This window comes from Anomalospiza imberbis, chromosome 4 (assembly GCF_031753505.1).
Source record: "Anomalospiza imberbis isolate Cuckoo-Finch-1a 21T00152 chromosome 4, ASM3175350v1, whole genome shotgun sequence".
Lineage (NCBI taxonomy): Eukaryota > Metazoa > Chordata > Aves > Passeriformes > Viduidae > Anomalospiza > Anomalospiza imberbis.
Genome location: NC_089684.1, coordinates 50,997,979 through 51,116,530, shown reverse-complemented (window position 1 = coordinate 51,116,530; position 118,552 = coordinate 50,997,979). Strand labels below are relative to the sequence as shown.

The 118,552-nt window shown below is 45.0% G+C and overlaps 1 protein-coding gene and 1 long non-coding RNA gene across 8 annotated transcripts; both read right to left on the bottom strand.

Annotated features, from left to right (window-relative positions):
* Positions 1 to 19,711: 19,711 nt before the first annotated feature.
* NAT8L (N-acetyltransferase 8 like) lies at positions 19,712 to 48,156 on the bottom strand. The gene is made up of 3 exons (XM_068188481.1): positions 47,427 to 48,156; positions 46,026 to 46,190; positions 19,712 to 22,435 (listed from the first exon to the last, which is right to left on the bottom strand). The coding sequence occupies exons 1-3, from the start codon at positions 47,758 to 47,760 to the stop codon at positions 22,068 to 22,070; spliced, it is 867 nt and encodes a 288-aa protein (XP_068044582.1). The 5' UTR covers positions 47,761 to 48,156; the 3' UTR covers positions 19,712 to 22,067.
* An 8,611-nt stretch (positions 48,157 to 56,767) lies between these two features.
* On the bottom strand, positions 56,768 to 116,322 carry LOC137472940 (uncharacterized). 7 transcript variants are annotated; one of them, XR_010998498.1, is made up of 5 exons: positions 116,048 to 116,322; positions 115,515 to 115,634; positions 68,156 to 68,248; positions 65,517 to 65,627; positions 62,073 to 63,337 (listed from the first exon to the last, which is right to left on the bottom strand). It is a non-coding gene; the product is annotated as an uncharacterized lncRNA (long non-coding RNA). The 7 variants fall into 7 exon arrangements; XR_010998499.1 differs by lacking the exons at positions 62,073 to 63,337; positions 65,517 to 65,627 and adding an exon at positions 56,768 to 56,962; XR_010998501.1 differs by lacking the exons at positions 62,073 to 63,337; positions 65,517 to 65,627 and adding an exon at positions 57,820 to 58,557.
* Positions 116,323 to 118,552: the final 2,230 nt, after the last annotated feature.

The following is a 118,552-nucleotide window of genomic DNA, read 5'->3' as shown; positions in this document are numbered from 1 at the left end:
ACATCTGTTCAAATCTGAAGCTACAGAAATGCAGAGGCCACCATACAAATTTTCAAACACAACCCTTCACAAATGACTGTCAGTCACAGTTCCCCAGACATGTGCACTTTGTGTAGGTTGTCATACAGGCAGGCAAAGTTAATATTTTATTCTTCTTGTGTCACAGTTTCTTCAGGGTTTTAAATTCCCAAAGAATCAGCTAACAGAAGGAAGAAAGCCAAGCAATAAATCACCACTTTATCACACGTGTCCAAGGGCTCAGTCTGTATACACTGGTGTGGGGGCAAAATGCAAACTGGCATAATTTTAGAGGATTGTTGCTGACCAAGTCTTGAGACTTGGTGAAGTTTGTGTCCCCCCCATCTTGCAGGATACATACCATGAACTTGGGATATCATTCCAGTGCTCCAAATTCTCCAGTAAAGAAACTGAGAAGCTTTCTCCACTTGAGAAAGAGTAGTGTTTGCAATTCATTTCTCAATGAGGTCCTCTGGACAAGGCATCAGTTTTACCTCACTTGTGTGCTGATCTATGGATAATCATAAAATCTGTGCAGTACAATTTTTCCAAACCTTAGTTGAAGTCTGAATCTAAAGAGCCATTATAGGAAGCAAGGCCAGTCCTGACCACAGATTTCCTCCCAAATAAATATAGGTGAAAATATTCAGTGTTTGATGACTGCCTCGAATTCCTTTGGGTGGCACAATAATTTCACACCACAGAACTCAAGACCCTTATTATAATAAATAACCACCTTGTCAGGTTATTTTGGTTCTGCATGAAAGGGACTTTAAAACATGGTTAGGCTTGAGCAGGAACAATCATAAGAGCACTTTCACATCCTTAAAGCTCTCAATTTGGTCTCTAAAATGATTCTGTTTTCCTCACAACCTACAAAGAGGTACTGGCAGAGCAAGAAACAAAAACTTCTGTTTGAATTGCAGAACTCTACTGATCAATGAGCATGGGAAATCACAGAATAAATGGGCTATGGGGAAATAGCTGGTTGTACTTAGTTCCAGATATCCTTTGTGAGCAGGAATTTTGTTAATTGATACTCTGAACACAGTAATAACTCCCTTTTGAACAGATTTGTGTCTAGGTTTAATTTCAGGCATGTCTTTGATGGCCTGAATCTTCCTTTAGTTCATCTGTAAATCTCTTTGTTTGCCATTTGAAGTAGTGGGGAAAGAGCACTTTTTGAAAATATTTGAGCTGAGTGTCTGTGGGAAATGGAACAGCTCAGCTGGAGTGGCATGACCAGTACTTCCCTGCTTGTAAATCTTGTCATGTCCACATACAACTGTGGGACAGCAGGACTCTGATCTTCAGTGCTGGTCCAACTTGATAATAACCATAGCTCAAACACTGTCCTCAGATTTTATGTGGGCAAGACATCTTAAACATGGGGAGGGAAAAAATGTGTGAGTTTTTGAAAAGTAAGAGTAGATTAACAGACTGAATCCACTAGATCACCCAAGACATAGTTTTGTTCATGATAATGATTAAGAAAAAGCCCTTAAAAAGAAATTTCATTTTGTGGGAGTCAACAAAACCTATTCCTCTCATGTCTTGTTTAATCTGGTTTAAAAAGGAGGCCAAAGAACAGGTTCAAGGTTGTATTATAGTTTCTTGATATATTTCCTCAGTGGTCTGAAACATCTTTTCTTGCTTCACCATTAGAAGACCAGCCTGGACAAATCCCTAAGTAGCCTCTTTTTGACCTCATAGCTCACCCTCCTTTGAGCAGGAGGTTGGACTGGACACCTCCTGAGGTCCCATCCAACCCAAATTTTGGTCCTGTGTCATTGCTCAGTTAGACAACAGCAATCACCTGGGTGGAAGACAAACCAGAAATTTGCTGCACCACATTAAGCATATACTGCCACCACATTAAGGAAATCTGCTGCACCACATTAAGGATATACTGCCATTCCAGAAGAAGCCCCAGAAATGTTTTGGGATTTGCCTTCCCACCTGTGTTGCCTCATTCTGTGCCAGCATTTACTATATTCCCTGGCTCACAGGCTCACTTTTGGCTGGCATACTTCCTTTTGGTATTAGCACGTTGTCAGAAACATTCAGGGAGTGGAAAGGAATAGTTTTTTCTGCCATTCTGCAATGGTTTTAGTAGAGAGTGCTGGGTTTAAAATAAGTTTCAATTGTGCCCTGTCTTTGCCTTGCTGGGAAACATCCCCAGCCTAATATTCAGCTCATCCCTTCTGGAGACAACAGCCAGACTGTTGTACCTGGTCAGCTGGTTCTCTTGAGACATATTTGAAGTGCACTTCTACCACCTCTTTCTGGAAGTCCCTTTTTTGTTATCAAACATGTTGTTATTACCTGCTCTAATTCCAGGCAATTTTGTATGCTGTCTGCTTATGTTTTGAATTGTGGAGGTCCAGCTTCCAGCCAATGTTTGCACATTTTTTGTGCACTTTTCCATGACACCTTCTCCATTCAAGGTTAATTAGTTGGAAAATTTTTAGCTTCTTTCTTCCTCAACTTTTGCTTCTTATACTGACAATTTTCCACTGCTAACCTTCCCACTCCTCATAGATACTGTTATTATTTCTAGTAAAAATCTCACTATTAGTTGTCCACAAGTTTAAAAAAAAAAGGATTATATTTTTGCCTCTAATCTTTGTGCCCTCAGTTCATTTCTCTGCCATTTGGCATGACATTTATGCATTTATGGTGTTTTGGAGACTGTTCTCTGGCTAACTACATTTTTACTGTAGTTGTTCATTTCACGACCAATTTTTTCAGGCTATCAGAAATTGACTGTAGAAATCCTCTCTGGTCTCCCCCTCCCTACATTTTTGGCAGCTTCATCTGCTGTGCACACTGAATTTCTCTCATCTAATTATTCAAAAGTGTCATGCATCAGATTACAATCCCATTTTCCAATTTGTGTGTTATGCAGAGTACTGTAGTTACAGGCTCCTGAGAATCAACCTCCATCCTCCCCACAAGTGGCTGCTGCCTGCTACACTGCTTTTCTCTACAGAATTGGCTGAGACAGAATTAAATATCTCCCTGGGTTACTTGGCCTCTTTGCACTGATCCATTAGTCCACATCCAGCTGAGTCCAGAAATTAGTTAATTGCTGATTTATCCTAAATGTTTTATTGGTATCTGGTTGGGTGAAGAAGACAAGTGTCCTCAGGACTTCTGCCAGGTATTTTTTTCCCTCTCTTTTTAACATAAAGCTGTGCCCCAGAGCCTGTTCAGGCTGATGATTGACTCCAAACTGCATGTGAAAGGCACCTATAAGAACTTCATTTCTTCACAATGAATAAATTCTGCAGCAGTTTGAAAGCTGAGCCACCCTACTGGCTGCCAGCAATCCCCGTGTCTGTTTATCTTCCCATCCATTCACTTGAACCGTGATGTTAAATTAAATAAGCTTCCCAGGGAGGTTTTCCTTTAAATATAATGAGCTTTTGTAACATATGAGCTGGGAGAAGTCAACATCTTCCCTTGGGGCCTCCTGTGGGTCTCAGATGAGGTTAAAAAAGTGTTGTAAATGTTGGGCTGTAGTCACTCTCTGGCTGCTTCTGATACTATGGCTTGTGATATATTTGATTTTTCTTCTGGAGCTGATTTTTTTTTAGTCCTTTAACTTCTTCTCATATTTGACCTAAAATTTAACCTTCTCCTGGCATTATCCATATTCTTCAACACCTTCCATTCCCTGGAAATAAGGTTAATAAAAACCGTTTTAGTTCATCCTACACCTCCAGTCTGGGTAGACGTCTATCATTGCACAACAAAACAAATAATTTTCTGCAAAGAATCATATATTTCTTTCCTGGGAAGCTCTTGAATCCTGTTTATATTGCTTTTGTACAATTGAAATCTTGCTTTAAATCCTTCTGGCCAACACGTTTATAATTCAATAGGATTTTAACACAATGGAATAGTAGCATAAGATGAGTATAAAGAAGTGAGGATAAATGCAAAGCTTCACACAAAAGCAAAACCAGTTAGCTACCCAAATGTAGGCAACATATCTCCTAAAATGTAGAGAACAGCTAGTTAGGTATCAATTTCAGGAAAGGACCTGGGGATCTGAAGGTGTCTGTAGAATGATCAAAAGTGGTATAACCAATCCCTTCACTCACTTCAGCCCCAGCAAGGTCTCAGTTGAATGCCCTGCCCAATTTTCACAAGTGCATTTCAGAAAACAGATAGAGCAACAGGAATCCATAGGAGACCAACAGGAGTGATCAGAGCTATAGACAATATCACCTGTGAGGAAAGGCTGCTAAAATTTAAGTCAATTAACCTTGAGAAGACTGAGGAGAAATCTAAAAGGATTCATCCAGTACGAGACAGGCTGTCATAAAGGTGGCAGTGAACTGCTCCATAGATCCCCTGGAGATAGAATGAGAAGAGAGGGCCTTAAATTTCAGCAAGCTATAACTAGGGAAGATGTTAAGCAAGTCTTTAAAAAGAATGCTAGCTATAATTGAACATTTGGATGGACTTTAATAGAGCTTTCAGGTATTTATTACTATGCATTTCTAGAACAGGATTGACAAATACACGTCACAATATACTTATGCTCCTTTGATCCTTCTTCAATCCAGGGACAGAGGCTGAGCAGCACATTGGGATCCTTTTCAACCCTCCTGCCTTCAGAGAATGCACACACACAACAACAGAAAAGGTGCCACTGGCTCTGCAATGACACCAGCAAATCACACCCTGAGTTTACATCCCAATGCAAAATGAGGGGCCTTCCAGTACAATGTGTGTTACTAGCTCTGAGCAGCCTCTGTAGGGTGTGAGAGAAAGTAAAGCTCCCTGCCTTTCCTCTCTTTGAAGCTGGCCCCTGGTAGCAGGATTGGAAGGAACCAGCACAGATCCTTACCAACCTCAGCTATTCTGTGAGTGCATACCAAGAGCAGAGGTGCAGCACCCTGCTTTTCTGCTGGGTCATTCCCAGCTAGAATCCCACCTGGTCCAGCTCTGCAGTCTGCCTGGATGACAGTGCCAGGTTCTTACTTGCCTCAGAGAAAGAGTCCATAGTGGTGTTTTTTCACTGGAGTTTTACTGGTGTGGAGAAAACTGGGATTTTCTGATGAACTCTGTTCTCAACTAGTGCAGACAGATTTTTCTTTATACTGAAACAAAATAGTTAGATTCTGACCTGCCCTTGATCTTTAAAGGATCTTGATCTTTTGATCAAGCAAAAAATAGTAGTGTTCAAACTCTCTAGACTTTGTTTTGCTATCTCCTCACACATCTTCCTACTTTCCAGTGACTGTTCATTGCCAGTTCCGTAAGGATGACATTACAGGAACGACTGCATCAATGTGTTGCTGAGCAAGCTTTACTGGGACCTGGCTGAGGACTGGAGGCAGGACTCCTCTCCATAATTCTTAAGGAGGCACCGTCAGCTGGGTGAATTGAAACTTGATACAACTTTTATCTGTATCTTTGTAGGTGACTTGATGCTCAGCTGGTTGAGGTTTTAATACATTTCCTTCCCCAGGGTCATGCCTTTTATACGTAACATATGTATATAATATATACATAACTCTATGGTTGTTTAAACACAGCAATGTACAAATTAGGATCTTTTCTCTGAAACAACATACAAGATCAGTAAGTCCTAAGACAGAAAACACTATTCCCAGGTTGATTTGTAGACAGCTCCTTAAGACTGACCAAAGTTTGTATTCATCAGTCTTCCATGAGAAATTACTGGACTTCTTTCAATGTTGGGCAACACCTGAATTTTTAAAAAGTATTATTTCCTTGTATGCTAATATGTTTAAGGTGCACAGTTTTGACTTCAGAGGTGATTTTTCTCTCTGCTTCAAATTTGAGGAAGACATGCCTCTGCAAGCTCAAATCACAATATGAGCATAAAGGTTCATAGTCCCAAACACTCCTTCTGGTGCATTCAGTAGAGCTCATCACTGTGAGGCATCTACAGGTTGATTTTTTCTCTTCAGAGAACTCTCTTCAGAGCTACTGCTGTCAGTTCATTTGGGAGCTTGAAAATAGCAAAACCACACATCTGCAACTTACTCAAAGATAAGCATGAGCATATATCCTTTGAAAGCCTCAGCACTAGACAGGCATGATCAGGAATGTGTTGGCTTTTTTGTAATAAGTGCACCTTACCCTTGAGGTTGGCCAAAAGTGTGTTTGTGTATCCCAGCCCACCCCAGCACCACCCTCCATTTCCTGCTCACGTTCTTGGTGTGTCCATCCTTGCCACCTGCTGAGCTGGGCACTTTATCTTTGCTTATCTGAAAGTCCAGCTTGGGTCAAATGAACTTCTGACCCTTCTGTTCATCAGCTGCTAGCCTGAGGATTACTCAGCCTGACAGAAGTGGCAGGAGCTGGCAGACTGATGGTGTCATGCAGCACTTTTGGGACCAGGTATACACTCAGCATTCCACAGACTGCCTAAGACCTGCCCCTTGTTTGCCAGTCCTCTGAATAACCAAGTAGCCTGCCCAAAACCTGTGCACAGGGAAGTGATTGATTCTGCCCCTCTGGAGTTTAAGTGCCAGCTTCTGGGATTCACCTCCTTGTGACTGTTATCCATGGCTTTTTGTTCTAACTGAGGAGGCTGTTCCTTCCTTCAAAAGGCAGGCAGAGCAATGGATGTTGCTGCTGCTCCTGTCCTTTTATCTACAAAGTGTAGGAAACCTTTCTCCCTGAAAGGCTTTTAGCATCCACCACCCACAGGAATGCACAAATCACCAGATTAGAGGATGTTCTGCTGAGGAGCTTTCTGTGCTCCCTCTTGGGGCAGGCCACTGCATTTGAACTAATCAGTATTTGGAAAAAAAAATAGGCATAGCTGTCCAGCCTCCAAGTTACTGCATCCCACAGAAAAACCTGGCCTCTGTCTCCAGTCTTTCCAGTCTTCAATCCAGGTAATGCTTCATGTTTCTAAATATGTCTTTTCCCAGTGAAATCCCTTACTTTTGCCCTTGGAGTGGAAGGCTTTCCACTATTTTCATCACTCCTTCATTATGGATCCTCCATGTCCTTCTTCACACTGGTGGTACAGAGCCAGGAATGTGCTTTCTTGTCCCTGCTTCCTTTCCATCACCTTCTGACTCAAGAGTGGGCATTTCAGCTATTTTTATGTGATGTCTTAGCCTTAAAACTCATTTCTAGATTCCTCATATTTCAGTTATTTCAATAGATTATCTTAGCAGCAGGTGTTATTCACTCCCCATCCCACTCTACCTCCTGCTTTTTTATGCTCATTGATACTTCTGTACCTAACTCTTGCCAATAACATTTTTTTTTACTCCTTACTCCAAGGACATTCATCCTCGGCAACCGCAAATTCTCTTTTTTCACTTGTGAGTTTGTTTGGTTTTTTATTTCCAAGTCTGCCAGCTTAAAGCATTGTCCTGTTAGTGGTTCCTTTAAACACATTAGTCATAGGGAGGAAACTGTGGAATTTAAATCCTTTTACTGCCTACATGAACCTCACGTTGTAGGCTAAGTGTTTAATCTTCAGATACTTCCTTTTCCTGCCTTGGAGAAATGGGGAAGTAAGCCATCAAATTGCCTGGATCATAAAGCCATTGGACTAAAAGTCAGTTTTGAAAACACTTCTTGATATGCAGTTGAAAAAATGTGGGTTTTCTTCCCCAAAAACTAGTGATATGAGAGAATTCAGCAGATAAAACTGAGCCTGAAGGAAACCTGCATGGAAAAGACTCAATTCAGAAAGTATGGAGATGCTCCGAAGAAGTCTCTGTCTTTCTGCTTCCCACAATTAAGGAACAGGAAAGTTTTGAACCCTTTGGTACTGATAACTGAACTTGGATACCACTGCAGGGATTCAAGATCTCAAGCCTACTTTGTAATTTTAGCATCTGTGAGAGGTTCAGAGAAGAACCACAACTTAGAGCAGCTCTCCCAGTGTGTATCTTTAAGTGCATCATGATTTCTTGCCTCAGGTTCTTTGAAATTTCATCTGAGCCATCTGTCCACCACTACTCTTCCAGACAACTTAGTGCTTACAGGCCAAGGCATTCCTCCTCACAGGCTGTGCTGGGATAAATCTCAATTTTTGCTTGCAGAGAAATAAGGTTTTCAGATCACTTCCTTTTGGAATGGTCAGTGGTGCTCTTACTCCCTAAGGCTCTGGCACAGGACTGTGAAAACACAGCCTCTGGCAGTGCTACCAGTCAGGACGCAAGCACGAAACCATTACCAAGGCAGGCTGTAGCAAACATTTTATGAGAAGTGGTCTTATATGTCTGTTTATTTCTGTTTTCCTTAGACTCTGACATGCCTTGTCTGTAAAGACTGATCTTGAGTCACCTGCACAGAACGTGGCCTTTGACAATGCAACACAAAAGACTCCAGTGCCAGAGCCACACAGATTTTTCATTGTTGTAAACTAAATCAAACCATCCCCTTTGAAGACCTGATGTAATAATTGGGATGATTTGTGTGTAGAAGTCATAAATAGGTTTTATTAGGCTAAGCAGGATAGACGAAATGCTTGGCATTTACAATTTAAATGTCTAAATTTGGTAACACTCCCAGAAATTATAATTAAGTAGGAGCTAAATGGCTTTCTTTAATTAAAACATTTTGCCAGGAAAATAGCACTGATAGGTACTTCACTTCCAAGAACTTCATGTGCCAATAAACTGACCAAGGGTTACTATATTGAATTTCAGCAAATGCCTCCACACCCATGACAGGAACTCGCTGTCAGTGCAGTCTGGGTGGCTCAGTGATGGTGGAACAGCAGAGAGCACAGCGTGGGCTGCAGGAGCCACTTGGGAAGGTGAGTGCTCTGGGGAAGCTCCTGTGGGAAGCTCTGCACTGTTACTGCCCTGCTCCAACACCTCCTACACACTCACAGACCCAGAGGAATTCCTTTAAAGTGCCACTCCGTGGGCATTCCTGAAGCAAAGAGGTGAAGAGGGGCAAAGACACTGTGGCCCATCTCCTAAAATGCATGCAATGGGCAGAGGTGACCCCACCATAAGTTTGGGAGCTGCCTGCTGAGGATGCTTTGCAGCTGCAGCCACGCTGGCTCAGAGCATCTTGTTCAGAGCAAGAGCCACCAGTGAAAGTGGCTTTAACTTGTCAGCATGAGAATCACACAACCTTCAGTAAACCCATTAGCTACAGAATGAATGTAGAGATATTTGTGTGACATTCTTTAATTTAGTGAAAAGGGAACAAAGAAACAAGCTTAAGCATTGTTCCTTACCTCGAGCTGGTGTTTCAGCTAACCCAAGTTTTCCACAATAGCAGACACAGCTCTCTGGGCAGCCACCTGAGTGCTTGGAGAATGAGCTCTACAGCCTCCAGTTCTGTGTAGCTGCTAACATACAGGGCGTGTTGCACACCCACGGTAAAATAATCCTTCATTTTAATCACACAACTCTTAAAAATATTTTTCTGAGAATGAGTTTCTGAGCACAGGACACACTTAGATAAATTATTCTATACCTGCATGCTCGAAGTGTATTAAGTTCACAGTTCTTACCCATCTGATGCAGCCTTTTGTAGGGCCTGAGCTTCTGTGCTGTTTTCCCTTAAGTCTTCTTTACATATGCAAAAAATACTGAAAATCTTTGCGGAAACTCTGGTGACAAATCCTTTGAGACTCTGGCATGACGAAGGAACAAGCCATCTCAATGAATAATTTTGCAGTTTATTAGCATAGTGAAGTGTTTTGATTACTTTTGCTTAAGTGAATGACAAAGGAACCCTTTTATCACATACCCTGCTCATTTCACTATTATTTGTCCTATTGAAAGCTATCTTTTTCTTTTTTCAATTAGGCACAGGCATAGCAAATTCTGAGGACCAGAGGTGTTATGACACTGGTATTAATTAAAAGGCTACTATAGAAATAATAGATAATCATGTGATTAAGCTGTGTGTCTCAGATGTTCAGAGTCTAGGGAAACAAACAATCCCAGAGGGGGAAAGGATATTTCTGTTTTAGCCCTCATAATTTGCAAGTGCTGAAGGTATCTGTGTGACTTGTTCACGTTTGCCATGCAAACAGAATAAATCTTTTGACTCAGCACGAGAGTAAGGGAGAAGACAACAATGTTTCTTACCTCTCCAGCTGGTTAACTCTCCCAAAGCACTGCTCACAGCCTGGCTGGGCTCACTTCAAACCATCCAAACACAGGCTGTCTCAAATGATAGTAGATCCTCATGTTTAGCCAGCTGAATCATGTCCTTTGTGTTTCTAGAGGGCATTGCTGTCCATATCAAAATCTATTGTGTTTCTATTAGAAGGAGTGTGGGAAAAAACAGCATCTGCCCTCACTAAATGCACTATTTCTGCAAGTCACAGGGAGGGAATCCTGCCAGGCTGCCCAAAATCTCAAACGCTGTTTTAAACACTGCAACAGAGCTGAAGCATGCAGGGGAATTGCAGTTCTCTTTCCCATGGCCAGGCTGAAGGAGATGGTGTGTGATAATCCTAGGTGTATTAATTGACATTCAGGAGACTAATGCTGCAATGATAAAAAGTTCAGATCTAGCACCAGTGAGAAACACCTCAGCCTTGTGAAAATTTAATAGGCTATCATGGATATTTTCTGCAGTTTAATGTACCCAAGTGCCAGCCATACAAATTTTTCCTGTCTGGGAACCAAACTGGAAAGTTTTCACACTATTGTATTTGTAGAAACTAGCTACCAGTTTGATTTTTTTTTTCTCATTTCCATTTTCCCCCTTCTTTTAATTTGTTTTTTTTAATTTGCTCACTCTTTTTTTAGTTCCTCGCTTTTCCCAAGACACTGATGTCCCATCTAACATTATCTGAAACAGAATCTGATGAACAGAGCTACCTTTTTTCTTCTGTGCATTAACCCCTACAAAACTTAATGGGAATGAAGATAGGGGTAGGTCAGTATCATTTTCCCTGTCATTTGAATTCCATTCACCACACTTTGCAATGCAAAAGGAGGATCTCCAGTTGGGTTCTTGCTTACAGTGCACTCAGTGGGAGAGTTGGGTGTATAATATACATTCTTAAGAGAAAAAAAAAGGCATCTTCATTACAGAAATATATATATATATTTATATGAGTTTTTATATTCATTGAAATGCATGTAGGCTAATAATGATATTTTAGACATCATTCTTGCTTTAGAGAGTATTTTGAACAGAATGCTAATCTCTGCAATGTGAGCCAGAATCACAGTGTGTTTTTCCCCTGTGGTTAACCTTGAAGTTATTTTAGGTGGTGTTTTCCTGGGTATGCTGCCCTGAAATGGAAGGAAGAGCTGTTTCTCTGTCGTGCCCTCGTGTCTGTGTGTATCCATGAGGGGATGGCAGCTCCAGTGGCAGCTGCAGAGCAGTGCAGACAGAGCCCTGCTGCCCCTGCACACCCCTGCATTCAGCTTGCAGAGGCATGGCACAAAGTCTCCTGGGCTTGGAGCCTCTCACCCACCTGCTGGGCTGGAGGAAAAATTCAGCTCTTTGTGCAGGTTTGACATTCAGCATGAGGTCATTACTCAAGGCACTGGGATTTTGTCAGACCAAAGCAATCCAAACCCTACAAACACCTCTTGGATTGCTCAGATCCTCTATCCATGGAAAAAAAAAATAAAAGTAAATCAGTATGTGAAGAGAGCATCCAATCCTAAATTCATTTCCTGGGGTGTTGACCTTCCCCTTCTAATGACACCTCGTGCTTTAAGAGCAGAAGTTTGTCACTGTGGGACTGAAGGGTTCTCTACCTTCCACATCTGGCAAAGGCCAAGAGCAGCATTTGTAACCATTTAGTCATCGCTCCCTCAAACACTCTTTGATGTTTTCACAATTCCCAAGGTGGGGGAAAGATCCATCCTTCCCTTTTGGTGGGTCCTGGTCCAGTACTGAATCCTCCTCCCCTTGATGCTCTGCCAAAATATCTTCCTAGTGCACGTTACTTGGAGGTTTTTTAAAGGGTCCACTGACTTCTAGCATTTCCTTCTCTTCCTTAAAGTGCTCCTGAAGAAGTCACAACCTGTAAGACTCAAGCATTTAGTTTCTTGTCTTTTTTTCTTTACATTTCCACAAAGGAAAAAGCACAAAAAATTAATCTTGGAAGCCAATCTCATCATACAGATCAGTCTTTCCTGTTGAGAAACATGGCTTCTTCAGCTGAGAAGGATGTAGGAGCTTCTGTTTTTACAAGTCCAACAGCTCTAAACCCAAATGGCCTCTAAACAATAGAACTGAAAACCTGATGTTGACTTTTAATGGCTATTATTCAAGGTTGCTGGAAGGTAAAAGAGTGACAACATAAAACAAATAAAGAGGAATGAAAGGTAATTCAGTTTGCTCTAGTGTTCCTTTCTTCCATTGCACTTCTCTCTCTGCAGAGAAACACAAAGCAGCTCTTTATTCTTTTCCTATTCCATCAGTTTTTTCCTGTATAGGTCAAAAAAATGAAGTAATTAGACTATAATATAAATAGTGGTGGTGAGCAATTGATTTTTACACTTCTCTCTAGTAGATGGAACTACAGTGCAGATAACCAGTGCAGCTGGACCACAAATAACCACCTGAGTTTTTACAAGTAATTTGTCTTTACCACAGCATTAAACCTTTGATTTTCTAACAACCAGGAATATATTTCCCTGTTAAGTATTTAATCTTTGGTTACTGAATGCAACCATTTGCCTTTAAAGCCCCAATGAATATCTGTTAAAAAAATGATAGTCGGTCCTTCAGCTTCCCTGAGTTCTCAGGTACAATTAAGCTTCTCTACAGAGGCATCATGTTAGGATTTATCTCACCTCAGGTGTTTCTGGGATAGACATTTACTGCTGGGTAGTCTAGACATGTCTTGGACTGGTTATTAATGGAGAGAAATGAGTGCTTTTTGGAGCATGATTCACCTGACCCTGCCTTTGATGTCCAGATGAGAAGATTCATCTTTCTACAATGCTCATTCCTCTTCTGTTAAAACAGACATCAGGTGCTGAATTTACTTCATTGACTTTGCAAATGCAATCAAGCACAGAAAAGAATGAAAACCTACCATGGAGAAATTAATAGGCTGATTTCCTGACAAATTTGGCCAGTAGTGTTGTAAATAGATGCAATAAAAATAATCTTTGTGACAGGACACCCTCATGAGGATTTCCTGTCTATTAAAATGGAAGAGGTGGTAACTGTGGTGCCTCCATTTGTGTAACAGAGGCTGGTGGGGGATGCTGTGAACCAGGGAGATGCTTAAGGGAGTCAAGAGAGTCATGTCACAGAAAGCTCTGTGAAAGACTTGGGAGATGAAGGAAACTTCAAGCTGACTCCTGCACGCCCTCAGGAGCACTCCAAGCAGACTCTGGCAACAGCTGAGCAGACGTGTCTCTTGACAAAAGGTGGGTCAGGATGGATGGGTGGATGGATGGAGGGAGAGATGTAGATAGTTGGATAGGTAAGTAGACAGATGGAATATTTTCCAGCTGTTTGGCTGAGATAAAAGCAGTTTTGTGGGCTGGATGTTCTCAGCTGGTAGACCTGGGGTCCTCCCTGCCTGGTTCCAGCCTCAACCTTCTTCCTTTCTTTGGGAGAGTGCCAAACCCCTGATGGGAGGCCCTCTGCTTATGGCAGAGGGGACAGCCTGGAGTGGGCTGTGCTGCTGCTTTGCTTTGGCTTTTTAGGAGGCCTCAAGGTGTACGTAGATGGTGGCTGTGCTGGGAGCAACAGGGAAAGGGATCACGAGGTCCTGTCTCCTCCAGAGCAGGAGATACGTGCCTGGAACACAGGGCATAGAGGCAGAGTCCTTGTCTCCATGAATTCTAATTTTTTTATCCAAAGCAATTCACCATGAAGGATGAAAGAGGCCAGGACAGGGATATGTGGAGAGTTTGAACCCACTTAGCAGTTAATTGAGGTGCTTTAAGGCACACAGCACACCCACACTGCAGCAGCTTCTAAAATCAACTCAGCTTGTGTTGCCACTTTTCTGTTTTCACCAAAGCAGTTTTAAGGGTGGGGATGTTTTTTTGGTTAGCTCTGATGTAAAATAAAGCTTGTGCACATGCATGATGTCACAGCTGTTCTGCCCCCAGGCCGAACCCCAGGATGCACTGCTATCAGTGCCAGAAGGCGTTCTGTGTTCACCTCCTCTGAATGAGATACTGCTATCAGGGTCTGCACCTCTGGAGAGGGCAGGGAAGTGACAGGGGCCAGATCCACAGGGCAAAGGCAATAACTTCATGCTCCCCATGGCTGCCTGACTGCTCAGCTAGATAACCCTGCACATGCCAAAGCCCCAGCTGCGCTGCTGGAGGGGTGATGGCCCTGGGGGCGCTGCCTGCAGGATCCAGAGCCAGGCTGCCAGGGGTGTGCTGCTGGGTAGGTGTCCCTCAGCTGCTGGCTGGCAGGGCACTCCTGCAGCATTTGTAACTGCCACCAGAAACTGGTTTTCAGGAACAGACCTCCCCAGAGGCCGTTTCGTCAGCAATCAGTTGATTTCAAGTGTATCTAATTGCAATGGGAGGCTGGAGCCCCGTTCTCCCCCCTCAAAGGGAGGTCGGTGATTCTTGGCCTCACAGAGGTGCTCAGAAATATCCTTGTGCATGTTTCACAAACAATCAGTGGGGAAAAACCCTCTGATGCTGGTTTCTACCTAAGGTAATGCACAGGTGTAGGGAAGAAAAAGGGGCCTGTGTGGCTTGGGGAGCCCCCAGGAGGCACCCCCACCATGAAAGTGTCCTCCTCAGTAACACTCACTCCATCACCTTATGGCCTTGGTGGCAGAGAGTAGACACTGCGTGGTTTTGTTTTGTCCTCTGCTCCAGTGGCACATTCCTCAGGGCCACCAGGCAGGTGGCCAGTGGTAGCCCTAGGCCCGGTGGCCAGGGCCAGGCCAGGTCCCATGGCAGGGCTGTCTCCACAGTTACTGTGTGCAGCTTCTGGACATGGCAGTATGAGCTGGAATAGCATGGAAATACAACCTAAGGATGAGCACGAGGCACAAAGAGATATCCCTATTATCAACGGAAGCAGGAACGAGTGCTGTCTGCCCACGTGGAGCTGGAAAAGATGCAGGCACCATGTGCACATCAGTAACTTGACAGCAATACAGTTTAGGAAAAAACTGACATAAGTTTTAGATTTTATTCATTCGTACATTATTTACAGCAGTTGCTTTCATATTACAATTCTCTTTCATCTTTTCAGTTTTCACTTATAAAAAATTAACCAAATAAACCTTATATAACCAAATTTATCACAGCAGGTCTGGTTAATTTTCACAGTTACAGCGGCCATCAGGAACAGAACTTAAGTACCTACAAGTCATTTGTCCAGAGCACCTGGCCTGCCCCTGCCTGGGGACACCCTGCTGTCCCTGAGAGCTGGCTGGCTCCCCGAGACACCTCTCCGCAGCGGGGTCACGCTGTGGAGACTGGAGCTCAAAAGCCTGAAGCACACCAAGGGATAACTTGCACACATCTCAACACCTGCCACGCCTGGGGAACGCTTTGTGTCGCTGCCTTGATGGAATGCAAACAGCCTTCCAACAGAGCTGACTCCTGCTGCCCTCCCCAGAAAATGAGAGCAACTGATTCTCTTTTCTGCCATTGCTGAGCCCAGAAGTGCAGTAGCAGGGTGTGCTGGGGTACAAGACTGTGGCAATAAGTGTTTGCCTTTCTCTGTGTGACTCTGGCAGCTCTTCCTTATGTCTGTCTCTCCCACCAGGAATGGTATTTGCAATAACTCACCCCTAACCGTGGTGAAAAGCCTGCACTGCACAAGGGCTCACAGTGCCTCAGCTCGAGGGACCCCACAGGGGCAGGTTCTCTGCCAAGGTGACACCCAGTTCCAGAGACTGATGGCCTTCCCGAGGACTTCATCCTGCTCCCCAGGTGCAACAGCACCCCTTGGGAACACACTGCTGCCAGTGTGCTCCTAACAGCATCACCTTCATTAACTATCTCCCTGGGCTCTCCCCCACGTGCTCTTTTGCTTTACAGTGGTAATTATTGCTGTTTTAGAATATGTTCGTTTTTCTTTGAGGACTTGTAGCCACTTCCCCTTACAGAGTACAGTATATACTATGCTGAACATAGAAAACACAAGACTCATTTCACATTGGTCTTGTACAACGGTGAGGAGATGCAGAGTAAGAGGCTGTTTGGGGGAATCCAAGTTTCTTATTTAGGTGTGAGTGAGTAAACCACTGCCTTAAACATGAGCAGTTCTGGGAAGCAATTTAGCCTGTTTGTTGGTTGGTTTGTTTGTTTTTTTTTAACTGACATTGGACATTTTCCAAATGCATACCACACATCTGCTTAACACTACCAAAATATTTTTTTCCTTTACTGCATTTGTCTCAAGAAGACTTTTGCTTTAATAAAATAACACAAGCACACAAACTGCTTAAAGCTAACTGCCCAGCACAATCATAAGTACAACTCACAAAGCAACTGATGCTTTGTTAAACCTAATTACATTTAAAAAAAAATCAAATATACATATTACAAGGCAAAAGGATTAAGCTTTGGAGGAAAAGAAATTGGAAACAATATTAGCTGTAAGTTCATTACACTTACATAGGAGTAGCTGCTTCTGCATTCAAACGTGTTACTTGTAAATAAATTTACAGTTGCATTATGTATTTGTTATGCTCTTGGTCTCACTAGGTCTGTCTTCTACTATTTATTAGATGTTAAAAGCATGTTCTCTCCCGCAGGTGATCATTGTGCATTTACAAAGACAGCACTGAACAGTGATTTTAACTGTGATCAAACTCCAAATGCTGACTTGGAGCTTGTTATTTTAAACAATACTGTGTTTTGACTAAACTCTCAGTTATTCAAATTAATCTCCTGATTTATTTTCTATGAAACATACTCCCAAGCCCCATTCAGGTAGCAGGTTTTATTGGGATAAGCTCTGTTGCGTAATCCCTAGGACTGAGGGATGCAAGAGCACACCCATTTTTCCTCAAGATTCTATGTGGATCTATTTAGAGGGAGAAAAAACCAAAATTTTCCTTTTGCATTTTAAAGCTTACTTAAGACTTAGCATGACTTCATTTTCTTTATGTGGTAGAGTATATTCCAGTGCAAGAGTCCAGTTAGTGTCCAATTAGAATGCCTTTATTAAGCTTTAAGTAGAGTGCATACCTAGAGCATCACACCAGCACTAAGGAAACACAGGCTCCAGCACACCCAAAGTGAGGCTGTTAATTCAGAGGTAACCAGAGCTGGTTCCTGCCTTTGTGTGTCTGGCAATTTGGAAGTCCCTGCAGTTTCTATCCATTTACACCTCAGCCAGCAAATCTGGCAAATTAAAACACAGTAGACCTGCATCACATACGGGTGTGGATCAGTGAGCAAAAGCAGCAGCAAGGACTGGGACAAGGTTCTGCAAATCCACAGTTCCCTTGGGAATTCTGACCATGGGACTTTCTGTTCTTCCAGTTGGCCACAGCAAGGACAGGGCCCGAGACACCCATGGCACCAAACACTTTCTGCTCCTGCTGCAGGTGTGCAGAACCAGCACCCCACCAGGCACATCCCAACCCCACCGGCCACTGCTGACCCTTACTCCTGCCTCTCCTACCCAGGGACTCTTAAATTCTGACATCACAACCCGAAGCATCGTCCTCATTTCCCATGGGGAGGAACACAGGGGCAAAATGACCCCAGGTCCCAGCCCTGGGGACAGATGTCCCCAGGGTCATTTGCCCCCTGCACTTGCTGACAGGCAATTCTGAAATGAGTCCTGCAGGCTGTACCCATGCACAGGACCAAGAAGCAGGATCACTTCTGGAGAAAGGTAAAGGCTTTCTCAGAGATAGCATCCCACACAGGGACAGAGGGGAGGGACAGGAACAGCTTTCCACTGATAGCAGTGCCCTGGACTTCTCTGCATCTCCCAGCAGAGACACAGTTACCATTCCTAAGAATCTTGCAGGTGCTGTCTGCTTCACCGAGGGAAAACACAGCATGAATTTACAACAAATACAAATTTAAGAGTTTCAAGTTAGACTACAAACCACTTTCTTTGTTGGTTTGATTGCTTAGCATTATCAGCCTGGATCTGTTTAGGGGCCAAGCTTCCCAGAGAGCTTATTGCCAAATATGACAGGTGCTTGAGATGCCAGTTTGCTCAGGATGTGGAGGGAGCTCCTGCTCACTCCACAGGGATTGGCCCGGGCTGTGCTGGAGAGCTGGGGCAATCCCAAGGCTGTGGACCTCAGCCACAGAGTAATGCAAATTTTCCCTCTTTCCTTTTTTTTTTTTTAAACTTTTGGACACGAGACCTAGTGCTTTCCTCAGGCAGCAAGGGCTCTGTCCCAAGCCCCTCCAAGCAAAGGACACTTGAGCAGTGTCTCATGCACAGGGATTAGCACAGAAAGCCCCACTCTAAGGAGAGAGCAACCAGGTGAGGAAACTGCATCTCTGCAGGCAGCACAAGGGCAGGGGCTGTGACAGCCCACCTGCACTGCAGGGTAAGAGCTGCTGTGGGAAGTGCCTTCACATGTCTAACACATCCTCCACCTAAATCTGAACTGGTCTTACTTGATCACCACATTTACCAACCCTGGGCTCAAACTCAAGACACGTTCCACTCTTCCTCACACTCCTGCCAATGTTGTCCTTGGAAAGAGAAACCCCCGAAATAAATCATGAAAACCCCCTCACATCTCACACTAATGTGGGTCTCTGTCAGAATCAAGACTCAAGGACAAGCAGTAGGTGCAGACCACCACCTCTTCTGCTTGGGACCAACCCCACAACCACCTTGTGCTGCTCCTCACCCACCCACCGATCTGGGATGGGGAGAGTCAGGAGATGATGCTCAGGCCCAGAGAAAGGGCTGTGCTGACCTCTTCCAAGGACTTTGTTTAAACCAGTGCACCCTGAAGATGCAGAGCAGAGGGATGGATCTGCCAAAGGCAGCTCAACCTCAATGTGTCACCCTGTGAGCTGCATCATGGTCTGCCCACACACTTCCCTGGCAGCAGGTGAGCCTGGCACGGTCCAGAACCCAGCACCCCTGTCCCCAGAGCCCTGCATGGGAAACTTCCCAGGAATGCAGACAGAACAACAGTATCATGTGGTGCTTCTAAGCCCAACCTTGGCAGCTCTGGGTGGGAGAGCAGCAACAACACAGGAGGTTGTGCACCCCTGTCCCACTGGTTCTACCAGGGATGCAGCTCTGGCAGCCTGCACCATCTTCCAAGGAGAGCAAATCCCAGCCTATTTGGCAGCCAGCCCTTTCCTTCAGAAACAAGCTGTTCTGGCCGGAGAGCTGGGAGCAACCAGCTGGATTTCTTCCAAAAAGCCTGGTCACAAAGCAACTGGCAGAAGCATTAAGGGAATAAATTTTCTTGGCAGCTACTGGCCAAGTGGCAGCAACTCAATACTTTTCAGTGCATTTCTGTGTGTTGGGGAGGAATGCAGACAGCACCCCCAAAGCCACACCTTCCCAAAGCACCTCTTCCCCAGGAAACTCAACAGGTATTACAATCAGATACTGTAATATCATCAGTTCAAGTTTACACATTTTAGAAGAAAATACTGGTAAACCTGATGGTACTTCTGTGTCTGTGGGATCTGGTGGGATTTATTCCAGGTTTGGATTTTCTGACAGGATGTGGAGTTTTATTTCAAAGGCACAGGTATCAAATAAAACCAGCAACATTAGTTTGATTAAATAGCCTGATAAAAAAAGTTTATGCTCAATTTAGACTTTACATATTCCTCCCTTATTAAGAGACTAGTTTTTGCTTTTTGTTTTTTTCTTTTACCCCCCTGGAAAGGTTTTAGTGCAGTGATTATATAGCAACAGAAAAATAAACTAAAAAAGGCACAAACTTTTGTGTTTTTTCTTTCAACTTTTGCTAACACTTCATATTTGTCTGTTTTACTTCGGTTAATAAATCACTGAATGCAGCAAGAAAATATTCTGCCAATTTCTGTACACTATACAAGAACCCATACCAACAGTACATTATTTCAGCTTCAGGAGAAATGTACAGCATAGAAAGACTTTTAAAAATATAGTGCCCCATTTTATTTATTAAACTCATGGTCTCTTGCTACAGTGTCCTTCACCATCCTCACTTCCCCCCTTATTGCTGGAACACACGCTGGGACTCTGCCCTGCCAACTCCTCACAGGCTGGACCGAGCCCAAGCCAAGCATTGAAAGGGCAACTGGGGCTGTGCCAAACGGCACCTCCATCCCCAGCATCAGGGCCTGGCCCATGGCCCTTGCAGGGATGGGCTGAGCCCCCTGCCCTCTGCTCTCCATCAGCTTCACCAGCCACACCTCAGTGCTGGGAAAGCTTCTGGCTGGAGAGGAAAGGGCAGCTCCTGGTAGGAGTGGGACAGACAGCACCCCATGTCCAAGGTCTGTGCTGTCTGTCCCCCCATCTGCCCCAGAGCCCCCTGTCCTCTCGCCACACCCCAAGGCTCCTTCCTTCTGCAGCTCTCCTGCTGACTCTTCCATTGTATTTGCAAGCGTGGTTAACACATGCTCTACCCCTTCACCGACTTCATTGCGATGAGGTGGGAGGGTTTCCCCCCTCACCACACACATCATACTTCATAAAATAATAATTGCTTTTTCCAGTAAATAAAGCGGTTTTCCCTTTAAATGTACTAGCAGAGCCAAACCCCTCTACCCACCCAAAATTAAGTGCAGCCAGAATGGTTTTCTGTAATACCTCTGATACCACGCTTTAAAAATTAAAACCTACCAGTCTTCTTTTTCCCCCAAGATATAATTCATGCAAAGTTGCTATTTGTTTAAATAAGTTATAAAAGTTGATATCTCAGGCTAGAAGAAGCTGTAGTCTTGGTTATTCTTTAGTTGGCAGGCACTGTACATACATACCGGGTACAGATACATGCCGAATCTGCTTTGCATTGCTTTTTGCATTGTACATTTCACAAATCTGACATCATTAAAGCAGTTAATTACCTTTGATGGAAGGCTGCAGTGAGGCCATCTACATTTATCAAACAAGCAGCTGGTTAAGATAATAAGTACGCTCCCCCCCACCCTGGCGCTCCCCAAAATGCTATTATCTGTCACACTTTGCTTCTCTGAAGTGGTGAGATTTGGTGCGCACATTAATGTGCAAATGTGTTGCCATAGGAACTGCAGCCTCCATTACGCCTCAACGACACCATTCAGCAAAAGCCAAAACCAAAAATAACAACAACAACAACAAAAAAATAACCCTTAAAAATAAGATGAAAACAAACAAAAAAAAACCCCAAAAGGCAGCAAAGAGAAAGTCCAACGCACATGCGGAGTCTGGCCCAGGACTGCAGGTTACGCGTGGCTACGGAACAGCGCAGGAGATACTTAGGTTTGATCTTAACTTCACACTATGGTACAATGGGGCTCAGTTCAGCCGGTCCGAGTCTGTGCTGGCTTAGGAAGGAGGGGAGGTGGAGCGGAGTCGTGGTTACCGGATGCACCCGGGGTCTCTCAGACATTTGGCAGAATGAGGCACATCCAAAAAAAGTGCAACACCAGTGCCGTGGTGGCAGTGCGATGTGTTTGAGTGCGTGCACGCGCTTTCCTCTTCATGCATTGTAGCAAGCGGGTTGGGGCGGAGGGGCAGGGTGTACCCCCCACCTTTTCTCTGAAAACTATTAACCAGTAGATTACGGTAAGAGGAATGCATATTCTACTTACTGGTGCGAGAAATACTGAAAACTGCATTCAAGTAATATTTCTGCACTATTATGAATGCATCACTATGTTATCTTACACCTGGAAAAGGAGAGGACTATGTACACCAGAGCAGTTGTACTATTTTGCAGTAAGTTTCTGTGCTTTACAGAGGTACCTGGGAAGGAGAGGCTGCTGCTCCACTCCACCCCGCTGGGTTGCAGGACTCCCAGCACCACCACCTACAGCATGCGAGGAAGGGGCGCTGCTCGGCCGGCCCATCGAGCTGAACGGAGCAAACCAAAACGTGACGTGAGGGTACAAAAACTCTAACCCAAAATTGGCAAATCAATGGTGATGAGAAATAGAAGGATAATTTATTATTTTTGAAGGGGGACGAAGGGGGAAAAAATACTTTTTTTTTTTGTTTTGGTTGGTGGGGGGTGTTTTTTATTCTTCCCGCAGCTGCAGGCGGTAGCGGTGGTAGCGGACCTGGAAAAACATTCTCTCCAGTAAGGAGCGTGTCATCCCTGGCAGGGCATAATGTTCGACGACACCCACGTGCTTGAACCCCAAGGACTCATAGAGCTTGTGGGCTGCCATCTTCACGGCCGTGGTTCCCAGCACGACGGAGGAGTAGTTGTTGAGCATGGCGAACTCCAGCACTTTGCGGCCCAGGGCCTTGGCGATCCCTTTGCCGCGGTAGTTGGAATCAACGGACATGCGGCGAAGCTCCACGGTGTTGTCTTCCTCGTTGCCCCGTGCTGCCACGATCCCCACCACGTTGCCGTCCAGGACGGCAACCCAAAAGCAGGAGCCTGTGGGAGATAAAGCAGCACATGTAGTCACCCCCGATGGACAAGTGCCCATTGCCAAACACACATCTGGGAGCAGGGCCTGGGGTCCAAAACCACATCACATGTAGGGACTAATGACCTCCAGAAATAAGGACCACTCTTCTTCCCTGACAACATGAAGTAAATGCTGTTTTCCCAAGGAAAATGCACAGGGGCTACAACCTCCTGTCAGGCAGTTGTAGAAAATGACAAAGTCTCGCATGAGCCTCCTTTTCTCCAGCCAAAACAGCCCCAGCTCCCTCACATGCTCCTTGCAGAACTTGTGCTCCAGACCCTTCACCAGCCTTGTTGCCTTTCTCTGGACACGCTCCAACATCTCAGCATCCTTCCCAAGTTGAGGGGCCCAGAACTGGACACAGCACTCCAGCTGTGGCCTGACCAGTTGCTTAATTATCACTCAAGAAAGCCACTATTCAATACAGCAACCAACCATGGGCACTGAGAGGTCTCTTGCCCAGATGAAAAGCACTGACTTAAAGTGCTCTGGAGCAATATGTCTTCATCCAGAGGAAGAAGACCCCATGACAGGAGAAATCTGTAGTGCAGACAATGGCCTTCTTCCCAGCTGCTAAGCAGAAGAGAACCTGGCTTGGGTAGCAGCCCCATTTTCTGCACCAACCCTGCCAGCTGCTCCAACCCAAATGCATGGCACATCTCTGTAAGACTAGAGTTATGCAGCCCGAGGGGGTGCTCAGGGGGGCAAAGGACACCTCCTCCTGAAAAACCAGAGGAAACATGAGTAAGACAACTCAGTATACTTTGTCACTGGAGGAGAGCAAAGCATGGGGTGCTGGTGGGAGGTGCCTTTGCAGCTGCTGTAGGAAAAATGCACCTTGTGACACCACGAAGCCATCCAAAAGAGACAGCCAAGGTCTTCCCTGCTTCCCTGTGGCACAGGTCAGCTTCCAAGGAAAAGCTGGCTACAAACAAGGGGAAGGGAATTAGCTCAGGTTCACCTCAGCACACTGGGCTCATCCTCACATTCAGAGGAATGTGCAGCTCCAGCAACTCTCACTCTTGTTCCCACTGTGAGCAAGTCATCATGCTGCTGCTATCTAGGTCAACAGCTAATTTTTAAACCACCAGAGCCCATCTTGACCCATTTATCATGAGCAGTGAAGATGTCTCTGCTCTGCTGCTGCACTGACAGCGCAACTTGTTCCCTAGCGCTCACTTGGATCTCAGAACGTGATTTATTCAGACACGACCCCAGACGAACACCTACAAGCACTGAAATCAAGCAGCCACCCTCCCTATGCATACAAATTGCAGGGTAGAGAGCTCACTGCTGGTTTTAAAGTGCTCATCACGTGGTGGCTGAGCCCATTTCACTCCCCAGCCCATCCATCACACCTCTGACCACACGGCGAGCACATCAAACCTATGGGCCACAGTGATCCTCACCCTACATGCATGGCTACCACTCCTGTAGTGTAGTTCCAAAAAGGAGGTTCAGGAATTTCCCCATACTTGGGGAGAAGGGGTGGGAGGCTTCCCTGGGGCTCCACTCCTGGGGAAGCCCCCAAAAGTGCCATGAAGCATTCATCAACTGGTGTCCACTGGGCTGCAGCTGGTGGCACAGTCGTCACATCCCCCTCATCCAGCCCCATCCACGGCAACTCCTCCTGGAGCTGCTTCTTCAGCAAGTCTGCCTCATTTCCCCTCAAACCAGAGCAACAACCTAGGTTCCTCTCAACCCGAGGTTACACAACTGCTTCCACGACTGCTTCCCACTTTTATTCCTTATTTTCTCTTCTTAGCAAGCACCTCTTCTCTGTGCCCACCAAACCTGAGAGGCTGCTAAAGCTCACTCAGCAACACTTCCCACATTTGTAAAATGGCACGTTTCTGGTACTTTGAGGTATTCTGAATATTTAAAACCCAAACCTGGACATACCCGCTACCGCAGAGCCACCAAACCTTTCACATTCCCAGCCCCTCTGACCAGCCTCTCCATATTCCCACACCCGTCCATCCCAGCCGGGGCTGGACTCAATTGCAAGCAGCATGACAGCAAACCTGCACTTCTTGTTAGTTTTTACTTAAAATTTTAAAGCTTAATTATAATGATTTTGAGTTCAACACAAAAAGAAACAGTATCTGGCACACGTCCCAGTGTGTTTTGTGCACACAACACTTATAATTAGCCACAGACAGGACACATCTGCTCAGACAATGAGAGTTGTATTCAGCTCTCCTTTACACCAGTGCCATCAGTCCCCAAGACTTCTACCCTGCTGTCCTGCTCGTGTCTGCGTCTGCTCCAAGGATCACCAGCAGCCAGTTCCTCCAGGCTACTAAAGACACCTGAAGTTCCCAAAGGTGGCTACAAGCCCAGGAACAGCTTTCTCCCATGGGGTTGTCAAATCCCTCCTCCAGGCAGCTGCGTTCCATTCAGATGGGGACTTGCCACTGAAAGCTATCTTGGGATCACACCACATGCTGCTGACCCTGGGCTGGGACTTCCTCTCCTCTGGGAAAACCCTTCAGTTTCACAGCAAGAACGCTGAAGGTCCTCAGATTGCTTTTTACCCAGACTCAAGAGATGACCTCTAAAGGTCCTTTCCAACCCAAACTATCCTATCCTGTGATTCTACATTTTCCACAATGCCAGCCAGCTGCAGCTCCTCACCATATCCACTCTTCCAGCAGCACTTAAAGCAGTGTGGAAGCACCCTGGAAAAACCACCTTGCACTGCCACACCCCAGGGCTGGGAGATGTTCTTCTCCTCCTGACCTTTTCTGGACTGAGGATATCAACTCAGAGCACAGCTTGTTTTTGCACTTTTTCATACCTAGGATGAAACAAAACTAACTTCATCTCAGCTGTCAGTAATGAGCAACAGCCTTGTTTGCAGCGCTATTATTAGCAGGAGCTGACGTTTTACTCTCACATGCTATCTGAAAATAATCACTGCTGCAAAGAAACACAGACCCTGACAACTACAACTCTCCCTGCCCTTCCAGATACTCATCTCATGGCAGCATCTCTGTCTTTGCCTTCACCCTCACTTGCCTCCACCTTCAGCCAACCCATCACTGTGGTCACCCAAAGCCCTTCCAGCTCACTCCAGGATCTGTTCTTCATGGATGTCTTGCATTTAACCACAGCTGCCCTGGGAACACCACTCTGAAGCACTGGAGGCACTTTCCAGAGGCCCTAGCTGTTCCCAGACAAACACCAAGCACTCCCTCCTGACTCCTTCTGGGCTGCCAAAAGCAAAAGTGAGGAGAAGCAGCCATGGAAAACCCACTACCGCCTTCCTTAGCTCTCTCCACTTTCTCAGCTTGCTGCCTCACCACACAATCTTGACATCAGGAACTCGCATCACAGACAAAAGATACAAAAAAGAAATAATTTTTTTTTACCATGAGGGTGGTGAGGTACTGGCACAGGCTGCCCAGAGAAGCTGTGGCTGCCCCACCCCTGGAAGTGTTCAAGGCCAGGTTAGATGGGGCTCTGAGCAACTTGGTCTGGTGGAAGATGTCCCTGCCCACGGCAGAGGGGTTGAAATGAGATGGTCTTTAAAGGTCTCTTCCAATCCAAACCATATAATAAAAAAAACACCTTGTGATGCACACACCTATGAAAAAGGCTAAATGGGTGTGATGTGCATGCCAAGGAACGCGATTTCGGCTTGCTCATGCTTCACAGCAAGGTTCCTCAGATGATGGCACCTGGGGCCTGAAAGCACACAAGATGGCACTGTCATTCTGCTCTAAATTTAAGCATGGCTCCCAGCTTTTGAAGACCAAAGAGGGTATTCTTCTAATCCATCCACCCAACTCCCACAGCACGGGGCTGCCCTCAGAGTCCACCCACCGCTGCTGACACCACATCCCAAGGATGTCCCCGCAGCGCTGGCACCATGCTGGCCAGATATCCTCCACTCCTGCCAAGGATGCCATGCAATCCTCTGGCTGTGCCTGCAAGGCTCCTCTCCCACCCTCCTCCACTGTCATGAGCTGCACAGCTCTCCCCCACGCAGCCGACGAGGACGGATGGTGGGTGAAAATAAATTCATTTATTTTTGCTGCGAATTCTTCTACACCTTTTGATGAATAAAAGGCCGGTGGGTGGATGGGTGGAAAGACTGGAGCCAAAAGCAATAGCAGAGTACTGCTAGAAGGGAGAGGGGGACAAGGATATTAGCCTTCCTCACCAGCATGAGTCCCACATGACTGACTATTGCAGGATCCAACAGCTTTCTTAAGCCCTCAGCATGCATGGGCCACTACCCCAAGCTCCAGAATTGTGTTGCTCTGAAAAGACAAAGCTCTGTCTTCCACATACTTTTCAAATATATTGTTTTCTAGAAAATTCTAGTACTCCCACAAGAGCAAGCAAAGCTTCGCTGCCCCCAAACTTCCTGAACTCATACTTGGGTGCTTCCTAGTGCCAGCACCTGCACACTATGGAGTGAGGGCTGAGGCAGGTAAAACCTATCCCTGTTTTCCTTAGGGCAGGGAGAGAACTGAGCAGCTCCTGTGGCCACCACTGGCTGTTGGTGCTAATTTTGCATGGATGTATCCCTGTGGGAAGGAGTTTTCCTTGGAAGCTCAGCACAGGGCAAGTATGGAAACCTTGCCCAGAGGTATGCCAGTCTTCTCTCTTTTTCTTCAGGAGTGGCACTGCTATCTATGTAGCTGAGTCCTCATTAATTCTTAGAGGCTTGGAATGTAATTTCTAGACAGACTTCTAGAAATGCAACTTCTGAAGGAAATATCCCTTCAAGCCGAGACTGTGACTTTCGGTTCTGTTCCCCTGCTGGCTCAAAGCTGTCACAGGTGATGTCCCTGGAGCATCATCCAGACAAGGGGACTGGCAGCTTCCATCACCAGCTCCTCTGCATCCTTACAGCAGAGGCAGGAAAGCATCCTGCACAGGGCAAACCCCTCTCCTACATTTTTCCCCAGGCTGCTATGAAGGGGCAAAGTGAAGGAAAAGAATTAAAATACCAAAAAGCTCAAAATAATTTCTGTGCTTCCCATAGGACAGGGTCTGCAATTGCCTGTGTTCCATGCTCTTAATATACCTGCATAAAGGCTTGCCAAAAGTGACAGGCTTGCTCATCCCACGAGATCCAAATGCTCCCTGACTCCTCCCTGTGACCCCTGACTGCAGCACAGCCTGGTGTGACACCACCACACAAACACCTGCACAGAGGAAGCACAACATGCTGTCACATCATGGAGCTTCAAGTACCTGCCCTTGCAGTCACTTGTTCAGCCTGCTGTGCCATCTTTGGTGTGATTTTGGCCAGAGCAGCAGATCTTTGTGCTAAGCAGGGGTAGTCCAAGCAGGGCAGCACAGAGGGAATCAGGACCAAGTGAGAGCTGTTTTTACCTATTCTCCCGTTAAAAAAGCCCCAAGTTCAGTGTCTGGGCTCTCCTCCTGCCAGCACTATTTACATACATCACTTTAAGAGAGACAAGCAGTACATGGCAGCAAGTGGACAGAGTCTCTAGCCCAAAGCTGGCTGTGTATTGCTGATGTCGCCTAAATTCCTGCTCTTATCCTGTCTGGGTCTTGAAGAAGGAGAAGAGGAACCATCCAGCACTCGAGGCAACACTCCCTCCTTCTACCCCTTCATCCTTGGTGAAACACAGGGCATAGCAGCCGAGTTACATCAGCATCAAGGGAGAAAGAAGGCTCTTCTGGGGACAGCTTGGCTGCAGGGACGTGAATGCTGCCAGCGGGAGGGCACAGACATGGCACATCAGCTGCCACCCAGACAGACACAGCCAGCCTGGGTGCAGGGACCAACCAAGGACAGGCAGCAGCTGTCCCTGTCACTGACTACAACTGCTCAGCTAGCCAGGATGGGGAGGGATTTATATTTGTGTTTATGAGGCATGCCATTATCCTATTATCCCTCCTCACCTCCATCTTTTCCATGTGTTGAGTTTCTCTCCACCTTTCTAGTTTCCCTTGGCTTAAAGCAGGGCTGCATGACAGCTCCCACAAGTTCTGCTAGTAACTCTACACTTGACTTCATTAAAAGGCATTCCTGGAGGGGTCCTACAAATTAATAGCATTTTAGTGTAGTTTATGGCTATGAAAACTGGGTGAGATGCAAGAGATCCTGACTCCAACACTCCTGACATCCATGAGCATCCCTCTGCACCAGACAAGGCCCAGGTGTGGGGGAGCAAAATATGTCAGGGACACAGGAATGATTCATGCATGAAATGAGAAATGCTGTGGCACACCTTCCTCTGCATAAATAACCTCACAATCTACCACTGCAGGACACATTGCCCTGTCATAAATAATTCCTAGCTGGAAGAGCACAGGGCAATGCATCTGTATGCTGAGGGTGGGTGACATCCCTTGATTCATAGAGCATCTGGGCAGCAGGCAATGAGATCACCTACAAAGCATGGAAAGAGATGGATGGTTTGGTTCTGAGCAGCCAGTTCATCTACTTCTTCATCTACCTACTCTTCCATCCTTGCTACCTTTCACCTGTGTTGTTACCAAGTGCTGAAGGTACTCGAAACAACCCCAAAGCTCAGCCAAAGCCTCTGCAGTTGCAAGCAGCAGGGAATCAGTGGGATGACAGTGACATCCAGCATTCAGTCTGCAACACAGCCACAGGGCAGATCCATGGACATTTGCTACCAGAAACACTGGGACCCCAATCCACCACAGCAGTGGGTCTCAAACTGCCCCAGGAGACAGGAGCTCAGAGTTGGCCTCTGAGCTGATAAACCTGAGCATGGAATGAGAGACAGGGTGATGGGGTTTTGGACTGCAGACAACTGCTGCCCTAAGCACCAGTGCAAACCCCAAACCACATCTGCATTCAGAGTGGTATATGCTGTACCATGCCAGTGCTGATAAACCTGGAGCAGCAGCACCTGCTGCAAAGATGATGGCCCCACTGCAGCTTTACCTGCACCTGGGGGTGGAAAGGGTGGTGGGGTTGAAATTTAGATTAATAGTATGAAAATTTTCAGTGCCAGCTCCATGCTTTCTGATGGAGCTGGTGCAGCCTCAAAAGCACCCACCTACTCCAACACAGATATTCCATTTTGGGGTGCCAAAGCCCCCAAGAAACCCCTAAGATGCTGATAGCTAGCTATAGTTTACTTTCACTGTAATATTTTGAGAGGAAAAAAGAAATACACATTCTGCAGCAAAGGGACTTCAGAAAATGGCCAGGTTTGGTCCTAAACAGCATCTCCTGCTGTCACTGTTGGGGACATAACCCAGCAGGCATTTCTAATCTTCTTAAAACCTTTGCTTTAAACCTCACCCTATTCCTCTGAAGCACCTCTACGACAGCTCCTGCCCACACACCTTACTCCCAGCAAAGCTTTGCTAGGACCCAGCCCGGATCAATGCAAGCTGTTAGTGGCCTTGCCCCATGTCAGCACTTCACTGGTTGACTTTACAAACAGGCTTAAGTCCCCTGGGGCCCAGAGTGCCACCATGTGTGACAGCACCCGAGGGGGCACTCAGCAAAGCCCCGGGAAGTGCTTGGCACAGCGCAGGAGCAGGCTTTTGATGAGACAGCTAGAAATCCAGGCAATGCCGCAGATGGGATAAAGACAGCCCTTCCAGCACATTTCAGAGGCTGCTATATTAAGAAGTGTAACAGCAGGACTTTAAAATCTTCTGTCAGGCTCTTTTTGCTGGCCATGCTGCACCTTGAAAAGCAAAGACTGTAACAAAGCCAATGTATAACAACTGTTCAAGCAAAAGCAGCAGAAGCAGTTGTGGGGGATTAGAAGTAGCCTGGTTATCTGGACAGATGTAGCCTGACCCATTGCTCTGCTCTCTGCTGCTGAAAAGGACAACACAACACAGAGAAAGCAGCAACAAAACCACAGATGCAGCAACCAGGGTCTACCTGCTGCTGGGTCACCAGGAGGAAAGCACAGATTGAGAAATGAGGCAGCATCTGTGGTTTTGGCACGTGAGCAATTGATATCGATAAGCAAGGAATTAAATAGTTTAAAGGCGCAGATAAAGACTAGGATATGTGATTTTGCCTGGGCATTGCGCTCTGGGCTGACTGGATGATGAGTCCCAGTGCAATGGAGCTGGCTCAGCAGAACAGTCTGGTCTGCACAAATGGACAAAACCAGGAAAAAGTATTTAAACTTTTCAGGCTAGACGCTCCTTATGCATGCAAAATACACACTAAGCCGATCAACAGCAGAGTCAGGCCTTGAATAAGCCTAAGTTCTAGAATTTAATCTGATTTTTAGTTAGAAGTTTTAAGGACAAAAGAAATCAAGCTCTTCTGCCTGTTTTGCTAGCCTGGATCCTGCCAGCTCCAAAAGACTGACGTGACAATTAGCTCCTCATTAGTGAAATTAGTTTACAAGATCAAATGTGCTGCTGGATGTGTTTTGAGCCAGCTCCTTAAAAGAACATTGTTAAGGCTTGGTCTCCATCTTCTACATCAATCTTTCACTACTTGGCTATATTGCTTTCAAAAGGTACTGAATTCGCCTTGCAGCAATTTTCACTTCCAAACACTGAACAAGCTGGGAAATCTACAATTATTGGATGTTCTAGAATTCATTACTTGGTGGCTGACTTTTACTTTATATGCTTTACTGTAAAAAGGGACTGAGCAATAACCATTGAATGACTTTCTTTAGCTTAGCAGTTGGCCAAGCCATAAATCAAACAGGGAAAATGGACAGAATCAATCTGATTTGCACCATCCATCACTACTTTTCTGGTCTAAATTTAGCCAAGACTCCCTTTATCCAACAGAAGTGCCTGCATCTACATAAGTATTGCACCAAATGCTTCACAGCGAAGGGAGAAACTAAGGTTCATTTACTTAAGGTTAAATAATAAACATAATTCTGAGCTGTAGAAAGATTTCCAGGAGGTTTTATGCTGCTGTGAGGTCAACAACCTTTGAGATGAGTCACTCTTCAGCAGAGCCCCTCTTCTGCAAAAGACCACAGCTAATGCCTACAGAACTCACTGCAAACAACAGCTTTCAGTCAGGAGAAACTTAGGTAAGATGAATTGCAGCCAAGATGTAAGCTCAAACTTAGGATATGGCATAATGAGGCATCAGGACAGAATAATTCATCTGTGTATGCAAACTCTTTAAATCAGAGTCAAAAACAAGGCTGAGAGGTGCCTCTCCTTTAAAAGGTAAAAAAGGGAGCAACTAAGAATATTTGTATATTTAAAAAGTGACAGACTAAAACCAAACAAAAAACACACCCAGGAAAGGAGCCACAACAGACCAAGTCAAGTAAAGGACACATATTCAACCAAGACATGCTGCACAGCATATTTCAGTGCTTCTGCTGGCTCCCTTGCCACACTCTTGCTGCCCTCGTGAGTCTCTAAATGAGGATTTTCCTGGCCCAGCAGCCGAGGATCAGCAAAGACAAGGCAATTATTTGTGGTGCAGAAACACTGACCAGAAAAGTCTCAGATCCCAGGGAAGCTCCTCCGCTTTCCTTCCTGGGACAAACTGGGAACCGACAGACAGGGACTTGCACTTCACCAAACCCTGCACAGCAAAGAGAAGCTACCAGGACACTCTCCAAACACCAACACTAATTATGGCTCTGCTGCACTCATAGCCTTTCCTTCTGCACATGACAGTGATTTCACAAGAATCCTACCTTGTTGCTAACACAATGAATCAAACCTCCCTGACCTCTAGCTTTTCATAATCTATGGCAGTGAAACAGCAATCACAAGGAGTTATATTCACTCTGAAACCACAGTGAAGAATTCATTACTCAATATTGAGGAAGACATCAGGAAAAAATAAAAGGTGAAAAAATAAAAAGGTTCTGGGTGGAGATTTGGTAAAAAACTACAGGCTGAAGTCAGGTGGTAGATGGCTTGATCTCCTTAATTCTATTGCAGGCAATAAATATTTCCTATTTCTAGTACAACACCTTGAAATGGTGCTGCACACACAACCTTTCCAGAGCACAGGCATCCAGTTACCATCAGCTGGGACAAACCCACCCTGTCACCAGCTGCTACACCCAGATGAGCCCCTAAAATGCATGACAATGGATTGGGAAAAGATCAAGCGGTGAGGAGTGAGCGGTGGCTCATTACCTTTGTCCTGCCCAGCAGCTCGCCAAGGACACTCATCTGGGCGTTTCTCACTGGACCAATCCTGTCTGACCTGCATGATCCCCCCAAACATCTGGGCAAACCTATTCCTCTAACCTCTGGGGAAGGAGTATGTGACTAAACAGGGACACTGGGAAAGATAATCAAACTGGTAAGGAGAACCAGGCTTGGGACAACCAACCCCAGACCTTCTGCCCTGCTCCCATCAAGGCAGCATGTTGTCTCTGCAGAGATGCTCATCCTATCAAGGAAAGTGATGGAAAAAAGCAATTTCTATCTGCAGCATGCCAAGAAACAAGGCCTTTCCCTTGGAAATGGGGTCTGATCTACTTCTGACATCCAAAGCTAGAGGAAGTAACAGGACTAATGCTACAGTTTGTAGCAAATCCAACTCCTGACCCCTATAAATAAATTAATAAATAACTAGCAAACCTCTCTGGAAGCAAACATTCTGAGTATCCTTGAGGTGCTTTTAGCAGCATCACACTTCTAATGCCTGAGGTCTTGCTAGAGCAATGACCCTCTGCCTGGAACACACCAATCAGCCCATCCCATTCAGGAAGAGCAGGGAAGGAGGCCCTTTCCCCACCACACCCTAAGGTGTTCCCGAGTCCTGCTGGGGCTGGATCTGACCTACTGATAGCTGCAGGCACCTCCTGGTATCTGCACCTTCCCACATCTTCAACCCAACCCTCAACCAGGTGGGTGGTGACTTCCATGACCAGGCAGAACCAGCAGACAGGGGTACCACTGTTTTCTCATTCCCCTGGTTTTGTGAGATGCTGAGCCCTCCTGAGATGGTGTCTTAGGGTACTCAGCCCTTCTGAGGCAACTGGGACAGCCAGGACTGCCAGGGGCACTACTGCAATGAGGGATCTCCTTGAAAATAAACACAGGCTGGTTTCCAGCAGGAGAAGGCAACCTACCGTCCTTCAGGTACCACCTCCCCATGGCTATCCCACCACAGCTCCCACTGTAAATGAACACCTTTCTGGCCTGCAGCCCTCTCACTTCTCCAGCCTCACTGTGAATATGTAATCCCTGGGGGCTGCTATATTTATCCCTAACTTAGCTAGACAAAGCCCTGGGGTGAGGTTGCTCCAGTGTGTCCCACCTGTGTATGCCAAGGCAGAGGGCTCCCCCCACTCCCACGCTGCTGCTGGAGCCTCACACAACAAGGAGGGCAAACACTGCCTCAGGACTTCCCCTCCTTCTGCCACGAGTCATAGAATCCTACAATGATTTGGGTTGGAAGGGACCTTAATCTTCTGGCAGGGTGCAGACCCCAGTAAGACCTCCCAAGCAGCTGGAGCCTTCATCATCACACACTGCTTCAACCTTTAACTCTCAGCAAACCAGTGGCAATGCCCCATATATGAGGCCAGAGCTCTGCCGTGGTGCAGAGAAAGCACACACCTGGATGGCCACTCTTGTGAAAGCCAACATTTTTCCATATCCCTCTCCCAGCACATCAAAGCCTATGTGCCTTGGGTATAGCTCTACTGAGCTCCACTAGTCCAGACTCAAACTAGCACATTCATTTAACGTGGCAGTGCAAGAAAATTCCACATCCACAAATACACAAACATCTGTCAGGCTGGGCACAGACAATGGACGTGTTGTGGATGATGCATTAACAGAAAATGAAAATTACATATGTAACTCTCTACATCTCTAAAAGAAAAAAAAAAAAAAACAAAACAAAACAAAAAAAAACCCACCAAAATCAACTTTGCCACACAGTCAGACTACCATGCCACAACAATCAGGCCAAAAAAGTCTCTACAAAAGCTTAACCCATATCTCCTGTGATCACCACCTATCAGCTTGCTACACCCCACACTCGTGTGAACCCCAGCCTCAATACCAGTCACAAGAGCTGCGGATTTGAAAGACATCTGTGAAGCAAATTACTGGAGTAAGTAGGTAACAGGCCATGTCACGCTCCATCAGGAAGACAGTGGCAAATGAAGGGCAGGCTGCTCAGGGCTAGTGAAAGCAGACACCTTCATGCCTGCCCCCTCAGACTGAGGCACGCTCATTCACAAAGAACCTGTGGAAAAGGGATCAACTTACAAATACACACTGCACTACGGCAACCAGAGCCAGAAGAGATGCAAATCCACATGAGACTGGGTAGAACTGCAGTATTTTGAGGATCTGTTGGATTGTCTCATCTACAAAGACAACACTAAACCTCCGCACGCAATGCCCAGGACAGGGCAGAACGAATATATCCAAGAGCAGGTTCACAACTACAACTCCTTTTTCCAATGCATCAGTATTCCATAAAACATCATAAATTCATCTTGCAGGCAGCTGATAGCACACACAGCAAACCCAAGGTTTACCACCATTTATGTCACAGGTCTCCTGTAACTATCCAAAGAGCACTGGGACCTACACTGCCCCAAGCATATGCTAAACTCCCAGCAAGAGACAAGGGATTTAAGCCCATGATTAAGTTAAAGCAAATGCTCCACTGAATCTTTAAGCCAAACTGTCCCAAGAGTTCAGTCTCAGTGAATGTGGGGGGGTTATGTGAAGATTTCTTTTTTTTACAATTTCACCAAAATCCTCTTTAGCTATTTGAGTTATCCATGAAAATTATTCCCACTTCTCAAGAATCCTTGCAGATGCTTTGATGTTTTACAGACTACTGATGGCTCAAAAAAAGCCCCATAAAACCCGATGATGGCTTATTCCCAGACAAAAATCACTGTCCAAGAGGCATAGCTTGATGTTATCCTCTGAACACTGACAGCTTCTGAAAACCCACCAGATGTAAATTTTCAGAGACATTAGGTGAATCTAATTGACTCTACAAGCAGCAAAAGCTTGAAAAGGTGTTTTACAAATACCAATTTTAAATAGTTTGGATTAAAAAAAAAACCCTCTCATTAGCATCTCTATTGTACAGTAACTTCTTCAGTGCTTGCTTTCTCTCTTTTTTAGCATATCTCCCAATAACAATGTAATTCCACCACGGAGGACTTTATTAGGATGCTCACTGCTGCTCAGCAGCCAGGTATCTGCCTTGCTTTCATTGCTCTGCCTCTCACTAACCATCATCTGAATTAGCACTTGGAAATGGCAGGTGCTTCAAACCAGGCTGTTTTCAAAAGCTTCTCTTTGCAGTTCTACTATTTAACATTATTTTAAATTGGAAGACTACAGATTTAGGTCTTTCCTGGATTCCCACTTGAAGTGTTACACAGTGTTTCTGATGCTGTTATCTAGATCCAGGGAGAATGAACAGATTTGGCACCTCCAAAAAAAGAACAAAAAACCCTGGTCTCAGAAAATGAAGTGGTTGGGTTTGAGGTTTCTTTTCTTGCACAATCTGAATGCAATAAGGATTTTATATACCTTGTTAAAATGGGAAGGATTAGGTTTGTAAGAAAAGTTATAGGGAAAAGATCAATGGATACATCTGGAAGTGATGTGGGTCAGATGCTCTGAAGAAGGTGTAAGAAATGTTGTTGCTGGCAGTTCATTTGCCTTTAGGTAAAATGTTCTCCCCTCACCAGTGACATGTGGGTTTGTGCACTGTTTGCAGCTTTAGCAGACACAATATCCTTGTGCTGCTGACTTCTATTTATTTTTTCATCTTTGTTATTCTCAGTCTTCTACCAAAAGAAAGATACTTGCAAGTATTTACTTGCACTCACCATGCTAAATATCTGGACAAACTAAGAAGAGAAGAAAGTACATGTACAATAAAATTAGGTAAAGGCACATGAATTGAGAAGTTTGATGGAAGGAAGGGGAAAATCAGAGATACAGAGGGATCCTGGGTAGGGGACCACAACCCATGGGAAATGCCAGAAGTGATGAGTAAAGCAAGAAGTAGATCAGACCAAAAATCACTGGAGAATTCAACACAGGGATGGACAAGAGAGCTGAGCAGACTCAAAGGAATTAAAGTATTGCAGTTTGACCCAAGACTGGAAATGTGGGATACAGGGCTACTGTGCTAGGGGATGGAAGAGAGAAAACAAAAAAAAGGGAAAAAATAACTCAAGGAATCACTAGTGATTATCTGATATCTGTTAAAGTGAGTATTGAATGCAAGGTGCACTAAGGAGCTACTCACGAGCAGACAGCCGGTCCAGCACCCCCATTTCAATTAGCAGCATGAGCACAGAGCCCAAGAATTGCAACTGCAAAAAGCAAACAAACTTGCACTGCTGATGCTGGTTTCCAAGTCAGGATTCCTGGCAAGGGAGAGTGGCAGCAGTTGGTATAGCAATTACTGGTGATTGAGGGTAAATCTAGGCAAGCAGCTTACTTAAAAATGCAGGTTTTGTCAATGCAAAACAATTCACACATTTGTCTTGAATCACCAAAGGTGGAAAATGAAAGGCAGAGGAAAGACAGGCTGGCACAAATCCTGCACAGAGCTCAGCCCCCAGCATTGCTGGCTGGGACATGGGCACACAGCTCAGTCCTCCAAGGATCACAGGGGATGGATGCCCCAGCAGCCAGGACTTCAGAAATGGACCCCTCAACAGCACTTCTTCAACTACTGCACCAGCATAAAATACCTAAAAATGTAATTCAAACAGGGCCTGGGATGTCTGAAATCCCAGCACTGACTCAATATAGATTTAATAGTGCCATGCAAAGTGGGACCTGCCTGAGGGGTAACAAACACTTTACCATATCATGGCTCTATCATGGTCAGTATTTCCTAGGTATGCACTTGGGTCTGACCTGTGCTTCTTAAGGAAAGCTCTAACAGCCAACCATTGTATTTTGGGCTGAAAAAAGCATTACATCCCTCACTAAACACAGCTCCTTGCTTCATCATTGTGAAAAAACAGAGAGGGAATAGTAAATCAGCTTACTTTGAACCAAAACTATCCTTCCTTTTACTTTCCAGTTCCTGAACTGAAAAATAATTTTCTCACAAAACCTCTGTTTTTCAGTTTTGCCACTTGGATAAGTCCTAGAAACAACACATGAATGTTAAGTGACAAATATAACTTGCTAGTTCCAATTTCAAGCAGGACATGCTGTAGTGGGACTAATACCTTGTATTATTTCATTAGCATTTACACTGCTGCAAATCCCACTTTAAATAACAATATCTCATGTAGCCACTTAAAAATACAACTGTAATACATGCTTCCCATTACCAATTTTGAAATGTCTCCTTTTACTCCCAGAATCCCATTTTAAAGCAGAAGCCCAGCTTGGCACTAAGCCCTGGGAATCACAGGTCTACGTTTTAGAACTATCCTGAAAGAAATATAATTTTTTCTTTCTGAAAGAAACACTCTTCAAAGAGTTATAGAAGACAATGAATGATACTGTACTGTGCTGTCATAAATTGTTAATTGATTGCTGGGGTCCAACGGGTCCATAGATGACTTAAAAGAAAGCTCAAAGCCATCTGTAACAGATACCACAGCTTGTACCTGGCTCTGACCAGACCACTATGAACTAATTTTTGATGCATCCTTAACAAAGGACATGAGGCTTTTTGGTGATTCCATGTGCCCCCCTTACCAAAACACAAAAACAAAAGCCAAAAAAACCCAAAACCAACCAACCCAAAAAAACCCCTCAACTCTCACCCCCCCTCCAAGCCTATTTTTTGGTTACAAGGAATAAATTTGTCAATAGAAACTAGGTAAGACATGCTGCTATATTTGGATTTTCTTTAAGACTCCTTTCATTAGCCACCTGTCAGGATAACAAAACAATGCCTCAGCTTTCTACAGAATGGAAAAAAAAGAAAAGAGAAAAGAAAACCTAAAAATACACTTTGAAGCTCCCTGTTTTGCTGATGCAGAAAGTAACAACAAAAGCTCATACATCCCTCACCTCATCACAGAGCCAGATACCAGCAAAACACTCTAGGTCTCTCTTTTTGCTGTGGCTTGGAAGGGAGAAGTACCAAGTATGTGATTATTTGTAACAGATCCCCAGCAGTGCAATACCAAAATAAAGCCATGCATTCTGCAATACATCAGCAAACAACTCTGCGAGCTCCTGGAGTCCCCGAGGGGCTCACAGCCACCCCAAAAGTCATTCCCATCCTGAGAACTTAAATATAACCTGCCTGAGTCAAGATCAAAGCCTACAGAAGGAATTTCACTCTGAAATCCACTCTTCGGGGAGATTTTGAATGGTTTTAAAATCATACACATTCTTAATGTATGATACATAAAAATATTTTTACATAAAACCAGTTTTTTCAATATATTTAGAGGTCTTCAAGTAGAGAAAAATCGCTCATGACAATTAAGACCACTGGTGGTGCACATTGAGAGACAACAACATGACCACATTCTTGGGTAATCCTAGGAGGCTGAATTTAATAAATAAATACAACAATGTGAGAATAAGATTTTTCAGTTAGTGTTTCTACATCCAAAATTCAGTGCCAAGAGGGGCTCAAAGCTTTGTACCTTTAAAACTCTTGCCACTAGTCAAATATCCAACACAGAGCCTAAATTTAGGCTATTATGAAATCTTAACCTGAAACACTTTTGGATAATTGTTTTAAATCTTGGACATTCCTAAGGAAGCAAGAGAAAGAAGAAGAGCTGCCGAAAGCCCTTTATAAGAGTAATAAATTTGCATTTAAACTTGTGAACAAAATTCTGGAGTCAGAACCTGTTTTAGTTTATTCACTCAGACAGTACTGAAAAAATTGCATACTACCATGCCAGGAAATATTTAACACTGGAGAAAACATTTTAAAAAATTACTCAAAGCTATGATAAAAACCCAGAACACCTGTTGTCCTTGCCTCCTTCATGTTCCTAAGTCTCAGTGTGGCTTGTTTGCTGGTCTTGAGATGTTAACTGCACCTAAAAAACTACTGCTGTTCAATTTACACAACTCGTTACCTCTTGTACTGAAGATTAATGACCAGCACTGGCATGTACTGAGTATTTTAAACACCTGCAAGTTGAGCTTACATTCAGCAGCATCATATCCACGCAGTCATGGCTCCAACTCAAACACTGCTGCACTGAGTGATGGTCATGTCCATGAGGGACCGGCTACTTTTAGAGAGAATTCTTGAATTCATAGGCATGGGGGAAGGTCATATTACTCTGAAAAATTTACTATAAAATCTGTTTTCATCTAATTTTGACATGGTACTGTGCCACACTGGTGGATCTAAAGGGAGAGCTATTTTTATGTTACGGGTACACGCATGGAGTAATGGGTTTGTTGCAGGAGTTCCTGCTCCTGTGATAAATGAATAGGAAGGGGGGAAGGCTGCAGCAGCTTGCCCATAAACATGTTTATTCTACTGGCTGTGGATAACACAGCCCTGAATCCACAGACTGCTCCACTCATCAGGCAACTCCTGTTTTCCTATATTGGCCCTTTGCTGAGTGTATTGCACTTCTACTCTGTACTACCTGAGACCCCCAGAAGTGGGGGTGGGGGGGGGAAAGAAAGATTTTGTGAGGTAGAAGGACCCTGCAGACCCTCCAGTGGGTTGAGCAGAGCTGGCCCACGTGGCTCAGCACTGCAAGGAACCCACGTTGTGTCACCTCCCCATTGACTCCAGCTGTTATCAGCAGGGCTGCAGCACTGGGCTGGGGTTCTGCATCGTGCTTGCTGCTGGGACCAGGACAGCCCTTGGCCAGCTCTGGGAATTCAGGTGGGGGGAGAGCTGGTGCCAGCAGCACCTTGCTTTGCTCACTGTGCCCATGCCCCATGCCTGCAGGACGGGGCTGCCTCCAGATGGAAAAGCCAAGGCTCCAGCACAGCAAAATGAGGCAGCCACGAGTGATGGAGTGCCAGTGTCAGAGGAGGTGGGTTTTGGGAGGCAACCCAACTCGAAAGACATTTTACATTACTCAAATAAAACCAAAATATTAAAGCGCATTACAAACGCTGGACAAAGCACATCCCTAACACTTGGAAACATGAGTTGTTTTTCATCTTGCGTCCCAAAAAACTCTGCACTGAAGATGAGAGATGCCAAACCAGGCAGTTCTGTGCTGCTAAGTCGTAGAAACCCAAAATCAACAGCAGAAATTGCTGAGCTAAAGAATCCCTGACTGTCCCACTTGCAGTAGGTCAGCTTTGGAAATACTTTGACAAAATACTTCCCACTATAAAGTATATGAAAAGTCTGTAATCCTAATCTTATAGGATCTCTCTGCTATGGAGGTCGCATCCCTGGAAGCATTCTCATGGAATTGCAGAGATGCCAGCAGCGATATGCTCACAGGACAGACTGAGGAGACCTAACCTCAGTTCCCAGCAGTGATAGGAAGCAGAGCTGGGAAACACCCAGGAGGAGATAAGGACACAGCCTCTCCGGTGGGTTCTCCAGCCCCACACAGAACTCCTCATCACCCTGTGTGGCAGTGTAGGAAAGGCAAGCATGAAAAGCCCAATACAGGACAGGCAGCTCAGGGGTTTGGCAGATACACGAGGTCAGGGCACTGCATAAGCCAGAAAGAAATGCTGCAGATAGGGATGCTTCAGATTCCAGCTGCCTCTTGGGCACCAGGAGTGGGGCAGGGCTCTCCAAAACCACATTCCTCCACTGGGAAGCAGCAGCCCTGAGCCCTCTCTGGGGTCAGGTAACCGAGCTGCTTCTTTGCAAATCAAGAGCTCCTCTATTCTTCCCAAACAATGTTATCATTCGGTAGCTTCACTCCTGCTTATCTAGCAGCTTGAGCATTATCCAGAATGTGGAAGAACTGGGCTCTGTGGCTGCCCCTCTGCCTGGGGGCTCAGTGGGGAGAAATACCCCCCCTACCCCCTCTGCCTGTGTCTTTGGAAGGGTTTAGGCATGGCAGAGCAACAACAGCTCCAGGGCAGAGGATCTCCTCCCAAGGTAGACCCAGTATTTTCCCTGTACCCCAAAAGTCACTGGTGCTCACCTCTGAGCCTCCCCAAGGCTCAGCACTTATGGAGCAGAGGCAGCAGGAGCCACACGACTCACAACCAGCTGTTCACCTTGCAAACATCACGCCAGAGGGAAAAACCCCATTGCCAAACGGCCTGATGCAACACACAAATACCTGCTTGTTACACAGACAAACACCTCACTGCAGGTGTGGGCATCCTCAAGGTAGAGCCAGCAAACAGCATCTCACCTGCTCACAACCCAGCTCTGGACCCACCTGAACTGGTGTCCTTCTGGCAGAAGGATATGATCCCAGAACCTCTGCCAAGAAGGGCAGGGCATCCCCCCTTTGAGCTCAGCTGAGGAATGTGCCACCCAAGAGCAGCAAAAACCGAACCCTAATGAACCCCATCCCCCTGCAGTCCCTCTTCCTTAGGGCCCTGTCCCCCAGAGAGGCCAGGATACCCGTGCAGGCTCTTCCCGTGCACACAGGGGACAAAGGACAGCAGGACAGGAAGGATCTTCTCACCCAGGATGGAGGCAGGAGAGCAAAGCACCCGTCCCCTCCCTGCCTGAGGCAACCAGAGGTGCCCGCCTGCCCACAGAGCGGAGCCGGAGCTGTGCAGCTGCCGCAGCCCCGAGCGCGGGTGGCTGCTGTGACCCGACACCGCCTGCAGCAGCACTCCAGCTTCAGCTGCTGCATCACCCGGGCAGATGCCCCAACATCCACCAGCTGCTGCGGCATCAGCTCCCCAGGTTGCCCATCTGTGCTGTCTGTCCACCCTCCCCCTGCAGCACTGGGCACTGCGATGCAGCCACAAGCTCCTCACCAGTTCCCAAAACCCTGACGCAGGCCAGCTGCCGCCACCACAACCAAGTCTTTGCACCACCACATCAGGTATGCGCACCCCTCGGCAAACCCTGCCAGGACAGCCAGCAGCAACTCCTGAACACCCACAGAGACGTGGAAACTCATCAGCCAAAGCCCCAGCTCCAGTTGCTTTGGGGAGCAGCAGTTTTGCATGGGACACAAGGAGTCTTGGTTTCCATAAGCTCTCCAGCTGAGACCTCAGCCTCACAAGAGTCTAACACACCAACCACTGCAAAAAAAACATACAACACAATCAACTGGGACAGAAGCTTGAAGAGACACTGTAAAATTGATTAGTCATCAAAATCATCAGACCATAAAAGAAGCTCCAGCTGTGCTCATCTTTTTTGTGTGGATAAATGCAAGAGGCAGGGCCCTATTTAAAATTAATTCAGTTTTTTTTTTGGATGGTTTTGGTTGGGTTTTTTTTTGTTTACTAGAGCTTGTTACTCTGGTTGACAATTAAGCCCATTATCCAATTCCTTTCTTTTCACCATTTCACTACAGTCTTTTTTCACAACCTTTGACGAAGGAAAAAAAAAAGAAAGGTAAATTCCAATAAGTGCTATTTTAAAATGAAAAATGAGAGTTTACAAAGAGCTCAGGAAGGTGTTTGAACCATTCAACCTTCTGTTTTAAGACCCCAGCATGCACAACACAAACAATTCCTTTCACGTTGACAGCAATTTCACGTCACACCGCTGTGTGCAAGCTCCAAGTTAAGCACTGGCCCAAATGTTCTGCCAGACCCTTGGCATAAGTGTAGGAGGGCAATAGAAAACAAAGATTCGAGTTTTGGCTAGTGTACTTCTGCAAAATCACTGTCAGCACATATTTTTCAGTTCATACAAAACCCAGCAGAGGAAAATTCAAAACAATAACTAACTTGGAGGCGAGAGGTTCAAAAAACTGCAGAAGCAAAACCCTAATACGGTGCAACTCATGGAATTGTTCAACATTAATCATTAACCTGGGTGCTTATGGTATCCCACTGCAAACTGGGTCCTTTTGGCTTGGTTATAAAACTGACCCACACATTCTGTGGAAGCTTTCACAATACCACCAAGAATGATCCACTCTAATAGTAAAAATATCCCCTCACGGTAGATGCCTGCCTTACCAGAAGCAATTTGCAGTAGATACTCTCTACAACAGTACCCCAGCCCAGGGCACCACCCAGAGCTGGCTGCCAACAGCAGGTTTTTATGCCTGGGTATCTTGGATACCAAGGGCAAAAACCTCAGCAAAGCCACAACCAACATCTTTAGCAAGACCTTAAGACCATGTCCCAGTTCTACCTTTCCATTCATCACCCTGAGAAATGGGAATTCATAACCCCACCACAAAAATGCTCCCTCTTCCTCTTTATCCCATGCTGATAAAAAAAAAATATATTCAAGGAGGAAACATGGATTCTCTAAAGAAGGAGCAGCAAGTTGCCTGGTCATACTCCTAGGCCAAGCTGCAGTTATATCAGGTTGGGTTCAACTTATCTAGTCAAGCTCTGGCCATCTCCAGCCTCCCTGTGACCCTGTCCCCACACCCCATTACTCTTCTCTTAATAACTCACTGAGAAAGCTCTCACAAATATCTCAGCTGCAGCAATACAACAAGCCCTTCTCATTCCCACTGCAATAATTTCTGCCTGGGTGTTAATTTGTAAACTAGGCAAATAAAAGACAAACTTGGGGCTTGAATTTGTTTTATTGCTATTGTTCTGTCCTTTGAGTGGCACATTGCTGCCTTCCTCTGGATGTTCACCCAGCCAGCCTTCAAAGTGCACAAAACTCTGGCATGTTCTAGGACGACTGTGTTTATACTGATGTCCTATTGGAAAAAAAATCCACCAACTGCATTTTTGGAGGAAACAGGAGCAAACCACTGGATTCATGCCTTGTGGCCAGCTACACAAAATAGCACCACATGGATTCATGGCACATGGACAGTTCTGGTTCCAATGCACAGACACCTTTCTCCAGACCCCAAAGCCTCCCTGGTCCCTTTATATCCAGCACCACCATCATCAAGAACCTTTAACAAGCACCAACAATCCCATAAATCTGCTTTTTATGGCATGGCAGAAGCCTAATTACATTATTAAATTCTGTCAAAAATTAAAGCCCACACATTTGCTCTGAAATTGCCATGAGCTCTTTCAGGTACCAAATAAAAGCAATGCTAACATTTCAAAGGCATGTTGGCAACACAGCTGAACCAAATTATATTACTGACCCTAAGTAAATTGAAGTCCCTTTCCTTTATTTTCTGTGTCTGATAGTGTTACAAATACAGGCACTGTGATCCCTCTCAATTGTGACCACGCACGTCCTGAGCATTAACAAGCAAAGCAGCTCACCTATTAACTCCATATTACACGTTCTTATTCTACTGGAATCTTCTGCTGTTTTCTCCAGCATAAGACTTTGCTGGGCCTCACTACAGAGGTGCAGAAATATTTTGCTGTGAACCCTTTTATTTGACACCACCTTTAATGAAGATTGAGCTTTTTAAATACAAGTCACACATCACTTAATTTTTTACAAACACAAGCCCTGTAAATGAAACACACTCTGTGAGTAAGATGGGACAAGATCTGTATAAGATATGCACTATGATTGGAAGAGAAAGCTAAATTAAGCTAGTTAATGATTGTCGTAAGAGAAGCAATATTTTAGAGAAATGTAACATTGCATATTAGACGTGAGGGAAGGATTGTGGCTATTACACTTCCTAGCAGTTCTCTAGAAATGCCCAGGGAGAGGTTTTTCACACCTGGGGAACAGGAATGATACAGCAAAAACATGGTCACGTGGAAAAACAACACAGTAGGTATCCAAGAAGAGAGCAGGTACCCTAAGAAGATGGAACTCAGGTGGGAGACCATCCTTGCTTTTCCAGCTCACCACTAGCCCTCTCTGACTACCAAAAGTAAACCTCAAACCCCAACTACCTGCCCAGGCATCCCCCTGCTCTTGTTCTCAATATGGATGCATGCCTACAAAAAGGGAAATAGCACCTGACAGGTTCTAAAGAGATTTTTTTTTAATTACCTAAGTTATCTTTTACAGCTTAACAAGGCAATATTATCATTAGATGTTGTCTTTTTAATTATATGCATATATGGAACAAAGGGATGAACCCATATTAGGGCAAGCTTATGTGGCAGCAGCCCTTTACATACCTGATCCATGCCTCTTCCAAAACACCTGCATTAAGGAATGATCTTGAATGACATGGGAAGATGGGCTCAATAGCTAAAATGGGCTCCTCTGAGCATTTGGGCTAAAAGGCCTTCCATCTCCCTCTCCTCCTGCAGTCAGAGCTAATACCAAATGCACAGAGCAAAGAAACACCGAGCTCAACGTGTAGGGGCTGGGGTGGACACAGGCTGCAGGGAATAACCCGCATCCTCCAGCCTCAGAGTCCCCAGGCACCCTCACCCCAGCCCTCGGGGTGGATGTGGGACCCAGCAGCGCTGCGCTCCAGGGTGGACAGAGGCTGCCTGGAATGACTAGGCACTTGGGGGAGGGGGAATAATGAAAAAAAAAACATTAAACAAACCAAAATCAGCAAAAAAACCCGCAAACCAAACCAAAACCAGAGATGGCTTTGTGCCTGGTGTGGCTAAAGAGCTGCATTCTGGTGACTTTTGAGCTTGCTCAGTGCTGCTGACAGAAGGAAAAGGCGCCAGCAGCAGGGAGCAGCCATGTTCCCCAGCAGGCTGGGGGGAGGAAGGCTCCCTCAGGGAATTTGTACTCACCTGGCGGTTTCATGTAATATTGCTCAATATCGGACATGTCCGTGTGCAGCGCACAATCGAGATAGTGCAGGATAACTTTTCTACTGAAGTAGTACCTCATGCCCATCAGAAAGATGGGCAAACAGCAGGTCAGCAGGAAGGACTTGGTCACAACAAAGCACATTACTATGGAGATAAGGAAGAGAAATAAACGACACCTGTCAGAAAAGAGAATTTAGTGTTGATTTCGGAATACAAAGTCATTATAAAAATAAATCAATAAAACAAGCACAGTCAAAATATACATTTGCAGTACACACGCAGTTCACGCTTTCGAGATTATCGTGTTAAGGGGACGGCGTATCGCGACGAGATAACGCGGAGAAGTTTATGAGGTCCTGAAGGATCCGGTGGGGAGGACGCCCCCACGCCACGCCAGGGCCCACCGAGCCCCTGCAGAGCGGGGCCGTGGGGACCCCGAGAGCCCCGCACCCCCCAGGCCCCTTCGCTGTCCCCGGTGAGGCCGGAACGCGGCCGGGTGGAGGAGCCGCGCTGCGGGCACCGCTCCGCAGCCATGCGTTCGCCACTGCGGCAGCGCTATTTCCATCAGCACCGACTCCCAGGGCAGCCACCCTGCCCGTTCCCATCCCGGGGGGCTTCTGCGGGTGTCTCTGAGCCGGCGGCTCTCTCCGGCACGGCCCAGAGCCACCAGCTGGGCCCCCCAGCTCCCCAGCGCCTGCCGGGGGTCCCCCTCCAGCGGGGGATGCCGTCCTCCCCGCTGTCTGGGACATGGGGTGCGACCAGCCTGCAGCCACCGGGGGCAGGAGACCACCCCAAAGCCCACTCGGGGCGAGGGGCACGCATTATCAATTATTGGCACGGGGAGGGGACACCTCGCAAGCGCTATTTTTGGGCATTTAACTTAGGGAGGTGAGGTGACCCCGCGGCTCGGTCCGGCTGCAGAGGGTACCCCCTCCCCACGCGGGGGGGAAACGGGGGCCGCTCACTGGCGGGCCCGGCTGTCTCCAGGCAACGCCGGCACGCCGTACCCCCCCTCGCCGGGCTGCGCGGGGGCGGCCGGTGCGCGGGGCGCTCCGCTCCCCTCCGCGCACCCCCGAGCCCTGCAATAACCAGAATGACTGATCTACCCTCACCCCCGCCACGACCTCCCTTTCAGGGCTCCCCGCCCTTAACACCCGCGCAGGGTCGCGCATCCCCGGCGGCGCAAGGCTCCCCCTCCCAGCCCCCTGCCCCCGCCGCAGCGCTGCGGCTCCGCGGCCGCTCCGCACGATGCTGCGGCGCTCCCCCGGCCGCACCGCGCCCGCGGTCCCCGGCGCCTCCCGCCTCTCCGACCATTTTGTGAAGACCCACAGCGGCAAATAAACCCGGCGCCCCCCTCCCCAAAAGGGAGCGGATACTCACCCGCCAGCAGCCCGTAGAGCAGCTGAGTGAGGGGCTGCTGCTTCAGCCCCCTGAACGCCGTGTTGGGGATTCGCTCCATGATCCCTTCGTAAAAGATGCGGCGCACCACCTCCTGTTCAGAGGGGTGGAATTCGCGGATATAGACATTATCGCGCCTAGGGTCTTCTTTTGGTGGGGTGAGGGGAGGTGGGGGTGAGGGAGGTGAGCCCGCCAAAGAGGGCCACATCTGGGAGGAGGAAACAATGATCGTGTCTTTTTTGGATCCCGGGATTGATTCATGATCTTCCGCCACAATCTTGGTCTCACAAACCATCTTGGGAGACAGACAATGCATGCAAACCGGCCGCGGGAAGGGGGCGAGGAGAAAAACGGGAGGGGAGGTGTCAAAAAATTAACAAAAAAATAAGATTAAAAAAAAAAAAAAAAAAAAAAAGGAAAAAGGGGAGGGGAAAGGAGCGGGGCGCGGAGCCGGCACGGAGACCCGCGGGCAGCGGGGCGCAGAGCAGCGCGGCCGGGCGGGACGAGAGGAAGGAGCCCCGCTGCATTTTCGAGAGGCATTTATAGGGCGGGGGGGCAGCGGGTCCCCGGGGTCCTAGAGCCCCCCGCATTGGCTGCGCGGGGTCGCCATGTGATCGTGGGGGCGGGACACCTCCCCTTGCCCCCCCATCCCTGCACCGCCCCTTGCAAATTACTACGGCGCGGGGTTGCGCGGGGAGTCGGGGGCCGCGCATCCCTGTCTGCATGCATCGGTGCACGCGGAAGAGGGTTATTAATTTATTTTTTATGTATCTGTTTATCTACTGCGAAAGCACTGTACACTCAGCAGCCTTCTCGAGTAGTCGCTGCGGGTGTGCGGAGCTGCGCAGGGCGCTGCGGGAGCGCGGAGCCGCGGGGAGGGAGGGCCGGCCGGCGGGCCCCGCACCGCGTCCCGGCGGGCTGCGGTGCGGCTGCTCCGCCGTGAGTCCTTCCCCGCGGCGGCGCGGCCCCGGCGCGGAGCTCCGCGGAGCGCACCCCCGCTCCGCCATCCTGCGCGGAACGCTCTGCGGGGGCGGAACGGCCGGGAGGTGCAGCCGCGCGGCCCCGGCTGGTCCGAAACCCAAGTAAATCCCCCTCTCCATCCCTCAGCGCCCCCCGGTCAGTAACTTTTCCTGCCGTGCCCACGCCACTGCGCGGTGCAGAAAGCGCTGCCGGCACAGGCCCCTCCGCGGGGCGGTGAGAAGAGATGGAGGGGGAGGGGGGATGCTCAGGGAGGAGGACGGACTCCTCCTCTTCGCAGGTCCCGAAAAGCTTCGGCCTCTCCCGGTTGGAACCGGCCGGCATCTGCCCGAGGCATGCGCCGTGCGCGGCCGGTGCAGGCTCGGGGTGGGCGGGGGATGCTGGGCGGGGAGACGGGAGGCCCCGGACCCCCAGTCCCGTGAGGTGCATCCCCCGAGAGCTTCGTCTGTACCTCCCGCTGCCCGGTGACAGCCCCAGCCGGAGCAGCTGTGTCTCTTCTCAAACTTCACCGGTGCATCCCCGCGGGACTTGCAACTCCTGAGAGCCTCAGCTGTGCCTTCACCCGCAGGGTGCACCCATACACCCCATGAAAGTTTCATCGTGCCTCTTGCTCCGGTAAGGTGCTCCTGTGCACCCCCCGTGCAGTCATCTCTCGTTAACATCCCTGTATCCCCCTGCCAGGTGCACATGTCCCTGTGAGATACACCCATGCACCCTCCCGACAAGTTTTATCCCTGCATGTCCTGGGAGACGCGCTCTGCCATTAGGGAGTGCGGTGTGTCTGGAACTCAGCGGGATTTGCCTTCCCGGAGTTCACAGGCTATGCTTTGGTCCTCAGGAAGATGCAGTCACTGGATCTTTGCTTCAAGCTAAAGCTTGATTTCACTGTGATGATTTCATAGTGGTTTAATTGCTTCACTTTTCTATTAAAAATAGTTCAGGAGTATGAGACAAGGGAGGGGGGAAGGTTTAGATAAGGACTTGGAAGCCTTCCCACCCCGAGGAGCGGTGCCAGCACCCCACAGGCTTGCACTGCATTGGGCATCCCTGGTGAGAAGCTGCTCCTCGGGTGGCTGTGGGACCTGCTCAGGGCCAGGCACTGCAGCGCTGCCAGGCTGCTCGAGCACCCGCAGAGCTCCCCTTTCTAACGAGCATCGCCTGCACCTGCAGCCGGAGCGACCCCCAGCTCCCAAAGCCTCTGGCTGTCTGCACTGGAGATCAAAACACGGGATTATAAAAGGCACTGTGGCACAGGTGCAATAGTGGATGACTTGGCCAAAAGAGCATCTCCTGCTCAAAAGTGGAACCTCCCGTGGGAGGGAGATCACCCCAGTGAGGAGAGGCAAGGCACATGGCACCCCTGCATCCCCCCTAGCATCTCATCTCATCAAGGAAGGAGCAGTTGGACTCCTGTACTTGGAAGATACCTGGCAGCCCCAAATTCACCAACACAAAGAGTCTGTGGATGAGGGAAAAAAGCTGAAAAAAATCAGGGCAGTGTTTGCCTTTGAATTCTGTAAGCTTTGGTCCAAAGATAGGAGGTTGCTGTTTCAGAAATATAATTAAGATAATGCTTATTTCCCACATGCCTGGGTTAAGCAGGCATTTATTTTTGTTTCATCCTTTCTAGTCAGATGTATTCCTTATTTATGAAATTACTACAGTAATAAAAACAACTCATTCCTTAAAAAAATTTAAAAACAACCTACTGCAGTTATGTAACAGCCAAGGGAGCTCCCAATTCTGGGCTATGGACCTGAGTGTTTGCAGATGAGTTATCTTTAGAAAAGCGCTAAATACTTGTTTACTATTTATGCTGCCACATTTGAGCATCTTATGAGCAGTAATGAATATCTCCTGTTCCCCCGAGATAAGGGGGTATCATGCTTGGCCACAGCAAGGGAACTGAGGCACAGAGGGACGCAGTGATTTGTGCACCATCATGCAGTGACTCAGAAGGCACAAAGCACTGGACCGAATTTCCCGAGTCTTTCCTCACTGTATGGATGCCAAACTTTGCCTTTATTATTGCAAAGCCAGGATTCAGCTTTCTCTGTAAATGGGGATGGAGGTTCAGGGGGTGCTGCACCGTGGGGAGGAGGGAAGGAGGAGCTGAAAACTATGACTGACCGAAGCAAATGTGAGTGAAAATTAAGGGCCTCTGAAATCAATTGCAAAAGCCAGTCAGGTTCACAGACAGCAGATTTGGGTCCCTGGAATGAAAAGGATACTGTTAACAGCAGCTTGCTTCTGCTCTGCCAGGAGCTTTTGGTCTTTAAGAACACAGTTGTCATCCCAAGTCAGTGAGGATTTTACTCTTGAGTTTACTTCTGCCACTTCAGGACCTGAGGGTAAATCTCCCACATGCCATGACCGACTGCTGAACCTCACGGATAGAACTAATTTAATTAAGATGGACAGTTTAAAGTTTGAATGTCATGCCAGTGCTCTCAGCAGCTCTCGCTGCTCAGTGTAAAACAGGAGATTGTACAGATGTTTGATCCATTGGTACGTTGGGGGAAAAAAACCTGGAATAATGAGGGCAGGCTGTGTGACTCTGGGGGCTGAGGAGGTTTGAGTATTTCAGTAAGAAACATGCTTTGCCTTCAGCAGGTGTGCTTTAGGCTGACTTTGCTTTGGATTAGCACATCAAACCAGTAAGCATTGGAAATGCCATTATTTATCCTTCCCAAATCAGCAGCTCTCATCTTGGGTCAAGGGGAGTCACTCCCTCCCATGAGCCCTAGGAAACACCCAGCAAATGTAGATCAGAATTACCAATTCCCCTGCTGACAAGATGATACCTTGTTCTTTGTCTGAAATTTTAGGTTTTCTGTCCAACCCTGGGCTTTGCATGACTTGAAACATCTTCCAGCCAGATTTTACTGTAGTTCTTGAAGCAGTGAGATCTGTGCGATTGCAAATCAGGGAAACAATTCAGAAAGAGCAGTTGCTCTCCCAAAGAACCTATATCTAAGGAATGGGGAATACCAAGGCAAACCTGTGTGACCCACCGCTCAGTGTCTGCTGGACAAGGAGAGGCCCTGCTGCCTCTTCTGCAAGAGCTGCAAGCAGCCACAACCCTTTGCTCATCAGGGGCTGTATCTATCAACCTCAGCAATTAACTGGTTGACAGCAAAAGCTGCCCCAGGTTATATTAATGCAGTGATTCTGGAACAGCTCATCCCAGCAGGATGAGGCTGTCTATTAGGGATGGCTCCTACCCTGTCCTTTGCAATGTCTCCATCGATGAGCAGGGGAGAAGATATTCAGGTTTAAAGACCTTTTCAACTACCTCCAGGTTCTTCTTCAACCTGGACCTTGGTAATTTCAGCTGTTTTTTCCACACTTGACCCAAGATGCTCACAGCAGGCTGAGTACCCCCTGCACCTTTCTGTCTGAAGCAACTTCCCACCCTCCTGCTTTGCTGGGCTGGGGAAAAAGTAAAAGCCTCTTTGTTGACTGCAGATGTGCATATGAATGTGAGGCATTTGCCTAATAAATATCTTCCCAAAGGGGGATTAATTAGCATCCCAGGTTTTTCTCATTGCACTCCCTCTGACTGCAGCAGCTCTGCAGCACCTTCTCTTAGGGACACTGGTTTCCTGCTGAGAGTGTGTTGCTGGCCCCTTTCCCACTGCACAGACCCCCAGGGCTGAGGATTCACAAATCTCCTGCTCAGGAGCCAACACTGGCAGCAGCTCCCATGCTGTGCGAGTGTCTGGCAGTAACCGCACACACATTCTGGTTTCCCCAGTCCTGCCATTCACTGTGACCCATCCCAGCAGTGATGAAGGCTCCCTCCTTCCCTGCATGTCTGGATGCTGTGAATAAGTCACTATAAAACCTGACATGCCAAATTATTTCCAACTGGTAAAAATCCATTAATTGGTAACCAGGGCCAGAGGTGGGATCTGCTGACACACACAGATCTCTGCTGATGTTGGAGCTGGCTGGCTTTTGCTTTGGGCACAGCAAAGTGGGAAAACAGGCCTCTTTGGAGTCATGGAGCCTCACAACCCAATGTAGATCTCAGATAGAATGAATCATATGCTAAAAGCAGTGGAGTTTATATATAAAAAGGAGTTAAGGGTGACTAGCTTAGCTGTGTAAGTCTCCCCGGGGGATCTCTGAAGATTAATCTCTTCCTACAACTTTTTTGGGCTGAAAGAATTTTGTGGGTTGTGAATTAAATATGAATGTTTCCCAAACAGTGTGCACGCCCACGGCTTGCTTTATCCTCTGTCAAATGGGGATTTTGGAACTTGCATGTACATTTAATATACAATAACATCTATGTTGAAGAAAACCTGTTCCAGATCAAAGCAACATTAAAATCTGAGCTATGTAGCAATTACTTGGAGATTTATCTAAAGCATCTCAGTGCAGCCATCAAGAATACTTTCAAACAAAGAAGTGTTCAAGGCTAGAGTGGATGGGGCTCTGAGCAACCTGGTCTAGTGGAAGGTATCCTTACCCATGGCAGGGGATTGGTACTGGATGATCTTTAGAGTCCTTTCCAATCCAAACCATTCCATGATTTTGTAGAGATTTTAAGCATCTTCAGACACTGGATATGAAGTCCCGGGGAGGCAACATATATTTCTTCCTTATTATATTTTTGCTGCAAGCTTAGATTTTTTTTTTTAATGAAGGTTCAGTTTTCCCCCCGAATGTTACCAGAAATTTTCACTTCAGTTAGCTGTAGGAGACAGAGCTGTGCAAGCAGACCAAGTTCTGTGATGAATGGGGGAGGCTGTCCAGGGTCTGTGTTGGGAGCATGAGGCCATGAAGGAGGGGACAGGACTACATGTGTCCTGAGAAAAACTGAGAGCACAAGAGCTCTTATGCACATGAGAATAACACAGGTGGTGTGAGGCAGGAAATGCTCATTTCTTGGGGTTTTCAGTGCAGGACTTTGTACCTTCTCTCTAAATTAGCAGCACCGCTTTGGAAAATTACCTTCCTCCACAGTCAGTTCCTTCTCTTGCTGTAAATAACCTCCAGCCACCTGAATTTTGGCTACCTGCTTGGGTCAGCAGGGTAGCACTATTACAAAATCTGCTGTATCATGAACTACTCTGTCAATGTGTATCCATCTTTGCTAAGGAAGAAGGGGAGAACATGAGGCTATTGACTGTACTTTTGACCAACAGCTATTTTGCTGGTATTTTAAACAAGGATTGTTTTAACTAATGATCACCAAAGTACAGCTGTAGCGTTATGATTGGACTTGGATGAGGAGCATCCTATTTACTCTCTACATGGCAGACACTGCAGCCTGACAGCAGGTGGGGGGAAGGAGTTTGGAAAGGATCAAGGGGAGGTTAAAAGGAAAACAGGAAGAAAATTGGAGCAGAAAAGGTATGAGGGTATTCTGTAGCAAGGACAGGAAAATTAGATTTTGAAACTAACTGTGGGGAGAAAAACCTCAAAATACTACTACTAAATGCCCTGGTTCAAGATGAGTTCTGCAATGATAAGGCAGGAAAAGATGTGGCAAGGTTACTTGAAGTTTTTCTGGCAACATTTGAGTCAGTTCTGCTGCTGAGCAAAGGAGAGTCACATTTTCAGCTTGGCCTGCAAGGCTGCCCTGTAACTGCTTGCAAGGTCCAGCAAATGCCCCAACTCCTCCAACAGCAGTGTGTGTGTAGCCTCGGGGGAGGCAATATAGATCATCTCCTATATGGGTTGGGCTCATGTCAGAGCTGACTTTATGCTGTTTTTTCCAGCACTTGATCCAGCCTGGGATTTTCCTTTGCTTTCATAATGCCTTTCAGCAAGGAACTGAGGCAAATTTTCAGGTATTTCCAGTTTTCCTGCTCAGTGATGGCCCCAGGCCACACTGCTGCAAGATACAGACCACAGATCCCCTTCCCTCTGTACATGGGGTGGAGGGAACACTCCAGATGACACAGAGACCTGGACTCCTTCTGGAGAAGCAACACCTATCACAGGGAGATGAATCTGACTGATCCTCCCTTCTCTGGGGGACCTCAAGTTCTTAAAATCACACTTCCCACAGCTGCCTGATGCTTTGTCCTCTTCTCTACAGACCTCCTCAGGGACAGTTTGAGCATGGGGACATGTGTTGGACATCATCAGTCAGAGTCTACAAAGAGGTTTTGGGGGAGCCCTGGGCAAACTCTGAGCTGGCCACAGACAGCAGTGCTCACATGTGCCCCCTGCAAAGGGCATTCTGGATATCTGCTCAAGGAAGGCTCCACCCCAAAGTTCACTGGTGGGACAGGAGGATAGACCTGCTGCAGCAGGACACAATCTGTTTCACACACTGTTTTCTAGTGTTAGATGCAGACCTGCCCAGAGAACCAGGAGTCCCCATTTTCCTTGTGTAGATGAAGCTAGAGCAGCTTCAGTCTAGGCTCTCCTGAGAAGTCCAGTTTGGTTTTCTCTGTGTACTGCTCTGATTTTGCTGCAGTGGGGATGTTTTGATCCTTGTGTGCCCTATTTCCTTTAAAACTGAAGTCCTAAAAGCTTGTGAAGTTTGAAATACCCGGTGGCATTTTCATAGTGGTGAGGTTGCTATGTTGAATGCACTGGGCAAATTCAAAAAACACAGTGCCTTCCTATGGCATCACAGTCCAGAGCAATGAGCACAGCCTGGTACCCTGCAGAGGCCAGGGCAGGGAAGATGCCATCCTGCCATTGCGGGTGAATCAAATTGGGCTGAAACACAGCCAAAGTGAGCCAGCCTTGAGTCACCTGTGATCCTGCATCCTCAGTGTTGGCACTGAGCTGCTCCCTCTATGTCAGACAGCTGCTGCTCCTGTCTGTTTGTCCAGCTGGGAAAGGGGGTGAGCACCTTCCGAGAATGAAACCACTGTGCAAACACACACTCATGCCATTATCCTGGAGCTCACAAATGAATTTGAACTTGATTAAAAACAAAATCAGGGCAACTGATGCAGCAGGGGCCAGGGAAGCAATGATGGATACAGGCAAGAGGTGCAGGGCTGGAGCTGCAGTGGCTGGATGACAGCAGCTGTCTTCAGAAAATAGCATCCTGTGACCGTGGAAAAAAAGGAGCGTTGCTGTGAAAATACCAACATCACCCAGTCAACGTTGCCAGCCAGCCAGGGAAAGGAAGGAGGCTTTCATGCCCCGAGGATAGACAGCTTCATGCTGGTCTGGCCCAAGGATGAATTCGTTTAGAACTTGGGAAAGGTGCAAGTAGTTCCTTGGGAAACAGAGAGCCGGTGCAGCTTCAGCTGCCCAAAGTGCCTCCTGCGTGGAGAGCAGCCAGACGAGCTAATCCCCCCACGTTCGAGTTTTGCTCTTGGATTTTTGTGCCATGGAGCCAGAGGCTGCTCTGGGATGCTTGGAGGGGAGCGGAGCTGCCCCGGGGGACAGGGCTGGCCTGGGGAGCTGCGTGCGCTGTCCGGGCCGGGCGAAGGGAGGACGAGCGGGGCTCACCCCGCGCTGCGCAGCGCCGGGCAGGGAGCCGGAGGAAGCGAATGCACGCAGACCTCCAGCGGCCCTCCCGAGTACTACACGGCACTGTCGCTGTCACTGCCGCTGCCACTGTCACTGCCACCCCAGGGACGGGGACCTCGCCTGAGGCGCCTCTTCTTCCCCTGCCCCTGCAAGTGAATGAAGAAGAGCTCATGTGCACACTGAGGGATCCTGTAGGAAAGCAAAGGGATATGGAAGAGTTACTCCTCTCCCCTCTGCTTCAGTGGATGTAACAGCCTTACGGTCTCACCCTTCCATGAGACTGATTTTGCAATAAACCATCTTTAATCGCCTCATCATTCGACCCCGTCCACTCCGTATCCCGAGCAAGTGGCCAGTGCCTTAAGGTTAAATAAATAAGCTTGGCTGAGGCTGCAGGCCGTGCCTCAGGTCTCAGGGAGGAGACGGGACAGTGTCCGTGCAGCAAAGCACTGTGTGACGCTGCCCCGTGGCAGCCCTGGCTCCATCTCATTTTGAGGCCCAGAGCCTGCAGCTTCTCTAGGAGAGTGCTCCCAGGGACAGGCCCCTGGAAATGCAGATAAACCTGCCCAGTCCTAATGTGGGTCAGGGACCTGGCGTGGGCTCAGCTGCTTACAGCCTTGGACACACAGAACCTGAGAGCAGCTGAGACAGTCGGGGGTTTCGTTTCCCATACTTGACCATATGCTTTCTTACAATGAGAGACCAGTGCTCAGGAATGCTCAGTGGGAAACACTGAAGGTCCAGAAAAGGTCTGCCCTAAGGATTTTTACAGTGCATCACTGGGACAGACATCACACATAACCTCCCACACACAGGAATGGCTGAAGTACAGAAACTCTGTGCCTCCTTCCCTCCCCTTTACTCCCTTCTTCTTGGAGATGCAGAGGGGCTTTCCCATGGATATCCTCCCTCCTGGTGTTCTCATCCAGACAGGCACAAGGCTTGAACTCATCAGCTTCATGTGATTTCATCAAAACCCTTCTAACAACCACCAGTTAGTTCTTCAGGTGCCTCTATTGTAAACACCTCCATAAGGAATGGTTACTCATTTACAAGGTAATGCTCTACGTGCTAGTCTGCTGCTCCTGCGAGAAAAAAAAAAGTAGTAGTACAAACCCCTAGGGTTTGGTGATGGTTTCCTGGGTTTAACAATGACCAAGGAATTAGTTTTGAGGCTTTTTTCTTCTGTGATCCCTTTGCACCATATGGCTCATTTTACTTAGCCTAATTTCTTAGCCCCAGTCTCCTCCATGGCTTTTTCTGATTTTCCTGATGACCATCACCTTCCCATCATGCCTTCTGTAAGAGGCAGAATCATCTCAAAATTCAGGACAAATTATTTAGATACAAATGAGATAATCTTGAGTGGCTACAACAAACAGGTTTTAGAAGGGGAAAATCAAGAGCTGTGCTGAACACAAAAGAGAAGATCAGAGGATTTGAGTTTAAGGCTTAGTGTCTAATTTCAGCATGTCCAAGCAAGGATTGAAGCTTGGTAAGAAAAACCTCCTTCCTTGCTTTCCCTCATCCACGCGCTGGTGCTCCCTGGGGAGTGCTGCTGACTGCTTCAAAATTCAATTTCTGCACTGGCAGTGGCATGTTGGGCCTGGCAGTATTTGCTTTGCCAGACAACCCTCTGCTCATCACTGCCTGCATGCTGGGGGGCCAGAGCAGCTGGGATATGGTGTTGGGATAGTACCATAAGTCACAGGGCTGTGAGAAGCCCCTGGCTTTTGGGTCAGCATGCCCTGCACTCAGCCATGCACTCAGCCATGTGTGGCACACCAAGGCTTGGGGCTCAGTGCCTTGCGGTTGCTGAGGATTGGAGCCTTGAATCAGCGGCACTGAGCCAACAGCCTTTCCCATCCCATCCCATCCCATCCCATCCCATCCCATCCCATCCCATCCCATCCCATCCCATCCCATCCCATCCCATCCCACATCCACCTTGTCCCTGATGTATCCTCTCACTGTACTCTGGGGTGCCCCTACCTAGTGGGAAAACTTTTGAGGGTCCACAAGTTCCCTTGCTGCTGCTCACCCTCTGCTGTTCCCTGACTACCCCGTGCTATTTCCAGTACATCTCCAGAAAATAGCTCACTCCCCCCGACACCACTGGCTCTCTACAGCAGGGAGCAAACTCAGCAATTTACCAGAGGGATTCTGATTCTTATTTTAGACTCCTATTTTAGCCTTCTTTTTCTTTCTAAATTTGTGAAGTTAATCCTTTTTACAGCTCTGGGAGCAAGGTGCAGCATCACAGGGACCCCAGAAGGACTTACTGGCTTCTCAGCCTCACTCCCTGCAACCTGCTTTCCTCACCTTGCCCCCATGAGCCCCCTTTAATTTGGACAATAAAAGATGCTCTGAGCTAAGCAGCTGCTTTTTATTACTATTATTATTTTTTAAGCTGCAAACATCACCATCTCTTCAACTATAGCAGAGAAGGTGAAATGGAAAATGTGGGGTTTGGGTATGTGTGACCCAGGATGGCAGCAATGTTGATTGGGACTGAAAACTTCAGAGTCCTAAAATAAGTCAAAACTGCAGGTGATATCTATTATCTTGCAATCTGGTCCATCTCTGTATCCCTCATTGCAAAAAGCCCTTCTCAAGACCATGCTTTGCCATGGGATCTGCCTTGTAGCTGCCATGTGCAGAAACCTGGTCTCCAGAAAATCTGTGTGTAACATCTGTGGATCATCTCAGTTTCAGTGGTTGGGAAGAGGGTGATTTGCTGTGGTCATGTGAGTCTCTTTTCAGTTGTTTTAACACATCAGCATGCTGGTACAACCAGCCCAGATGACACCTGTTATTTCTGCAATGCCAGCTATGTATCATCTTGACTCATTTTCTATTAGATCCAGCTGTTCTGGCTGATATGCCATTGACCTTTTCAGCTGGTTCAGCACTTGGCTACCAGGAGGTCACTGGATGCCACTTTGAAAGAGGCTCAGTGCTTCCAGCTATTCTGCTGGGGTGAGGATGGATTTCATCCACCTGTTTGGAGTGTGAGCACCTTGAAAGATCAGCTGGCCTTTGCTACCAGCACAAGGTCACTGCCATACCTGCAGGCTTCAGGAAGCATCCATAAATCAGTCTAGCTCTGAAGTTTCAGTAAATTGTGTCATTTGGAATGTGCAGCTCAGCAGCTCATGCCCCCACTCTTGGGAGCTACAGGTTAACATCACAGCATGACCAGGTACTGACTCCAGCTTTGTTTGGTGGGAGGAGATGCCATAGTGATGCATGTACTCAAAATACCTATTAAATATGTAGCAGCCCTGGGGGAAAGCAGGGCCAGGGCTTGGGAAAGGGGGGAGGATAGAAAGACAGGGTCAGTGACTTACCAATACACATAACTGCAATACAGGAGACAGGAAGTAAGCAAAGAAAAAAATGTTGAAGTGTCATATTTCATAGAGTGACTTGCTCTTGTGGGCAGTGATTTCTCCAAGTAGCTTTACTTTTTATTTTTGTTCATCTGTTTGCCCATGTTCAGCCTCTAAAACAGCATTTCTGGTTGAGATGAGGCCAGAGTTTATGAAGATTTCCTTCATCAAGTACAGCATGTTTCTGTACTGTTCTAGGGCAAAGTTAGTCAGATCTGTCATTAGAAACCTTTATAGATGGGTAGTCTGGAGATTTTTTCAGTAACTTCATCTCTGTTTTTATTGTCTGGTGTTTAAATCTCCTTTTAGTTACTTGTCTAACTGGAGCCACTTTTGCTGGATATTACTTCAGTTATCTGTTGCTCTCCTGTCAGGAGCTGAGGGACAATGTCTGATCATCTCCAGCTCTACAGCAACCTTTTCCATGTTGGATGATTATCCCCTTTTGTTATTTTAGCTTCCTTTTCTAGACTAAACAAGCCAAGGCCCATCTGAAACCCAGAGATTCATGTCCTTGTTGCAGCCATTGTGATTTGCAGTGTGTGTCTGCCTTGGTTCCCTCAGTGGCATTGCCACAGCCCAACTTCTGCTGGAGGCTTCTTAGGAAAGGACAACCTGTGTCTTTGGTTTTGAGCTTCCTGGTGGTTTTGGCTGCTTCTGGTGCTGTGGATAGGGAAGGAAATGGAGAAGAATCTGTCCTTCAAGGCTTTTGCTTTGTCTTTGCTCAGTGCAAAATCCTGTGCAACATTCCTGGAGCAAGGCAGCCTGGGCTGGTAGTACCCTCTTTCTGAGGAAACATGCCTGGATACACTTTTCCTCCCCTTCCTGTAGGGAGAAGGTAGAAATCTGCTCTCCTTGGGCTTTTCCCACAGGTTTCCTTTCCTCTCTGGAGGTGGGAGCTTATGTAACTGGTGTGCTGCCACAAAAGGCCATCTGGGCCAGATGTCCTGCACCTTATGGGAAAAGGAGAGCAGAAGGACAAAGGGCAAGTCAGCCCCCAGACACCACATCCATACCATGGTGAGGTTTGGGTTCCTTATGGTTGGATCTACACTGAAGCCCCCCTGGGTCTCCAGTGCTGAGGACAAGTTTTTAAAAGTTTCACTTCATTTCTGCTTTCAATAATTCCCTGCACGTCTCAGAGGCCCCAAGGGGAATCCACATCCTGCTCAGGGACTTCCCTCCATTACTGGTGGCAGGCATGAATCTGTTTGTAGGCTGGAGGGACACTCTGGGAACAGCACGTTTAGCTCGTTTTGCTATCTCAGAGGGCCTGATTGTAGGGAACAACTGGTCTGGCCAGGAGAGAGGTGTGATAGCAAGATGCCAAATGAATAAGACTGAACAGAGCTTGTCCCAGCTTGCCTGTCCCTTCCAGCAGATCAAACCAAAACTGAGCCACCCCAGCAAGTCATTCAGATGAGAGCAAATGCAAGTCAGTGCCTTAATTTTAAAAACCAATATTCCTCACAGAAAAGGACCTGTTTGGAGGACTCAGAACCCTGCCTCCCTTGTGCCCTGCTCTGATCCTCAGAGACTCCCAGGATATTTTACTGTACTGCTAATAATGCTGAGTTTTTTCTACCCGAGGCAATTTCTGTTGTAAATTCTGGTTGTAAATCCTTGTAAATATCATGCTGGGTATTGCTTCCTCCAGGGACATCCACCTCCTCAGCCCAGGGGCAGTGGCCATTGCAGGAGACGTTCCAAGACTGCTGGCGCCTTACTCCAAGGCGCTTTGCAAATCTTTGCCTCTCCTCCTGAGCCAGCCTTGGCTCATTGTGTGGGGGAGATCAAGTTGTCAGCCACTGAATTCTGCTGCTAGAATGTTGAGGTGCTGGGGCCCTGCAAGAACTTTGGTCTGAATTTAGAGGTCTTAGATTAAGTGTCGAGTTTAATCATGGTGCTTAATGTCAGGAAAAGGCTGGGAGCCACCCATCAGACCTGACTGCCTCAGCAGTGGGGAGAAGCTCTACAAGCAGGAATATGAACACAGCCATAATCTCATTCTCCCAATGACATTTGGGTAGAGAATATTTTTTCTTTAAGCAGATGAGGACAGTATAGTATTCTTGCCCAAACAGAGGAAGGTCATGCCATTTCACAGCCTACCTGGTTTCCAGCTGCTCTGTACAGGGAGGAGCCTGCCCCAGGCCCCCTGTCACAGCCACCACTCCCCTACAGATGGTCCAGTGCCTGCAGAGCACCCTCAATGGTGCTCTGTGCCTCTGCATGGGCAGCTGAATGGGGCCCATGCTGGCTCTGCTTTGCAAAAACAGACAGACCCTGGTGCAGGTAGGCAGTGCCTGGTGGGGCCACTTGTACCCAGACTCCAAGATGTCATTGTTTGAGACTGGAGCAGCTCCAGTTGATCTGATTATTGACTGTTATTGTGGCTGTTTGGGTTAAACAGGCAGCTGCACAATTGGGTTTTGGTCAGCCCTTGTTTTAGCCTTCCCTGCAGAACAATGCCTGGCCTCCAAGTGTGTGTAGCCTGAGCTCGGTAGAGTGTGGTTTTCTCTCCCTGTGAAGTTTGTTAGGATGTCAAAGAAAATAATAATAAATCTGTTATGAGTTGCCATGAAAAGCCACAATCACCAAAGTGTTTTCCAGCTGTAAACCTGAAGAAAGATTCCAGTGTGTGCAACTGCAATGTTTCACTTCCATTTCAAGAATGCAGCAATTGCCTGTCACCCCACTCCAGCTGCAAAACAATATGTGTCCAGCAATGTCAAGTGTGGTTCAAAAAATACTTTTCCAACTTGCAAAATTACTCGAAGCCAACTTTTTTTTCCAGCAGAACACAATGTCTTTAGCTCATCTGATCAATTTTTAATTTCCCCATGAATCTTGTTAGCCCAGCAGCAATCCAATAAACTCCAAAGGGTAGTTGGGCTCTGCCATTTCTGTAAGCACTAGAGGAATAAATGTGGTGTTGTGGAGTGATTTATGCAAGTTCACTTGTGTTTCCCAGTTGTGGTTGCAGTTCCCCTGCAGTTTCAACACTCTTCAGGAATCTTCTCGCCCTACTGCTGTGCTCCCGAATGGGCTGTCTGGGTCTCCCATCTGTGCTGCTGTCTCCCAGCCCACCCACACCAGATCAACCTGTCACTGTGATGAGCACGGAAAAGGGAGCCAGAAGTGGGGCTAAGAAGTGTCTGTGTCAGCTCACCTGTCTGCCCAGCAGAGTGGGGCCAACGCCTCCACCAGCCTGCTCTGACTGAGGCAGCAAAAGGAGGAGACATCAGAGGAGGACAGCAAGGCTGGGGGAGCCCGAAGCACAGAGGAGTTAGGAGCTAGTGGCCCTTGGAAGTTTATTTAATAAAGATGTATTTCAGAGGGAGCATTTAACTTTGGTGCATGAGGAAAATGTCTGGTCAGGGAACAAGACAGAGGCAGTCATTTTTGTTATTAGGCATCTGAAAGGATCAGATCATGGATTTCTGATGAGCTTTGAGATCTGCAGAGCTTCTCCTGGGTCTGAGATGTGAAGTCAAGCATGGAATGAAATCAGTTCCTGGGATGAGTTAATATTTAGCATTATTGAACAGTGAATGGGAGACAAAGCAGGGAGGATGTCTATGCATGCAGTCAGGCCTTGTGTCCTGACAAGAGTCATGGAGAGAGTCCCAGATGGGGACAGGAACAGTGACTGAGCCAAGGCAGTTGGAGAGCAGAGATCCCAACCATATCCCTGAAAGGGGAGAAAAAAAGGTATTCCCACTGCTCCTTCAGTCTCTAGTTGCTGTTAAGGACATATTCAATGACTCAAGCTATGCTGCTTGTGGAGAATCCTCATCCTTAAAAAAAGGAATCAAGTGAAGCTGAGATCCCAGCAGTACTTATAAGTTCCTCCTGAATGTTAAAGTCTTTGGGATGACAAATTGCCTGGAGTACATCTCTAAAGTACATAACACAGCACAGACCTGCTTCTCCTCTGGGCCTCTCTGACTGCAGCAGGAATGTACAGTTCTGGTGTGGCCTCCTGGGACCTGGCAGGTCTTTGGGCTCCTCTCTCACACAGCTGCTGGCTGTTCCACAGGGCTCCTTGGGCAGGTTTGGCTTTGACTGAGGACATGGAATTGTAGAATGTTAAGCGGTTTCTTCCTAATGTCTAACCTAACTTTTCCCTCTTTCAATTTTTATCCATTACTCCTTGTCCTATCACTACAGCTGCTGATGTAAAGTCCCTCTCTGGCTTCCCTGTAGGCCTTGTTCAGGTACTGGAAGGTTCCTATGAGATCTCCATGCAACCCTCTCTTCTCCAAGCTGAACAGCCCCATCTTTCTCAGGCTGTCTTTGCAGGGGAGCTGCTCCAGTCCTCTTATCAACTTTGAATTCCCATGACCCAGATGCAAGACCTTGCACTTTGCTTTGTTGAACTTGAGGAGGTTTACACTGGCTCACCTCTTGAGCCAAAGCCCCCCATCACTTCCCGTGCTGGTGGGGGGACTGGGGGATGGCCTCAAGGGTTAACAGCCACTGCCAGCTGTGGCTCTCCAGCAGGGACAGAGAGGGCCCAGGCACCCTGCCAGGAGGTAATGCTGCTTGAGCACTGCTGGCAAAGACTTCAAACCCCTCAGCTAATTTCAGATCTTCTGCTTGTGACACATAAAGCTGCTTAACCATCTAGGAAAGAGCTCTTCCTTGGGACTAGGAAGGGAAGGGACTATTTATTAATATGACCTTGTCAAGAGTGGCACATCTATCTTTCTGAAAGCCCGGTCTGAGGTGGTTACCTTCATGTGACATTTTTCCTCCAAGGAGCCCCAAATACGCTACAGAAGACACCATCACAAAACACTGGAGACATGATGCAGGACAACCACTCCCTCTTCTTCCAAGAGTCTGAGAGAATAAAAAATGCTGAATATTAAAAGCAGAGAGAAAAAATTGGGCAAAGTCATGTTTACTTTTCCACATTGGCAAAGTCACATATAACTTTTCACCTACAATAAAAATAGCTATATCTATATCTATAGTAAATACAACCTTTTCTTTAAGCCAATTAAAAGACAGTTTTAGCTGGATCAGACTTGGACCCTACATGTCAGTAGCAGAGGATCCTGCCTGTCTGTGAGGCCCAGGTAAGAAAACAGAAGTGCTTGTCTCCAACTGGAGATGCCGGGGTTTTTTTAGCTCTCCCTGGTTTAGGAGTTGCTGGGGAGCTCCTCAACCTAAGGAGAGCCACTGAGGCTCCCTTCGGTGCTCCCTTGTGGAGGCAAAACCTCTTCTACTGCAGTAGAAGACTAAACAAGGAAACCAATCTGGGGAAGCTGGGTTCCCCATGTCTGGCCTGGGAAGGATGATGGGAGTGGAGACCTTTGATCAGTGAGGGACTTCCCGGAGTATGGTGTTGACAGATGCCAGTAATGAGATCATGGAAGAGCCATTAGCATCAGATGACCTGATCAGTCTCTCTTTGTCCTGGGCATGTGTCTAACCCAGAGCCTCTACCTTGTAATGCACTGGATTTGTGTTGACAGCATGAGATACACATGGCCTGTGACAACACTTGGCAAGGCTGAAACAGTGTTCCCTAGCCCTTGCCATGGTCTGTCTCCCACCTTCTCCAGTGACAGCTATTGTGATGATCAAAGCTGCTGGATTTGGGAAGTTTGGGATGGGGGTTGCTCCCTGTGTGTTGTCAGCTATGTGGTGAAGTTTTACTCCTAGCTGCCTGGTTCCCCAGGGAAATGGATATATGTGGTTGGAAGGATGTCACCATTATTATCACGACTCTTTTCAGGAAGCCAGAGAGTAATAATGCATTCATTCCCCTGCTTTGCTGTCCCTATTGGGTAAATATGTCACAGTGCCTTGCAGACTGGCCCTGCCTTAGATCCTGTAAATGTGGTGTCAGTGTCAGTACTGGGATTTTCATATCCTAATCCCCACATCTGAAAGTTTCAGTCAAAACTGAGAACAGGATGGGTCCTTTCTGACCTTCTGGTTTTAGAGGTGGGAGAGTGTTTTGTGCAGGGACTGAGACAACAGTGAGGATCCTGCTGTACAGGAGCTGCTGGTGCCAGAACACCAGAGCAGGAAGAGTGAGCGCCACTGACTCGGAGAGCGATCCTGAGGCTTTGGTATTGTGTTGTCTCTCTTCAGTGTCAATTACTTGGAACTTGGTGAAATTTAAGCTCAGGACATGTTTCTTCCTCCACAATGGTTAAAAAAGCCTCAGATCTATATATATATAAACCTGCTTATTTTCAGTCCAGAAAACCTAAGGAATGTTATGTACTTCTGTACTGTGCTGCAGGTTTCCCTCATCACTCAGGGGATGTGCAATTGACGATTGTGTCTCTTCTGGGCTAAGGGACGCCAAGAAATTCTCAGCATCACTGCTGATCATCTGACTAGAGAAGCAGAAAGGGAACACAATCTCCATGCTGAAAGTAGCAAATCCAGGCACAAAAAATGCAGTGACATCCACAGCAACAAGACAAGCCCCTGGCACAGACAAAATCTCCTCAGTCTCCTATTTTGCCCTGGCACTGTCTGCTTGTTATATCTGCAAAAGGCTGTAGGAGCACTGGGATGTGCCCTGCGACCCTCCATGCTGGGGTCACGCAGTAGCTGATGTTACTGCCACAGCCCAGGGTCCCACGTGGCTTCCCAGAGTCTCCATCTGAGTGCTCTGACCCTACAGCACAGATGTTCCCATGCTCCATGGGTATGTCAGGATTTCTGGACATCTGCTTGCCTGGTAAGATTGGCTGCCCCAGTCAGGCTGCCTGACATGTGTAAATTATGGACAAATGTGCTGCAATCTACAAATACCACCATGGCCGAGACAGAGAGCACGTTCCCAGGAACATTGAGAGCTGGCTGCCCTCCCCTTGCTGCGATGTTTTGTGCACATGTAGCAAGTGCTTTCTGTCATTAGCTCTCAGAGACCTTCCTTATAAATCCACCTCAGCTTGGCAGGCTTGCTGCAGAGAGTGGGAGTTTTTCCTTTGGTTCACAAGTGCAGTTGGGATGTGAAGCTGCATGGGTTCACACGCTGGGCTCAAATGTTGGCACCAAGACTTAATGCACAGCTGTGGAGGAAGGGAGCAGAGAGGATGGGGAAAGGAACCAAGAATGGAAAAAGAGGTGCTTGTTTGTAAAAGAGGAGCATAGAGCCAGGAAAAAAAGGAAAAAAAGAGATGCGGAAAAATTAGTGAGGAAAGAGGAAAGAGCAGGGAATGAAAGAGGGAGTTTTAGAAAATCAGGGGATGCAATTATTGTGCTGCAGGTGCCTGCCAGACTTATGTTCAGCTGGATCTCTTAGTCCTCTCAGAGAAAGAGAGCTGGCATCTCTCTAACTACAAACCACGTATGTGCAAATAAAACCCACAGCAGCTGAAACACCCTGAGATGAAACACAGGAGATGAAATTACAAGCTAATTGGGCTGAGATGTTTTCAGAGAAATGAAAGTTTTGGCAGGAGGCAATTTCTCCCGAGGGGATGGCCTTGTCAAATCCTCCTCTTCCCCTTCTCTATTAAGCAACCTCATTCCTGCTCTGCAGAAAAGGCTGTGCAATTTTTTTTTTTTTTTGTCTGTTGGAGGTTTTCATCCTGGACAAGTCTCCAAAGGACTATGGGACCTTCTTCTGCCCATGCATTAAACCAGTATTGCCTGCTGCATTCCAAATGGGATCTTTATGTCCCCAATGTCAATAACACATTTCTAGTAACATGGTCAGGGACCTCCTGCCCTTGTGGGCTCATTTAGTCTGGAAAAAGAGAGTGAAAGGAGAAATTCAGCAGCTGTCTACTCTCCTTGATAGACAATGATAAAAATAATGGAAACAAAATCTTCTCAGGAGCACAGGACAGTAAGAGAGGGGAGTGGGCGGTCTGCAGCTTGGGAAGAACAATAGGAAAAACATAATTTCATGAGGAATGTAGAGGCCTCCAGAACTCCCAGCACTATGTCCACAGTTCTAGGGTTATTTCCACTCAGGTTCAGCATTTAATGATTAATTTTTATTAATTATTAATTTTAGCTTCTGAAACTCTGTTGCTATGATTATTTTCCTTTTAAAAAGACATCCTTAGATTGTAGCAGGTGATTGAATCTGACCCGTCTTTGGTATGTTACTAGAAAACCTTTTTAGTTGTTAAAACTACCCAGTTTGTGTATTGGATTTGAGGTCGAGAATTATGCAGTTGGGCTTTTGGGTAGAGTATTTTATTTTAATTTAAGGGTGGTTTTCCTTTTTGTTAATAAAATAGTCAGCCTTTAATGTCACATAGTCAAACAACAGTTGGAGAACCAATAGATTAGTGGTTCCAATTCTGCAAGTTCATTAGGAAACCCATAACATTTATCAGGTGCTGAAAGCTAACACATGATGTGTTAAATCTGTGATTTAAAATGAGCTTGATATGTAATCCCTGAGACACCAGAGCAACAAGGTTAAATAAGGTTTCTCTGTGCTACACTTAAGAAAGCCAAATGAAAACAGTTGAGGTGAGTGAGATTAACAAAAATTATTTCATATGATAGCAATTTACTTCTGACTCATACAATCTTCCCCTTTTGTTAGTCCCAAAATTAAATAGAAGAAAAGCTGTGTTTTTATGGAAAAGAGAGCTGCACATTTTTTCTTTGGGTGCTCTGAAGCTGAGCAAAATCTGATTTACTCAGATTTAACCCTAAATCATATGGTTCCTGCAGGAATCCCACAGCAGAATTCTATTTTTTCAGGTGCAGAAGAGTTTAGGGTTTTTTCAGTTTTATTTTATGTGATTGTTCACCCTGCTGACATTTAAGGAAATGATGGTTGGTTTCCCCATTGTGTATAAAACCTTTCCCCTTTCAGGAAATGTTACCTACTTTTTTCCTAATCCTTCACTGGCCAGGGTAAGTACAGCATTATAGGTTTCATACCTTGTTTAATTCTTTCTTGGCTTCAAGAAGCTGTGGTATGCAAGTGAATTTCCAGTCTTCCAAATCTTCTCCTTTAAAATAACCCTTTTGATTCTGTTAGAAAAGTTAAAACAGAACATAATCAGAACAATTTGTTTATACAACTGTCAGAAAACTTTCTGTACAAAAATCCTACCAAAAATACAGGAATTTTGCAAAATCGATGGCCTACTGTACCCCTGGTCAGCAGCAGTGTTTCAGAAAGGCAGTGCAGCTGTAACATGAAAATAGCTAAATGCCAAAATATAATAAAAAGCTGTCAAACTCTGACAAAAGGTGAAGGAACAAGGAGCTCATGTTGTAGAGGGCACTTCCCTGTGCTCTGGTGATAATAGATTTGCTCTTCTTCAGGGAATCAACCTGGAATGAGCAGTGACATCACGGATTTGAACATCTTGCCTCCTTTCAAACAGGAGGGCTTACATTGCATTTATATTATATTATTGCTATTACATTGCATTGAATTTCTATTACTGCTATTATATTATACATTGCATTTATATTATACTATGTTGTCTGCTGTCAGGGTTTATGCTGTGGCAACCTTTAAGGTGTTTACACAACATGAGTGTTTCTTTGAGTCCTGAACAAGAGCTTTGAGGTAAAATCATTGTCCTCAGCAAGCCCTTGGCTCTCTCTCAAGAAACACGTTTATGGTGCTTGCTTCCTAAGCAGGGCAAAATGGTTAACAAAAACATGTCCAAAGACTGGCTGGGTTTTCTGATCACTGCCTGAAGGGTTAAAGCTTTCTTAATGCAGCTGCCTCAGGAGAGCTAGCTCTCTTTGTAGGACTGTCATATATCCCTGTTGAAAGTGTTCCTTTGTAAACTTTTATCTGCTTGTTTATGAGCTGGGAATTGATTTCTTGATGACAGTATTTCTTCAGAGTCTTCAGTATATATAGCAGATCCCTCTAGAGTCTTTTGATGCCCCTAAGGATTACAGGTAGTGACTGGAAAATGTTATTGTATTTCTCCTTTTTCTAAAACTTTTTTACTTCTGGGAATTGTGGGATGTCTCGCAAAAAAACAGAGATTTCAGTACATGCTCTGCAACTCCTGCTATATTCATTGTAAGGTGACAGTACTACAGAAAGCAAAACTGTATATTTATTTGTAGTCAAAGTACTTTTTGTATTATTATTATATGTATATATTATAGGCAGGAGTAGATATAAAAAATAAAACAAGTGAAAAACCAAGGAAGCAAATGGTGACATTTCTATTGTCTGCCCCAAGGACCCAGCAAGCTGCTGTCTAGAGGCACTTACAATTTTGGTATTTTCTTTACAAAAGGAATCGTTCTGGAGCATGTATGACTGAAGTCCCAGGAGCATGGATGCAGGAAGCAAGTGCAGAAGAATCACAGCTGCAGGGGAAAAAGGAAATGGTCATGGTTCTCACAAGCAAAATGAGACCTACCAAGAGTCTCTTACTGCCTATATTCTCTTCTGTCTGCCAGTTTCATGGTGATAACAAAATCAAGTGAAAACAGAAGTCCTGCTGTGATGATGTTAAGCCAGACAAAATGGCAGGTGCTGTAGATTTGAGGGCTTTCAGCTTTTTTTTTTAAAGACATCTTGCCAGGTGAAGCTTCAAAAGGCCCAAACAGAGGCAGTACAAACATGCAGAAAGGGTAGCCTGTTCAGGGCTGGCTGAGGACTGGATACTAATGTGACCAGGATTAGTTCATGTGGGGTTGGGGACATTTCACCAGGGACCTGCTTCAGTGGAAGCAGAGAAATGACAACAACAGTAAATGTGACATTATCAGTGGAATGTCTACATGGTGACAGTAAGACACACACTGCAGTGGTGAAATAGGGTACAGGAGAGGTTTGGTAAGATTATGCAAAATGGCAAGTCACTGCTAACAGAAGCTTCTGAACAGAGAAAAGGGCCTGGTTTCTGTCAGTGCCACCAGTCACCCGCTGAGGCTGCACCATGGGAAGTGCCCTGCAGGCCTGGAAGCTGCTGTTCCACTCTGCAGAAGAGTTTGGAGGGAAGGCAAGGAGCCAGGGAGTGCTGAGTATTGCTAAGACTGTATTGGAGCATATGCAAGAAAATGGAGTCGTAAGGGACTTCTGGAGGCCTCTTGCCCAACCTCAAGCTGCAAATTGTGTACTCTGGGTCTGCAGAAATGCCCACTCCAGCTCCATATCCAGCACTGCCCAGATCTCCCACGGTGCCCATTTAGTATCTACCTACATAGCTGTTCCATGATGCACACAACCACTTAGTCATGGCCATCTTAAGTGGTGCTGGGTCACATTCAAGCAGCCAAATTGTGCCTTTAGACTGGATACCAGTTGGCATGACAGAACACATACAAGTCCGTTTCCAAGACTGGGGATCTGGAACAATCAATCCAGTTTGACATAAACAACTAGAGACCAAAATAAGTCCATGATATAAAATAAACTCTTGAGTGGCCTTTCCCTCCCAAAATGTGGTGAGCAAACAGCCAGATTGCCTCCAAGAAAAGTAGGTTCATATAAAATCAGGTTCACATCCCTCCTGCTACTGGAATCCATTTGGCCAAGAAAACACAAAAATGATGATAGGTGTGCTAACCAGCAAACTAACTGCCTGTGAGCCATAATCTTCCTTCTCTCATGTTCTTGTTTTACATCTTGCATCCCTTGAAAGGGTTAACAAAGCTGCAGAACAGGGAAGACTCAGAGGGCTCTCAAAAGGCTTTTGATAAAGTCCAGCACAAGAGCCTATTGAGAAACTTGGCCAGGGGTGAAAGGTAAGGTCTTGTCATGGATTAAAAACTGGAGAAGAGATAAGGAGCAAAGAGTAGGAACAAATGGGCAATTCTTAGTGTGGAAGGAGATTAATCATGGATAGCTGCAAGGACAGTATTGCAGACTGGTTCTGTGTTTACTTACCACTGCCCAGCCAGGAGCTAAAATGCACTGATGGCTCAAAATGCTCAGGATAGCCAAGTCTGGGAGATTTAATACAAACCCATGGAAAAATTAACTTAAGAGTCCAGTTCTGATGGGAGTTATTATCACTCAGCTTGTCTTAAGAGGTATGACAAGAATAAAAAGGCAAATTGGTGTGAGAGGCAAGGAGGTGGCAGAGACAGAAAAATACAGGCTAATGCTAAGAAGACGAAAACAAACATTTGTCATGGGCAGCAAAATTAGTACACCAGAATTAAAATGCTAAAAAAGTGAAAATAGGAAAAGGGAAGTTCTGAGAGCACGACATGGCATTGTATTTGGATTAACTACACTGCCACCTACGTCACCTGATGCACACCAATGGATCAGAGCAAGGCAAGACTGAGACCTTTAAGTGAATATGAACAGCCTACACAGCTGTGCATAAATTACAAGAGCTCTCCATCCTTCTGCTCCCTGCTTAAATGAATAATCACTGTCTGGACTCAGAATAAGTACTTGTGGTTTTCCTATGGAAATCTCTCTCATTGGAGAAAAGTTTTGCACAGGTTGTTGCTTTTTTTTAATTGGGTAGAAATGGCAATAAATTCAATTCAGCTTCCTGAACAGGGTTTAAGAAATATATTACATAAATTAGCAGCTAAAATTTCATGGTTGCCTTCATATCATACCTAATAAACCTTATTGTCTCCATTTCACATTGAATATCACTGCAGTACAGAGGCACTACTACAGTCAGTATTTACTTTGAAGGTGAGCTACTTTACTTAGACTAAACATGTTTATTTGGTGTGGAATGATACATCCACAAGCGTGTTTCTCTTCCTTCTCTCAGCAGAGGAGGTCTAGGTGAAAATTTGAGTGTAACTGTCTATTTTAAAAGGTCAGAGCCTTTTGTTGAGTCCCTCCTCTAGTGTTTAGTGCCAGAGACAGAAATAGTTCCCAAAACTCCTGACTCCCAATGTTACACTTAAGTACAAGAGTCCATAAGTGTCCTGGTAGATGTCAAGTGGAGCTTGTTCTTGAAATATTTTGGCCAGGCAAGAAGCCATCATCTCAAGAACCATCCTTGGACGGATGGAAAAAGGATGTGAAAATTCGTATGCCCTGGTCAAATCCACCAGATGTAAAGGGAAGCTAAATAATTGAAGGCTGTTTGCTGCAATGAAAGGTGAAGGGAATTTAACCTACATTTCATGTACATATGATCTCTTTAGGATTCAGTGTTACACAATGCTGTCTCAGGAGTACATGGCATTTCTTCTGCCCTTCATTCAATTTTATTTATCCTTACCTCTGATTCTTTTGAAAGAGAATAGAAAAGGGGAATAGAGAAAAAATGGACACAGCAATTAAAAAGCAGATTGCATGTTTTCTACAGAGGGCTCTGTGGCTGCCACAGAATTGTTTGGAAATATCATGGATTCCCTTGATGACAGCATTGCAAGTTAATTAGGTTCACAAAGCCAGGTAATTAGGTGAATGCAAAGAGGCAAAATTTGAGAGCTTCCTTGCTATTAGAAATCTCAGACAAATTGCTTGCCCATAGGATCAGATGGGTTTCCTCACATATTAAAGTCTTCCAGCAATTTGGGTTATGCAGGCTGCAGAAATTTGATAAATAGCAATGTCACTTATTCAGATAGCATCAATATGGTGTTCTGAAGATTGATCAAGATTGGTCAGAGGAGCTGGGTTTGCTTTCTGACACATTCAACAGGAACCTTCCTGTCATTTCTGTGTCCTAAGGGAATGGTGAAAATGGCCTCTGCAAACAGCTGAGATTTGCTCTGAAGTGGAGAGGTGAACTACTTAGGTTGGGTACAACCAACCACCAGAGGTTCCACTTTCTCATAACCATCAGCTAGAGGACTTTTTCTTAAACATGATCTCTATCTGTTCTCTCCGATATTAATTGGAAAACTATGGAATTACCAGAGAATTAAGTTAAAACAGAACCTAAGGCTGATGATGATCATGTCCTTCTCCTCCCCTGCCTTCACCTATTATCCAATATATTCATATAATAGAGCTGAATAATTACGGCCTGGGGTCCATGTAGGCATCCCAATGAGCAGGACTGACATCCATAAAGCAGGCTGGTGAACTGGATCATCCAGAGGTGCAGCCAGAAAAGTTCAAACATGAGCTGAATATGAATGGCCATCACCTGACACCGTCTCTCTTGTTCCCACCAGAAATTATTCTCTCGTTCCTACCAGAAATTATTTAAGTGGCAGATTTAGTAACTCACTAACTAATGAGCTCAGGATGACCAGCTAAAATCTGAGCTCACCCCATCTAGCTCCAGGCACTGGACTGTGGTCCCAAGTTTGGAGTCTCACTCCTTGTCTCTGTTTATAGTCAAATAAGAGGTAGACACTGCCTCATTGTGACTGAATAACCAAAAGGAAATGTACCAGAAGGGTTCATCCCCTCATCCAAAGCCAGGACAAAAGTAACTTAATGCATTCCTGACAGCTGGCTGTCAAACCTATTCCTAAAACCCTATAGTGATGGAGATTTCATCCTCAGATCTAAATTTTTTAGAAAACAAATTGGTTTTGAAGCATTCAGTCTGTATCTTTGAGTTCAATCTACGATTTCTTGCTCAACAGCTAGAAACAAAATCTTCAAGCCATGTCATTTGCTCAGCGTGGGGCCAGTCAGGTTGGGTTCACTAGATACAAACAGGTGATTTTTAAAAAAATATGATGTTTGCATATGAAAATCAGACTTTTTCATTTCAGATTGTTTTAGGCAGCAGCAAGAGTGGGGCTTCTGCAAGGGGCGGTGAGCAACCACTCACCAAGACAAGGTTGGTGGGAGAGAGAGAGACAGAGAGGTCCTGTTAGCAGCTCAGTGACCATCAGACATGGCACAAGGTACTGAGCTAGGTCTGAGGTCCTCCCGGGAGTAATTGCTGTTGTAGTTACTACACGTTATTCAAGTATGAAAAGAATGTATGCTTAGGAAAAGCACTTATATATTTCAAACTCTAGAAGTCATACTTTGCTTCCAAACTACAGTCAATTAGTTGTAAAATGTCAGTTATGACTTTTGCATATTTCTGTATTTGACAAATATGTTCAGATTTCTGAAAATGCTGGTTTTGTTCAGTGTTTGCACCTCAGCCTATTATGAGTCTCTGACAGAGAGCACCTTATTATTCCTTAGCCAACAAAACAATTAATAGTAATGTGCAGAGAAATAAATACTGAATATCTGAAAGTCTTCCTTATGCATTACATTTACTTGTTCTCCTTATGCTCTGTGTACATTTCAAAGCAGCTTTCAGCTAAACAACTACATCCATGCTTTTTGCTATGCATGTGAGGAGGATGAGATGCAGCAGGTACAAGTTGATATGAGAGAGGTTCAGACCAGGAAAAAGGAGAAATTCTTTCATCATGAGGACAGCAGAGGAACAGGTTGATCTTATAGCTGGCTCTGCTTTGAGCAGAAGGTTGGACTAGAGACCTCTGGGGTCCCTTTCAGACTGAATTATCTTCAATCTTGAGTGCATTCAACTCATGTCACAGAGACAACCCCTCTTCCACCAGCTCTGTGTGATGGGCTCACCCTGTGAAGACCAGCAGGGTTTTTGGCCTTCTCCTGACTCTCCAGGACCTCCTTGAGAAATGAGAGCTAGAAGATATGGCACTAGAAATTTTCAACAGCACTTTGCTGGAAATCTGTAGCTCCAATCCACCTTGGTATATCCACAGAGAAGCACTTTCAAAGCTGCTGATTTTCATGACATATCTAGGAAGATGTGTATGTCTAATATACATGGGCTGAATTATGTTCTGGAGGTGCCTAGTTTCCTATGAATAAATGCAAAAAGGTAAAATACTATTTTAGGGAAAACCAGCCTCCCCTCACAGGTTATCTGAAGCACCAAATTCAACTGATTGCAAAGGGAAATTCAGTATTAGGTGTACTGGATTTGAGCTCCCAGGCTGTGTCTACAACCTCACTGAGGCAGTGCCTACATCAGGCTGAGATGGACTGCTGCCATTCCAGGAAGGAGGATAATGTGAGAAGCAGTGAAGTACACAAACATGGGGTTGATGACCCTAGAAGGATGCTGCACAGACTCACTTTGGTGCAGGAAACATCCAGGGAAATAGTTCCAACAAGAATTATGCAGCAACCATTCTGAATTTCTCTACCAACACCACAAATAGTGGTTGTAGAAATCTGTTGCTGCAGAAACAGGGACAAATGAGCCTCCTGTTCTTTCTCAATAACCCCAGATCTCAGTAGGGCCATTTTGCATAGTGAACCAATTAATCAGCCCAGGCACTAGATCAGACAAATAATTTCACTCCTGTGAGGAGCTGTCAGCACACTAGAATGATGAAACTAGCTAAGTATGTGTGGAACTAACTGGAAAAGAAAGTGATACATGACCAGAATATATTTTCCACTCAATAATGCCTGCCTGGATTTAGCCTCTCCAGTCATGCTAAACTTCAAGTCTGGAAAATACTTTGGGAGGAAGAGTAGACTGTCCTGTACAAATTGAAATAGTCAGCACTCCTCTATGTGTGGCACCAAAACACCAAAACATCCAGTCATCCTTCATGCCAGTCCCTCAGCTTTTCAGGAATGATTGCTAACAACCTCACCAATTATTGTGCCATCTCAATTTTTCATTCTTAGGCCAATAACAGAGAATGACACAGTCACCAGGTTTGCAAAACAAGCCACCAGCAATTCTGGTGCAATTGTCAGAAAAGGTGTAGATCACAACACACCAGAGAGACTCCTGTGCTTGTACTGTATGACAGCCTCAGTACAAATGGATGGATGATGATTATCCATAATTTAATCACCCAAATGGCTTGAAAAGTCTGTCACTGACCACTTGAACTGACTCTTTCCGAGGGGGAATTGCTCCATTAGAATATTTTCAGAGAAGGACATTTTGAGGTACTTGTTTAACATCTCAAAAGCTTGATGCAACATTGTGGCATTTGAACAATTTGTATGGATGAAAGTACCCATAATTGCCATTTTGCAAGATGAAGTTGTTTCTTTGACTTTCTAATATTACTCAATTAATTCTCACAGGCCCTATAGTAAGACCTGGTGATTACATTTTTTATTCTTTGATTTAGTGACTCCAATTCTTAGGAGCTTATCAGAAGCTTCATAGAATTCAGCATTTATCTTAAAGATCTAGCTTCCAGGGCAACTGATTACATAAGAAAGTCATATTTTACTCAAAAGAATAAGTTTCTAGTCCTCTGGGTTACAAGCACATTTAAAACTCAGATTTGAAATATCCCAATGGCTTGTGAACAGTGAGATAAATTGGAAGAATGCTTCTTTCTGTATATAATTATTTTGAGGTCAGTCTTAAAATGAAAGGCTCTTGTAAATCTTGTAAAATGGCAATTATAGGTGATTTCCTCCACAGAAACTGCTGAGTGTCACACTGAGACAAGCTTTAGAGAAGTCTGATTTATGATTTTGGAAAATTTTAATTTGGTACACCATAATTTGAAATCTGTAACCATGAACATTTTGGTGCTGTTGTCTCCCATATCAGATACCAAACATTTTATGTGGGAGTATGAAACCTTTAGCCTGTGTTTATATTTATACTCCCCCAGCCAGCTTCTTAAAGAGTAGACACAGATATTGCATAGACAATATAATTCCACCAGATTAAAAAACCCCATCATATTGATTACCTCTTTCAGTCAAAGGTATTACATGGCATCTTGCTTTGCCTTGGATTTTGGTATTCTGCATTGGATCACAAGCATTTCTAGTATTTTTTGTTTTGTAGCTTTGTTAGCTTTCTCTCTGTGGAGTCCCTCTCCACAAAATCTCATATCTGTATCCACAATGACTATTCTGTAAATTTGTGGGTTTGGTTGAGGGTACACTTCAGAGTGCAGTATATTTTTATCCAACAGCTACAGAACAGATATTAATAGAAAACAGAGATAACTTCTGTGAAGTGCATGGACCTTAGTTCCTGCTTTCCTTTGCAGACCAAAATCACAGTCTCTCAAACAGCATTTGTCTAAATGTGCTCTTTGTTGCCTGTGTGGAGCTATGCTGCAAGTCCCAGAGCTTTCCCAGGGAAGTGCCACTGCTGGAAAACAGAGCACTCTGGCAGAATGAAGACTTTTTTCAGGTCTGCACTGGTTTTGATTTGTGCAGCAGCTCCTGAGGAGTGCTCAGAGCCAGGTGAAGAGCCAATGCAAAGGAAGGCCAGGATGGGGATTCTGTTTCAGCCAGTCCTCATGCCTCACAGGAGGGGTGTGACTACCAATCCTAGACCAACAGTGGCTCAGCAGCACGGGAGGTGAACAATAGGACAAAAATGTTAGGCAAGACGTGTATGTATGAAAAGGTAATTCTAAAATACAAGAACTGTGTGCTTAGCACCTTCATAAGGTGCTGTTCAGTTCTCTCTTCAGGGCACAGAATGAGAGGCTGGCAGGCAAAGGCCACTGTCCTGCCAGAGCCTTGGGTCACCCCATCCAGTGGCACAGGGTATGGGTATTCACCTCCTAAAGAAGAAGAGCAATGCTCTTGAAGACTGCCCGGTTAATTCCACCTCAGGTGTCCCCCAAATATGATCCCAAAAGCTAAACTTAGCTCTAGAAGGTGTAAAAGATGCCTAGTCCCACACTGGGTGTCTCTTTGACCCTAACAGAGAGCTTGGGCTACTCCTGGAATAACAGACCATATGTGAAAGCAGAATTTCTAGCATATGATAAATGGCCTCAATGTTCTCAGTGGAAATTTGTTTGTGTTTTGAAGTGTTCTGAAACTACAGCTGTCTGAAGCTGCTAACAAACAAAATTCTTGGAAAATGGCAGTTCAGAAACAATGTGAAGTGATGCTTGAAAATGAAATGTTCTCCTTATTGAAGATTAATTTTTAACATGCATACCTAGTTGCGTTTCACAAAAACCTGCATGCAATGACAATTCCCTTTTCTTCTAAAGATTATACAGAGTAGATGCAATGGAGAGCAGTATTTTTAATGTATATGCTAATTTAAGTTGTGACTTAAAAAATGCTATGACGAGCACCATAGAGTGAAAAAGTGGTAAGTATTTAAAAATGAAAGTCCCAATTCATCAGGTGCACTCATTAGTGGGATTATTTCCATACATGAAGTTTGGTATTCACTTAAGTACCTTTTTGGACCTGAGCCAGGGAATAATATTGATTTTGATGTGCTTTCCATTAATGACTCTAAAAGATTAAACACTTGGTTTTGGGGGTAATCACACAAGTAAACAAATTGTTTTGATTTTCTCTAAAATATCCCATTGGTCCCAAAGGCCAGCTGGTTCAAATTTACTCTTGGAGTAAATGCTTAGTTGCCATTACATGTCTGTGAGGCAGGAGATGGCATTCTATAAATACTGTATGACCATGACCACAGTGGGGTGATGCTCGTTCCTAAATTGGATCAAGTGAATGTTGATATGTGAAATATGTTCCCTGCTCTCTTTCCTGGCCTCTTCTCCCACTACCCTGGTTCTACTCCCTCTGATTGCATCTTACCATGCCTTATACCCCTTAATGCCTGGCTAATTTTAGAATCAACATCATGCCAAAGGCATGGTGATAATCATATATGCATAGACAAAATATGTGAAGCCCTGTAGGTTGATAGTGTGCCATCTTCTACGGACATTTATAACCCCCTTGGAAAGGCTCACTAAGGAAATGACATATGTTACTAATTAGTCGTGTTGCTAATAATAGTAATCTTTGGTTTACAGTGTTGGTTTCTTTAATCTGGAGCAGGTGAGAATCACGCAGGGTCCATGACCTGCACAGGGCTTATGAAGCAGTTTGAAATGTGTAGTAAAAACGTAAGTTGGAACGTGAGTCACCTAGAGACCGAAACAAATGCAGACTTTGGGTTACTTTTCTGTGAGGGCAGTATGCACACAGTCAGTCATTGCTGCACCTTACTCTGAAACTTGGGAGCGGAGAATGCCTGAGAAGAGTTGGGGCAGCATTGTCTGGAAAGCTTCCAATACTCTTCCAACATTCATGATGCTGGAGTAATTTGGGTTGAAAGACAGCAACTGTCTCACCACAACTGAAATTATGTAGGATTAGAGGCAAAAATAAATTATCCAGACAAAATTACGTGTAATATTTTAAAGTATGTTCTTCCTTGAATATGATTCTGTTGATGCAAGCAGATACTTTATAAATGGTATTCTAAGTGCTGTTCTCCATGGGGTAACATAGACCTTCTTTGGGATAATCTTGTTAATGCACATGAACACACAAAATACCCTGGACATACAATAGCTACCAGTATTCCAAGCTATGATTTTAAGTCTGCCATTAACATCTCTTAGATTTCCTTCTAAAGCTTCTCTGACTGTTCTTTATTAAATAACTAGCTTTTCTGCCTTTTCTATTGGCTTCTGTGACTTACACCTCTAGTTGTCTTCCTCATTCACTCAAATATCTGAAAAATGCCAAACTCCCTGCATTTAGATTCAATCTGGAGTCAAAGGCTTGTAACCATACAACACAATGTTATCTGATGACAGATGACATTAGCTGTGGGGGATGACTGCCCAAAGGCTGTATTAATTTGCTCTTTTTAAACAGAGCTCGACCACTTCTTACACCTGGCTCGAACAAATACTATATTCCTCATCTACAATAAAGCTTCATTCAACCATCACCAAAATAATAGGTTATTGTAGCCTTAACCAACCTAGTCATCTCACCTTGCTAATTGTAAGGTTCTTCTACTAGTTTCTATATTAAGTCTGCAGAAGAAGAAAAAAGAAATAGGACAAATATAATTTTATAATGAGATAGATAAAAATCAGAATGTCCTTGGCAGTGACTGCTCTAAGTTATATCCCTATGAAATAACAGGAAGACTGAATAAGGAAAAGTAAGGTCATAATAGATACTAAAGACATGGCAGCCAACAAAGATGGGTGAAGTAGGCATGGATCATGGCTGTGTGGAAGTACCTTGAAAAATTCAGAGAAATCAGAATTATATCTTCAGAACTACACCTGGCTACTCTTGTGAAGGCATTTGAACTCTCTCATTTGATGCTTGTAAATCATGCAAAATCTGCCTTGTGGGACTTTTCATAGTTACAAAACTATAATTTTTGCTCTGTGAATTAAAAGACTGAAGAGACAAAGAAGCCCTTGGCTTGGTGCTAAGCTAATACCAATGAATGGGTGTGCTGCTGAAGGAATGTCATGGATGTGAGGGCACTCCTGATGGCAGGAAAATGTAGAACTGAATTTGCTTCTCTATGATGTGGTTAAAAGGACAGGCCTCTTGTGGTAGTTCACACTCATTTCCCACCTGTGTTTTGGACTCCCTCTAGCCTGGCAGAAAGGAGGCAGTAGTAGGATTTCAAAACTCCCCCAAATTGCCAGATCCTCAGAATGGAACAGGGAGAAAACTTTCTCAATACTTCAGGGAACTTGAAAGGGTATTAATGGACAGGAACACCTGGAGATGTCATAAAGACTCTCTCCCCTGTAAACAATGCAAGATGGAGAAGAACTGGCAGTGAGTCAGTGGCCAAGCCAGTGTTAGAAATCCAAGGGCCATGAGTGTAGCAGAAAATCCTTCATCCAAAGAACAGACTCAAGGAAGAAGATAAGCAGTTTTCCAAGAACTGGTCTGACTGCACTAACTGTAAAACTCGTACCCAAAAGCAGAGGGTGAAGTGAGGAAACAGTCAGCAATCATTTAATAGAAAATCAAAATATGGAGAATTGAATCAGTCAAATTATCAAAGATACAAAGGGAAGAATTATATTGAGAAAGGATTAAGTGGCCAAAAGAAGGAGAGACAATGACATGATGAGAACTGCTGGGATCTTTCTGACCTCTCAGAAACAAGTCCTTGACAGTCAGTGATTTGTGTCCTAACCAGCAAAGAGGATAACAGCTGGTGTCTTCTACACACCAGCCATTCACGCTTCAGTTATCTGCTTGTAGATACACAATTCACAAGTATCAAATGTAACTGGAGGGAAAGAGAGGGGATCCTTATTCTAATACATGCTGGAGGCATTTTTCTGCCAAAACTAAACAGCTTAAGAATTTCTAAAAATTGCAGAAGTTAATCTCCTTACTCAAACTGTTATGTCTAATCCAGGAAATTCAGTATTAAACCTCATCTTGACAGTCTAAGAAGAAGTGACCACAGAATTAATTTTAGTGATGGCTTTGATACAAATGGTTATACTTAATTGGATTTATTGTATACAGGCAAAATGAAGCCCAGATGATTATTGTAGTGAACTGATACATATATTCAATCCCTTAGAGAAGTGTTTTACAAATAGAAACAGTGATAATCCAAATAACTTGGAAAGAAGCATGTGAAAATATGATTGTTAGCTCAAGCTTTTTAAAGATTTGTCTTAAAATAGTCAAAACATATTCATAACCCTGCAGTCAAGAATCAGAACTTCTGAAAACCTTACTCAAAAGCAAAATCAAGTAATTAATTCATTTTTGAATAAACACAATTTCAATTGACAATGGAAACAAAGGCTTGTTTTAAAAGTTTTGAGGAAAATATTTTTAAAATCCACTAAAAGGGAGGCAAACTGGCTAAACTAGACAATCTCAGAATTACAAGAATCATAATTAATGAACTAAACTTCTACCAAGGCTGCACAGGGCTTGTCCCCATGCTATTATGTATTTCTATAGCTCATTGGGTGGTGAGGTGCTGGCACAGGTTGCCCAGAGAAGCACCTCCACAGAGTGAAGGTATTGAGCAAACATGAAATTGGGTGGACAAGATGACTTTTACCATGACTGAATGCAAATACTGTATTTAGAGGGAGAGATTCTAAGAAATTTTCACAGCCCAAGACACAGTTCTCTGGAAAACTGACTTGGGAAAGCATTAAAAGCAGCAGTAGCTGTTTAGGCAGCCGTAGACTATGGGTTGATGAAGTGATTAGAAAGGCAAATGGGACTGAATGTCCACACTCCATGTCTCTTGCTTTAGTGTCCTCCTTTTTGGGGCCCAGAATCCAAGAAAGTGTCAATAAATTTGGGCAGGAATAGGTGACTCAGGATGTGGCTTGGAAAAACAACCACAAGAAGAACCATCTCTGTGACTTATGAAAAAAATGGAAGGTGACTGAGTTTTTTGATCACTGTCTAGCAGAAGTCTGACACCAAAGGACTTCATTTTTATGGACAAAGGTGCAGGAGTCCAACTATGAGGAGCTGAGGCCAGGCAACTTCAGAACAGAGGTTTCTACCAGTGATGGAAACTGGCAGCTAGAACAGTTTACAAAAAAAATATGTTCCATATTTCACTGCTTCTTGTCTTTAAAGTCTTTGGATCAAGAGAAAGGGTTTTTTGTTTCAGGAAGATAGTCTTGCTGAAACAGAACTCTGAGAAGGCTCATATCTCACCTTTGGGAAGATGTTGGACTAGAAGACTAGGGTCACAAAGTTCTGGCCTTATGCGAAACAAATTTGGAGTCTGGATTTTAATCAAACATGTCTTTGTATGACCCTGTCTTGGAACCATCTTCATATTATTCCCTCAAATGTTCCCTGTAAAGAAATGTCTAAGAAGGAAAATTAATTGCAAGTAAGCAGATATTGGTTTTGCTATGCTTAATCTAAATCCCAAATACATTCTTACTGGCTTTCCTGGGGTTTGGGAGATGTCAAGTGACCTTGTTTCATTGAGTCAGTTGCTCAGATTTAAACCAGGATTGCAAAATTAGTGATCAGCCTGTGTTGTGCTGTGCTGCCGAGTGTCTGGTTGCAGTTTGTGCCATATGTGCATTCCATTTGAAGGGGGCCTGTGAGAATTTTGAGGACATCTGTTAGCAGCACTGTCCCACAGGAATGCTCACAAGTCACTTGTGAAACAGCCCATTTTAATTTTGAAAATCCTCTGCTTTTTCTATGAGATAGGGGATTTTCTTTACAATTTGTCAGGGTTGACTTTGCTGAATCCAACTGCACCAGCTTTGGCACTCAATTCACAACCCAGTGTTTGGAGGAAAATAGTGCATCTTTACTAGACAAGATGTCCAATTTGCATTTCATTCATTCATTTTTCATTTGTGCTGCCAGGTGTTCTAAGGCCTCATGATATCTCTAGTTTCCCAAGCAGAATATTTTTTAAAACAGGAAGTATTTGAAATTCATCATTAAAAGAGCTTGTCCACTTTTCACAAATCCCCTCTCATCTTAACAGAGCAGATATTTCATAGGCTCAACTTTGAGAACAGGATCTTGAAAGGCTCAGGGAACTTCAGCTTCCCTGTATTTTGAAGACATTTTGAAATCACACCATTTCAGATCTCAGTGGAAATATTTGATGATTTCATCCTTGCCAATTACCTCTCACCACAACCCTGGTCTCACTGTATGTTGCTATTGACAGCTCTTTAGTGCCCTCTCATGATGATTTGTGTTTGACAGTATAAGAGAGAACATGCTCTTTTGGCTAACTCAGGAGTGATGGTTGATGTGCAAACCTCACTCACTCCTGCACCATAAGTGACCCTTTGTAATGAGATAAATACATTTAAAAACTACAGTCCTACCATTCATCTCTACCCCTCTTATGGGACCAGAGCACAAGGCTCCTGTACAATCCTGCTATTGCAAAAGAGAACTGAAAACCCAAGTGGGTAGGGTTCTGTGTCTGTAATAAGTATCATCTCCATTGCCCAAAACTGCCTAGGTTTTTGCAGGAGGCACAGAAATACAGGAGTGGTGCCCTAAGACTATGAATGCTGATAACAATACTTCTCTTGAGTTCATCAAGTTTAATATTTTATCAATGACTCAGTCTTAAAAAAAAGAAGGTGCCCTGTAAACTGATGAAGAGTAGGGAATTAATGGGGGAGGACTACAACAGAAATTGATCTGGCCTCACTCAATTTAACTATATGAGCCTAGGTCTTGTAGATGTGTGTGTGTGTGTGCATATGTGTGTGTGTGTGTGTGTGTGTGTGTGTGTGATTGAGCATTAGGCAAAATAAAACCAAATCTCTTCTTTAATCTACTTAATTTAAATATTTGTGAGAATTCAGCTGGGGAGTGGTATGTATCAGAGCTCACTGAAGATCTCCAGGGAAAACAAAAATATCTTTAAAATATTAAGGTCCTTTTCTGGCAAGTCACAGTGCTGGTGCTGGTGAGGTGCTAAGAATGCATCCATGGTCCATTTAAAAACATTAATCAGAGGCATTTTATATTGAAAAATCAGACAGAGCTCTCAGCAAGCTCATCTAGTGGAACATGTCACTGCTTATTGAAGGGGAGTTGGATTACATGATCCTTAAAGGTCACTTCCAACCCAAAATATTTTATGATTCTATGATCTATCTTTATATACTGTTGGTCAGTAAAGTTGTATTTTAGACATGAAATTAGTTGTTTGGCCTAAAGAACTTGGGTGGTTACAAGGTTGGGGTTTTTTTCAGTGAGAATACAAATTGACCTGTCCAGCTCATAAATAAAAAGCTCGGTGGAATCTGGCTACTTTTTCACAAAGATACAATTTACTCTTCTGCTTGCTTAACGGCTCAGGAAGCTTAGATTTCCTTCACAGGAAAAGTTTCCAGAGCAGTTTAGCAGCTAAAATAATGTATTTTTAACCATGGTAAAAGTAGTCATCTGTTTCATTACTGGCACTTCTCTGCCATTTTTTAATTTGCCAGTATCTCTGGATGAGAAGGAGATACCATGAAAGGAATAATAAAGTATGTCTGAACAGTAGAAGACTGTAAGAACTGGCAAAGTTAGCTGATAACAGAATCAGTACCTGAAAAACCCTTATTGTGGCTGTTTATCTATAAACAAGATACTTTCTGGAAAAAGGCCTTTAGACAACATGGTCTAGAGAAAAGTGTCTGAGAACAGGAGATATGACATCTGCAAAATCCTTATCAAGAAATTGAACCTGAAACACAACTCAAAGATGACTTAGTGGGAAAATAAACAATCTTGAATAAGGAGATACACATCTTGGAGGTTTTCCTGACCTTTTAAATTATGGCTCCTCTTCTTAAACAGCAGCTCTATTAATGCTTGGTTCTCAAGATATTTCAGATGGAAGAAATACAAAAAACTTCAGATGAAGGACCACTTTGCTGCTGATGGGGAATCATGCAATGTCCAGCACCACACAGTGAGCTGGAGGAATTGTAATGTTAACTATGCTGCACAGCAGCTCAGAAGGGGTAAGAGCTGAATCACAGCTTGATCCTGCTATCCCACTGGGCTGCAACCCTTTATGGAATAATTGCACGTATGTCAATGGGATTGCAAAGAAGGAGATTTCTGCATGGAGATTTTAACAGAGCAGTGGTTTTGAGAAAGGGCTGTAAGGTGTATTTATTCCTAGAAGAGACAAAAAACTAATTTAAATCAGTTTCAGTTACAAAGCAACTGAAAACAAGGATTCAAAAACTGCTGTGCTGGCATCTTTGTCTCTGCAACAAAGGTGTTACATAAACCTGCAAGTAGCTGCTTAGTGGCACTGTTCTGTGTGGAGCATTTCCAAACCCCACTAAGCAGGAGACAGAGCACACCCCAATGGTGGGACCCTCCTCACAGCCTTCAGCACATCCAACACGTCTCACAGTTCTCTCAATTCTCTAATTCCTTATTAAAAATACTAAGCATCAGTCCTATTAAGAATATTGTAGGGGAAGGTTCATGTACATTCTTTGGCCTGTTGTAACTGATCTTTTTTTTTCTCTTAGGCAATTTCTAGTCCGTGACAATATTTGGTCTCATATACCAGGGTATTTGTTTCCCAGATTGCCTCCTGTGGAGGACTTTGTCCTATGTCTCTTGGAAGTCTAAGAAAGTCACATCCACTCTTCTGGCAATGTATTAAAAAAACTAGTAGATTAGAGACAATTTCCCTTCAGTGAATCCAGACTGAGTCGTCCCCATTCTGTCATGTTCATCCAACTAACTTCTGGTTTTGATTAGTTACAGCCAATGCAGCTGGCACTGGAGAAAGGCTCGCTGGTCCTCCATCCTAGGATCAGCTCTTTCTAAAACACAGATATGACATAAATAAGAGGCAGCATATTTTTGTTAGCAACTCAGCTCCTCTTCCTTTAAATTCCTCCAGTTCTCCTGGGGTATATACCTTTCATTCCTAGCAGCTTGTGGCTCTTTAGCTTGTTCAACACCTCATGTTTTAACATCTCACTGTCTACAATTTGAGCCTGAAAAAATACATCTAGGGCCAATATTTCCCAGCATTCTCTGTGGTGCAGACTGATATTAATAAATCCTTTAACTCTGCTGTAAAGGTCTTTATGTTCCTAAATACTTCGTTGTTACCTTGGCACTCTGGGGAGTCTCTCAGTGGCTTCTTGTTTCTGCTGTGGTGAAGCTTGACATTGTGGGCTATCTGCCCCTCTGAAAGCACTGTACCACAAGGCACATGCCTTTGGATACGTGCCTCCATAGGACTGCATTTCCATTTGCTGGTCTTTGGCACTGAGGCACACTGCTGTCCTCACAGCATGCAGCTGAAATAGATACTCCTAAAATGCACAGTGCATGTGCAGAACTGGAGCTCCTTAGAAGCCTGAATATGACCAGGTTCTGCTCTAAAATGAATAAAGAAATCATTCAGATCACCAGTCATGGCTTCTTTTGAGTGTTCAGTTACCACAAAATGAAGCAACAGTCTCCAAGTGGTCATGTGCCAAGATACCTGGTTTGAGGAAGTGCATTCTCTGGAGAAGATATTTCCTTTGAGCAGATAACACTGAGCCAAAAATTCCTTTCAAAATTGATCTTGAAATAAATGGTGCATTATTTCACAGGCTTCTGTCAGTTACAGCTGACAGTGAAGCATACACAAAGGAAACAGCACCACCAGACTGAGCAAGTTTGACAGTACCACTAAGCTCTGGAGCAGAGCTGGAGGGGTATTTGCCCACCTTTGCTAAAGGAAAGTGGATGCAAACCATTCTTGCCAGCTTGCAAATAATTTCTGTTCTAGCTCCCTTCTTTATATCCTGTCTGAAGCAGCAAACACTGATTTCAGCAGAGGTTATGCAAAATGGAGAGGATGCAAAGTGTGGGTGTTTGTTCAGAAGAGACAGTGTTTATCCCTCTCAGATGCTGAAGGTTTTATGCAGAGCAGCTGGCCTGGCCTCCCTCAGTGAGTGAGACAATAGATGTCTTATTCTTGTTACTCTGTCTCTCAGATAGGAATTTATTTGCCCTATGAATATCTTCAGAGTAGCTCTCCATGGCATGGCTCTCTCTGAGCTATCACAACTTCAGGGACCTTCAGGAGAAGCTCAGGCCATGAACCATGCACTCAGGAGAGATTAGATAACAATTAACAATGGAATTTATGAGGCCAAAACTGTGTAGAATTGGAAGCAGAAAACCATAACAGAAATGGAGAAAATGTCTTTGGCTGCAGTCCAGGCCATAGGTATTTTCCTGACCCAGCTTTCCCTTTCTAATTATTATTATTTTTTGTGTTTATATTATTGGACCAACATGCCACTAAGCTAAACCCTTCCTTCAGCATGTTGTTAGCCTCTGGACAGGAATTGCTAATGGAGAGCTGCATCCTTGCTTGGACAGAGCAGGAAGCCATCACGGGGGACAATTATTTCAGGCTGATGTTAGAAGTTGTTTGCATTCACACGCCGTGCTGGGCTGATGGACCAATGCTCGGTGTTGTCTCAGGCATTCAGCTGCCCCAATACCAAGACTGGGGTTGCCATATCCTTGCTTCAAAAACCCTCCTCAGAGGGATAAACTGGCAGATTCTGGCATTTTCTTACCAAGGTTTTTCCCACAATCTAGTTACACAGTACTGAGATCCTTCAGCCTGGACCTTAGTGCCCAGGACCCTGCACTTCTCCATAACCTCTGGATTTTTTCTAAGAAAAGAACTTGCTCTTGTCTTACTCTTTTCAGTGAATTTCTGCCCCTATTCAATCTGCAGAAGATGGGGCATGTGAGTCTGCTGCAATTTCATTACTAGCCATAAAAAGGTCACAGACGTACTGTGTCAGCCTGTGTCACACTTCTATTGCTCTGCTTCATTTTCTGTGCCTTCAAATCCCTCATCTTCACACTTGTCACTTGAGACAGCAGGTAGGAGCATGCACAAATGTTTTTGTAAGCAAACACAAATCAGATTGAAATGTAATTGTGCAACCACTGTGACTTGCCTCTCTATTTTTCAGTGTCTGTACTTAGATGTGATTTGTGACACTTGGTTTAGGTATACTCTTTTACATTGATTTAGCATGTCAGCTTTGTATTGATCCCATACTCAGGTCTTGTCATTTGTAGACAGTGCAGACTGTAAATTTCTCTATTTGAGGGCTGACATCCAAATGCTCCATACATGTCACCATCCTCTCCCTGTCATGCTCTTGTAATAATTTTCCTGGCTTATATCCTGTCCCAAAATGTGATTGACTGAAAATCAAGTTCTATTGATTGTCTGTGTTTCCAGGTTTTCTCTTCTTGTGTCTTAAATGCCTTTACTGATCTCACCCCTCCAGTTTGTACTGGCATATAAGGAAATCTGGAGGACTGGAAAATCAGCTGAACTACATTTTCCATTAATCTCCTTGGACTTGTCCAAGCAATGCTGCACCATGGCAAAATTCTTACTTGTTTTTCAGATTATGACAAACATAACAACTAGTAGATAACATTTGTTGCCATCATGAAACATGATGCTTCCACCATGCTACATCCTTGAAAATAACCTGGGCACACCAGCACTCCTCAGTCAGTGTGGATGGATTTTGAGTCCAGTGTGTCAGACTGGAGCATTGTAGGGATACATGCTGGGAAGAGGGCCCCTTCCTGTGTAGGATCAGAGTCACAGAGTCAAGGAATGGTTGGGCTTGGAATGGATCACTGAAGGTCCTCTAGTCCAACCTGCCTGCTCAAGCAGGGACCCTGAGAAAAGATCACTCACAATTTTGTCCAGGCAGGTTTAGAAGATCTCCAGAGATGGAAACTCCACAGCACCTCTGGGCATCCTGTTCCACTACTTAGTCAGCCTCACAGTAAAGAAGTTCTTCCTCATGTTCTGGAGGAACTTCCCGTGTTCCAGTTTCTACCCATTGCCTTTCATCCTATTGTTTGGAACCACCAAGAAGAACCTGGCTCCATCTTCTTGACACCCTCCCTTCAGATGCTTATGGACATGGATAGGATCATCTCTCAGTCATCTCAAGGCTGAACAGGATTCCAGGATGAGCCATTCCATCACATCTTCAGTGACTGAGGTATTTAGGCCATTGGAATGAAATTAAATGAAACAGCATGTTGCTAATGCCATTTGGCTTTATACTGGATTTAAATAATCTTTCTGGGGGAAAGAACACATTTTTTACTTTAAGTGAACCAAGAAGCAAACTAATTCTTTACATTTCAAGGCACCTTTCTGATCCATTCTATTCTGATCCATTGTTCTATTCAAATTTAGCTTTCAAATCTCATTACTTCTCTAGCTTCTCTGACTGTTAAACTTTCCCTTTGCTTGTCATGCTTTTGTGCAATACAGTGAAGCTCAAAAAACCTGATTTAATTACATTTTAGAAGACCCAGTTTGCAACCACAGAGCTTTCACCCTCACATAGCCCCTAGTCAACTCCCAGGCTGGGAATATTAACTTTTATGTCTACAATGTAGCTCCCTGAAGGAAAAAATGAAGCAGAAACCCCTCTCTGCTAATGTAACAGTGTACATTGGTTGCTGCAGTAATGATGAAGTTGTATTTTTATCTAATTTGCAGATTTATCCTCAGAACTGACCTTCAAAGATATACAAAGTTCAAACTCCTTTACCCAGATACTGAGTTGAAGAAAAATAACACAAACCAAACATTTATAAATCACTTGTTTCTTTACTCACCAAACTCCTTTACCTAATCTGTAAGGTGAGAGGACACAAGCATCTTTCACTTGACAAATGCAAGTAGTTTCACAGCAGAGATGGTGCATTTGCTATAACAGAGTTATCATCAGAGATAAGCTGAGATGTGATCACTACCAGGGAGCTATGAGAGAGCTGGACAAGAACTTTTCAGAAGGGCATGTAGTGATAGGACAAGGGGGAATGGCTTTAAACTGAAAGAAGGAATGTTTAGATCGGGTATTAGGAAGAAATACTTTACTGTGAGGGTGGTGAGACACTGGAACAGGTTGCCCAAAGAAGCTGCAGATACCTCATCTTTTAAAGTGTTCAAGGCCAGGTTGGATGGGGCTCTGAGAGCCTGCTCTAGTGGAAGGTGTCCCTGCCCATGGCAGAGGGGTTGGAACAAGGTGATCTTTAAGATCCCTTCCAACCATAACAATTCTGTGATTCTATGATTCTCTGTGGGAAATGGCACAGGACCTTACATACTGTTTTTTTCATCTTTGGATCTAGCTCAGTTTTGTTCCACTCCAGAGACAATGTACAAAAGTATTTAAAATGCAATGATGATGCAGATATCAGGCATTTGACTGAATTTTCTGTGTTCTTTGCTTCTGTACTGGAAAATTCACATCCCTTCCAAAATAAACATTTTTCTGCTCTCCTTACAGTGTGTCCTTCATTTTGCTACTCAGTATATAATGGCATTTATCCATATGCCCCTGCTCATCCTCTCATGGCAGTGACACTTGCCTAGCAGTGTGACTAAGCAGGTGACTTATTCCTGCAGCTTCCAGTCTCAGCCTCCCATAGTCCTGCCCAAGTGGAACTGGCCAGCATTCAGGGAATTTCATTATTTTTCTTGGGGAAACAAAAGAGTTATATAAAAAAAAATAAAGAGCTACTAAGATTATTTTCCTTTTTGCATAAAAAAATGTTTATTTAGCCACAGATTTGTCTATTAACACAGTAAGCATTTAGTAAATCAGACTTTGCAATAATGTTTTTGTTAAAAGTATCCACAATAATAGTTCAAGGTTCTTGCAAACCTTGGTATGTTTCATATCTTCCCAAAAGGAAGAAAGATATGAAAATTTTCTCCTCTCTGAAACAATAATTTTTCCAGCAGGTCTGCTCTGCTGACAGGACAACTCCTTTGTTCCTGTTCGGTCCTACTTTCTCTGTGGCCATGCAAAGATCTTCCCTTCCTCTCCTATTGAGAGAGATCACAGTTGATTTGTGTTTAATCCAACAACTAATTACCTCAAAAATGAGGCTGTGTAAGCACAGTCAATGGCACCATGAGGCATTTATATGTCTAAATAATGAGATGAACAGCAATGCCCATGCTGTTTCCACTCCTCATCATCTCCTTAGCAGGGATTTTATTAAGAGCTTGCAGACATTATATATCAAGACATTCACAATATGCCAGGATTTTGCCCCCCAGTTCATTCTTTGTAACTTCAGCCTGACTGAAACATTTGCAGCTTGTCTGAAAGTCTAGCCAAGCACTCACTGCCAGAGTGTGACTGGCCTTCAGCCACTGTCTTTTCTGAAATCCTGGGTGCACAACCCCTCTTCACCTGTGTGCCAGCAGCACTGTGGCCCTACAGCCAATGCTGGCTGCAAAACCACAGGTTGACATGATGTTTTGTGAGAATAATAAGAGCTGGTGAGACCTTGTTTGTTCCTGTTCCTGCTCTGCCCAGCATCCCTGCCTGTCAAGGGGAGGATTGTGATACCTCTGCCAGCTCCAGTGTGCTGCCAGTGGTGCCATGGGCAGATGCTGTGGAACCCTTCCCACTTCCAGCAGCCTTGGGTCAAGCTCAGACCTGGCTGCTTGCTACATAAGCCTCAATCTGTTTGCAGGATCTGTGCCCCCTTCATGTCCAGTTGGTCATTTGGAGGGCCTTCTGCACTGCCAAGCCTCCCTCAGTGGCCACAGGGCCAGCTCTGAGCAAGACTCCCCTTGTTCTGTGCTTGACCTTCAGTGTTGGCTGTCTGCAGATGTGTTTAGGGTTTTCTTATGTGTAAACTGCAGATGCATTTAGAACCTTTGCCTGACCCTCAGCTGTCCTGGATGAGAAGAGTGGGGACAGCACCACATCCCTGGGCACAAAGCCAAGGGAGAAACTCTGCAGATTCCTGATAAAGCTTCTTTGCTCCGACTACACAGTTCTGCCTTGGGATAATTGCTCTGCCCACAGACCATATTACATCTTCTAACACTAAGAAACTCTCTGCCCCTGAGGGTACAGGAGGGTTGAAAAACAGTGGCTGTGAAATTAGGCAGCCTCTGTTTATGCAGGGCCTGTGCAGGGCCCAAAAGTTCCTCAGGAGCTGCAGCATCCTGTGAATATCCTCACCTGTGAGCTGGTATCAGTTTCCTAGGGCTGAAATTAGTAAATAAACATTTTCCCCATGGTTACGACACCTCTTAGGTAATTTCAAGCTAAGAAATGTTTGTGCAGACCTTCACCTTAGCTCAGACATGAAAACCATAAGACTTCAGTTACAAGTCTGACCACAGTTAAGAGGGGAGTAGAAAGGTGCTGCTGACATCCAGGGAGAGATTTAGGTCCTGGGGTTTTATGCACATTGCAAAACCTCAGACACTGAGTGACAGTCTCACTGCTTAATAGGGGAAAGAGGACAATCCCACTTAATAAATGACACACAAGTGTGATGATTCAGAAGGGCTAGTTCCTCCAGACTAAGAAAATTAAAAACAAATTATAAGCAAACAGGAGGAAAGGCAAAGACAGAAGGCTAATGGAAAGCAACAATTTTTCACATCAAAATAATCACATTCCCACAATCAATAGAGAAGACAACATTGGCTAAAATCCCTTCCAGTTTCTGTGGCAAAGTGAAGGCTTCAATTAGAAATAGAAAAGCACCATATGACAGAAAAAGAGAGGGAAAGCAGATCAGAGCTGATAAAAATTCAAAGTTCTGAAGCCTAAAAAATTGGTAATGTGTGATAAAAATATCCGGTAAAATAAGGACTTTTAAATAATATACCAAGAACGGTGACCTTCTTCCATTGGACCAGAGAATACAGATTCCACAATGCAGAAGGATATAATGTCAGGAAGGTGATTCCTCCAGTCCCTTTTTCCAATCAGTCTCCCGGGGAGCTGTAATGGAAGATGTGCTAGACTACCTCCACTTCTGTCATGCTGCAACACCATGTAGAAGAGTCTCCATCCTCTGGCTTTGCTGTACACATGAACCATGGAGGCTTCCTTTGCTCTGGTCCCTGCTGAACTTTTGCTGCTTTCACCTAGGCCAGCAGTGACCAAGAGATTTCTGCACAGAGGGGCACACATGGTTCCCTTGAGGGATGGGAGCTTGCCATTTACATCCTCTACAAGAGACCTGTTCTCCTCTGAACACAGACAAGCTGAGGACTGTGTTTTTATAACGTGGCATTTCTCTTGTTAGTGTGCCAAGCCCTTTTTCTATCAGCCACGTTCTGACAGGCAGTGGACAGTAGCCGTAACACATGAGCAGCATTGAGACTCTCATCTGGTTGCCTTTACATTATGTCCCACTCAGCCTCTCATTCACTTCCTGAAGGAGGCAGTGCCCACTAACAAGCTCTTCACAGCTCTTCCCCCAAGGCTTTGCAGTCAGTCAGTGACAGGCCTGTAAAAATCCCCTCCCTACGTGAAGGATATGGCAGCCACAGGGAATTTCTTATTTACAGGTTATATGCATGAATTTCTATGATAGTGACATTCTCTGGTGGCTTTCAACTGAGGGCCAAAGTCACCAGCCAGGTTTCCAGTGCTCATTTGTGGCCATTGCATCTCCCTCTTTGCTGGAGGCTGAGTTCAGGGCTGGTCAGGGTGGCCTCACACTTCCTCCTGCCCAGCAGGCTTCTGGTGCCCAAAGCCAGGTAGGTGGTGTGTCACCCCTGCAGGGTGTGACACAGACATCCCAAAAGCACCCAGCCCTGTCAGTACCCACACTAACCCTTCCAACCCCCACAGACATGATTCAAAATCCTGCTGCTGGTTTTGCTGGAAGTTTGATTTAACTTTGTGTCGTGTTCCTCCCTGCGACACACCAAATATCTCCTCTGTGAACAGTCAATCTTGGCTCTATCTTTTTTTTTTTCCTCTTTGGAAAGAGAGAAAGGGCATCAGAAGCAGAGCTTTTCTCACCAGATCCATTGCTTATCTGCTCTGTGTAACAGACTGCTGGATATGGGATCAGCTTCTGATAATACATGAATAGATTTCCCACCCCACATCTGAAAGGTTCTTGGGATGACTCATCTGACTCCTTCTCAGATGCTGTGAGTGCAGCTATAATATAAACCAGCTGTGTCCTAGTTTGGAAAAATATCCATCCATGTTGTTGAGGAATAACTGCAACTGGAAATACCTTAAAATAACTGAAGTAATCAATTTTATTTGTAGGCTGCAGCAAACTGCTGTTCCAGAATGGTCTGCACTTAGCGGGCACCACGTTATCCTGTGAACAGGATTTATTGCTACAGATAGAAAAAACAGGGAAGCTGTTCTTAAAACATCTTCCTCCAAGGCATGTCTCTGCCTAAAACTATAGAAAATGCCAGATGTGTTGGGCAGCACATTGGAAAGCTCTGAGGAAGGGAAACCAAGGAAGGCTGAATCCAAACTGCCATTAATGGTTGTTGGAAGTAAATCCCAGAAAAGGCAACTTTCTGTCTCTTCTCAGATGCATCAAAGAAAGCTGGAGATATGAACAAGACTTTGTGTGCTCTTCCCTGCATTTTGGAAAGCAGGAACTTCTCCACCTGTCAACAGACTGAACTGTGTCAGAGGGTGCATCCATCCTGTGCCTCCTCCTGCCTGGTAACACACCACAGAACTGAAACAAAGCTGCTGGCCAGAGCTTCTCAGGGACATAGAGCCACTCGAATACCTGCAAGGTCAGAAAGCTGCTTGTTCACCTGCTGGTTGCTCCTGAAGACTTTAGAATCTTTTCAATGGGATCTAAGCCTGTGATGCTTGATGGAAGAGCTGTCCCACATGCAGGATCACAGGTAACCAACCAGCCTTCCTCTTAAGCCAACAAAAAGACTTCCAGTGATTTCAACACTTAACAATTTCCAAGTATCTTGATGAAAGAAACTTTTCTCACACAGTCTTAAAAATCTGAAGAGGGTACTTGAAGTGAAAGGTCAGGCAACATTATGGACCCTGACAAGATGTCATGAGTGCTGTTTTTTTTTCCTTGTAGCAGAAGTCATGTAAAGAGGAATATTTGCATGCTACATTCACAGGGCTGCTTCCATGTTTGATGAAGAGAAACTGATGTAAGCTTATTCCATCCCCACTCCTGAGACAGGAAACACCCAGAGGCAGAGATAGGAACTTAAATAACTTTTGCTGTACATGTCCATGATGACATCCTCTGGGGTTACTTGTAGGAGAAACTTCAGCAAAGCCTGGTCCAAAGAGTCTGCCCATGGCCAAGCTACTGAGGACTTTGTACAGCTCCCTGCAATTTTTGAGCAGACAGGTGAAAAATTGCTGGAAATTCTGAGTGCAGAGACTCTCTTTTCCTTCTCCCCCTCTCATAAAATAATTATAAATAATTGTTTCTGTATAAATTAATGAAGGCAGTATGGTAAGTTAAGTATTTTGCAAAAGAGATAAAAGTGAATCAACAGCAAAGAAGTGTTTTCAAAGTAATCCTCTTTCATTGACAGATGCTGCATCCATCCTATTGAGAGAGGCTTGAACCTCATGGACATGGAAACCTTTAGCACTGCTGCTCACCACTGACTGCTGGCAAAATCCACCACAGCACTTTCCTGTCAAGGACAGATGCCTGACCCCAATACCCAGCCTGGGTCAAAAGAAAGACCAAAGCTGAAAACAGACCTTGCTTTTGCTCTTTGTGTAGCTTAGGACAGGTGTAAGAGAAACTCAGGTATTCAAGCTCCATCCAGGACTCCCCACATCATTCAGCCCCACTCACACTGCAGAAGACCAGCAGGCCTTGCAGGGCACAAGAAATACAATTGGCATCACAGCATCTCCTTCTAACCAGTATCAACGGAAACAAGATTTACTGTTCCTTTACTCCGTTGTCCTACCATGAATTTTAAAAAGCTAAATTTTATTTGCCATAGGAGTCTAGAGGACAAAGATTTTTCCTTTACATGAACATTTGGAGAGCTTTCAGAGCAAACACAAAATCCAATTTACTTCCAGTTTTTCAGCTACAAAAAAAAAGCCCCCAAACCAAAATGAGATTTACCAAGGGCTGGCATCTGATGAAAAGAATTGCAGCAGTCTACAGTATAAGCAAAACAAGAGGCACTGTTCACATTATGGATACAGAAATGACAGGCCAGACCAAGGCTTGCAGTCAGACTTGCATCATACCCATTGAGTAGGGATAAGGGCTTGTGCTCTGCTATATTTTAGGAGGTTAGAAATGCTCCTGGGTATCCTTCATCAGGCTGGGCAGTGGCTGCTGCATAAATCTTGTCTTCCTGGTAAGTGAGTTGCATGCACCAAAACAAAAGCATTTTCAGAGGGATTTGATCTCATCAATTTTCCTACCTGGTTCCATTTTAGATGATCTTGTGGCTTTATCTACTAATTTCTCTATTCCATTTTTGGGTACCTATGGGGTTTTTTTAATAATCTTGTCTGGTGCATTATTCTGAACTGTAGCCATCTACATATCACATTTCCTTTTTCTAAACCTCCTGGCACTGCTGACTGCTGCTGTTTATGACTAATTGTGTAATAACATCAGAAATGTGTTGGTTCCTTGAACACACGTGAAAACCATGTACTTCTCTGTGTGCCACTCACATAGAAATTAAAATTTTGCATTTTTCCCCAACCAGATTATGGCTGTCACTTCCTTAAGCATAAAGCATCTTTTTTATTGCTGTTGTTTCTATAGGTGCCCCTTGCATATTAGGATCATTTTTTCATAACTGAATGAGAAAATTGCCAACCACCACAAAGATAGGAAAAGGTAGACAGAAAACTCGCAGAGATTAGGGGAGTTTTGGAAGTTTTCCAGAGCAAAGCTGGGAATTTGATCACTTGCAGAAGAGGTGACAAAGGTGAATGGTGAAGAGGAAGGTTGTTTTTCCCTTAGGGCTGCCTTCCTGTGTTGACTTTGACATGCACACATGGGCTGACAGAGCCCTGGCTGCTCCCTGTGCCTCTGAAATGCAGCAGTGTGGCAGCAGCTGCCCTGCTGCTCTGCCTGACTGCCTGTAGGGCAGACCCTGGGTGTGACTCCAGGTCTGAGTACACTGGAGAGCTGGATACGTGGCCATGAGTAAAGACACCTCAGAGGTGTGAGTGCTAGGAGGTGACAGTGGCCCTACAATGTCCCCTGTTGCATTGCAGACACCTGTAGCACTGCAAAGGGGCCTGGTTTCCCCAGGCAGCCCCCAGGAGGGTGACTTGCAGAGGGAGTGCCTGGGGAACCCCACTGCAGGAGGAGGAAAGCTTCTCAGCTTGCAAACAATCCATGTACCCTTTGCAGGGAGTAAACCATGATGCTAAAATACTGCCCAGCACAAGCACTGAGCACTAGGAGAGGGAAACTAAAGCACCTTCAGAGAGAATCCAGCCAGATGGCGGCCATGGATATGCCCTGTATCAGAAAATAAGTCATTGTAATCCTGACTTTCCTCCTTGACTCAAATTGTTTTTAATACACTGTTTGCAGAGTAACAACAACAAAAAAAAAAAAAAAAAAAAAAAAAAAAAAAAAAAAAAATAAAAGAGACATTAACTGACTGATGGCTGTTGCTTATCCTGCAATATCCTGAGGACCAGACCCACAGGAATGGGGGCCAGTACCTGGGAGTCCAGCAGCCAAGAGATGTACTGGAAGTCACACAGGTTTGCACCATCTCCCAGTTACATGCCAGACAGTGCAAATGCCAGAAACCCAGCACAGCTCCTGAGAGGGAAATAATCACTGCTCTCCCCAGGGAAGGGAGAAACAGCAACTGTAATTTGTGTAGAACAAATTCACCTTATCATCAGTTGTCACAGGAGAGTCCCTAGGCCCTGCTGAAGAAAATGTAGCTGGAGAGAGGCAGCTTATGTCAAAAAGTCCAGCAAAGCAATCAAATGAGCTGAGAAGGGCATGCTTGTGATGTGGTGGGCAGAGGATTGAAGGCTTTGGTTATTTGAGCTGATGAGCTCGGCTGGTGGCTCACAGGGTCACTTCAAAAAGCACCTCTGCCTCTGCTGGGATGAGTGTTTGACAGGTTTTTAGCATAAGGACTCGACTAACAAGCTAGATGTTAATTGAATTTATTCACTGGTGATGGGTGCATGGGTTTCCTGTGCTTTTACTTAGGTTTGCACGCAGTCAGAAGATTTACAAGCTGTGAACATCTGCAGTTTGGAATTACTTTTACAGCTACAGGAAGCTTTTCAGATTAACTAGTAAGATTAAGAATTTTCTGCTCACTTATCTTCCTGGTGTTTAAGAAGGGAAGTGGGCAGCAGGATGGAACAAGTGCTCCTTTCCTGGATTGTTCACGTTCCCACACATACAGCTCTCCACCCTGAGTAATCCCACCAATGTTGGAGAACCTTTTTTGTCCCCCCAGAAGTTGAGGGATCTCCAAAGCTCACTGAAGCCCAGATGTCTCAAAAAACTTTGTGACTTATGTTGTCTTAGTGATCTGACAGCCTCACCTCAAACTAAGTCCACCCACCTGCTCCTGGAGTGGATGAGGTTGATTTTCCCTGGATTCTATAACCATATGGGGAAATATCCACAGGCCTACTGTGGATGGGAAGATGGTGGCTAAGTTTGCCTCAGAATAAAGTAGTAAATCTGGTCTGTTTCTGGAGGCCAGGAGCAGAAAGGCAGCCCCTCAGGTTGTGATATCTTTTTTTTCTTTGTAACGGCTTTTGGTCTGATAACATGAGTTAGCCCTGAGACATTGTTCTGGGGAGATTGATAACAATATCCTCTCTTCTTCTGAGCTGCTGCTGGAATTGTTCAGTGGTTGAAATAAGTCCTTTGATTATTGTTTCCTATTGCTTGACTAGTTTGATAAGGTATTTTGAAGTCAGTGGAGTAAACCAACTCATACCAAGTAATGGTGAGGCTTGCTATTGTTCTGGGATGATTTGCACCATGATAATTTCTGAGGCATTTGGATGCAATGTTTAATTAATTCTGGTGAATGATTTAAACGCCAGTCAATTGCTGCTAACCTGAGATAAGGCTATTTGTATAATTTCAGTATAATCATCTTCTCCCCTGCATTAATTAACACATGACAGCATTACACTGACAGCTTCTTAACACTTCTCTAACATTTCTTCCAAATCTCTCTCTCCCACTTCCCTGTGGACAATATGTCAATAAAACCCCCAAGTATTCTTTTTGAAAGCCCTTCATGTTTTAGTGTTGTGTTTTGCTGGGTGCAATGACAAAGGCTCATACCAGTGACAAGGCCAGTTGGTCCCTGTCTGGCTGAAAGACTGATGAAGAAGCCATGGGGTCTCACTAGCCTTCAAATTCATCCTGAGATCCAGAAGCCACAAATACTGCTAATAATGACAGGACCTGGGAGATGTGAAGAACCTGGGGCAAGGCCCCCACTGGGATGAGGAATTGCACAGGAGAATTAGGCAATTGACTTTTTTGGGTACTATTGAAGTGGTCCATGCTCTGCTGCTGAAAGGACACCATGTGTTTCATAGTGCTGGAAAACATTTTTCAGCCTGTGGGTTTGTTTTTCATCATCTTTGTCTCTGCCTCTATATTTTAGCAATAGACTGTTTATGAATTATTGAAAGTATTGCTGCACTTCCCAAACATCTCTGCAGTTGTTCATCTGAATTCCTAAAGATTTTCTCTGACATTTTCTGCAAAGGCTTCTGTGTTCTGTAATGACACAGAGACCCACCTTCACCTCATCAGGGAATGACATCTGGGTCCTCTTGACCTCACATTCTCCATCTCATGGCATCATACCAGACCTCAGATGTCCAAGTTAGGTACCCTGGCTATGTTCCCTCTATGGTCTTGGAGACTTCCCATGCATAGTTATTTCACCAGACTTGTCTCCTGCTACTTTAGGTGCTTGTAACCAGCGTTAATTCAGGAAGAATCAGGGGTCCAAAATATATTCACAGGTTTAACTATTTGGTTTTTTAGCTTGCTCTCCCCCATCTAATCATTAATTCACTGCTGCAGCTTACACAAACAACTCTCCAGAAATGACCCTTATTATCCGCTGCCACAAAAACAGAACCTGTCCTTAAATCACAACTCTGGCACCAGAAAAATATCTGCAATGTGATTTCAAAGAGGTGGATGCAGGCTTTGGAAGGAATAAGTTGTGCACAATTCACTACTCAGAAATATCTCACAATTGGCTGATGTAGCTTTGAACTGAGTCACCACAGCACACTTGTGCCTGAAAGGAACAGCAGCTTCCTGAGCCTGGGCTGTGCAGAGGTTGTTCCTCCACCACCCTTTCATCCCGCAGTCCTCCCTCTGGCTGGCACACAATTTTCTGAGTCACTGGCGCTTGTGCATCTTGCCCTTGCACAGTGATTATCATTTCTCAAATCATCAGTAGTCCTTCCTCTCCTGCTGCCTCTGTGTCTTAAAATAGCCAATAGAGCGCTGCACCCTGTGGAGAGGATGACTTTGCTCTTAAACTATCTCGGTGGCATGCAGGTAAAGAAACACAGTAACGAGTGGCTAAACAGGGCTTCTCACAAGAACCTTTTCAGCTAACTGCATTTCTTTTTTTGGTTATTGAAGTGTGGGGGGAAGTGTGATCTTCTTTGATGTATATCAAGCTTTGACTAACTTGGTTAAGAACCACCACAATTCTCTGGCCTTACCATCTCGTGGACAATGGCTTGGACTGATCCTTTCACTGACCTCACCCCCTGAGTCACCAGGTATCCAGAGTTTCTGCAAAAATTAAGCACCATTCAAAATTAGCTGCCTAAGTCTTGTCTAACTTGCACAGAAGAACACTAACAAGAAGATTTAAGAGACTAAAAAGTTTCAAAGGAATCCATTTTTTGCCTGGAAGTATTAATTCCACAAAGCAGAAAGGTTTGATTAGATATTCCCTAAGCATCACCTCACAGAATAGCATTTCTGTTTACCCCAGCTCACTTATATTTTTTAATGCAACACACTATAGCATTTTTCCCCTTGGATTGTGGTTCCTAAAATGCTAATACTGCATTTTAGCTGCAGGTCCCTCTACATTGCATTCACCGGTGAATCAATTTGTCACCGCTTGATGTTCTTGCAGGCTAGCAAATGTATTTGGAGTGCTTGAATGCTAATAGTCAAAAATATTTTCACAGGGCTCTACAAACAAAATTCATTAGAATACCGTCAGTATTCCGTGTGAAAAAAATGGTCTGTAACAGAGATTCACCCTTGTAAAGCTGTTGTGGAAAAGAAAATAGACACGTATAAAGAATGTTTCTGATAGAGGAAAAAATAACAAAGTAGGTGAGTATCTGGGAAGTACAGCTTTGTTATTAAAACACTGGGCTGGGAGATGGATGTTTGTATCATATTTCCAGCCTGCCACAGGTTTCCCATATGATCGTGGACAAATTGCTTGCAGATTATTTCTGAAACTGGCCTGCAGTTTTTGGGTGACACTTTCTGAAGACTGACACTTCCTCTTGGCTCCAGCAGCGCCAATGCTGCCTTTAATCCTGAAAACCTGAGGCCAAGGCTGTATTAGCTTTGCCTGTACCGCTCTGAAAGATCAGCCCCCAGAGTGGGCTCGGCACCATGTGTCCGGTCTCCTGCCCACCACAGAGCTCATGTCCGAGCCCTGGCTGCTGGCTCACAGCCTGCCCAGGCAGCTCTGCCAGCAGGGTTTAGACATTCTCCTGCTCTGTCTGGCTGGACCTGCCAGAGCAGATCTGTTGGGTTTGCTCCATGTTTAACTAGCCTGGTCTACCTGTCACTACTGAGTGCCAAGGCTCAGAGCTCCAGCACAGCATCCCCCCAGCTCATACACAGGAAACAGCAGGGAGGCCTCCATGGCTGTTTTGTAGGGAAGGACCTGAACAGTGGTAATCCTAAACTGAAGTCATTCTGCCGTAAGCTTGGATCAAGCAGTTAGAAACAAAGGAAACAGTCATTGGTATCATAGAATAATTAAGGTTCGAAAAGCCCCCTAATATCATCCAATCCAACCACTAACCCAGCATTGCCAAGTCCACCATTAAACCATGTCCCTAACACATCTACACTTATTTTGAATGCTTCTAGGGATGGTGATTATGCTACCTCCCTGAGCAGTCTGCTCCAATGCTTGACCACTCTTTGAGCAAAGAATTTTTTTCCTAATATCCCATCTTAACCACTCCTGGCGCAAATTAGGGCCTTTTCCTCTTGTTCTATTACTTGATGTCTGGCAGAATAGGCTGACCTCCACCTGGCTACAGCCTCCTTTCAGGTAGTTATAGAGAGTGATAAGGTTTCTCCTGAGCCTCCTTTTCTTCAGATAAAATGCCTCCAAGCTCCCTCAGGTGCTCCTCATCAGATTTGTGCTCCAGACCCTCCCCCAGCTCTGTTGTTCTCTTGTTATATTCCAACATCTCAGTGTCTTTCCACTGAACATTCCAATTTAAAAATTCCAGTGTCTTTCCACTGAACATTCCAGTGTGTGCCTTGGTTCCCTCCCTGGTACAAGGGGTTTGGTCTCACTAATTAACTTGCTGGCTGTGACAACAAGAACTTGTATTTTTGAAGTACCCAAACAACAAAGAGCTCCAAAGACGTGCCCAGGAGAAAGTAAGTAATGCTGTATTCAGAGCAGGATTTAAAGATGGGTATTAAATAAGACATAGGACCCTTCCACAAAAGTAAGGATAGAAGAGATTATTGACTAACTGCTCACTAATTAAGCATCATCCTTTCTGGGTACTAAATGAGGTGAGGGACTAGAGGAAATGATGTGTGCAACATCTGTCTTCAAATGCATGTGCATGGAGGGGCCTGAATTAACACTGCACAAGCACTGTTAGTGCCGACATTTCCTTAGTTGAATGCTAAGTTTTGACTGCTTTTATAACATACTTTTCCCTCTTCCAGTCTTGTACTTCACAGCACTATTTGGGCCAAAGGAAATGGAAGTAGAGCAGAGATAGCAAATGCTTCCTCCTATTCTCAAACACCAATTCTCTTCCACTCTACATTGGTGGGGAACACAGATCTCACAATACAAGAGAATGGGGCCCTTGGCATCGACACTGGGAAGCCAAAGAACTGCAGTGTCCCAGAATCACAGTTCATAATTTGTGTTGGGACTTGACTATGCCTTTGTTTTCCTATTTACACAATAACAATGCAGATTCAATTTTCCTGAGGGATTTTCAAGGCTTCACTAATATTTAGTGGCACCATTAATAAAGAACCTGGGAAGAGCAGGTTGCAGTGGAGTATCTGATGTCTTAGTCTTCAGGCAGTAGTAATTTCCATTGATTGCCCGGTCACATTACCTGCCAGAATATGAAAGAGCAGAACAAACTGTAGTGAGAGGATCTGGTTTTGCTACAAGTAGAAGAATCCCTCTTAGACAACACTCTTACATACTGCCATTGACCACAGCCAAAGAAAAAAAAAAATTGCACTCATGTCAAATATTTATATATTACAGCTCAAAAGTACCCTCCAGGAAGAGCAGGAGAGAAAAGAAGTGAGAAAGCAACAACCTAAGACAGGAGGAGATCATTTATAAGAGATGGGCAGTTCATATATCTGTAGGAATGAATAGAGCCAGTGGAATGGTCCCTGTGACACAGCACAATAGTCTATTGTCTCAGTGTCGATAAATCAGCCTCTCAGCCTGTGCTTTGAGAGCCATATGTTCATTATTAAACACTGTTCTGTGCTCCCTCTTGTGTTTCCTCGCCAGCCTTGTCCACGCTGTGCGCAGAACGCTGCCCCTCCTACCTGGACGAAGCGGTGATGGTGACTGATCCTGGAAGGGCACTTTAGTTGCCATTGTCCCACAGGGGTTGTTTCAGCTCCACACAGCACCACACTGCTCTGCATTAAAGTCTGGCTCCCAGCAGTGCCCATCACAGTGTACCAAATCCCTTCAGTGCCCACATGTGCTGCCAGGACAGAGCTCTGCTTCCCCCATTTGCCTGGTGGAGCAGGTTTATGTGCAAGGTGCTCATGTGTGCAAGGTGTGCAAGTGGGGATGCTACAGGGGTGGCTTCTGTGAGAAGCTGCCGGAAGCTTTTCCCATGTCTGACAGAGCCAATGCCAGCCAGCTCCAAGGTGGATGGAGGATATAGGGAAAATCAGGAGTGCAGTTAAACCCAGCAAGAAGGGTGAGATGTGAGGAAGGTGTCTTAAGATTTAGTTTTTATTTCTTATTATGCTACTATGATCTAATTGATAGTATAAGAATTCTTCCCAAGTTGAGTCTGTTATTCCCATGACACCAATGGGTGAGTGATCCTTCCTGTCCTTATGTCAACCCACAAACCTTTTTTTAGGATTTCTCTCCTCCATCCAGTTGAGGAGGGGGAGTGCTAAAGTGACTTTGGTGGGAACTTGGCATCCGATGAGGGTCAACCCACGATGTCTTACCAGACAAGTCTGCACACTGAGAAGATCTCACTTCTTGCCTCAGTCAATAGGATCTCCTCATTCTAGGCAGCAGCAAGATCACCTTGGCTTGCAGGTTCCTTTTTAGGGGAAGCTTTTGTTGAGAGCCATACTCTGATGAGCACAGGAAGATTATGAATTCCTTTACTAGAAGTTTTATAATTGTAAGCACTTTCTTGTCATAAAGACATAAACAGCCTTATGTACTACCAAACATGCAAAATTATTTAGAGCCATCAAGAGCTTTTCCCCAAATGCAGGCTTTGCTCTCCACTACCTTCCTGCAAAACAGTTGCAGCGTATAAGGTGGGTAAAGGTAGCTTTATCTGCACCTGGGCCCAGCAGGCAGAGATTGGATCTGAACTCCCCAGAGGCCACTGTTGGCTGAAGCAGATGCAGTGCTGTGTGAGAAGCTGGGCTGTTGATCATGAGCAGCTTTTAAGATTTCCCTTCCCCTGGGAAGGGTGTTAGGCATCACGATCCTTCTCCCATTAAGATTGCCAAGGTTAAAAATGTCCCTAAGAATCCTTCACTGAACCAAGCTAACCTGGGATATAAAAACAGTAAATCCAAGCAGTTTTAGGCACACATTTGTTTATTTTCAGTGCTTTACTCAGCTTGGGCAATGAGCAGAGAACATTTCATTTGTCTTGGCTCCAAGTCAGCTTCTTCCTGGATTGGCAGAGGGAAGGTGGTGTGTGTATTACAAGACACAATGTAGAACTCTGGTTAGAAGAGCCATGGCTGATAACCAAGAGGACAGCAATAATTTTTTGAGTAAGTACCAGACTCAAATACTGGCCACCTGCCCTTATAAATGGCAAACCTCTTCTCAGTGCTCTCTGTGGGAAAGAGCTGGAGGGTGACAGGACAGTACAAGAAAGCCCTGAAAAGATCCTGCAGTCATTCCTGTGCTACAGCTACTGTATGGCAGTACCTTCAACTGCTCCTAATGGATGGCTTTTGCTCAAAATATCCTGTGCTGGGGAGGAGGCAGCCTCCCCAGGCAATCTGCTGCAGTGTTCCTGTAGCCTTGTGTTGAAAAGTCAGGTGAGGATGTCAGACGTGCATTATGCCATCCCCAGAGACTGGCTTTCCCTCCTCCCTTTTGCATCTCACTCTCTGGCATAGTTCAAGTTTGCTCAGATTGTTAGAGCTTACTAGATTTGAAAGTTTATTGTTCAGTGATGTATCTCTTGCTAAGAAATAAATTACTCTTTTCTTCTGACCACTTGATTCTTCCTTCCCTCTGTCTTGGGCAGCAGGGCTGGATTCTGGTGGGATCACTTGTCTGGAAAAAATTCTGTCTGTGCTCCCAGGTACTCAAGCACATCACAGACCTGCCAGGCCCTTACTAAATGATGCTTTACAAAAAAAAAAAAACCAAAAAAACAACAACAAAAAAAAACCACACACAAAAAAACCCCAAAACCCCCCCCCAAAAAAAAAAAAAACCCACAACAACTTCACAGAGGAACTATTAAAGCTTCAAAAGAAGGGGCATGAGCCAGTGGCAGGCATATGCCTCTGCTTGGTAAGTCCCCATACTAAATAAGAGCCAAAATTCTCATGTAAGCAGTGCTTGGCTGAAGGTAAAAATTAAGAGAATGAAGTCTGGCCATGCAGAGCATCTGTGGCAGCATATGAAAAAATGTGATTTACCAAGCAAGAGAAATAGAAGACAAATTTCATGCTGCAGATAAGGACAGACTGAAACAAAATACTGTCTGGGTGCAGAGATTAGAAGCTCTGAAAATCTGATATTATTAAAGGAAGGTGTTGCATTTGGAAGTAACGATCTCATTGAAACATTAATAATGAAAAAAAGCATTGGTTATATTATATGGCAGGGAATACATCCATCCTCCTAATGATAACAAGACAGATGATTTTCCCAAAACTCATGCCACTTTTGGCTGTAACAGAGGAGGAACTGGGGATTGCTCCAGAGCATATGGACCAAGGATTTGCTCCAATGCACATCCTCTTGTGAACATGCCACAGGCTATGATTAAGTGTCTAAAAGCATTTGTGAATGGAAAAATGATATGTGTCTGATGTGGCTGTGTCCTACTGCTTCTGCTTTGAAAAAGGATTTGCAACATAATCCCAGTGTTTCTAATGCTTCCCACTCTCTACATGCAGTACATCACTTACATTTCTATCTCTTTGGAGTCCTTGTTTGCTCAAAAGCAAATGTGTGGGTCTGTGGGGATTTCCTTCCTGTTGAACGGCATTTTTCATGGTACAGCATAACACCTGGATTAATTTGAAAGCAGTCACAGAGAGACATTCTAGGGATCCCAAGCAGAAAGATCTCTATACCTAGAACAAACTGGAAGGTGCTGTCCCTGCTCTGAGCTCACATCCCACCTGACAGGTCTCCTGCCTAGCATACAGTCCTAGATGTGAGAGCAAAGCCTAGCCACTACTACAGGGCTGGGAAGGAAAAGCAACAAATCAGCCAAATGAAACAGGAAAGATTTTTTAACGCTTTTAGGAGCAGCACCACAGAGGAAATACCAGTTTTGAACTCAACCTCTCTCTCCTTCTGAAACTCAGAGCAGAACAGCATGGCTGCCAAGCTACCAGACCTCTCTCCAAGGCACTGCTAGGCTCTGGACACCTCAAGCCCTCTCAGCAGCTCAATTGTCCCTGGGCAGGCTGATCCTCCAGCTGCCCTAGTGCTGTGCTCCAAGTTCACTTCCATATTGTACAGACTAAGCTTACCTCTAATTCTTCTTTGGAAGCTGCTCTGCATATTTCCACTGTCCTCTCAAGTGTGAAACCTCTCCAAATCCTACACCTGGCAAGGTATTGCTGCCCCTCCCCACCAAAGCTCATGAACTGTGCTTCATACACTCCAGTCTTTTGGCATTTCCTATAGAAATTGGTTCCTCTGGGCCTGTTTTTGTCAGCATTTGCCTCTGTGCTTCTCACCTGCTGCTGAGCAGACACACACTCTGCAGGTTTAATAAGCCCTGAGAAAGCAAGGACTGACCATGTCTCCAGCTGTGCTGCTGAATGCCCTGGGCTTGAGGGGGTAGTCAGGGAAACATAGAATGGTTTGGGTTGAAAAGGACCTTACAGGTCATCCAGTTACAGCCTTTCTGCCATGGACAGGGACGACACCCACTAGATCAGGTTGTTCAGGGTTCCATCCAACCTGGCCTTGAAGATTTTCAGGAATGGGGCATGCTAGAAAGAAGCAGGAAGGTGGCTTCTCAGCCTGCTGAGGTTTGCCATGGCAAGGAAAATCCCTTGCTGCTGTTGTATCCAGCCCCGTGCTCTTCCTTAGGGTTTGCCACAAGTATAGGGCTGGGACAGCTGATGGGTTTCAGCCCTGGATGTATGAGGTTTTGCAGGTAGAGGGACTGAGAGAGGAGAGGCCACTCCTGGCTGGCCCAGGTTGGGGTAGTAATGGGCAAAGGCTGTAGCAGGTGAAGTGTGGCACCTGGGAAATGTGGCTGAGTATGAGGAGGTGTTTCTCCTCAACAGCGTGCCTCATAGCAAAGCCTGTGATGGTCTATGCTACAGTCTCTGCTTTGCAGCACACAGGGGAAAAGAGCAGAAGCTTGTGGTGAATCCATTAAGAGCTGGGAAACACTGGTCTGTTTGCATTCAGTTAGCAAATGGTCAAGAAAAATTCTCTGAGGAAAGCAATTTTTTCCTGCTTTCTTCTTTCACTCTCCTGACTGCTTTGCCTGTGTCCTGGGGACTGAGAAGCCCATTGGATGTTGTTGTGAGGAGTGTTATCCTCAAAAAGTGACTTTTCAAGACTATCTTTAGACCTGTACCTGCCAGAAACAAACCCAGAGACATCTCTCAGCACTGCTAAAAAGTCCCTTTCACATCTCTAAGGCAGTGTGGATCCGGAAAATACTGCTTCAATAATGTAGAAAAATTGGGTCTCCAGAGACTAGCACATGCTAAAACAAGCTATATATGTGCAAATAATCACAGATACAACCCACAGACATAAAGATGGAAGGGAAACACCACTAAATATCTAAGCACGGGTTTTTGGAATTTCCCTCTCAGGCAATGAAAAGATAGTGAGAATTTTCCATCAGGCAGCCCAGAGGTTTTTTCTCTTTGGAACTCCTTGCAGGATGTTACAAGAGGAAACACTTTATTGGAACAAAGTATGACAGAGATATTTCACATGAAAAGGTCCATTGTAAAACTAACATTCCCCAGTTTGGAAGTGATAAGGAACATTTTGAGAGTCCTCACAAATGTGCTTCTGCCTTCCAGCTATCTTAAAAATACTGGTGTTGCACTACAGGCAGACTAAAGTGAATTCAGAACCTAAAAGCTCAGGAAAGAAATTTGGGTGCAAACCTGGGTTTCCACACTTCTTTATTGAACTGTACTGATAACAGTATGGACAATCTATACCATAACCCACGTCCCTGGTTGGCTGCTGAAGCACTGACAGGAGCTGTTCTTGTAGCCTGAGACCATCTGAGAAGATGACTATGCAAAGGAAGCACAGGTCCAAGGGCAGAGCCCTGAGGGCCCAGAGCCTCCAGGCACAGTTCCAGGTGCTGGCACAGAACAGTTACCTGGGACAAATCAGGCTCTGCCATCTGCTACAGAGAGCTGCAGAGCTGAGCTGGAGGGCAAGGGAGGAAGAGACCAGAAGGACTTTCTTCTGCAGACCCCAGGGAGCTCACATAAGCTGCAGAAACCATTAGAAGCCTTTTCTTTCCAGGTATTTGAAAAGCATACAAAGTATTTTTGAGGGTCACAGGAAAACCAGGAAAAAGCATTGGAAGAAGCCCCTTGGAGTTACACTCCTCAGAAACAGCTCATCAAGGGGATGATACATTCATTAGGGTCCTTGCCCCCTAGAAAGAGGATGACAGCACCCACTTGCTTAGAACAAACATTTCAGGGCAGCTGCAGATTTAGGCTTGTGCTCTGTTGCAAAGATGTACTAGCTGCTCTTACAGCCATCCTTTATAGGGGAAACTCAGTTTCTACAGATATAATGATCCTTCTTTTGCTGAAAGGTCAGAACAGTTCCCAAGCTCAGTGAGCTCTGCCAGCAAGATGAGTTTTCTGCTACCCAAGGTATGCCTGCGTGCAGGCTTCTGTTATTAGAAAGGAAAAGCAAAGCCCTACAATGCTGTGGATATGGTCAGACATTTCTGGAACTGATCCCTTCTGATATGAGCACAGCAGCCTTGTTCAGAGCAAGGTTACAGCTGGGTTTTGGGTTGGTGTAATTGCTGTGCAAGAGGAGGCTCTGTATGAACCAAGGGCTGAGTGGCTGTGGCATTCCTGTGTCAGGTGCAGGAGCTGCATCACTTGTGCTAAACTAGGCTGCTCCTGATTGCCAGCATGGGCCAAAATGCCTCCTCTAATATGCTTAGTCCTCTCTTGGGATAGAAGTGTTGAGAGCTGTGCCCATATGGTTCCCTGCCATATAGGATTAGCTACACCGGTATAAAATAGCTTTATACCAGGCTAATGTCTTCCATTCTGCCTTTTAAAGTGGTTAAAGAAATCAACTTCCATGCACAGGCAAGACTTGACTTTCTTTCCATGCTTGGAAGGTTTTATTCACAGCTACGAAAGCCAGACATTTTATCTTTCTTTTTTCCTTTGTTTAGTGAAAGTCTGACTCTCAGAGAAGAACCTCAGCTGCTATAGAACTGTTCTGTGCATGGAGACCCGAGAAACAGAAATATTTCTTGTTATGGATTAGCTAGGAATTATATGAGAGGAATCCTCTCCTCATTAAAACTGGTTTGTCTTGTGCCCACAGCTCCCAGTGGCTGGCAGTTGACCGTGCATGGTATTTTTTTATTCATGAGCTAATACCAGAAACTGCCTCTGAGCAAGATCTAACATTGGGCACAGCCTCAAGGCACATGACAGTGTTCTTCCACACACTCCGATTTTCCCAGTGTAGCCATCACTCATCCATCCAAATTTGCAGCCAGAACTACGACAGACACAAATCCGGTTAGAATAAACCCAGCTGAGGGCTAGACCTGGTGGAGGGTATGCAGCTGGCCAGCTGCAGCTGGTGAGGTTGTGGTATTTCTTGTCACTAACAATTGTTATGCCCATCAGTTTGGATCAATTCCCTCCCCTTCCCTTTTGATTTTTGAGAATCTGCAGTGTCCACATTGGCTGCCACATCTTTGCTCAGAAACCTCATCAGGCTGAAAGAATGAGGCAAGAAACAGTCTTTTTGACTGACTAGACTTCAACTACATTTTTTCTTTGGTTGGGACAATAAAAATGAATTTTTTTCTGCTGTCCTTTCAGAGAGCTGGGCTGCCTGAAACCAGAGGGACATCTTGGATGAGGAAGGTTGGAAAAAGCACCACTGGAGCTTCCAACACAGGTGAGCATGGCAGAGAGGACATGGTCCCATGTGGTGAATGGTGGAACCGAAATCACTAAATCACAGACTTGCAGAATGAGAAAAGTTGGAAGAGAACATGGATGGATCATCTGGTCCAACTGCCCTGCTCAGGCAAGGTCATCCCAGGGCACATGGCACAGAATTGTGTCCAGATGGTTCTTGAATATTTCCAGTGAGGGAGACCCCACACCCTCTCTGGGCAATCTGTTCCAGTGCTCAGAACAGTGAAGAAGTTCTTCCTCATATTCATGTGAAATTTCCTGTGTATCAGTTTCTGCCCATTGCCTCTTGTCCTGTTGCTCCTAGAAGAGCCTGGCTCCACCCTCTTGGCATCCTCTCTTCAGATACTAACATATAAATGATGACAAGTAGGAGCAGCCAGCAGTGGAAAGGGAAAGTCACAGGAAGAAGCAAGAAGAAAATGTCCAGCAGAGCTAGCTAGGGAAGGAGTGACCCCTGAGTGGGTGGCTCTGGGAAAGGCCAGTGGGATTGGTGAGGCATCTCTGTCCCACAGCCAGCCCTGGGATGTTTCCTGAAACAAAGTAGAATTAAGTGACAAATACAGAAGATCAGCTATTTCAGACACTGTTAAAACTTGCTCCGTGTTTATGTGTGGAGTCAATGGAGTTGTTTGTACTCAGGCCAGATTTGAAATGACCTACCAAGTCTAAACTGGCCAGTATAAGTAGAAATTCTTACAGCTCCTTGTGGAAATTTAACCATACAATGATACCACAAAATCATAGAAGTCCATTCCAAAGGGATGACTGCTGAAGACCAGCAACAGGAACAGCACAGAACTTACAAAATGTGCTGTCAGTCTCTCACAGAACTAGCCAGCAAAACTTTATAAAAGCCTGCAAATGTATATGATGAAAGGAGACACAGAAGAAAGTTCAGACTACAGTGGACATGCTAAGTATAGAGGGGAAAAAAAAGAGATGTTCCTAGATCACACTAGGTAGCTAAGCAACTAACCTACAGAATGCCAAGCTCAATTCCCCCTAAATTCTTCCAAGAACTGAAATGAACTCTTATAGCGGATACAAATCCTGAGTCACTGAGCAAAATCTCAGATAAAAAGAAGAGATGGAAGAGAAAACAGCCATTAGCAAATCTTGCATAAGGAACACAAACCCATACTCTAGAATCTTGCATAAGGAACACAAACCTATACCCTAGAATGAATCAGGGAAGGAGGAAAATCCATTCAAGGATACAGAGATGAATAAAACAAATTGTGTCAAAGCTGAGGTGAATAAACTTTCAATTCATATGAATAAACTTTCAATTCATATAACCATGCTCCAGAGAAGACAGGAAAAGGACTATAAAAGACCTTTTGGAAATGCAGATCATTACCTCAGGAGATTACGAGATTACTTAAAACAGTCTGTTTGTTTTGTTGTAGAAAGAGAGAAAAACAGTTATGAGAAATAATTGCATGTTTTCTTTATTTCTTCAGACTCTGAGGTATCTTCTGCAAATGGCAGGTTTTAGCACATTTTTAGCATATTTTTCCCTGCCAGAGCTCCTCTTCCTCAGAGCAAGCACTGACTGCAGTTCACCATTTCTCAGCGTGTCCCGGCACACGCAGGTTGTGTTTGAATCCAGCTGTTTGCCCCAAGGAGTGGGAAGAGCAGGACACAAGTGGAAGGCTGACTTACCATTTTCAAGGCTAAAATTTGGCAGTCTCAGCTAGAGCACTGACAGCATCTCCTGTGCTGACTAAATGTGACACTGTCTGGAAATTTTTTTCTTAAAAGATGCTGCTCTAGGCAGGTTTAAGCTATTACTTGCCATGCCATTGCACAGCTCTGCAGGAGGGTTTTGCAGACAAACCAAGCTCATTTAAGGAGATGTGTGCATTGCACTACAGAGCCAGAGGAAAATTCTTGCCTCAACCTGAAGCAAGTATAGTATTACATTCCTTGAGACCAGCAAATGTTCTGTTACATCCAGAAAGATACTTAAAATATGGCATTTTACTCAAAAGTACAGACACAGTGAAGGTGAATTTTCAAAAGCAAAGCTCTGTAATTTCTCATGTATGTGATGAAAACTTTGGGTTTACTTAACATTTTATGAAGAAGCCAGATTCCAGATGTATGAACACTTTGTCCAAACCACACAAGCACAAAGGAGGTTAAAGATGCATCATTAACTGCATTAAATATTCCAGGCATAAGCCCCTGAATTTAATATTTCATGAACAGTTAGCAATCTATTTTATGAGGATCTGTAAAATACCTTCATTTCTATCCTGTTGCCATTAGTGAATTCGTTAGCAAACTGTGTCTGCTAACTTTGGTTAATGTAAATAAGGACATAGATATGCTGGAAGCCAGGAAAATAATAGGCTCAGATTTTTAGCTCCTACCAACTGGTGTAGTTCTGATGGCTTTGCTTCCACTGTTGACATTCAGCTCACAGAATGACACGCACATTTAGACATCTACAGGTGGGCATCAAAGTCCCCATTTCAACCTGTGGAGATGTAATTTCCCTCTCAGCTGAGAGATGGCTTGAATAGTGCTTTGAACTCCACTCACCAATGGAGTAGAGTTCCACTCCTGTACCCCTGGATGCCAAATCAAGTTATCTTCACAGCCCCCACCGGAAGGTCTGATCCACAGTATGAGGAACACAAGAGCAATCCTGGTGGGACAGACCTGTGCCTGCTGCCCTTCATTGTCATGGCTGGTGGCTCACTTCAAAAAGAAATGGGCATAACTCCTCCCAGTACAGGAAGGCATTGTCTCTCTCTCTGGATCACAAATTTCCATCTCCCATCCTGTTCTCTTTCTCCAGATACTCCTATCAATTTCTTGAACAGCCTCTCCTGCCAACTATCACAGTTTTCTGGATTTAGTGTTATTTTTAACTCGTTTGCAGAGTTTACTGAATGCTGAGTGCCTGGGGAGATGCTTTTTCTAAAAATGACTCAGTGACCAAGGTAAATCAGACCTTTTGCTGGAGTTAGTAAAGTATTAAACAAACACTCCCGTGTGATTTGCAATCTCATGTTAAGTGATTACAATCAACTGCTAGACATGGCAGTACCAAAGTGCTGTCAGAATGACTTTCTGCCTCTTTGTGGAAACCTGAAGAGAAATATTTTCTTCTTCCACAGAAATGCAGCACTTACTAAAGGTTTATACTGCTCTGAGTTTCAGTTTTCTCACTTTGTTTATTTATCTTCTTGCCCTCAATTGGTCTGGTACTCCTTGAAAGTACCTGTTAGATTCATCCCTTCCTTTCACAGGTTATCCCCCTTCTAAGTGGTTTTTGAAGATGGGCCTTTTCCTCTAAAGGAGTGGGGTTTGTGGCACTTTTTTCTCTTTTGATGGCACAATGACAGCTTTGCTCCCAGGTTCCTGGTCTGTTCTCACTCCCTGTGTGCTCAGTGGCAGCAGTGAGCAGGATTACTGCTACTTCTTATCACCATCAAAGCTGCTTTTCTAGCTGTGATGCAACCGGGGACAGGCAAGCAGAAGTAGTTACCAGTGGGGCACCTGCTCTTTCAATTAAAGTCACCTTTCCTTCAGACGTCTGGGTTGGCTAGAGCAAAGAAGGGGATGAACCTGTGCAATTAAGCTCTATTTTTAATCTCAAGCACAGGGTAGTTCAACAACAAAATATGTGAGGATAGATTTTTGAAAAAAAAAAAAAAAAAAAAAAAAAAAAAAGACATAAGATCCACACATTTTTCCATTTCTATTTTTTTTTCCATTTCTACCCTTATGGCTGTAAACAGAAATAAGGTACAGCTCCTCAAATAACTGCTGAATCCTCTGCTACTGCTGATGCACAAACCCATGTCATCTAAGGAAGCATCCAGATACTTGCTCAGACTGTACAGTTGCTGGAGAAGCAGACTCTTCAAAATTTGTCATGTGAGATATGTCAGACTGGTGGCAATATTAAGACACTTTGCATTTTACCTAAGCTATGTGAATCTGCATGAGCTGGACCTGAGACCAAAATATCTTGATTCAAGCAGAAAACAATCCCAATATTAGGTAGCAGGGATTGCTTTTGTAACACATTCATTTAAAGGGAAAAAGTGGGAGGAACTACTAAACTAGTAGTAGTAGTAAACAAGGAAGTCCCTGAATAAATCTTTTGAGGCATGGGGCTTTAGGCTGACAAAAGTTCAGCTGCAAACATGATATCTCATTTCCACTAAAGTATTCTGCATTTAAGACTTTTGGCTCATCCAAGGTCCACTGAAGCCAGAAAAAACACTCCCATCTTTTTCCATGTGTTTTAGGTCAGGAACTTTCTGAGGAAGATGTGTAACAAAACCAGCACATTGAAAGCAACAGACACGTTTCCGGCTTTGCAGAAAATCTAGCTAGGGAGGGAAAACAGACAAGAAAATAGACTATTTTTGTGATTTTTTGCAATAGTATCTGACTGTGGATTAATTCGTTTTCCCACTTAATAGTATTGGTCCCTTGTTCCCTTACCTTGCCACTGTGTGTAATAGTCATTTGTTGTCTCTTGTCTCACTGTGAACTCCTTTGGAGCAAGGACTGTGTTCTGATTTTGTATGGCCCCTGGCCTAAGGGTTACCATCCAAGATGCTGCTGCAATGCACACACAAAAAAAAAAAATTTAAAAAAAATCAATAAATAATGACAATATCTCTTGTAAAGACAGCAAGCAAAAGTGCCAGACTTTGCACCGGTTTTGGCTGGGTTTAAAAGTCCCCATAGTCCTCTTCTGTCCCCTTCTGGGCTGCACAGTGCCAAAGGACTCCATGACTTTGTCCCAGCCCTTGCTAAAATGCTGGTTGGGAAGTGCTGAGCCTTTTTGTCTACTCTTAGTGACAAGGGTAGAGCCAAAGGCACTCAGCCATGTTTCAGGAAATACCCAGTCCATTGCAGGATGTGGCCCCGATGCGTTGCATCTGTATCATAATCAAGAAGATGAAATCTGTTACCAAGTCACGGGTACTAAATTGTCCCTGTAGTAAGAAAAAATGGGAAATTATACATACCACACCATGAAGCAGTTCATTTTGGGGGGGCTTATTCTGACAGCTTGCAGTTCTCCTGACTGCTTTGCACAGATTCTGCGGACAGTGAAAACAACTGTCCTTCTGGCATGATCTGGAGCTAATTCATCAAAAAGTAACAAGTTTTCCATTACTGGCTCCCTGTCCTCTTTCTTTAGGCATTCTGCCATTCTAGTTTGGTGTCCTGGCATCTTGTGCTGGAGCATCCAGCGAGTCTCTTCCCCAGAGCTGTCCGTGGGCTCCCACTCCTCTCTGCAGTTCACTGTTGCCGGGACAACAGCGGCTGCGGCCGAGTTCCAGACGCACAGCCAGGTGAGACTGTGCCGCCGAGATCACCTTCCTGCCTGCAGCAGCAACGGCCCCCAAATGCTAATTAAAAATACATCAGAAGACAGAGAAGCCAGCAGGCTTCGAGCCTCATCTGAAATGTATGAAGTGAAGACTTTGGATGACATCAGGAAGCGCTGACTAAGTGATCCAGTCCCCAGGACTCCCACTAATACGACAAGCGCAGCCTAGAGATGAGACTGTTAGGACTAATTAAGCTGACTCGCTGCAAAACGTCCAAGAGATCAAAAATTCCATGTAAGGTCGATAATTGACGCCCGGCAAGCCTTTATGGAGGGGATGCCCTTGCAGAGGGCACTTAAGGGCCGCGTCGGAAGCGAAACGCTGCCTAAGAGCAGGGAGAAATGCCCTCGGAAGCGTGAGGGGAGGGTGGGTCCCCACGCTGCGGGCCGCGGGGCCGAGCACGGCCCGGCCCGGGGCGCCGCAGTACCGCGCGCTGCCAGCAGGCGGCGGGGCGGCCCCCGGCCGGAGACGGGCGAGCGCCGCCGACCCACAGAATCCCAGAATCCTGGAATGACAGTGACAGAGCGGCAGGGTGACAAAATCCTGGAATCACAGCGTCACAGAGCCACAGTCACAGAATCCCAGAGTCACAAAATCCCGGAGTCACAGAATCCCGGAATCACGGAATCAGAGTGTGACAGAGTCACAGAAGCACGGAGTCTCAGAACCGCAGGATCTCGGAATCACAGGATCTCAGAATCACAGATTCACTAGATTGGAAGAGATCTTCAAGATCATCGAGTCCAACCCAGCCCTAACACCTCAGCTAGACCACAGTCTGAGGAGATCCGGGATGGCCATAGGGGGTGAGAGCGACAGGGACTCCTGACCGTGCAGGGACCCCGGCTTGCCCCTTAACCCATACCTATGGCCACCAAAAGCACTTCCCAGCCTGGTTTTCTACAGCTCCTTTTAAATATCCAAACACGTAATGAAGGCAGATGTTTCCATTCTAGTTTGATTTTCTTTTTATTTAAAGAATAAAAGTCAATGGGTCAGGTCCATTTTTGATTCTCGCTCATCTCACTTTCAGGCCCTCAACACCACATCCCAGCAGCTGGGCACTGATTTGAAAACAAGTATTTCCCTGCTTTTCTGTTAGCTGTAGAATCATTGTGGTTATGAAATACTTTTCAATGTGAACAACACTATCCTTTTAAAGGCAAGCAGCAGTGCCGAAACACTGAAAATTGTTTCCCTTATCAAAGGTGGCAACGAGGAGAGGGAAGCGACAAGCAAGGACTGCAGGCTGACTGTGCTGAGTACAAAATGTGTCAAAAGAGAAGGCAGTTCAAAATGGATATTGATGCATAAACTACAAGGTGTCCTTGAAACTCAGAGCTGTAAGTGGCAGTGGAAAGGGCAAAACCCCTCTCAGCAAATGCTCAGATTTTGTTCTCTTAGTATTAGTGGTGTACTTGTGCTGGGAGCTTCAGAGACCCCATGATACTTTCTCAGGGATGAGAAAGGAATGGGAACCCTCATGTCTAGGGAAGAAGGATGCTCAGAGGAGAAAGTGCTGCTCTCACTGCTGCTCGAAGTACAGAATATTTCTTTCATAACTACAGGTAAAGCACTCAGAGCTCCAGCCACAGAAAAAAAAAACCACCAGACCTCTCAGTGACTTTGCAGATTTAAACTCTGAGGTCTTTGTGCTTTGATTTTCTAACTGCAAAAAGAGACAAACAATGCAATTTGCCTGCTGGAAGCAGAAAAATGTTGACAGATAACACAGGGGCAGGGGACATACCTGCAAAGGAAATCCACAAAGTAGGTTTATCACCAGGGGGTTGATTTATCTGTCATCAGTCAGATAAGTAAAAATGTTCTCAGTCTGACAAAATCCATCTTGTTCAGCAGGTGAGTGCTAACAAACAGAGAGCTCTTTAGTTTTCTTGGATGACATCAAAATATCACGTTTTCCTTAAAGAAAAGACTGAATTTCACTCCAGAAGCTGCTTGTCACCTGTGACCAGCTGTGTCCACCACAGCACTGTCAGCAGTGAAAATTACAAATACCCTGACACAAAGACAGAAATCCACTCAGACCCAAGTATCTCTTTCTTCCTGTAATGAGAGCAGCTCTCTTTCTCAGGACAGTGGCAGCTGGATCAGGTCTTACCACCAAGTTTCTAT

Coding starts and splice junctions, on each gene's coding strand:
- NAT8L (XM_068188481.1), bottom strand. CDS start 47,760: ATGCATTGTCTGTCTCCCAAGATGGTTTGTGAGACCAAGATTGTGGCG. Junction 46,191..47,426: donor GCTCTACGGGCTGCTGGCGG/GTGAGTATCCGC, acceptor TTATCTCCATAG/TAATGTGCTTTGTTGTGACC. Junction 22,436..46,025: donor ATATTACATGAAACCGCCAG/GTGAGTACAAAT, acceptor TATCTCCCACAG/GCTCCTGCTTTTGGGTTGCC.